Consider the following 112,044-nt stretch of genomic DNA (forward strand, 5'->3'; position numbering starts at 1 on the left):
ACTCAACAACTGAGATGGATGTGGGAAGTTTGAACCGGAAACCCATCAGTTACAGGAACCACAGTGGCTACAACCAGTATAGCTGTAGTACCACCATCTACTGGGTTCAAGGATCAGGCACAACATACACTACAGGAAAACTCAAAACTTTTAATGTTAAATGAAATGTTACACGTTTATTTCTTTCTAAAATACATATAAACATAAAAATAGTTTCAACATTAAAATACAGTAATCTAAATGCTGCAGCAGAACAGATTAAAAAATTACAGCTAAAACAAGAGAAAAAAGCAAAATATTAAAAATAATTACATGTACTTTGTGCAATCAATGCATGAAAATTAGTTTGCGGTGAATTTTGCATTTCTTTAAAGTACAAATGATTTTTTTTATTTGAATAGATTTTAATTAGGTAGAGTAAAACTGGTTAACATAATTTGAAAGAAATGAAATCAGATTCAATCTCATTTTACATTAAACACAAAATTAACACAAATACTGTTTTGTAGAATTTTTTTTAAAACACTCAACCATTATATACATTCTATTGTTGATTTAAAAAACTACAAAAATAAACCCCACTCACTCTCTATGGTACAGAATAATACAAATCAATCCCTCAAGTCCAATCATGTGAGAATGTTCTGGAAGGGAGTCCATGTCCGGTCAAACTCTGTTAATGCATGAAATAGTCAGTGGGCCCCCAAGCCTCTTCATCTATCAGCATCAGTACTGGCACTCCTCAGGGCTGTGTGCTGAGCCCTCTGCTCTTCACGTTGTACACACACAACATACAGTTTGACATAAACAGTATGTTAATACAATAGCATACAGTTTATCATTATTGTTTTTTGATACAGAATATACCAGAAAAATAAAACATCAATGAAGGAAAATGTGTCATGGTTGAACATCTCTAAGTATCCAAATGTGAAGATCAAAATGATCACATTTAACAAATACAACACAGGACATTTATGGAACATACTTCTACAGCTTTTCAACTGTGTGACGCGTCATGTGCTGAGTTAAACACTGTTTATGACTAAAACTTTTTAAACATGTCACACATGAAAACGGCTTTTCACCAGTGTGAATCCTCATGTGCTTAGTTAAATCCTGTTTTCGAATAAAACTTTTTCAACAGTTCACACATGAAAACGGCTTTTCACCAGTGTGAATCATCATGTGCCGAGTTAAATGCTGTTTTTCACTAAAACGTTTTCCACAGTTCACACATGAAAACGGCTTTTCACCAGTGTGAATCATCATGTGCTGAGTTAAATGCGTTTTTTGACTAAAGCTTTTTCCACAGTTCACACATGAAAACGGCTTTTCACCAGTGTGAATCCTCATGTGCTGAATTAAATTTTGTTTCTGACTAAAACTTTTTCCACAATTTCCACATGAAAACGGCTTTTCACCAGTGTGAATCCTCATGTGCTGAGTTAAATCCGGTTTTCGAATAAAACTTTTTCCACAGGTCACACATGAAAACGGCTTTTCACCAGTGTGAATCATCATGTGCCGAGTTAAATGCTGTTTTTCACTAAAACGTTTTCCACAGTTCACACATGAAAACGGCTTTTCACCAGTGTGAATCATCATGTGCCGAGTTAAATGCTGTTTTTCACTAAAACGTTTTCCACAGTTCACACATGAAAACGGCTTTTCACCAGTGTGAATCATCATGTGCTGAGTTAAAGCCGGTTTATAACCAAAACTTTTTCCACAGTTCACACATGAAAACGGCTTTTCACCAGTGTGAATCCTCATGTGCCGAGTTAAATCGTGTTTTTGACTAAAACATTTTCCACAATTCACACATGAAAACGGCTTTTCACCTGTGTGAATCATCATGTGCTGAGTTAAAACATGTTTTTGAGTAAAACGTTTTCCACAGGTCACGCATGAAAACGGCTTTTCACCAGTGTGAATCCTCATGTGCCGAGTTAAATCGTGTTTTTGACTAAAACTTTTTCCACAATTCACACATGAAAACGGCTTTTCACCAGTGTGAATCATCATGTGCTGAGTTAAAACATGTTTTTGAGTAAAACATTTTCCACAGGTCACACATGTAAACTGCTTTTCACCCGTATGAGTTCTCATATGAGCATCAAAAACAGATTTGAAAGCCAAACGCTTTTCACAGATGACACTTGAGAAAGGTTTTCTTCTTTCTTGTTTTTTTTTCTCGGCTTCAGCAGCTTCCTGGAAGATGTCTTGGTTCCTGTTTGGTTCTGATTCAGTGTGGTCTGTTTGCTCATCAACAGGAACCACCATGCAGGTATCAGTCTCCTGTTTTAATTCAATCTGTTCTTCAGCCTGACTGCAGTAAACTTCTTCCTCTTCCACTTTTATCTGCTGGTGTTTTAGATCCTCCTGCTCTTCTTTTATCTGATGATTTTCAGGCTCTTCCTGTTCTTGTTTCACCTGCAGAGGTTCCAAGTCCTCCTGGTCCAGAGTGGATCTCCTCTCCAGGTAATAAATGTTACACTGCAGGCAATCTGGACAAGAAAACAGAGGAAAAAAGCAATCGTTATTTTATGGGCTCTTTGCACCTCAGCTTCCGCGTTCGGGGAAAAGCGGCTCAATCTTTTCCGATCTATTGAAAAAGGCTCTTTCCACTGGGTGTTTGCAGGGCTTGACCAAGGTAACAATTAATGATGAACATCGATCCGAAGCCCCGACAATAAGCTGGATAAAGGTTTTAACATGTTCGCCTCGTTATACACAGATACGAAGGTGAGTTTTACTTTCTTTAAACTTTGTGGCTAACATTAGCTTTAGCTTATGCTAGACATTTGTCTTGTAAAAATGTGCTATTTAAGTATCTAAACATTTTTCATCATTCATTAACGGACAATGTTTTTACCTTGTTTTCAAGTATATTACCTGCGTTTATTGTCGTTAGTGTCAGAGACCAAGTAACGGGGGATTTTACGGTTCAGGCTTTTTGCTTCTGAAGCCTGAGGAACAACAAGCCCATAGCTTAACAGTAGAGCAGCTCTGGTGTCAGAGTTCTAGTTCAGCTGACTGTTCAGGTTTAAAGTTGTTGCTTTTAGAAAAATATGGCCGTGTTCCTTAAGGTCTCTGTGTTATTTCGCTTTATTAGTTTTGCATGCTTCTTGTGAAGCAGGACTGTGTTTACAGCAGTGTGTTCAGGCGGATCAGTAGCTCGGCTGTCTGGCTCTGGTCTGCTCTCTCATTCCCATAAACTCTCTTTCAGGCTGAATACAGAAGTGATTCCATGGAAATAACACAGGAGGCTCCTTTACCTTCTTTAGGCTGAAGAAGTTGATCCGGAGTGAAGTGAAGGCTGTAAACTTTGCTGTGCGATGTTAGCTTTAACTGGTAGCGACAAATATTCACAAGCCACCGTCTTCTTAATTCAGGACAGCTTGGAAATCCATGAAAACTTAAAAGCCCATTATATTAGGAAGACAGCAATGTTCATAGTATTGTTTTATTTGCTTCTGAAATAAGACTTTGTCTTTTCTAGCTGTCATGGTAACTCAAAGCGGAAAAAAAAGAGCCGCATTTGCGCATGCGGTTGTGATGTCAGCGCAGCAGGTGCAAAGAGCCAAATGAAGTAAATGGGAGAAATCGTTCATTGTTTACGACAGAAATGAAAAAAATGAAAAAACCCACACCGAAAAATTTAAGAGCGTAGACAGAGAGACAGATCAGGCGACAAATCCAGCTGACAATTGGAGAATTCTCAAATGTACAGATATTAAATATTTTTTATTTATTATAAAATTAATAATAGTTGCCAATGTTGTTAATATTTACTAGTAAATTTTATTATTTCAAGATATTACTTAACTTGGAACTATCATTACTTTTATTTGTGTTAAAATTTGATTTTAATTCACTTTATATTTTTGGGGTTTATTTACAGAGTGTGGGGCATCACTATTCAGAGATGCAATGAGTTTATAGCAGTTGTTTCACCATGTCTGTAGTTCTGACATTCTGCCATCACTGTGGTTCTAAAGAGCAGCTCAGAGAGGCAGACAAAATTCTGTCTATTTTGAGTCTAAGCAGCAGTTATTTTGAGGTGTAGAACAATAGGTGCCTGCCATGCAATGCATAGAGATTGCATCCCTATGCATTGCTATGGGCAGGCCCCAAATAGGCAACGTGAAAACAACATGAAGCTTTACAATGAATAAACAAGTAAAAGATGTTTGTGATTCTGATACATAAATTCTGATTAATCTGGTTGTATGAAACAATGGCTGGATCCAAAAGAAACTAGAAACAAATAGAAAAGAGGGTTGTGATTGGCTTGTTACTCGCTATGTCACCAGGGACAACGATTTATTACTAAAAAATAAAAACTTTAACTGCTCAGGTTTAGGTGAGTTCTCTGTCTTACCCGCTTCATTACTCAACACATCATTAATGTAAAGTCTGATCTTTGTTATTTGCTTGTCAAACTGGAAAAAATAAACTATAAAAGCAATTTTCAAGTTTTTTGGACATTGAACTTCTTTTACCTTCGTACGAAGCATCACCTCAGTGCAGCAGTGGCTTGTTGACTGAACTTTTATAGGATGTTTGGTTTGACAAACAATCGCCACTACAATTTATTTATTACAAATTATTACATTTTACAGCTACTAACACACTATTATTGTTTCATGCTGTTTGCTTTACTAACCTTGCGATGCATTGTTCACATTTCTCCTGTTTTCAAAAGTAAGTTTGATTAGTTAAAGGAGGAAAAGCCATAAAAGGTCATTTTATTTCTACATCAATAAGCCATTTTCACAGCGTAATTGTGATTCCTGCGTTCATTTACCGGTTAACAAAACATTTATACGGGAAAAGAACATTTACTAAAATGATCCTCATACAGAAAGGTGCAGACATTTAGACCTTAACCTGCATCCAAACGCTGGTGGTTCCTACCTATTCGGTGTAAGATTATCTGGGGCCTCCGGGAGAAATCCAGCAGTCTGCGATGATCATCCATCTCTTCCTCCGACTTGACGATGATTTCTTTAAACTCTGTGAATGTTTCTTCAGCAGCAATTAACGGCTCGTTGATAAACTCGTTTAGAGAAACAGTCGAACATTCAACCAAACAGACCATGCGCCATTTTCTTTGTCTTCTTCTTCTTCATGGATTTACTGGCGGTTGGCAACAAACTTTTAGCAGCATTACCGCCACTTACTGGTATGGAGTGTGGTTCGTGATGATCTATCTATCTATCTATCTATCTATCTATCTATCTATCTATCTATCTATCTATCTATCTATCTATCTATCTATCTATCTATCTATCTATCTATCTATCTATCTATCTATCTATCTATCTATCTATCTATCTATCTATCTATCTATCTATCTATACAAAATAAATAAATAAAAAATAAACCATTCTAATATAAAATGTTCTATTGTTTCATATCTTCTACAGTAATTATATCTATTATATCTTTAGATTTTTCACTGAGTTGTCTTATCATTCTATACCAAATTTGATCTTTACCTGGTGCTGTATTTTTTGCCTTCTTAATGCATAATTCATTTCAGCTTTTGTAAACTCAACATTTAACAAATTATTTATTTCTTCAACACCCTGTAATACATCTTTATATTTAAGTTTTGTATTTTCTCTCCCTTTTCTTCCCTCTTCACTAGGATTATTTGAACTGTGAATTTTACTAAATGTTCTTGCCAATATTTCAACTTCATCTTAATCTTTTATTACATTTGTATGATCAATTTTTAATGTAACATATTCGTGTAGCGGGTGGAGATGATAAAACTGATGATGCCAGTGAAAACGTGAGGCGGTTGGGAGATTCGCTTTGTAGTTCGGGCACGAAAGCTGATGGCGGCGAGCGACGATGTGGAATCGCTTGCGGGGATAAAACCTGGGGAAACAGGTTACGGCGAAGGAACAGATTTCATGGAATGCTGGAGATTCGAGCTGCTGAGATGGAGGCTGAAACTGAACCAACTGTGAAGAAGATTCCCCCCAAAAAGCTATGCCCAACGGGCTAAATTAGAATGGTTTGAATGATTCCGCAGCTGGTGGTCCTGGTTCTGGTTGGTTGTTTGGAGCTCTGTGTGTGCGGAATGCAAGGGGGTGCATGGCGTACATTTTTGTTTTGTTTATTTTGACATTGGGTGAGTGGGTTTGAATGTCTGGGTGTTACGTGACTGTCCATGAAACCTGTTCAACTGGAACTGTCTCTGAGCCACGGAGTGACCACGGTGTGTGATGAGTTCTATATATATTGTGAGGGCTTGCAGCTCCAAGTCAGATCTCACTGCAGCTCTGTGCTATGTGTATTGTTCTCTGTCTGCAGACGAAATAAAGCTTTGCTCTTTGCCATTTGCCAGAGTCTCTGTCTGACCTGTTATCACACAGATTTTTTGTCTACATGGGTTTGAATGTCTGGGTGTACACATGAGAATGGGAACATGTGATCTTGTCTCTGTGTGCCTGGTCTGTCTGTCAGGTTTGGTCTCTGGCTCCCTCCTCTCTGTGATCACCTTTATATCAAGTTGGGTGAGAGGAGGGGGCCCCTATAAAACTTTTTTCTCACCTTTCTTTTCTCTCCTGCTTTCTTCTCCGTCTCATTACAATTTAATAAAATAAACCCAAAGCAGTTTCTAATAAAGTTTCATGTAATTATATCAGGGGGAAGCCATAATGGTCCACTTGTGCAAGTCTTTAGGGCTTAACCTTGGTACTCGACAATGCTGAGTGTCACACTGTCAGACAGGACAAGCTCAATACAAAACACAACAAAAAGACAAAATGCAAGTGTTCAGTCAATGGTAAATGTATGTATAGCGATTTATCTAGTGCAGAGGATGCCAAAGTGCTTTACATGCTGATGGTGGTAAGCTACATTGTAGCCCAGCTGCCCTAGGGCAGACTGACAGAAGCTGCTACACAATCGGCGCCATCGGACTTCTGACTAACAGCAGGCAAGGCAGGTTTGGTGCCTTGCTCAAGGACTCAACAACTGAGATGGATGTGGGAAGTTTGAACCGGAAACCATCAGTTACAGGAACCACAGTGGCTACAACCAGTATAGCTGTAGTACCACCATCTACTGGGTTCAAATATAAGGCACAACATACACTAAAGGAAAACTCAAAACTTTTAATGTTAGATAAAATGTTACATGTTTATTTCCTTCTAAAATACATATAAACATAAAAATAGTTTCAACATTAAAATACAGTAATCTGAATGCTGCAGCAGAACAGATTAAAATATTACAGCTAAAACAAGAGAAAAAAGCAAAATATTAAAAATAATTACATGTACTTTGTGCAATCAATGCAGAAAAATTAGTGTGCGGTGAATTTTGCATTTCTTTAAAGTACAAATGATTTTTTTTTATTTGAATAGATTTTAATTAGGTAGAGTAAAACTGGTTAACATAATTTGAAAGAAATGAAATCAGATTCAATCTCATTTTACATTAAACACAAAATTAACACAAATACTGTTTTGTAGATTTTTTTTAAAACACTCAACCATTATATACATTCTATTGTTGATTTAAAAAACTACAAAAATAAACCCCACTCACTCTCTATGGTACAGAATAATACAAATCAATCCCTCAAGTCCAATCATGTGAGAATGTTCTGGAAGGGAGTCAATGTCCGGTCAAACTCTGTTAATGCATGAATTAGTCAGTGGGCCCCCAAGCCTCTTCATCTATCAGCATCAGTACTGGCACTCCTCAGGGCTGTGTGCTGAGCCCTCTGCTCTTCACGTTGTACACACACAACATACAGTTTGACATTATTGTTTTTTGATACAGAATATACCAGAAAAACAAAACATCAATGAAGGAAAATGTGTCATGGTTGAACATCTCTAAGTATCCAAATGTGAAGATCAAAATGATCACATTTAACAAATACAACACAGGACATTTATGGAACATACTTCTACAGCTTTTCAACTGTGTGACGCATCATGTGCTGAGTTAAACTAAATTTTCGACTAAAAGTTTTCCCACAGGTCACACATGAAAATGGCTTTTCACCAGTGTGAATCCTCATGTGCTGAATTAAATTTTGTTTTTTACAAAAACTTTTTCCACAATTTCCACATGAAAACGGCTTTTCACCAGTGTGAATCCTCATGTGCTGAGTTAAATCCTGTTTTCGAATAAAACTTTTTCCACAGGTCACACATGAAAACGGCTTTTCACCAGTGTGAATCATCATGTGCAGAGTTAACTTCCGTTTTTCACCAAAACTTTTTCCACAGTTCACACATGAAAATGGCTTTTCACCAGTGTGAATCATCATGTGACGAGTTAATTCCTGTTTTTGACGAAAACTTTTTCCACAGGTCACGCATGAAAACGGCTTTTCACCAGTGTGAATCATCATGTGCTGAGTTAAAGCCGGTTTTTGACTAAAAGTTTTTCCACAGTTCACACATGACAACAGCTTTTCACCAGTGTGAATTCTCATGTGCTGAGTTAAAGTCGGTTTATGGCTAAAACTTTTTCCACAGGTCACGCATGAAAACGGCTTTTCACCTGTGTGAATCATTATGTGCCGAGTTAAAGTCGGTTTATGACTAAAACGTTCTCCACAGGTCACACATGAAAACGGCTTTTCACCTGTGTGAATCATCATGTGCTGAGTTAAAGCCAGTTTATATCCAAAACTTTTTCCACAGGTCACGCATGAAAACGGATTTTCACCTGTGTGAATCATCATGTGCAGAGTTAAAGCCGATTTATGCCTAAAACTTTTTCCACAGGTCACACATGAAAACGGCTTTTCACCGGTGTGAATCATCATGTGGTCAGTTAATAGCGGTTTTTGACAAAAACTTTTTCCACAGTTCACACATGAAAACGGCTTTTCACTAGTGTGAATCATCATGTGCCGAGTTAAATGCAGTTTTTGAATAAAACTTTTCCCACAGGTCACACATGAAAATGGCTTTTCACCAGTATGAATCCTCATGTGCTCAGTTAAATTGTATTTTCCACTGAAACTTTTTCCACAGGTCACGCATGAAAATGACTTTTCACCAGTGTGAATCATCATGTGCTTAGTTAAATGATGTTTTTGAAGAAAACTCTTTCCACAGGTCACACATGAAAATGGCTTTTCACCAGTGTGAATCATCATGTGCCGAGTTAAATGCAGTTTTTGAATAAAACTTTTCCCACAGGTCACACATGAAAATGGCTTTTCACCAGTATGAATCCTCATGTGCTTAGTTAAATGCAGTTTTTGAATAAAACTTTTCCCACAGGTCACACATGAAAACGGCTTTTCACCAGTATGAATCATCATGTGCTCAGTTAAACTCTGTTTTCGATTAAAACTTTTCCCACAGGTCACACATGAAAACGGCTTTTCACCAGTATGAATCATCATGTGCTCAGTTAAACTCTGTTTTCGATTAAAACTTTTCCCACAGGTCACACATGAAAACGGCTTTTCACCAGTATGAATCATCATGTGCTCAGTTAAACTCTGTTTTCGATTAAAACTTTTCCCACAGGTCACACATGTAAACTGCTTTTCACCCGTATGAGTTCTCATATGAGCATCAAAAACAGATTTGAAAGTCAAACGCTTTTCACAGATGACACTTGAGAAAGGTTTTCTTCTTTCCTGATTTTGGTCCTCAGCTTCAGCAGCTTCCTGGAAGATGTCTTGGTTCCTGTTTGGTTCTGATTCAGTGTGGTCTTTTTGCTCATCAACAGGAACCACCATGCAGGTATCAGTCTCCTGTTTTAATTCAATCTGTTCTTCACCCTGACTGCAGTAAACTTCATTCTCTTCCACTTTTATCTGCTGGTGTTTTAGATCCTCCTGCTCTTCTTTTATCTGATGATCTTCTGGCTCTTCCTGTTCTTGTTTCACCTGCAGAGGTTCCAACTCCTCCTGGTCCAGAGTGGATCTCCTCTCCTGGTAATAAATGTTACACTGCAGGCAATCTGGACAAGAAAACAGATTAAAAAAGCAATCGTTATTTTATTGAAGTAAATGGGAGAAATCGTTCATCGTTTACGACAGAAATGAAAAGAATGAAAAAACCCCCACACCGAAAATTTTAAGAGCGTAGACAGAGAGACAGATCAGGCGACAAATCCAGCTGACAATTGGAGAATTCTCAAATGAACGGATATTAAATATTTTTTATTTATTATAAAATTAATAATAGTTGCCAATGTTGTTAATATTTACTAGTAAATTTTATTACTTAAAGATATTACTTAATTTGGAACTATCATTACTTTTATTTGTATTAAAATTTGATATTAGTTCACTTGAATTTTGGGGTTTATTTACAGAGTTTATTTGTAGGTTAATAATTGTTTAGTTTTTGTTGCTTTGTGTTTGTTATTTACTTTTGTAAGTTAGACATTAAGAACTGTGGGTCCATTTTCTGTAAGTATAGGGACTGGTATAGGACCAGCATGCACTGGGTTTTGACCAGAGCAGGAGAGGAAACAATGAAAAGTAGTGATGGTAAGATGCAGCTTCATGAAGCCCTGAGGAACTCCATCCAATCATTCGACTCATGAGCCGATGCACCGCGGTGCTTCATTTGCTCTACTGTGACATCAACTGGACAATATATGTAAAATAGAAAATTCCTGAAGAAATTTAACCGGGGCCTGCCAATGTGTGTCCGTCGGTTTGGACCCAGCGTTCTGATGCTAAAAATTAGCATCAATGCTAAAGAAAGCTGCAATCATATGAGGAGAATGACCAGAATGTTTACTAACATGTACTTGCACCATTCAGTATGATAAAGTAAGTGTATCAGCTGAAATTAGCCGAAATGCTAATGTTAGCATGAATGCTGTCAGTAGCATGTGGGGCATCACTAGCATGTTGTCTGTACTTTACTTACTCCATTCGGTATACTAAACATGGCTAATAAGTAAGAAAATTAGCTAATAGCTTATTTAAGCTAAAAGACTAATGCAGCAAAGATATTAGCAAAGATAATGCAGGCTAACATTATTTCACTGCTGATGGTAGTGCACTAACCTTAGAAGAATATTAAGGCTTTTATTTTGAAATCTTCAGGAAGCTTCATATTAAATGGCCGTACTAATTCAATGTGTATTCAATGTGAATGCTGTCAGTAGCATGTGGGGCATCTCTATTCAGAGATGCAATGAGTTTATAGCAGTTGTTTCACCATGTCTGTAGTTCTGACATTCTGCCATCACTGTGGTTCTAAAGAGCAGCTCAGAGAGGCAGACAAAATTCTGTCTATTTTGAGTCTAAGCAGCAGTTATTTTGAGGTGTAGAACAATAGGTGCCTGCCATGCAATGCATAGAGATTGCATCCCTATGCATTGCTATGGGCAGGCCCCAAATAGGCAACGTGAAAACAACATGAAGCTTTACAATGAATAAACAAGTAAAAGATGTTTGTGATTCTGATACATAAATTCTGATTAATCTGGTTGTACGAAACAATGGCTGGATCCAAAAAAAACTAGAAACAAATAGAAAAGAGGGTTGTGATTGGCTTGTTACTCGCTATGTCACCAGGGACAACGATTTATTACTAAAAAATAAAAACTGTAACTGCTCAGGTTTAGGTGAGTTCTCTGTCTTACCCGCTTCATTACTCAACACATCACTAATATAAAGTTTGATCTTTGTTATTTGCTTATCAAACTGGAAAAATAAACTATAAAAGCAATTTTCAAGTTTTTTGGACATTGAACTTCTTTTACCTTCGTACGAAGCATCACCTCAGTGCAGCAGTGGCTTGTTGACTGAACTTTTATAGGATGTTTGGTTTGACAAACAATCGCCACTACAATTTATTTATTACAAATTATTACATTTTACAGCTACTAACACACTATTATTGTTTCATGCTGTTTGCTTTACTAACCTTGCGCTGCATTGTTCACATTTCTCCTGTTTTCAAAAGTAAGTTTGATTAGTTAAAGGAGGAAAAGCCATAAAAGGTCATTTTCTCTCTACATCAATAAGCCATTTTCACAGCGTAATTGTGATTCCTGCGTTCATTTACCGGTTAACAAAACATTTATACGGGAAAAGAACATTTACTAAAATGATCCTCATACAGAAAGGTGCAGACATTTAGACCTTAACCTGCATCCAAACGCTGGTGGTTCCTACCTATTCGGTGTAAGATTATCTGGGGCCTCCGGGAGAAATCCAGCAGTCTGCGATGATCATCCATCTCTTCCTCCGACTTGACGATGATTTCTTTAAACTCTGTGAATGTTTCTTCAGCAGCAGTTAACGGCTCGTTGATAAACTCGTTTAGAGAAACAGTCGAACATTCAACCAAACAGACCATGCGCCATTTTCTTTGTCTTCTTCTTCTTCTTCTTTGGGATTTTATGACTGTCGTTCATTCATGTCATTGCATTACCGCCACCTTGTGGATCTTACGATCATCACGTTCATTTAAATGTGCGGTGCTGGTGGTCGAGTGTAAATGACTTTTAACGGGTTTTTCTACTTGAATTTTCTACCGGTATTTTAATAATAGTTTGTATTTATTTATTTTTTAGCTCTCAGGATTGAAGGTGGTGCGTTTGGCCCAGATGGTGGCGCCTCCTGTTGCTGTGGCTGTCCCGTGATCAACATAAATCGATGGAGGGAAATCCAACGAGTGTTTGTGACGTCACGGTGTTTGGTGATTCTTTGCTCGGGAGCCTCCGATCCAGAACCTGTCAGCACCTACCGCCAAGCCTCGGCAACTCAGCTTAATTTTTCTAACTCCTTCTTATCTACATAGAGGTATTATTTAATTTTACTGCTTTTATTTTAATAAATTATTATAACTTTGAAACAGCGTCTATTGCAAAAACGTGCCTGTGCCCTAAATCAAATCCTGGGTGGAATCCCAGGTGGCGTTGTTGGCAACAAACTAAATAATTGTGTATTTTTACCATCGATTGCCTCACTAATATTTATTTAGCTAATGTTAGCTTATACACTCTTTCTACTGCACTAGATGGGTTAAATGCTATTACTCTCTTTAATACTGAAATTATTCAATATATGACCTTATACTTTACCTTTGCAAGCATTTCTGTGCAACATTTAAAGTTTTAAGCAGGGATGTTGGTACTGATTTTAGGTTATTCAGTTTAGCTGACAGGTTTGCACTGTTTAACTTTTTTCTGCTGCTTCTACTCATTTCATTTCAGCAAGTGTTCTGCAGTTGAACTCAAATGTTTCTACAATTTTCAGCAGTAACATTCAGCACTAACACGACATTTTCACAGGAAAGGCAAATGTTCTACTTACTTTCTAAGACACTAATAATATATCTATGTGTGGAGGTTAAATTAGTTCCAGCATTAGAAACATGGTAATCTATAATAGAAAACAGCTGCAGCAGAACAGAGACAAATATAACTAAAACAAAAGACACAACAAATTATTGAAGAAAATATTCAACCATATTTTCTACAATCAAGAAAAATTAATGCATGAAAATTAATTTATAGTGAATATTTCATTTTCTATAGAGTAAAACTTTTTAAAAAATTTCTTCATAAAGCTTTTACATAGTTAGAGTTAGACTGGTTAATATAATTTGAAACAAATAACAGCATAAGTTGCAATATCATCTTGTTTCAAAGAGAAACCTATCAAAGATTTTATTGTATATATGTTTGAGAATGCACAACCATTAATGAAAATGTTCAATTAGAGCTAATAAACAGAGGTGAATAAATTGATTATAACTTTTCTATCAATTATAAATATTATAATTGTATAACCTTGTTTAAGAACTGATTTCCTAAAATGACTTATGACAAAATAAATTGTCACATGGTGACATGACTACTTCAGTAACTAACCCGTATTTGGCTTGGACAGATCTGGCCCAGGTGAGGCATGCCTCATGTGAACCGTGCCATCACTGCCAGATCTTTCCTGAGTCTGGCTGACATCCAATTTGCCATGCCAGAGGTTTGCCAGATGTGTCAGCAGAATGCCAGATCCGGTTCAGGTCGGTCTGCTGTGTGGGAACCGGCGAAGGCTCGCTCCTCTGGTCACCGTTTGCTCGATTACCTGTCCGCCCTCCAACACCACCTCCACCAGCGATCTACACCAAACTCTGAGACTCCACACGCCACCAACAAGCAGCCTCGACTCCAGCAGCCCCCACCGCTTCTTCCTCCCTGGCAGGTTAACTGCATTTCATCAAGTAAGTAATTAAATCCTCTCCTTCAGTCTCAATTCAAGAACGCAGACTCACCATTCACCTTTCCCTCCTCCAGGATGCAGTCGATCCTATACAGTGGACTCCGGGACAAGATTCACATTTCATTCAATTCTCTGGACAAAATAAACTGTATTGAACTGATTCACCGGCTTCATGTTTGTTCTGTATGTGGGTCAAGCGGATCAATCCCCTCATGACAGAAATTATGCTTTAACCCTCAGATTTTAACAAATGTAACTTTATATCAACATTACATTTTTTATGGCTTTCTTTTTATTTGTCTAAAAGAAGAAAATCTGGATTTATACACATAATTGCTCGACTCTGGAGAACCTGGCCGTCCTGTGGGACATTGTTGCTGGTACGGGTCTAGGTTTTGGGCATCTGGGGTCTGTGGCCCTCATCTGGGGAGGGACATTAGTGACTCTGTGAATGACTTCTGGCGGCAGCATGTGGTGAGTTTGGGGTTCCTTACAGCTTGAGATGGGTTACTGGCATGGTGGCCGTATTGTTCCTGGGGTAGTCTTGGGATTCTGGGGGCGTATTTTCCCTGGATCCTGGCTGAAACCTGAGACTTGGGTTCTGATCAGTATGTAGTCTGGATTTGGGGCCGGTTCATGCACTGCATGTTTGCACTGTAAATGTTCAACATGGTTTTGGGCTCTTTATGCCACGTCTTGTCCTCAGTTGTGAGGTGGATTGCAGTGGGGTGGTGGTGGTCCTGTGTCTGGATGATCCAGCAGTCTCTGTGTGAGCCTGTCTCTGTGTGGGTCTGTCAGGGTTGGGGTCGCTGAGCTCTCATTATGTTGGACTTCACAACAACCATCGTCTTGTACCAGGTTAGGATTGGCTTTTTTATTTATCACTTGGCGGCTGGGATGTTTATGGACCTGTGAGGGGCTGCTTCCTTTTTCACAGTTGGTGCGTTGGCTTTTCTGTAGCATCCTTCCTACTGGTGGTGTAGTCGGCAAGTTGAGAGGCTTGTGTTTTTGGCTTATTTGTGTATGAAGTGGTGAAAGTGCTTGTGTTGGCTGGTGTTTGCATTTTGATTGGCCCCTTTTTTTGGGTCTGGTATCGTTTGCTGTCTGTCTGTCTTGGTGTTGGTATGGGGTGTGATTTATTGCTTTGCTAGGCTATCTATGGCCACAGCCTGGTGCTGGGCTGGGATTCAGGGCTGTGGGTGGTATTCTTGTTCTGGATATTGCGCTGAGCTGGCTGGTCGGTCCATTTCTTGGGTTGGGGTTCTATAATTTAACGCAGTGCCCTGTATGTCTGCTGGATCTTCTTCATTGGGACTAGGTGGATCCTTTGGTTGGCAGGCTGGGTTTGGGAATTGGGATGGGGTTTGGTTTGAATGATTCCTAAGCTGGTGGTCCTGGTTCTGGTTGACTGTTGGATCTCTGTGTATGAGAAATGCAAGTGGGTGTATGGCGTCCATTTTTGTTTTGTTTATTTTGACATTGTCTACATGGGTTTGAATGTCTGGGTGTACACATGAGAATGGGAACATGTGATCTTGTCTCTGTGTGCCTGGTCTGTCTGTCAGGTTTGGTCTCTGGCTCCCTCCTCTCTGTGATCACCTTTATATCAAGTTGGGTGAGAGGAGGGGGCCCCTATAAAACTTTTTTCTCACCTTTCTTTTCTCTCCCGCTTTCTTCTCCGTCTAATTACAATTTAATAAAATAAACCCAAAACAGTTTCTAATAAAGTTTCATGTAATTATATCAGGGGGAAGCCATAATGGTCCACTTGTGCAAGTCTTTAGGGCTTAACCTTGGTACTCGACAATGCTGAGTGTCACACTGTCAGACAGGACAAGTTTAATACAAAACACAACAAAAAGACAAAATGCAAGTGTTTAGTCAATGGTAAATGCATGTATAGCGATTTATCTAGTGCAGAGGATGCCAAAGTGCTTTACATGTTGATGGTGGTAAGCTACATTGTAGCCCAGCTGCCCTAGGGCAGACTGACAGAAGCTGCTACACAATGGGCGCCATCGGACTTCTGACTAACTGCAGGCAAGGCAGGTTTGGTGCCTTGCTCAAGGACTCAACAACTGAGATGGATGTGGGAAGTTTGAAGCAGCAACCCATCAGTTACAGGAACCACAGTGGCTACAACCAGTATAGCTGTAGTACCACCATCTACTGGGTTCAAGGATAAGGCACAACATACACTAAAGGAAAACTCAAAACTTTTAATGTTAAATGAAATGTTACACCTTTATTTCTTTCTAAAATACATATAAACATTAAAATAGTTTCAACATTAAAATACAGTAATCTAAATGCTGCAGCAGAACAGATTAAAATATTACAGCTAAAACAAGAGAAAAAAGCAAAATATTAAAAATAATTACATGTACTTTGTGCAATCAATGCATGAAAATTAGTTTGCGGTGAATTTTGCATTTCTTTAAAGTACAAATGATTTTTTTTTATTTGAATAGATTTTAATTAGGTAGAGTAAAACTGGTTAACATAATTTGAAAGAAATAAAATCAGATTCAATCTCATTTTACATTAAACACAAAATTAACACAAATACTGTTTTGTAGATTTTTTTTTAAAACACTCAACCATTATATACATTCTATTGTTGATTTAAAAAACTACAAAAATAAACCCCACTCACTCTCTATGGTACAGAATAATACAAATCAATCCCTCAAGTCCAATCATGTGAGAATGTTCTGGAAGGGAGTCCATGTCCGGTCAAACTCTGTTAATGCATGAAATAGTCAGTGGGCCCCCAAGCCTCTTCATCTATCAGCATCAGTACTGGCACTCCTCAGGGCTGTGTGCTGAGCCCTCTGCTCTTCACGTTGTACACACACAACATACAGTTTGACATAAACAGTAAGTTAATACAATAACATACAGTTTATCATTATTGTTTTTTGATACAGAATATACCAGAAAAATAAAATATCAATGAAGGAAAATGTGTCATGGTTGAACATCTCTAAGTATCCAAATGGGAAGATCAAAATGATCACATTTAACAAATACAACATAGGACATTTATGGAACATACTTCTACAGCTTTTCAACTGTGTGACGCGTCATGTGCTTAGTTAAATCCTGTTTTCGAATAAAACTTTTTCCACAGGTCACACATGAAAACGGCTTTTCACCTGTGTGAATCCTCATGTGCTGAATTAAATCCGGTTTTCTAATAAAAGTTTTTCCACAGGTCACACATGAAAACGGCTTTTCACCAGTGTGAATCATCATGTGCTGAGTTAAACCCGGTTTTTGACAAAAACTTTTTCCACAGTTCACACATGAAAACGGCTTTTCACCAGTGTGAATCATCATGTGCCGAGTTAAATGCTGTTTTCGACTAAAACTTTTTCCACAGTTCACACATGAAAACGGCTTTTCACCAGTGTGAATCATCATGTGCCGAGTTAAATGCTGTTTTTCACTAAAACTTTTTCCACAGTTCACACATGAAAACGGCTTTTCACCAGTGTGAATCATCATGTGCTTAGTTAAATGCGGTTTTTGACTAAAACTTTTTCCACAGGTCACACATGAAAACGGCTTTTCACCAGTGTGAATCATCATGTGCTGAGTTAAAGCCAGTTTATAACCAAAACTTTTTCCACAGTTCACACATGAAAACGGCTTTTCACCTGTATGAGTTCTCATGTGTCCAGTTAAATGCTGTTTTCGACTAAAACTTTTTCCACAGGTCACACATGAAAACGGCTTTTCACCAGTATGAATCATCATGTGCTGAGTTAAAGCCCGTTTTCGAATAAAACTTTTTAAACAGTTCACACATGAAAACGGCTTTTGACCCGTATGAGTTCTCATGTGAATATCAAAAACAGATTTGAAAGACAAACGCTTTTTACAGATGACACATGAGAAAGGTTTTCTTCTTTCCTGATTTTGGTTCTCAGCTTCAGCAGTTTCCTGGAAGATGACTTGGTTCCTGTTTGGTTCTGATTCAGTGTGGTCTACTTGCTCATCAACAGGAACCACCATGCAAGTATCAGTCTCCTGTTTTAATTCAATCTGTTCTTCACCCTGACTGCAGTAAACTTCTTTCTCTTCCACTTTTATCTGCTGGTGTTTTAGATCCTCCTGCTCTTCTTTTATCTGATGATTTTCAGGCTCTTCCTGTTCTTGTTTCACCTGCACAGGTTCCAACTCCTCCTGGTCCAGAGTGGATCTCCTCTCCTGGTTATAAAGGTTACACTGCAGGCAATCTGGAGAAGAAAACAGAGAAAGAGTAATTGGTACCTTTTCTGAAGTAAATACGAGTAATTGTTCATCGTTTAAGACAGAAATGAACAAAAAAAAAAAACACCTTGAAAACTCAAGAGCGTAGACAGAGATACAGATCAGTCGATATATCCAGCTGACATTTGGGGAAATCTCAAATTAACGGATATGAAAAAAAATATTTTATTACAAAATTAATTGTAGTAGGGATTATTGTTAATATTTACCTGCAAATTTTATTATTTCAAGATACTATTTATTTTTATTACTTTGAATTATATTGAAATTTTACTTTAGTTCACATTATATCTTTATGGTTTATTTATAAACATGAGTTTATTTGTAGGTTAATAATTGTTTAGTTTTTGTTACTTTGTTATTAACTTTTCTAAGTTAGACATTAAGAACTGTGGATCCATTTTCTGTAAGTATAGGGACTGGTATAGGACCAGCATGCACTGGGTTGGGCCTGTGGGTTTTGACCAGAGCAGGAGAGGAAACAATGAAAAGTAGTGATGGTGAGATGCAGCTTCATGAAGCCCTGAGGAACTCCATCCAATCATTCGACTCATGAGCCGATGCACCGCGGTGCTTCATTTCTTCTACTGTGACATCAACTGGACAATATATGTAAAATAGGCAACGTGAAAACAACACGAAGCTTTACAATGAATAAACAAGTTTAAAATGTTTGTGATTCTGATACATAAATTCTGATTAATCTGGTTGTATGAAACAATGGCTGGATCCAAAAGAAAACTAGAAACAAATAGAAAAGAGGGTTGTGATTGGCTTGTTACTCGCTATGTCACCAGGGACAACGATTTATTACTAAAAAATAAAAACTTTAACTGCTCAGGTTTAGGTGAGTTCTCTGTCTTACCCGCTTCATTACTCAACACATCACTAATGTAAAGTTTGATCTTTGTTATTTGCTTGTCAAACTGGAAAAAAATAAACTATAAAAGCAATTTTCAAGTTGTTTGGACATTGAACATCTTTTATTTATGTAACTGTTTGGTGTATTAGTTGAAAACGGCGTAAAAATAAAGAAACTGTAAATTCCCACTCATATTGGGCCCATGAATGCACCTTTGCCCATAGTCACTGTGACCTTTTTCCCCATAAACTATAAATAAACGCCTCATGGACCGCTCTTGCCTATTGTTACTGAAGAGATTTAAGGCGGCCATCTTGGAGCGGTCGACCGTTCCACTCAGCTTTATGTTTAACAGACTCAATGACGTATCAGCGCATTTATCAATCATAACTTGCTAAATACTAAACAGATATTCACCAATTTTTCTGTAGACCTTATTAAAAGGTTAGCAACATTTACAAGGAAATGATTTTTAAAGTATTTTTGAATGACTGATATAAGGTTGAGCATATTTAACTATTCTTAGTGGGGAAAACAGAATAGAGTCAGAATAGAATGTGTTGATATTTCTGTATTATGATTATTTTACAAAGCACACAACCAGTCATAATTTTTGAAATATGTTATTTAGTAATATCAGTACATATTTATATAAATATACAAACACAAAATAATACAATCAGAGAGAAATAAAGATGCTTTAATAATTATTAATGCTGAATAATATGCATTAAGCTACACATATTTATATGGACATGCGTATATACATAATATCTATATAGGTTTTATTCATGTTTTCCAGCTGAGGAGGAGCTTAAGAGAGATTCAGCAGCTGAGATTCATCAGTGCAGTGAATCCGTCTCTCCTTAAAGACATTCCCCACTTCTTCCTCACATGGTCTTTATGAAACCTTCAAAACAAAAACAGGAGCTATTTTACTTTAGACAGAGTGAAAGAATTTCATATAAATAAGAGTCTTTCCCACCTTGTGTGGAATAATCTAAATCAATGTTAGGGAAAGAGATCCAAAAAGTGGTGAAATCAACCTTTATTGAAGTTTAACTAATTAGAAAAAGGTTTCACAAATCCCTAACATGGTTCTGAATATTCTGCTGTTAGAGCAGAATAATGCAGCTCAGGTCTGAAGAGTCCAGGTGTTGTAGTTTTTAAACTAGAATCGAATAAGATGCGGAAGCTAGTGAAAAATTAGGTGGAATAACCCTTTAGCCATTTCCCGAATCGGAAACCAAATTCAGCTTCGTGTATATGAGCCATTTTCACAGCGTAATTCTGATGTCTGCGTTCATTTACCTGTTAAAAATCATTTATACGGGAAAAGAATATTTACTAAAATGATCCTCATACAGAAAGGTGCAGACATTTAGACCTTAACCTGCATCCAAACGCTGGTGGTTCCTACCTATTCGGTGTAAGATTATCTGGGGCCTCCGGGAGAAATCCAGCAGTCTGCGATGATCATCCATCTCTTCCTCCGACTTGACGATGATTTCTTTAAACTCTGTGAATGTTTCTTCAGCAGCAGTTAACGGCTCGTTGATAAACTCGTTTAGAGAAACAGTCGAACATTCAACCAAACAGACCATGCGCCATTTTCTTTGTCTTCTTCTTCTTCTTCTTTGGGATTTTATGACTGTCGTTCATTCATGTCATTGCATTACCGCCACCTTGTGGATCTTACGATCATCACATCTAAAGATTTCTCATACAGTGCCAGTTCTCTTTGAAAGACGTAAAATCTTTTCTTCCACTTTATCTAATTAAAACAAATACAATATTATTATTCCAGTTTTCCACAAATCCAAAGTTAATTTTGTCTTCTGATTCGTATCTCCTACATCCCGCAACATGTTTCACAGTTTCTTCACTCCACCAGATCAGAACCTTTCCTATAGTCTCCGTATATCCACAATGATCGCTGCTGCTTTGTTCGGAGTTACCGCTGGTTCCGCCCATCCTGTGGCTTATTGAGAGCCGATCAGCACCGGCTTGTTCATTTAACCTTCCTGTTATGTTCGTTTCTAGGGTACAGCAAAAATGTTCGTGGGTCAATTTGAACCGGGGAGTGTTTAATCATGCTATAGAGTCCGAAACCAAAAAAAACCCTCCAAGACATATTTATATCTGATTATTAACTCCAATACTAATCATTTCAATCAATATTTGTGCAATGGTGTTTTTTTTATTTCTCAGCAATTAAGGATCAATAACATCAACCCACTCATTTACTCATTTGGACATAAAAAATGGAATTTACATTTTTTTATGTCCACTGAAAAAAAACCTAGACACAAAAAAACTATAATTTCCTTGAAATTGATCTTTGGTGAAACATTTTATATTATACTTTTTTTTTTTAATGTGTGGTCTTTATAATTAAATTTGAGACACACATACTGTTCTTAGTCAAATTGTCCCGCTGATTAAAATCAAGAGAAATGAGTCATGCAGAGAATATTTATGTTTTCCTCCACTTCTGCTGAGTGTCACTCAGTGTGGGTGGAGTTTATCCACGTGAACAGAAAAGATTCCCATCAAAAGTTGTGTGAATGTAGTGGTTATAAAACTGTTTTAGACAACCAAAAGGGAAAACAAGATCTAGTGATCTGCGATCGATTATTTTGGTCTTTCAAGTTCAGTGCTACAGACAGATACAGTAAAAGGTAGCCTAAGTTTAATGAAGTTTAAAAACAATGTATTTGGGGCCTGCCCATAGCAATGCATAGGGATGAAATCCCTATGCATTGCATGGCAGGCACCTATTGTTCTACACCTCAAAATAACTGCCGCTTCCTACTACCGTTAATGCGGCTCGTACCGCTGCATGCCCCCTCACAATATATATATCAAAACGTGAGGCTCAATCCCGTGAGGGGAGCTATTACTTTTGTTGGCATTTCGAGTAACTGTGGCGACATAATTAACAAAAAACGAGCCAAATTTAACTCAAAACAAAAGTCTAACTGACACAAAACTGTGTCAGTTAGACTCAAAATAGACATAGAATTTAGTCTGCCTCTCTGAACTGCTCTTTAGAACTACAATGACTGAAGGTTAGAACTACAAGATGGCGGACACTGAGTGCCTACAAAAGAGGTCTGAGCTGAATGTCAGAACTACAAACATGGTGGAACTGTCAGTTACTACAGAGGAGGACTGAGCTGGCCTTTAGAACTACTTGTGTTTTGGGCTTTTTATAACTGATTTTACCCAACCATTGTTACACATGGGATTAGTGTGGCAATTTAAAATGAAGCTTACTGAAAATTTCAAAATAAAAGCCTTGAATATTTTTACATCATGTAGTTGCTCTTTTTGGCTTTATTTGACTTTTTCATCCAAAGCATTGTTACACATGATATTAGTTTAGCTCTTTGAAATGAAGCATACTGAAAATTTCAAAATAAAAGCCTTGAATATTTTTACATCAGATAATTGCTCTTTTTGGCTTTATGTGACTTTTTTATCCAAAGCACTGTTACACATGGGATTAGTGTGGCAATTTAAAATTAAGCTTAACAAAAATTTCAAAATAAAAGCCTTGACAATTTTTACATCAGATAATTGCTCTTTTGAGCATTATATAACTGATTTAACCCAGCAATTGTTACACATGGGATTAGTTTGGCACTTTGAAATGAAGCTTAACAAAAATTTCAAAATAAAAGCCTTGAGAAATCTTACATTAGGTAATTGCTCTTTTGAGCAATAAATAACTGATTTAACCCAATGACTATTAGACATGGGATTAGTTTGGACCTTTGAAATTAAGCTTAACAAAAATGTCAAAATAAAAGCCTCAACATGCCCCTGAGGTTAGTGCATCGCCACAGGCAGTGCAATAATATTATTCTGCATTATCTTTTTCTCTCAGGTCAGGGAACTGCCTTGCGCAGCAAGGCAGTTCATTAGCATTAGCAGTTTAGCTTAAATAAGCTATTAGCTATTTATTTGACTTATTAGCCATGTTTAGTCTACTGAATGGAGTAATACCATTATAGAAAACATCCCAGTGATGTCCCACATGCTACTGACAGCAATCACGCTAACATTAGCATTTTTGCTAATTTTAGCTGATACACTTACTTTATCATACTGAATGGTGCAAGTCAATGTTAGTAAACATTCTTGTCATTGTATTCATATGATTGCAGCTTTCTTTAGCATTGATGCTAATTTGTAGCATCAGAACGCTGGGTCCAAACCGACGGGCACACTTTGGCAGGCCCCGGTTAAATTTCTTCAGGAATTTTCTAGTTTTCTTTAATGTTACTTTTCCGGCTATGTTTGGTTATAATTCTTGAAAAGTTCAACCTTTTAGATTTTAAGTTATGAGGGTTTAATCATTCGGGTTTCGATTGGTTTTGTCTGATCGGATGTAGGGGAACGCGACGCTTCTGCGCCTCCATTACATCACTGGAGACGAAAGCAGTGACATCGTGTCCGTGTTTTCATTATTCCCCTACTGATAGAGTTCTTACTCATAAGGGGCGTAACATGAACACCTGCTTTCTCGCAGTTTCCTAGTGAAGTAAAGAGCAGGGACGTGCGGTGAGGTGCAATGCTGGTGAGGCGCTGACTTAATTATAATCAGATATACAAATATAGACCGCCTGCATGTTATTGTTTACATAAGGAAATTTCGCGCGTGCAGACAACACTCCATAGCCACGCTGCCGCGGTAGAATAATTCTGTTAACTCAATAAAATTTGGAAATTTAGATATTATTAATTTCGTGCTATGTTTCACAGCAAAGGAAAACCCGTTAAAGTACAACTCAAAACCACGTCTTTCTCCCTCTCTGCATTGGCCAGGCTACACACAGCAACTGACAACAACGCCCCTAAAAAAAACACTAAATATTTCCCACACAAAGAACAAAGCATTCAGTCTGTTGCAGTAGCATGGTTTTCAGCTTAATGTTTATTTTGCGGTTATTAATAAGTGATTGCTGTGATATGAGGAAAAAACTATAAATATGTCGCTGCACTTGACTTTACTGTATGGCTAGCTCGCTGTTACAGTCTCTTACTCTACAGTTGTGGAGTCACAATGTCAGGGATCATGAGCGCCCCCTGCCATGAGGCAAGAGAACTGCCTGCCTCACCTCGAATCTGTTCTCTGCCTTTCTGATCGCTCCTCAGCACACGAAACACGTTACACACACAGTTGGTGACCAAAAAAACTGTACATTATATACATAAGCTAAATTATGGAAATTCAGTTCATATATTAAATGTTTATTAACCATTTTACTGGCGACGCACAGACAGGAGGAACATGCTCTCATAAAATGGCATTTAGAGAGAGGTTGATCAATCCCAGGTGAGGCTCAGCTGCTGCTGCCTCACCAGCTTCGCTTCCGCGCATTTGAATGGGATAACGCGAAAATTCAGCAATTTTGAAGAGAAAAAATAATCAGAAATGGTTAAGCTAAATAAAAAATAAATACTTTACAGTACAAACCACAGGCTGAAAATAGCTATATGAATTATTTTGTCATATTTTTCCATTATGACAGGTGAAGCTCTGCCTCACTTGCCTCCCCTGACCGCACGTCACTGGTAAAGAGAGTAGTGATAAAGTGGGCTTGTGTGAGTGGGGGTGTCTGTGTGTGTGTGTGTGTGGGTGTGTGTGTGTGTGTGGTGAAATATGGTTCATAGCTGCAAGGAAACATATAGAATTGGACATTTTTTAAAATCTTATTTTGCACTTTAACCTGACTGCCGGGTCAAATTGACCCAAACAGTACCTATGTAAAAGTAGACGTAGGGGTTGGTACAAATGTGTAAAATGAATAAATTTTCAATTTATATGTAGAGTGCACCTATTAAGACAAATAGAAAAAGTTTCATGCAAAAAAATACTTGCAACTATTAAAAAAAAATAATTAAACTTTAAAACGGGTCAATTTGACCTGGAACTTAACAGGAGGGTTAAATGTGCGGTGCTGGTGGTCGAGTGTGAAGGACTTTTAACGGGTTTTTCTACTTGAATTTTCTACTGGTATTTTAATAATAGTTTGTATTTATTTCTTTGTTAGCTCTCAGGATTGAAGGTGGTGCGTTTGGCCCAGATGGTGGCGCCCCCTGTTGCTGTGGCTGTCCCGTGATCAACATAAATCGATGGAGGGAAATCCAACGAGTGTTTGTGACGTCACGGTGTTTGGCGATTCTTTGCTCGGTTCTTTGATTCTTTGCCAGGTGGCGTTGTTGGCAACAAACTAAATAATTGTGTATTTTTACCATCGATTGCCTCACTAATATTTATTTAGCTAATGTTAGCTTATACACTCTTTCTTCTGCACTAGATGGGTTTAATGCTATTACTCTCTTTAATACTGAAATTATTCAATATATGACCTTATATTTTATGTTTGCAAGCATTTCTATGTCATATTTAAAGTTTTAAGCAGGGTTATTGGTACTGATTTTAAATTATTCAGTTTAGCTGACAGCTTTGCACTGTTTAACTTTTTTCTGCTGCTTCTACTCATTTCATTTCAGCAAGTGTTCTGCAGTTTAACTCAAATGTTTCTACAATTTTCAGCAGTAACATTCAGCACTAACACGACATTTTCACAGGAAAGGCAAATGTTCTACTTACTTTCTAAGACACTAATAATATATCTATGTGTGGAGGTTAAATTAGTTCCAGCATTAGAAACATGGTGATCTATAATAGAAAACAGCTGCAGCAGAACAGAGAAAAATATAACTAAGACAAAAGACACAACATATTATTGAAGAAAATATTCAACCATATTTTCTACAATCAAGAAAAATTAATGCATGAAAATTAATTTATAGTGAATATTTCATTTTCTATAGAGTAAATGTTTTTTAAAAATTTCTTCATAAAGCTTTTACATAGTTAGAGTTAGACTGGTTAATATAATTTAAAACAAATAACAGCATAAGTTGCAATATCATCTTGTTTCAAAGAGAAACCTATCAAAGATTTTATTGTATATATGTTTGAGAATGCACAACCATTAATGAAAATGTTCAACTAGAGCTAATAAACAGAGGTGAATAAATTAATTATAACTTTTCTATCAATTATAAATATTATAATTTTATAACCTTGTTTAAGAACTGATTTCCTAAAATGACTTATGACAAAATAAATTGTCACATGGTGACATGACTACTTCAGTAACTAACCCGTATTTGGCTTGGACAGATCTGGCCCAGGTGAGGCATGCCTCATGTGAACCGTGCCATCACTGCCAGATCTTTCCTGAGTCTGGCTGACATCCAATTTGCCATGCCAGAGGTTTGCCAGATGTGTCAGCAGAATGCCAGATCCGGTTCAGGTCGGTCTGCTGTGTGGGAACCGGCGAAGGCTCGCTCCTCTGGTCACCGTTTGCTGGTGGTCCTGGTTCTGGTTGGTTGTTGAATCTCTATGTATGAGAAATGTAAGTGGGTGTATGGCGTCCATTTTTGTTGTTTATTTTGACATTATCTACATGGGTTTGAATGTCTGGGTGTACACATGAGAATGGGAACATGTGATCTTGTCTCTGTGTGCCTGGTCTGTCTGTCAGGTTTGGTCTCTGGCTCCCTCCTCTCTGTGATCACCTTTATATCAAGTTGGGTGAGAGGAGGGGGCCCCTATAAAACTTTTTTCTCACCTTTCTTTTCTCTCCCGCTTTCTTCTCCGTCTAATTACAATTTAATAAAATAAACCCAAAACAGTTTCTAATAAAGTTTCATGTAATTATATCAGGGGGAAGCCATAATGGTCCACTTATGCAAGTCTTTAGGGCTTAACCTTGGTACTCGACAATGCTGAGTGTCACACTGTCAGACAGGACAAGTTTAATACAAAACACAACAAAAAGACAAAATGCAAGTGTATAGTCAATGGTAAATGTATGTATAGCGATTTATCTAGTGCAGAGGATGCCAAAGTGCTTTACATGTTGATGGTGGTAAGCTACATTGTAGCCCAGCTGCCCTAGGGCAGACTGACAGAAGCTGCTACACAATGGGCGCCATCGGACTTCTGACTAACAGCAGGCAAGGCAGGTTTGGTGCCTTGCTCAAGGACTCAACAACTGAGATGGATGTGGGAAGTTTGAACCGGCAACCCATCAGTTACAGGAACCACAGTGGCTACAACCAGTTTAGCTGTAGTACCACCATCTACTGGGTTCAAGTATAAGGCACAACATACACTAAAGGAAAACTCAAAACTTTAATGTTAAATGAAATGTTACATGTTTATTTCTTTCTAAAATACATATAAACATAAAAATAGTTTCAACATTAAAATACAGTAATCTAAATGCTGCAGCAGAACAGATTAAAATATTACAGATAAAACAAGAGAAAAAAGCAAAATATTAAAAATAATTACATGTACTTTGTGCAATCAATGCATGAAAATTAGTTTGCGGTGAATTTTGCATTTCTTTAAAGTACAAATGATTTTTTTTATTTGAATAGATTTTAATTAGGTAGAGTAAAACTGGTTAACATAATTTGAAAGAAATGAAATCAGATTCAATCTCATTTTACATTAAACACAAAATTAACACAAATACTGTTTTGTAGATTTTTTTTTAAAACACTCAACCATTATATACATTCTATTGTTGATTTAAAAAACTACAAAAATAAACCCCACTCACTCTCTATGGTACAGAATAATACAATCCCTCAAATCAATCCCTCAAGTCCAATCATGTGAGAATGTTCTGGAAGGGAGTCCATGTCCGGTCAAACTCTGTTAATGCATGAAATAGTCAGTGGGCCCCCAAGCCTCTTCATCTATCAGCATCAGTACTGGCACTCCTCAGGGCTGTGTGCTGAGCCCTCTGCTCTTCACGTTGTACACACACAACATACAGTTTGACATAAACAGTATGTTAATACAACAACATACAGTTTATCATTATTGTTTTTTGATACAGAATATACCAGAAAAATAAAACATCAATGAAGGAAAATGTGTCATGGTTGAACATCTCTAAGTATCAAAATGTGAAGATCAAAATGATCACATTTAACAAATACAACATAGGACATTTATGGAACATAATTCTACAGCTTTTCAACTGTGTGACGCGTCATGTGCCGAATTAAATTTTGTTTTTGACTAAAACTTTTGAAACAGGTCCCACATGAAAACGGCTTTTCACCGGTGTGAATCCTCATGTGCTGAGTTAAATCTTGTTTTCGAATAAAACTTTTTCCACAGGTCACACATGAAAACGGCTTTTCACCTGTGTGAATATTCATGTGCTGAGTAAAATCCTGTTTTCGACTAAATCTCTTTCCACAGTTCACACACGAAAACGGCTTTTCACCAGTGTGAATCATCATGTGCTGAGTTAAAACATGTTTTTGACTAAAACTTTTTCCACAATTCACACATGAAAACGGCTTTTCACCAGTATGAATCATCATATGCTTAGTTAAATACTGTTTTTGACGAAAACATTCTCCACAATTCACACATGAAAACGGCTTTTCACCAGTATGAATCATCACATGACGAGTTAAATCATGTTTTTGAATAAAACTCTTTCCACACTTCACACATGAAAACGGCTTTTCACCCGTATGAGTTCTCATAAGAGCATCAAAAACAGATTTGAAAGCCAAACGCTTTTCACAGATGACACTTGAGAAAGGTTTTCGTCTTTCTTGATTTTGGTTCTCAGCTTCAGCAGCTTCCTGGAAGATGACTTGGTTCCTGTTTGGTTCTGATTCAGTGTGGTCTGTTTGCTCATCAACAGGAACCACCATGCAGGTATCAGTCTCCTGTTTTAATTCAATCTGTTCTTCACCCTGACTGCAGTAAACTTCTTTCTTTTCCACTTTTATCTGATGATCTTCTGGCTCTTCCTGTTCTTGTTTCACCTGCAGAGGTTCCAACTCCTCCTGGTACAGAGTGGATCTCCTCTCCTGGTTATAAACGTTACACTTCAGGGAATCTGGACAAGAAAACAGAGAAAGAGTAATTGCTACCTTTTCTGAAATAAATACGAGTAATTGTTCATCTTTCAAGACAGAAATGAATAAAAAAAAACAATTGATAATTCAAGAGCGTAGACAGAGATACAGATCAGTCGATATATCCAGCTGACATTTGGGGAATTCTCAAATTAACGGATATGAAGAAAAATATTTTATTACAAAATTAATTGTAGTAGGGATTATTGTTAATATTTACCTGCAAATTGTATTATTTCAAGATACTATTTATTTTTATCACTTTGAAATATATTGAAATTTTACTTTAGTTCACTTTATATCTTTATGGTTTATTTATAAACATGAGTTTATTTGTAGGTTTATAGCTGTTTAGTTTTTGTTCCTTTGTTATTAACTTTTCTAAGTTAGACATTAAGAACTGTGGGTCCATTTTCTGTAAGTATAGGGACTGGTATAGGACCAGCATGCACTGGGTTGGGCCTGTGGGTTTTGACCAGAGCAGGAGAGGAAACAATGAAAAGTAGTGATGGTGAGATGCAGCTTCATGAAGCCCTGAGGAACTCCATCCAATCATTCGACTCATGAGCCGATGCACCGCGGTGCTTCATTTGCTCTACTGTGACATCAACTGGACAATATATGTAAAATAGGCAACGTGAAAACAACATGAAGCTTTACAATGAATAAACAAGTTTAAAATGTTTGTGATTCTGATACATAAATTCTGATTAATCTGGTTGTATGAAACAATGGCTGGATCCAAAAGAAAACTAGAAACAAATAGAAAAGAGGGTTGTGATTGGCTTGTTACTCGCTGTGTCACCAGAGACAACGATTTATTACTAAAAAATAAAAACTGTAACTGCTCAGGTTTAGGTGAGTTCTCTGTCTTACCCGCTTCATTACTCAACACATCACTAATGAAAAGTTTGATCTTTGTTATTTGCTTGTCAAACTGGAAAAAATAAACTATAAAAGCAATTTTCAAGTTGTTTGGACATTGAACTTCTTTTATCTATGTAACTGTTTGGTGTATTAGTTGAAAACGGCGTAAAAATAAAGAAACTGTAAATTCCCACTCATATTTGGCCCATGAATGCACCTTTGCCCATAGTCATTGTGCCCCTTTTCCCCATAGACTATAAATAAACGCCTCATGGACCGCTCTTGCCTATTGTTACTGAAGAGATTTAAGGCGGCCATCTTGGAGCGGTCGACCGTTCCACTCAGCTTTATGTTTAACAGACTCAATGACGTATCAGCGCATTTATCAATCATAACTCGCTAAATACTAAACAGATATTCACCAATTTTTCTGTAAACCTTATTAAAAGGTTAGCAACATTTACAAGGAAATGATTTTTAAAGTATTTTTGAATGACTGATATAAGGTTGAGCATATTTAACTATTCTTAGTGGGGAAAACAGAATAGAGTCAGAATAGAATGTGTTGATATTTCTGTATTATGATTATTTTACAAAGCACACAACCAGTCATAATTTTTTAAATATATTATTTAGTAATATCAATACATATTTATATAAATATACAAACACAAAATAATACAATCAGAGAGAAATAAAGATGCTTAAGTAATTATTAATGCTGAATAATATGCATTAAACTACACATATTTATATGGACATGCGTATATACATAATATCTACATAGGTTTTATTCATGTTTTCCAGCCGAGGAGGAGCTTAACCCTTTGATGCACAACATGGGTCAAAAATTACCTGCATTCATTTTCCATGTTATTTCATGCTGACTGAGTTTTTCTTTGCTCTGTGTTTCGAAATCAATTCATTTTATGATTGAATATTCCAAGTATTCTTTAAATATCTTGTTTTTAATTACCACAGATCATTAATTTATTTTTTTATTTCCTACTTTATGAACAAACATAATTTTTATATTACTATACATGGGTCATCCAAGTGTGATTTAAAATTAAATGTCTTAATACTATAAAACAAAAATGTTTCAAGTAATTACTTTAGTAGTGAATGGGGCCAAACAGTTATTTATTTAATACTTGCAACACGTTTGTCATTTTATCACACATACACATAAATCCTGATAACAGATAACAGCTATTGAACTGAACATTATCTGTGGTTGAACAACTGTAAACTGGTGAAATGTGACCAAACAAAATAAAACACAACTGAACACATTAGTAGAACACAAACTGCCATCTCAATTTTTGCATGCCTCACAAATGATCACTAATTTTTTGTGCTCCTTGCACACCGGCCTAGTGCACTGGGAACACTAGCTGCTGGCTTTTCTGTCTTTCGAAACTGGGCAGATCGCGCACCTCTTCCTCTTCCTCTTCCTTTGGCCCTCCTGTCTGATGTCCTCTTGTAGCTGAGTGGTGGCTGTGTCTTTTTTTAACCCACACCTTCCCATTGCCTCAATAATATGCTTCTGGAGTTTGGGTGTGCCCTCCAGGCGCCTCTTCATATGTGGCATGACGAGCTCTTTGCCCAGCTCCTTGATAAATAGTCGTCGTGCATTACTCGCACCACCCATATAATCAGGGTATTGTGCACTGAAGTTGGTGTAGGCATTGAGTGTGGCAACATCCAGCATATTGTACCAGAGAACCATGGGTCACCTCCTTGTTCTCCGCAGACATGTGTAGTTGCTAACCATTTGATCCATTGTGTCCACTCCTCCTTTCGTTTTATTGTAGTACTGGATCACTTCTGGTTTCTTCTTCTGACTGCTGTTATCCACTGCTTTGTCATCATGCATGGTGCTCAGTAGGACAACAGCCTTTCCTTTCTTCTGCACATAGCTCACCATGGTCATGTTGCCATAGAATCCAAATTCCGAGCTATGAAGCTCCCGTGATTTGGATGGCTTCATGATAGATGGTATGTCAGGCTTGTTCTGGCGAAGAGTCCCAACGATGGTCAAGACACAAGGACAGTTCCCACCAAATGCTGTAGTAAATGCATGCAGGTCGTTTCTGACCCATGTGTGTGAACTTGATGTAGAATTACAAAAGCTGTGCTTGTTCATAACTTAAGAAAGAAAAAATAAAAATGATGATTTGTGGTAAACAAAAACAAGATATTTACTGCATATCTGGAAACGTAAATGATAAAATTAATTTATTTCAAAAGTATATCATAGAAACACTCAACCATACATGAAGTAACCTGGAAAATGAATGCGGGTCGTTTTTAACCCATTTTGTGCGTTAGAAGGGTAGTGATACAAAAAGGGTTTTTGTTCAAAAAGTAAGAAAGGAAAAAATTAATTAAGGATGTATGATGATCAAAAACAAGTTAATTGAGGAATACCTTGAATACTGAATGATGAAATTAATTTATTGCAAAGATATAGAAGATAAAAACTCAGCCGGGTCACTTTTGACCCATGTTTTGCATCAAAGGCTTAAGAGAGATTCAGCAGCTGAGATTCATCAGTGCAGTGAATCCGTCTCTCCTTAAAGACATTCCCCACTTCTTCCTCACATGGTCTTTATGAAACCTTCAAAACAAAAACAGGAGCTATTTTACTTTAGACAGAGTGAAAGAATTTCATATAAATAAGAGTCTTTGCCACCTTGTGTGGAATAATCTAAATCAATGTTAGGGAAAGAGATCCAAAAAGTGGTGAAATCAACCTTTATTGAAGTTTAACTAATTAGAAAAAGGTTTCACAAATCCCAAACAAGGTTCTGAATATTCTGCTGTTAGAGCAGAATAATCCAGTTCAGGTCTGAAGAGTCCAGGTGTTGAATTTTTAAACTAGAATCGAATAAGATGCGGAAGCTAGTGAAAAATTAGGTGGAATAACCCTTTAGCCATTTCCCGAATCGGAAACCAACTTCAGCTTCGTGTATATGAGCCATTTTCACAGCGTAATTCTGATGTCTGCGTTCATTTGCCTGTTAAAAATCATTTATACGGGAAAAGAACATTTATTAAAAGGATCCTGATAAAGAAGGTTTCAGATATTTATACTTCGACCTGCATCCAAACGCTGGTGGTTCCTACCTATTCGGTGTAAGATTATCTGGGGCCTCCGGGAGAAATCCAGCAGTCTGCGATGATCATCCATCTCTTCCTCCGACTTGACGATGATTTCTTTAAACTCTGTGAATGTTTCTTCAGCAGCAGTTAACGGCTCGTTGATAAACTCGTTTAGAGAAACAGTCGAACATTCAACCAAACAGGCCATGCGCCATTTTCTTTCGTTCCGCTTCCTCATCCTTCTTCTTCTTCTTCATGGATTTACTGGCGGTTGGCAACAAACTTTTAGCAGCATTACCGCCACTTACTGGTATGGAGTGTGGTTCGTGATGATCTATCTATCTATCTATCTATCTATCTATCTATCTATCTATCTATCTATCTATCTATCTATCTATCTATCTATCTATCTATACAAAATAAATAAATAAAAAATAAACCATTCTAATATAAAATGTTCTATTGTTTCATATCTTCTACAGTAATTATATCTATTATATCTTTAGATTTTTCACTGAGTTGTCTTATCATTCTATACCAAATTTGATCTTTACCTGGTGCTGTATTTTTTGCCTTCTTAATGCATAATTTATTTCAGCTTTTGTAAACTCAACATTTAACAAATTATTTATTTCTTCAACACCCTGTAATACATCTTTATATTTAAGTTTTGTATTTTCTCTCCCTTTTCTTCCCTCTTCACTAGGATTATTTGAACTGTGAATTTTACTAAATGTTCTTGCCAATATTTCAACTTTATCTTAATCTTTTATTACATTTGTATTATCTATTTTTAATGTAACATATTCGTGTAGCGGGTGGAGATGATAAAACTGATGATGCCAGTGAAAACGTGAGGCGGTTGGGAGATTCGCTTTGTAGTTCGGGCACGAAAGCTTATGGCGGCGAGCGGCGATGTGGAATCGCTTGCGGGGATAAAACCTGGGGAAACAGGTTACGGCGAAGGAACAGATTTCATGGAATGCTGGAGATTCGAGCTGCTGAGATGGAGGTTGAAACTGAACCAACTGTGAAGAAGATTCCCCCCAAAAAGCTATGCCCAACGGGCTAAATTAGAATGGTTTGAATGATTCCGCAGCTGGTGGTCCTGGTTCTGGTTGGTTGTTTGGAGCTCTGTGTGTGCGGAATGCAAGGGGGTGCATGGCGTCCATTTTTGTTTTGTTTACTTTCACATTGGGTGAGTGGGTTTGAATGTCTGGGTGTTACGTGACTGTGTGGTATGGTAGCTGCACAGCACTGGAGAGGAAACAACTGACACGGGTGGTGAGAACAGCACAAGGCATTGTGGGATGCCCCCTCCCAGACCTGGACTCCATTTACACAGACCGGGTCAAGAAGAGAGCTGGATCCATAGCGATGGATTCCAGCCACCCGGGCCACAGACTGTTTGTGCCGCTGCCATCAGGCAAGCGGTACAGGAATATACGGACTACAACAAATAGACTGAGAAACAGTTTCTTCCCCACAGCCGTCAGAGCCATTACTCCCTGCCGCCCCCCCCCCTCCCACACATATCATAACCTCGCAGTCACACATACATATCCCCCACACAGCCATATTGTTCTGCACTTTGCACTGTCACATTATCTGTACTTTGCCATAATTGGACCTGCTGCTACTTCTTTGGTGTGGTTGAGTGCCCTTAGTTAATTTAGTTGTATATATTGTTATTATTATAATTGTGTGTTTGCTTATTTATACTGTATATATTTGACCTTTTGCACGGGAGCTGCAATGGAAATTTCGTTGAATTCTGTTCAATGACAATAAATGCTATCTATCTATCTATCTATCTATCTATCTATCTATCTATCTATCTATCTATCTATCTATCGGACTTCTGACTAACAGCAGGCAAGGCAGGTTTGGTGCCTTGCTCAAGGACTCAACAACTGAGATGGATGTGGGAAGTTTGAACCGGAAACCCATCAGTTACAGGAACCACAGTGGCTACAACCAGTATAGCTGTAGTACCACCATCTACTGGGATCAAGGATCAGGCACAACATACACTAAAGGAAAACTCAAAACTTTTAATGTTAAATGAAATGTTACACGTTTATTTCTTTCTAAAATACATATAAACATAAAAATAGTTTCAACATTAAAATACAGTAATCTAAATGCTGCAGCAGAACAGATTAAAATATTACAGCTAAAACAAGAGAAAAAAGCAAAATATTAAAAATAATTACATGTACTTTGTGCAATCAATGCATGAAAATTAGTTTGCGGTGAATTTTGCATTTCTTTAAAGTACAAATGATTTTTTTTGTTTGAATAGATTTTAATTAGATAGAGTAAAACTGGTTAACATAATTTGAAAGAAATAAAATCAGATTCAATCTCATTTTACATTAAACACAAAATTAACACAAATACTGTTTTGTAGAATATTTTTTAAAACACTCAACCATTATATACATTCTATTGTTGATTTAAAAAACTACAAAAATAAACCACACTCACTCTCTATGGTACAGAATAATACAAATCAATCCCTCAAGTCCAATCATGTGAGAATGTTCTGGAAGGGAGTCCATGTCCGGTCAAACTCTGTTAATGCATGAAATAGTCAGTGGGCCCCCAAGCCTCTTCATCTATCAGCATCAGTACTGGCACTCCTCAGGGCTGTGTGCTGAGCCCTCTGCTCTTCACGTTGTACACACACAACATACAGTTTGACATAAACAGTAAGTTAATACAATAACATACAGTTTATCATTATTGTTTATTGATACAGAATATACCAGAAAAATAAAACATCAATGAAGGAAAATGTGTCATGGTTGAACATCTCTAAGTATCCAAATGTGAAGATCAAAATGATCACATTTAACAAATACAAAATAGGACATTTATGGAACATACTTCTACAGCTTTTCAACTGTGTGACGCATCATGTGCTTAGTTAAATTATGTTTATTACTAAAACTTTTTAAACAGGTCACACATGAAAACGGCTTTTCACCAGTGTGAATCCTCATGTGCTCAGTTAACTTCCGTTTGTCACCAAAACCTTTTCCACAGTTCACACATGAAAATGGTTTTTCACCAGAGTGAATCATCAGATGCGTAGTTAAATTCGATTTTTGAATAAAACATTTTCCACAGTTCACACATGAAAATGGTTTTTCACCAGAGTGAATCCTCATGTGCTTAGTTAAATTCGCTTTATGACTAAAACTTTTTAAACAGGTCACACATGGAAACGGCTTTACACCAGTGTGAATCCTCATGTGCTCAGTTAACTTCCGTTTGTCACCAAAACCTTTTCCACAGTTCACACATGAAAATGGTTTTTCACCAGAGTGAATCATCAGATGCGTAGTTAAATTCGATTTTTGAATAAAACATTTTCCACAGTTCACACATGAAAATGGTTTTTCACCAGAGTGAATCCTCATGTGCTTAGTTAAATTCGCTTTATGACTAAAACTTTTTAAACAGGTCACACATGGAAACGGCTTTACACCAGTGTGAATCATCATGTGCTGAGTTAAATCATGTTTTCGAATAAAACATTTCCCACAGGTCACACATGAAAACTGCTTTTCACCAGTGTGAATCATCACATGACGAGTTAAATCATGTTTTTGAAAAAAACTTTTTCCACAGGTCACACATGAAAACTGCTTTTCACCAGTGTGAATCCTCATGTGCTCAGTTAAATTATATTTTCCACTGAAACTTTTTCCACAGTTCACGCATGAAAATGACTTTTCACCAGTGTGAATCATCATGTGCCTAGTTAAATGCGGTTTTTGAAGAAAACTCTTTCCACATGTCACACATGAAAACGGCTTTTTACCTGTGTGAATCATCATGTGCTTAGTTAAATTATATTTTCCACTGAAACTTTTTCCACAGGTCACACATGAAAATGACTTTTCACCAGTGTGAATCATCATGTGCTTAGTTAAACTCTGTTTTCGAATAAAACTTTTCCCACAGGTCACACATGAAAACGGCTTTTGACCAGTATGAATCATCATGTGCTGAGTTAAACTCTGTTTTCGATTAAAACTTTCTCCACAGGTCACACATGAAAACGGCTTTTCACCAGTATGAATCATCATGTGCTGAGTTAAACTCTGTTTTCGATTAAAACTTTTCCCACAGGTCACACATGAAAACGGCTTTTCACCAGTATGAATCATCATGTGCTCAGTTAAACTCAGTTTTAGACTAAAACTTTTTCCACAGTTCACACATGAAAACGGCTTTTCACCCGTATGAGTTCTCATATGAGCATCAAAAACAGATTTGAAAGTCAAACGCTTTTTACAGATGACACATGAGAAAGGTTTTCTTCTTTCCTGATTTTGGTTCTCAGCTTCAGCAGCTTCCTGGAAGATGACTTGGTTCCTGTTTGGTTCTGATTCAGTGTGGTCTGTTTGCTCATCAACAGGAACCATCATGCAGGTATCAGTCTCCTGTTTTAATTCAATCTGTTCTTCACCCTGACTGCAGTAAACTTCTTTCTCTTCCACTTTTATCTGCTGGTGTTTTAGATCCTCCTGCTCTTCTTTTATCTGATGATCTTCTGGCTCTTCCTGTTCTTGTTTCACCTGCAGAGGTTCCAACTCCTCCTGGTCCAGAGTGGATCTCCTCTCCAGGTAATAAATGTTACACTGCAGGCAATCTGGACAAGAAAACAGATTTAAAAAGCAATCGTTATTTTATTGAAGTAAATGGGAGAAATCGTTCATCGTTTACGACAGAAATGAAAAAAATGAAAAAACCCACACCGAAAAATTTAAGAGCGTAGACAGAGAGACAGATCAGACGACAAATCCAGCTGACAATTGGAGAATTCTCAAACAAACGGATATTAAATATTTTTTATTTATTATAAAATTAATAATAGTTGCCAATGTTGTTAATATTTACAAGTAAATTTTATTATTTCAAGATATTACTTAATTTGGAACTATCATTACTTTTATTTGTATTAAAATTTGATTTTAGTTCACTTTATATTTTTGGGGTTTATTTACAGAGTTTATTTACAGGTTAATAATTGTTTAGTTTTTGTTGCTTTGTGTTTGTTATTTACTTTTGTAAGTTAGACATTAAGAACTGTGGGTCCATTTTCTGTAAGTATAGGGACTGGTATAGGACCAGCATGCACTGGGTTGGGCCTGTGGGTTTTGACCAGAGCAGGAGAGGAAACAATGAAAAGTAGTGATGGTGAGATGCAGCTTCATGAAGCCCTGAGGAACTCCATCCATCTAAAAATTAGCATCAATGCTAAAGAAAGCTGCAATCACATGAGGAGAATGACCAGAATGTTTACTAACATGTACTTGCACCATTCAGTATGATAAAGTAAGTGTATCAGCTGAAATTAGCCAAAATGCTGATGTTAGCATGAATGCTGTCAGTAGCATGTGGGGCATCACTAGCATGTTGTCTGTACTTTACTTACTCCATTCGGTATACTAAACATGGCTAATAAGTAAGAAAATTAGCTAATAGCTTATTTAAGCTAAAAGACTAATGCAGCAAAGATATTAGCAAAGATAATGCAGGCTAACATTATTTCACTGCCGATGGTAGTGCACTAACCTTAGAAGAATATTAAGGCTTTTATTTTGAAATCTTCAGTAAGCTTCATATTAAATGGCCACACTAATTCTATGTGTATTCAATGTGAATGCTGTCAGTAGCATGTGGGGCATCACTATTCAGAGATGCAATGAGTTTATAGCAGTTGTTTCACCATGTCTGTAGTTCTGACATTCTGCCATCACTGTGGTTCTAAAGAGCAGCTCAGAGAGGCAGACAAAATTCTGTCTATTTTGAGTCTAAGCAGCAGTTATTTTGAGGTGTAGAACAATAGGTGCCTGCCATGCAATGCATAGAGATTGCATCCCTATGCATTGCTATGGGCAGGCCCCAAATAGGCAACGTGAAAACAACATGAAGCTTTACAATGAATAAACAAGTTTAAAATGTTTGTGATTCTGATACATAAATTCTGATTAATCTGGTTGTATGAAACAATGGCTGGATCCAAAAGAAAACTAGAAACAAATAGAAAAGAGGGTTGTGATTGGCTTGTTACTCGCTATGTCACCAGGGACAACGATTTATTACTAAAAAATAAAAACTTTAACTGCTCAGGTTTAGGTGAGTTCTCTGTCTTACCCGCTTCATTACTCAACACACCATTAATGTAAAGTTTGATCTTTGTTATTTGCTTGTCAAACTGAAAAAATAAACTATAAAAGCAATTTTCTAGTTTTTTGGACATTGAACTTCTTTTACCTTCGTACGAAGCATCACCTCAGTGCAGCAGTGGCTTGTTGACTGAACTTTTATAGGATGTTTGGTTTGACAAACAATCGCCACTACAATTTATTTATTACAAATTATTACATTTTACAGCTACTAACACACTATTATTGTTTCATGCTGTTTGCTTTACTAACCTTGCGCTGCATTGTTCACATTTCTCCTGTTTTCAAAAGTAAGTTTGATTAGTTAAAGGAGGAAAAGCCATAAAAAGGTCATTTTATTTCTACATCAATAAGCCATTTTCACAGCGTAATTGTGATTCCTGCGTTCATTTACCGGTTAACAAAACATTTATACGGGAAAAGAACATTTACTAAAATGATCCTCATACAGAAAGGTGCAGACATTTAGACCTTAACCTGCATCCAAACGCTGGTGGTTCCTACCTATTCGGTGTAAGATTATCTGGGGCCTCCGGGAGAAATCCAGCAGTCTGCGATGATCATCCATCTCTTCCTCCGACTTGACGATGATTTCTTTAAACTCTGTGAATGTTTCTTCAGCAGCAGTTAACGGCTCGTTGATAAACTCGTTTAGAGAAACAGTCGAACATTCAACCAAACAGACCATGCGCCATTTTCTTTGTCTTCTTCTTCTTTGGGATTTTATGACTGTCGATCATTCATGTCATTGCATTACCGCCACCTTGTGGATCTTACGATCATCACATCTAAAGATTTCTCATTCAGTGCCAGTTCTCTTTGAAAAATGTAAAATCTTTTCTTCCACTTTATCTAAATAAAACAAATACAATATTAGTATTCCAGTTTTCCACAAATCCAAAGTTAATATTGTCTTCTGATTCGTATCTCCTACATCCCGCAACATGTTTCACAGTTTCTTCACTCCACCAGATCAGAACCTTTCCTATAGTTTCCGTATATCCACAATGATCGCTGCTGCTTTGTTCGGAGTTACCGCTGGTTCCGCCCATCCTGTGGCTTATTGAGAGCCGATCAGCACCGGCTTGTTCATTTAACCCTCCTGTTATGTTCGTTTCTAGGGTACAGCAAAAATGTTCGTGGGTCAATTTGAACCGGGGAGTGTTTAATAATGCTATAGTGTCAGAAACAAAAAAAATCCTCCAAAACATATTTATATCTGATTATTAACTCCAATACTAATAATTTCAATCAATATTTGTGCAATGGTGTTTTTTTTATTTCTCAAAAATTAAGGATCAATAACACCAACCCACTCATTTACTCATTTGGACATAAAAAATGGAATTTACATTTTTTTATGTCCACTGAAAAAAAACTAGACACAAAAAAACTATAATTTCCTTGAAATTGATCTTTGGTGAAACATTTTATATTACACTTTTTTTTTTAATGGGTGGTCTTTATAATTGAATTTGAGACACACATACTGTTCTTAGTCAAATTGTCCCACTGATTAAAATCAAGAGAAATGAGTCATGCAGAGAATATTTATGTTTTCCTCCACTTCTGCTGAGTGTCACTCAGTGTGGGTGGAGCTTATCCACGGGAACAGAAAAGATTCCCATCAAAAGTTGTGTGAATGTAGTGGTTATAAAACTGTTTTAGACAACCAAAAGGGAAAACAAGATCTAGTGATCTGCGATCGATTATTTTGGTCTTTCAAGTTCAGTGCTACAGACAGATACAGTAAAAGGTAGCCTAAGTTTAATGAAGTTTAAAAACAATGTATTTTTCTTTAATGTTACTTTTCCGGCTATGTTTGGTTATAATTCTTGAAAAGTTCAACCTTTTAGATTTTAAGTTATGAGGGTTTAATCATTCGGGTTTCGATTGGTTTTGTCTGATCGGATGTAGGGGAACGCGACGCTTCTGCTCCTCCATTACATCACTGGAGACGAAAGCAGTGACATCGTGTCCGTGTTTTCATTATTCCCCTACTGATAGAGTTCTTACTCATAAGGGGCGTAACATGAACACCTGCTTTCTCGCAGTTTCCTAGTGAAGTAAAGAGAGTAGTGAGAAAGTGGGCTTGTGTGAGTGGGGGTGTGCAGGTATGTGTGTGATGGGGTGTGTTTGTGTGTGTGTGTGGTGAAATATGGTTCATAGCTGCAAGGAAACATATAGAATTGGACATTTTTTAAAATCTTATTTTGCACTCTAACCTGACTGCCGGGTCAAATTGACCCGAACAGTACCTATGTAAAAGTAGACGTAGGGGTTGGTACAAATGTGTAAAATGAATAGATTTTCAATTTATATGTAGAGTGCACCTATTAAGACAAATAGAAAAAGTTTCATGCAAAAAAAATACTTGCAACTATTAAAAAAAAAAAAAATTAAACTTTAAAACTGGTCAATTTGACCTGGAACTTAACAGGAGGGTTAAATGTGCGGTGCTGGTGGTCGAGTGTGAAGGACTTTTAACGGGTTTTTCTACTTGAATTTTCTACTGGTATTTTAATAATAGTTTGTATTTATTTCTTTGTTAGCTCTCAGGATTGAAGGTGGTGCGTTTGGCCCAGATGGTGGCGCCCCCTGTTGCTGTGGCTGTCCCGTGATCAACATAAATCGATGGAGGGAAATCCAACGAGTGTTTGTGACGTCACGGTGTTTGGTGATTCTTTGCTCGGTTCTTTGATTCTTTGCCAGGTGGCGTTGTTGGCAACAAACTAAATAATTGTGTATTTTTACCATCGATTGCCTCACTAATATTTATTTAGCTAATGTTAGCTTATACACTCTTTCTTCTGCACTAGATGGGTTAAATGCTATTACTCTCTTTAATACTGAAATTATTCAATATATGACCTTATATTTTATGTTTGCAAGCATTTCTATGCAATATTTAAAGTTATAAGCAGGGTTGTTGGTACTGATTTTAAATTATTCAGTTTAGCTGACAGGTTTGCACTGTTTAACTTTTTTCTGCTGCTTCTACTCATTTCATTTCAGCAAGTGTTCTGCAGTTGAACTCAAATGTTTCTACAATTTTCAGCAGTAACATTCAGCACTAACACGACATTTTCACAGGAAAGGCAAATGTTCTACTTACTTTCTAAGACACTAATAATATATCTATGTGTGGAGGTTAAATTAGTTCCAGCATTAGAAACATGGTGATCTATAATAGAAAACAGCTGCAGCAGAACAGAGAAAAATACAACTAAGACAAAAGACACAACAAATTATTGAAGAAAATATTCAACCATATTTTCTACAATCAAGAAAAATCAATGCATGAAAACCAGGTTGTACCAGGTTAGGATTGGCTTTTTTACTTATCACTTGGCGGCGGGGATGTTTATGGACCTGTGAGGGGTTGCTTCCTTATTCACAGTTGGTGCGTTGGCTTTTCTGTAGCATCCTTCCTACTGGTGGTGTAGTCGGCAAGTTGAGAGGCTTGTGTTTTTGGCTTATTTGTGTATGAAGTGGTGAAAGTGCTTGTGTTGGCTGGTGTTTGCATTTTGATTGGCCCCTTTTTTTGGGTCTGGTATCGTTTGCTGTCTGTCTGTCTTGGTGTTGGTATGGGGTGTGATTTATTGCTTTGCTAGCCTATCTGTGGCCACAGCCTGGTGCTGGGCTGGGATTCAGGGCTGTGGGTGGTATTCTTGTTCTGGATATTGCGCTGAGCTGGCTGGTCGGTCCATTTCTTGGGTTGGGGTTCTATAATTTAACGCAGTGCCCTGTATGTCTGCTGGATCTTCTTCATTGGGACTAGGTGGATCCTTTGGTTGGCAGGCTGGGTTTGTGACTTGGGATAGGGGTTTGGTTTGAATGATTCCTAAGCTGGTGGTCCTGGTTCTGGTTGGATCTCTGTGTATGAGAAATGCAATTGGGTGTATGGCGTCCATTTTTGTTTTCTTTATTTTGACATTGTCTACATGGGTTTGAATGTCTGGGTGTACACATGAGAATGGGAACATGTGATCTTGTCTCTGTGTGCCTGGTCTGTCTGTCAGGTTTGGTCTCTGGCTCCCTCCTCTCTGTGATCACCTTTATATCAAGTTGGGTGAGAGGAGGGGGCCCCTATAAAACTTTTATCTCACCTTTCTTTTCTCTCCCGCTTTCTTCTCCGTCTCATTACAATTTAATAAAATAAACCCAAAGCAGTTTCTAATAAAGTTTCATGTAATTATATCAGGGGGAAGCCATAATGGTCCACTTATGCAAGTCTTTAGGGCTTAACCTTGGTACTCGACAATGCTGAGTGTCACACTGTCATACAGGACAAGTTTAATACAAAACACAACAAAAAGACAAAATGCAAGTGTATTTTCAATGGTAAATGTATGTATAGCGATTTATCTAGTGCAGAGGATGCCAAACTGCTTTACATGTTGATGGTGGTAAGCTACATTGTAGCCCAGCTGCCCTAGGGCAGACTGACAGAAGCTGCTACACAATGGGCGCCATCGGACTTCTGACTAACAGCAGGCAAGGCAGGTTTGGTGCCTTGCTCAAGGACTCAACAACTGAGATGGATGTGGGAAGTTTGAACCGGAAACCCATCAGTTACAGGAACCACAGTGGCTACAACCAGTTTAGCTGTAGTACCACCATCTACTGGGTTCAAGGATAAGGCACAACATACACTAAAGGAAAACTCAAAACTTTTAATGTTAAATGAAATGTTACACGTTTATTTCTTTCTAAAATACATATAAACATAAAAATAGTTTCAACATTAAAATACAGTAATCTAAATGCTGCAGCAGAACAGATTAAAATATTACAGCTAAAACAAGAGAAAAAAGCAAAATATTAAAAATAACTAGAAAATTCCTGAAGAAATTTAACCGGGGCCTGCCAAAGTGTGCCCGTCGGTTTGGACCCAGCGTTCTGATGCTAGAAATTAGCATCGATGCTAAAGAAAGCTGCAATCATATGAGGAGAATGACAAGAATGTTGACTAACATGTACTTGCACCATTCAGTATGATAAAGTAAGTGTATCAGCTAAAATTAGCAAAAATGCTAATGTTAGCATCATTGCTGTCACTAGCATGTGGGACATCACTAAGATGTTTTCTATAATGGTATTACTCCATTCAGTAGAAAAAACATGGCTAATAAGTCAAATAAATAGCTAATGGCTTATTTAAGCTAAAATGCTAATGCTAATGAACTGCCTTGCTGCGCAAGGCAGTTCCCTAACATGAGAGAAAAAGATAATGCAGAATAATATTATTGCACCGCCTGCGGCGGTGCACTAACCTCAGGGGCATGATGAGGCTTTTATTTTGAAATTTTTGTTAAGCTTAATCTCAAAGGTCCAAACTAATCCCATGTCTAATAGTCACTGGGTTAAATCAGTTATTTATTGCTCAAAAGAGCAATTACCTAATGTAAAATTTCTCAAGGCTTTTATTTTGAATTTTTTGTTAAGCTTCATTTCCAAGGTGCAAACTAATCCCATGTATAACAGTCATTGGGTTACATCAGTTATATAATGCTCAAAACACAAGTAGTTGATGTAAAAATATTAAAGGCTTTTATTTTGAAATTTTCAGTATGCTGCATTTTAAAGGGCCAAACTAAACCCATGTGTAATAGTCATTGGGTTAAATCAGTTATATAAAGCTCAAAAGAGCAATTATCTGATGTAAAAATTGTCAAGGCTTTTATTTTGAAATTTTTGTTAAGCTTCATTTCAAAGGGCCAAACTAATCCCATGTGTATCAGTGCTTTGGATAAAAAAGTCACATAAAGCCAAAAAGAGCAAATACCTGATGTAAAAATTGTCAAGGCTTTTATTTTGAAATTTTCATTAATCGAAATTTTAATTGCCACACTAAATCCATGAACATATCTTTCCCTACATGCTGTCAATAGCATGTGGGATATCATTAGAATGTTGTCTGTAATTGACTTACTCCACTCAGTATATTAAACATGGCTAATAAGTAAGAAAATAGCTAATAGCTTATTTAAGGTAAAAGGCTAATGCTAATGAACTGCCTTGCGCAGCAAGGCAGTTCCCTAACCTGAGAGAAAAATATAATGCATGCTAATATTATTGCACCGCCTATGGCGGTGCATTAACCTGACGGGGATATTGAGGCTTTTATTTTGAAAAAATACATAAGCTTCATATTAAATGATCACACTAATTAAAATGTCTAACAATGTTTGGGTTAAATCCGTTATTTACTGGCCAAAACAGCCAATAGGTCTAATGGCAGCTCAGCCCTCTGTTTTAACTGAGTATTGATTAGAACTACAGTGATGCGTATTTGTAGTCCTAACCAGCAGCCAATCCCCTCCTGTGTTCCATTGCTATGGTTATCAGTCCTCTGCTAACTGTCATGTGTGTGTGACACAGAAAGGTGGAGAAAAAATTCTATCTTTGTGAGACACCCCATTGGTTTATATGGAAAAAGCAGTCCGAACAACTCCTTGCCGTTCAGGAACCGAGAGACGTATTGGAAAACCGTTTGAAGCATATGAAAGGGCTATTTGTCGTCTCCCATAGTACCGCAATTCATATTTGTAGCTCACTCACAGTAATTGCAGTGATGAGACAAAAATGGTGCATGCAGAGCACAGAAATCTTTCAGAAATACATGGAAGTGAATCTGGGAGAGCGTCAGTTACCCTGGCGCATGATTTCGCTCTGAAGCACCTTGACAGAAAACCGTAAGCCCTAGAGAAATTTTGAAAACATTTTACCGGAGCAGGCATGCGTATCGATGTCATGACCGAGTTTGATACCAATTGGGCGATATTTGTGGGCGTGAGGGCGATTTGAAAATCATTTTGGGGTCAAAAATTCTCTTCATTTCTCACTCTAAAAAAGCGGCAGTTGGTGTCAGTTAGGCTCTGCGTTTCGGCAGTTGGAAATTTGGCTCGTTTGACACTTTTTACGTCGCCATCGTAAGTCCGATTCCTTATAAAAATAATAGCTCCCTTCTCGGCATCGAGCCACACATTTTGATACCACTTTTGTGGGGGTGCACGCAGCGGTACGAGCCGCATTAACGGTGATGGAAGAAAAACTAGAAAATTCCTGAAGAAATTTAACCGGGGCCTGCCAAAGTGTGCCCATCGGTTTGGACCCAGCGTTCTGATGCTAGAAATTAGCATCAATGGTAAAGAAAGCTGCAACGTAATCAATAGCATGTGGAGATTGACAAGAATGTTTACTAACATGGACTTGCACCATTCAGTATGATAAAGTAAGTGTATCAGCTAAAATTAACAAAAATGCTAATGTTAGCGTGATTGCTGTCAGTAGCATGTGGGACATCACTAGGATGTTTTCTATAATGGACTTACTCCATTCAGTATACTAAACATGGCTAAAAAGTAAAATAAATAGCTAATAGCTTATTAAAGCTAAAATGCTAATGCTAATGAACTGCCTTGCTGCGCAAGGCAGTTCCCTAACCTCAGAGAAAAAGATAATGCAGAATAATATTATTGCACCGCCTGCGGCGGTGCACTAACCGCAGGGGCATGTTGAGGCTTTTATTTTGAAATTTTTGTTAAGCTTAATTTCAAAGGTCCAAACTAATCCCATGTCTAATAGTCATTGGGTTAACTCAGTTATATAATGCTCAAGAGCAATTACGTAATGTAAAATTTCTCAAGGCTTTTATTTTGAAATTTTTGTTAAGCTTCATTTCAAAGTGCCAAACTAATCCCATGTGTAACAATTGCTGGGTTAAATCAGTTATATAGTGCTCAAAAGAGCAATTATCTGATGTAAAAATTGTCAAGGCTTTTATTTTGAAATTTTTGTTAAGCTTAATTTTAAATTGCCACACTAATCCCATGTGTAACAGTGCTTTGGATAAAAAAGTCACATAAAGCCAAAAAGAGCAATTATCTGATGTAAAAATATTCAAGGCTTTTATTTTGAAATTTTCAGTATGCTTCATTTCAAAGAGCTAAACTAATATCATGTGTAACAATGGTTGGGTAAAATCAGTTATACAAAGCCCAAAACACAAGTAGTTCTAAAGGCCAGCTCAGTCCTCCTCTGTAGTAACTGACAGTTCCTCCATGTTTGTAGTTCTGACATTCAGCTCAGACCTCTTTTGTAGGCACTCAGTGTCCGCCATGTTGTAGTTCTAACCTTCAGTCATTGTAGTTCTAAAGAGCAGTTCAGAGAGGCAGACTAAATTCTATGTCTATTTTGAGTCTAACTGACACTGTTTTGTGTCAGTTAGACTTTTGTTTTGAGTTAAATTTGGCTCATTTTTTGTTAATTATGTCGCCACAGTTACTCGAAATGCCAACAAAAGTAATAGCTCCCCTCACGGGATTGAGCCTCACGTTTTGATATATATATTGTGAGGGGGCATGCAGCGGTACGAGCCGCATTAACGGTAGTAGGAAGCGGCAGTTATTTTGAGGTGTAGAACAATAGGTGCCTGCCATGCAATGCATAGGGATTACATCCCTATGCATTGCTATGGGCAGGCCCCAATAAATAAAGATATAAATAAAGAGACATTCTATTGGGTGTAGAATAATAGGTGCCTGCCATGCAATGCATGGAGGCAGTACTGACTTCAGTACTGCTCTCCTTATGCATTGCTATGGGCAGGCCCCAATTACATGTACTTTGTGCAATCAATGCAGAAAAATTAGTTTGCGGTGAATTTTGCATTTCTTTAAAGTACAAATGATTTTTTTTTTTTGAATAGATTTTAATTAGGTAGAGTAAAACTGGTTAACATAATTTGAAAGAAATGAAATCAGATTCAATCTCATTTTACATTAAACACAAAATTAACACAAATACTGTTTTGTAGATTTTTTTTTAAAACACTCAACCATTATATACATTCTATTGTTGATTTAAAAAACTACAAAAATAAACCCCACTCACTCTCTATGGTACAGAATAATACAAATCAATCCCTCAAGTTCAATCATGTGAGAATGTTCTGGAAGGGAGTCCATGTCCAGTCAGACTCTGTTAATGCATGAAATAGTCAGTGGGCCCCCAAGCCTCTTCATCTATCAGCATCAGTACTGGCACTCCTCAGGGCTGTGTGCTGAGCCCTCTGCTCTTCATGTTGTACACAGACAACATACAGTTTGACATAAACAGTAAGTTAACACAATAACATACAGTTTATCATTATTGTTTTTTGATACAGAATATACCAGAAAAATAAAACATCAATGAAGGATAATGTGTCATGGTTGAACATCTCTAAGTATCCAAATGTGAAGATCAAAATGATCACATTTAACAAATACAACACAGGACATTTATGGAACATACTTCTACAGCTTTTCAACTGTGTGACGCGTCATGTGCTGAGTTAAACTATGTTTATGACTAAAACTTTTTAAACAGGTCACACATGAAAACGGCTTTTCACCAGTGTGAATCATCATGTGCTGAGTTAACTCATCATTTCGACTTAAAGTTTTCCCACAGGTCACACATGAAAATGGCTTTTCACCTGTATGAGTTCTCATGTGTCTAGTTAAATGCAGTTTTCGACTAAAACTTTTTCCACAGTTCACACATGAAAACGGCTTTTCACCAGTGTGAATCATCATGTGCTGAGTTAAAACTTGTTTTTGACTAAAACTCTTTCCACAATTCACACATGAAAACGGCTTTTCACCAGTGTGAATCATCATGTGCCGAGTTAAAACTTGTTCTTCACTAAAACTCTTTCCACAGGTCACACATGAAAACGGCTTTTCACCAGTGTGAATCCTCATGTGCCGAATTAAATGTTGTTTTCGACTAAAACTTTTTCCACAATTTCCACATGAAAACGGCTTTTCACCAGTGTGAATCCTCATGTGCAGAGTTAAAACCCGTTTTCGAATAAAACTTTTTCCACAGTTCACACATGAAAACGGCTTTTCACCTGTGTGAATCCTCATGTGCAGAGTTAAATCCCGTTTTCGAATAAAACTTCTTCCACAGGTCACACATGAAAACGGCTTTTCACCAGTGTGAATCATCATGTGCTGAGTTAAATCCTGTTTTTGACTACAACTTTTTCCACAATTCACACATGAAAACGGCTTTTCACCTGTGTGAATCATCATGTGCTGAGTTAAAACATGTTTTTGACTAAAACTCTTTCCACAGGTCACACATGAAAACGGCTTTTCACCAGTGTGAATCATCATGTGCTGAGATAAATGCGGTTTACGACGAAAACTTTTTCCACAGTTCACACATGAAAAAGACTTTTCACCAGTGTGAATCATCATATGCCGAGTTAAATCATGTTTTTGACTAAAATATTTTCCACAGTTCACACATGAAAACGGCTTTTCACCAGTGTGAATCATCATGTGCCGAGTTAAATCCTGTTTTTGACTAAAATATTTTCCACAGGTCACACATGAAAACGGCTTTTGACCCGTATGAGTTCTCATGTGAATATCAAAAACAGATTTGAAAGACAAACGCTTGTTACAGATGACACATGAGAAAGGTTTTCTTCTTTCCTGATTTTGGTTCTCAGCTTCAGCAGCTTCCTGGAAGATGACTTGGTTCCTGTTTGGTTCTGATTCAGTGTGGTCTGCTTGCTCATCAACAGGAACCACCATGCAGGTATCAGTCTCCTGTTTTAATTCAATCTGTTCTTCACCCTGACTGCAGTAAACTTCTTTCTCTTCCACTTTTATCTGCTGGTGTTTTAGATCCTCCTTCTCTTCTTTTATCTGATGATCTTCTGGCTCTTCCTGTTCTTGTTTCACCTGCACAGGTTCTAACTCCTCCTGGTCCAGAGTGGATCTCCTCTCCTGGTTATAAACGTTACACTTCAGGGAATCTGGAGAAGAAAACAGAGAAAGAGTAATTGCTACCTTTTCTGAAATAAATACGAGTAATTGTTCATCTTTCAAGACAGAAATGAATAAAAAAAAACAATTGACAATTCAAGAGCGTAGACAGAGATACAGATCAGTCGATATATCCAGCTGACATTTGGGGAATTCTCAAATTAATGGATATGAAAAAAAATATTTTATTACAAAATTAATTGTAGTAGGGATTATTGTTAATATTTACCTGCAAATTGTATTATTTCAAGATACTATTTATTTTTATTACTTTGAATTATATTGAAATTTTACTTTAGTTCACTTTATATCTTTATGGTTTATTTATAAACATGAGTTAATTTGTAGGTTAATAGCTGTTTAGTTTTTGTTCCTTTGTTATTAACTTTTCTAAGTTAGACATTAAGAACTGTGGGTCCATTTTCTGTAAGTATAGGGACTGGTATAGGACCAGCATGCACTGGGTTGGGCCTGTGGGTTTTGACCAGAGCAGGAGAGGAAACAATGAAAAGTAGTGATGGTGAGATGCAGCTTCATGAAGCCCTGAGGAACTCCATCCAATCATTCGACTCATGAGCCGATGCACCGCGGTGCTTCATTTGCTCTACTGTGACATCAACTGGACAATATATGTAAAATAGGCAACGTGAAAACAACATGAAGCTTTACAATGAATAAACAAGTTTAAAATGTTTGTGATTCTGATACATAAATTCTGATTAATCTGGTTGTATGAAACAATGACTGGATCAAAAAGAAAACTAGAAACAAATAGAAAAGAGAGTTGTGATTGGCTTGTTACTCGCTATGTCACCAGGGACAACGATTTATTATTTAAAAATAAAAACTTTAACTGCTCAGGTTTAGGTGAGTTCTCTGTCTTACCCGCTTCATTACTCGACACATCACTAATGAAAAATTTGATCTTTGTTATTTGCTTGTCAAACTGGAAAAAAATAAACTATAAAAGCAATTTTCAAGTTGTTTGGACATTGAACTTCTTTTATTTATGTAACTGTTTGGTGTATTAGTTGAAAACGGCGTAAAAATAAAGAAACTGTAAATTCCCACTCATATTGGGCCCATGAATGCACCTTTGCCCATAGTCATTGTGCCCTTTTTCCCCATAAACTATAATTAAACGCCTCATGGACCGCTCTTGCCTATTGTTACTGAAGAGATTTAAGGCGGCCATCTTGGAGCGGTCGACCGTTCCACTCAGCTTTATGTTTAACAGACTCAATGATGTATCAGCGCATCAGCGAGATCGCTTCTCGGCCTTTTGGCTCAGACAGCGGTCCCCTCCTTTGGGTGGTGATAGCGGTAGTCTTTGTGACTTGGCTGTTACCACTGATTTAGAGGTTCAGTAAATTTTGTCCCCGGTTGAGATATTGACCACTAAGTAGTGGAAAATATCTTTTACCTTTTATTTGTATTTATTGGTGTTTCTTAACTATTTATTGGTTTTAGTAAAGGTTTTAAACCTTTTACTGGTGGTGCCTCCACCATGGCGGCTAGCCATGCCGGCATGCGGAGGCACCACAGTGTTCGTTTTTTATTTAAGGAAAGAGAAGAAGAAAATAGAATAACGAGATTGGACTTTTCCAGGAAGCTAATTCAACAGGTGCTGAAGTTTCGGCCAGATGACCTGAATTGTATCCTTACCCTGCCTCTCAATAAGGGATATGATGTAAGTTTTTGCTCTGCCGCACTTCTCAAGGAGTTTTGGACACGGTTTGAAAATGCTAAGACCCAGTTTTCAGTATTTGACGTCGAGAAACTGACTGACAACTCCCTGAAAACGGTGATTGTCAGGATATTCAATGAGACTGTCAGTGCTGAAGACATCTGTATGTGGCTGGGTAGATACTGCACTGTGAGAGGCCAGGCTATGAAGGTGCGGGATGTGGACGGCATCTGGAACTGTGCTTGGCGGGTCCCCATTAAACAATGGGAAGACCCCCAAGGCTTCCAGGGCCTGAAGCATCTCCCCTCAATGATAGTCCTGGGGGAGAACAGAGGCTACATTCACTATCAAGGCCAACCCAAACTGTGCCGGAAGTGCGGCGAGCATGGTCATCTGGCCGAAACTTGTGAAAAGGTTTTCTGTGGTAAATGTCGAGAAGTGGGACACACTTTTGATGAATGTACGAACGGGCGGAAATGTAATTTGTGTGGTGGGCAGGATCATTTGTTCAGAGACTGTCCAAAGTCGTTTGCAAATAAACTGAAAAAAGGAAAAGAGACGCCAACGGAAACGGCTAATGAGCGAGTGGACGCAGCTGGGTCGGAAATTTCAAATCTCCCGCCAGGTCCTCTGATTGGAGGAGAGGAGGAGAGGGCGGGAAGCGGGGAGGGGAAGGAAGCCCCCTCCAGACCGAAACATCCAGTGAGGGCGGGGAGATGCTAACCGAAGGCGGAGCTAGCTCGGACTCTGAGGAAGAACAGACGGACAGCAGCGATGATGCCCCCCTCCCCGACGCCCAGCTGGCCAAGAGGCCGGCATCTGAGTCACCTCCCGACCTTACCCCCAAGGTAGGGAAGAGAGGAAGGCTGGAGGAACTCTTCGGTTCTTTCGGAGAGGAATCCAGAGCCTTCCTCGCTGGCTCATCCAATGAGGTCTCGTTCCTAGACTTTGCTCACCAATCAACCCCGGAGGACCCAAACAAGGTAACGGCTTTAGAAAGACGGCCGACACCGAGAGCCCGAAGGGGGAATGGAGCTCCAACCCGACCTGCACCACCATGTGGGAAGGAAGAGCTCTGTTCACAGGACAGTCTCTGAACCCGCCTTGTTTTAATGACCGCCCGTTTTTTAACATGGGTTTAAATTAGTATTATCTTGTTTTTAATCTTTCAAAATGTCGTACTTGATTTTAGCCATCATACTCATGACTCTCACCTTCTCAACCATCAATGTTAGAAGTGTGAAGTCGCAAGTTAGAGTCCAGAGTGTTTTATCCTTTTTAAGCTCCGTACAGTCAGATGTGTTTTTACTACAAGAATGTTCACTCCCGTTTTTAAAGAACTACACCCGGTGGCAGGACTTGTGGCCACGGCCGTCTATATGGAGCGGCTCCAATGAAAATAAAAATGACGGCGTGGCCATTTTAATAAACAACCCGCACATCTTGGTGAAGGGGAGCACCGTGGTGAGAGAGGGACGAGCACTTTTAGCAAATCTGACTTTTAACGGACAGGATTTTAACCTCTTAAATATTTATGGCTTTAATGACAAACACGATAGGTATGACTTTTTAGACAGAAAAAGAAACAGAAAATTAAAAAATGATAAAAAGAGATTTTAGAACCCCAGTAGCTTTTAACCTTTCTCTTGCATATGCTTTTATTCGGAAATTTTTAGAACATTTTGGACTGGAAGGAGAGGAGAACAAGATTTTAACCATCGTTTTATCATTTCTGTTGTGCAGGACCGGGAACCAGTGACTCCAGTGCGCGGCCTCCTGTATGGAGACGCCTCCACCGTTTGGCGCAACGTGAGCCGTCCCGTCCTTCCAAACAGACTCCAGGACCTGTCATGGATGGTGGCTCGTGGGATCCTGCCGGTCAGAGCCGTTATGCACTCCCGAGGCATGTCTGCAACGTCCATCTGCCCCCGACCCGGTTGTGGCGCGCCGGAGTCGGTGAGGCCCCTGCTGTGGGAGTGCAGCGCTGCTGTGGACCTGTGGGCGAAGGCCGGCTCCTTGCAATTCCCACACTTGCCAGCAAGGGAGGTCCTTCATGTACAGCTAGTGCTGTATGGGGTGAGCCAGCTGAAAATGACTAAAAAAGACTTCGCTGAGAGGTGGCTCACCCCAGCCACCATCAACGACCCCATTTGGACCTCCAGAAACTTGCTGGTGAGCAGGCGCAGGCAGATGCCCCCCGTGGCTGTGATCCGGATGGCAGCAGCAAAAAGAGGAACACCAAGGGCTGCAGGTGGCGCGCCAAGGACACAGCCACAAAGAAGAATCGCCTGCGCCTCCGTGGACGAAGGAGCCGGCGCTCCACGAACAGAGGTCCAAGCAGCGGCGGCCTGGCTCTCCGGGTGAGGCAGGAGGGAAGGAGCTTCAGGGCGGGATCCCCTCTGAGCACCAGCGCTGTTTGGAAGGACGGGGCGGCTCCGGACTTGGGAGGGAGTCACCCCGGTCCTGCTCAACTTTTAACACACAGAGATTTTGTGTTTTATACTCTTGTTCTTAGCTTCTTTTAGTTTGAACTGATGATTTTGTAAGTTTTTAAAAGTTTCTGAATAACTGCAACAATGTAATGTTTTTTAAATGTTTATAGTAACAATAAAATTTTTTCGAAAGAAAAAAAAAAAAGAGCCGATGCACCGCGGTGCTTCATTTGCTCTACTGTGACATCAACTGGACAATATATGTAAAATAGGCAACGTGAAAACAACATGAAGCTTTACAATGAATAAACAAGTTTAAAATGTTTGTGATTCTGATACATAAATTCTGATTAATCTGGTTGTATGAAACAATGGCTGGATCCAAAAGAAAACTAGAAACAAATAGAAAAGAGGGTTGTGATTGGCTTGTTACTCGCTATGTCACCAGGGACAACGATTTATTACTAAAAAATAAAAACTTTAACTGCTCAGGTTTAGGTGAGTTCTCTGTCTTACCCGCTTCATTACTCAACACATCACTAATGTAAAGTTTGATCTTTGTTATTTGCTTGTCAAACTGGAAAAAATAAACTATAAAAGCAATTTTCAAGTTTTTTGGACATTGAACTTCTTTTACCTTCGTACGAAGCATCACCTCAGTGCAGCAGTGGCTTGTTGACTGAACTTTTATAGGATGTTTGGTTTGACAAACAATCGCCACTACAATTTATTTATTACAAATTATTACATTTTACAGCTACTAACACACTATTATTGTTTCATGCTGTTTGCTTTACTAACCTTGCGCTGCATTGTTCACATTTCTCCTGTTTTCAAAAGTAAGTTTGATTAGTTAAAGGAGGAAAAGCCATAAAAGGTCATTTTATTTCTACATCAATAAGCCATTTTCACAGCGTAATTGTGATTCCTGCGTTCATTTACCGGTTAACAAAACATTTATACGGGAAAAGAACATTTACTAAAATGATCCTCATACAGAAAGGTGCAGACATTTAGACCTTAACCTGCATCCAAACGCTGGTGGTTCCTACCTATTCGGTGTAAGATTATCTGGGGCCTCCGGGAGAAATCCAGCAGTCTGCGATGATCATCCATCTCTTCCTCCGACTTGACGATGATTTCTTTAAACTCTGTGAATGTTTCTTCAGCAGCAGTTAACGGCTCGTTGATAAACTCGTTTAGAGAAACAGTCGAACATTCAACCAAACAGACCATGCGCCATTTTCTTTGTCTTCTTCTTCTTCTTCTTTGGGATTTTATGACTGTCGTTCATTCATGTCATTGCATTACCGCCACCTTGTGGATCTTACGATCATCACGTTCATTTAAATGTGCGGTGCTGGTGGTCGAGTGTAAAGGACTTTTAACGGGTTTTTCTACTTGAATTTTCTACCGGTATTTTAATAATAGTTTGTAATTATTTATTTTTTAGCTCTCAGGATTGAAGGTGGTGCGTTTGGCAAATGTTCTACTTACTTTCTAAGACACTAATAATATATCTATGTGTGGAGGTTAAATTAGTTCCAGCATTAGAAACATGGTGATCTATAATAGAAAACAGCTGCAGCAGAACAGAGAAAAATATAACTAAAACAAAAGACACAACAAATTATTGAAGAAAATATTCAACCATATTTTCTACAATCAAGAAAAATTAATGCATGAAAATCAATTTATAGTGAATATTTCATTTTCTATAGAGTAAAACTTTTTTAAAAATTTCTTCATAAAGTTTTTACATAGGTAGAGTTAGACTGGTTAATATAATTTGAAACAAATAACAGCATAAGTTGCAATATCATCTTGTTTCAAAGAGAAACCTATCAAAGATTTTATTGTATATATGTTTGAGAATGCACAACCATTAATGAAAATGTTCAATTAGAGCTAATAAACAGAGGTGAATAAATTGATTATAACTTTTCTATCAATTATAAATATTATAATTTTATAACTTTGTTTAAGAACTGATTTCCTAAAATGACTTATGACAAAATAAATTGTCACATGGTGACATGACTACTTCAGTAACTAACCCGTATTTGGCTTGGACAGATCTGGCCCAGGTGAGGCATGCCTCATGTGAACCGTGCCATCACTGCCAGATCTTTCCTGAGTCTGGCTGACATCCAATTTGCCATGCCAGAGGTTTGCCAGATGTGTCAGCAGAATGCCAGATCCGGTTCAGGTCGGTCTGCTGTGTGGGAACCGGCGAAGGCTCGCTCCTCTGGTCACCGTTTGCTCGATTACCTGTCCGCCCTCCAACACCACCTCCACCAGCGATCTACACCAAACTCTGAGACTCCACACGCCACCAACAAGCAGCCTCGACTCCAGCAGCCCCCACCGCTTCTTCCTCCCTGGCAGGTTAACTGCATTTCATCAAGTAAGTAATTAAATCCTCTCCTTCAGTCTCAATTCAAGAACGCAGACTCACCATTCACCTTTCCCTCCTCCAGGATGCAGTCGATCCTATACAGTGGACTCCGGGACAAGATTCACATTTCATTCAATTCTCTGGACAAAATAAACTGTATTGAACTGATTCACCGGCTTCATGTTTGTTCTGTATGTGGGTCAAGCGGATCAATCCCCTCATGACAGAAATTATGCTTTAACCCTGAGATTTTAACAAATGTAACTTTATATCAACATTACATTTTTTATGGCTTTCTTTTAATTTGTCTAAAAGAAGAAAATCTGGATTTATACACATAATTGCTCGACTCTGGAGAACCTGGCTGTCCTGTGGGACATTGTTGCTGGTACGGGTCTAGGTTTTGGGCATCTGGGGTCAGTGGCCCTCATCTGGGGAGGGACATTAGTGACTCTGTGAATGACTTCTGGCGGCAGCATGTGGTGAGTTTGGGGCTCCTTACAGCTTGAGATGGGTTACTGGCATGGTGGCCGTATTGTTCCTGGGGTAGTCTTGGGATTCTGGGGGCGTATTTTCCCTGGATCCTGGCTGAACCCTGAGACTTGGGTTCTGATCAGTATGTAGTCTGGATTTGGGGCCGGTTCATGCACTGCATGTTTGCACTGTAAATTTTCAACATGGTTTTGGGCTCTTTATGCCACGTCTTGTCCTCAGTTGTGAGGTGGATCGCAGTGGGGTGGTGGTGGTTCTGTGTCTGGATGATCCAGCAGTCTCTGTGTGAGCCTGTCTCTGTGTGGGTCTGTCAGGGTTGGGGTCGCTGAGCTCTCATTATGTAGGACTTCACAACAACCATCGTCTTGTACCAGGTTAGGATTGGCTTTTTTACTTATCACTTGGCGGCTGGGATGTTTATGGACCTGTGAGGGGCTGCTTCCTTTTTCACTGTTGGTGCGTTGGCTTTTCTGTAGCATCTTTCCTACTGGTGGTGTAGTCGGCAAGTTGAGAGGCTTGTGTTTTTGGCTTATTTGTGTATGAAGTGGTGAAAGTGCTTGTGTTGGCTGGTGTTTGCATTTTGATTGGCCCCTTTTTTTGGGTCTGGTATCGTTTGCTGTCTGTCTGTCTTGGTGTTGGTATGGGCTGTGATTTATTGCTTTGCTAGCCTATCTATGGCCACAGCCTGGTGCTGGGCTGGGATTCAGGGCTGTGGGTGGTATTCTTGTTCTGGATATTGCGCTGAGCTGGCTGGTCGGTCCATTTCTTGGGTTGGGGTTCTATAATTTAACGCAGTGCCCTGTATGTCTGCTGGATCTTCTTCATTGGGACTAGGTGGATCCTTTGGTGGGCAGGCTGTCTTTGTGAATTGGGATAGGGGTTTGGTTTGAATGATTCCTAAGCTGGTGGTCCTGGTTCTGGTTGGCTGTTGGATCTCTGTGTATGAGAAATGCAAGTGGGTGTATGGCGTCCATTTTTGTTTTGTTTATTTTGACATTGTCTACATGGGTTTGAATGTCTGGGTGTACACATGAGAATGGGAACATGTGATCTTGTCTCTGTGTGCCTGGTCTGTCTGTCAGGTTTGGTCTCTGGCTCCCTCCTCTCTGTGATCACCTTTATATCAAGTTGGGTGAGAGGAGGGGGCCCCTATAAAACTTTATTCTCACCTTTCTTTTCTCTCCCGCTTTCTTCTCCGTCTCATTACAATTTAATAAAATAAACCCAAAACAGTTTCTAATAAAGTTTCATGTAATTATATCAGGGGGAAGCCATAATGGTCCACTTATGCAAGTCTTTAGGGCTTAACCTTGGTACTCGACAATGCTGAGTGTCACACTGTCAGACAGGACAAGTTTAATACAAAACACAACAAAAAGACAAAATGCAAGTGTTTAGTCAATGGTAAATGTATGTATAGCGATTTATCTAGTGCAGAGGATGCCAAAGTGCTTTACATGCTGATGGTGGTAAGCTACATTGTAGCCCAGCTGCCCTAGGGCAGACTGACAGAAGCTGCTACACAATCGGCGCCATCGGACTTCTGACTAACTGCAGGCAAGGCAGGTTTGGTGCCTTGCTCAAGGACTCAACAACTGAGATGGATGTGGGAAGTTTGAACCGGCAACCCATCAGTTACAGGAACCACAGAGGCTACAACCAGTATAGCTGTAGTACCACCATCTACTGGGTTCAAGGATCAGGCACAACATACACTAAAGGAAAACTCAAAACTTTTAATGTTAAATGAAATGTTACACCTTTATTTCTTTCTAAAATACATATAAACATAAAAATAGTTTCAACATTAAAATACAGTAATCTAAATGCTGCAGCAGAACAGATTAAAATATTACAGCTAAAACAAGAGAAAAAAGCAAAATATTAAAAATAATCACATGTACTTTGTGCAATCAATGCATGAAAATTAGTTTGCGGTGAATTTTGCATTTCTTTAAAGTACAAATGATTTTTTTTTATTTGAATAGATTTTAATTAGGTAGAGTAAAACTGGTTAACATAATTTGAAAGAAATGAAATCAGATCCAATCTCATTTTACATTAAACACAAAATTAACACAAATACTGTTTTGTAGATTTTTTTTAAAACACTCAACCATTATATACATTCTATTGTTGATTTAAAAAACTACAAAAATAAACCCCACTCACTCTCTATGGTACAGAATAATACAAATCAATCCCTCAAGTCCAATCATGTGAGAATGTTCTGGAAGGGAGTCCATGTCCGGTCAAACTCTGTTAATGCATGAAATAGTCAGTGGGCCCCCAAGCCTCTTCATCTATCAGCATCAGTACTGGCACTCCTCAGGGCTGTGTGCTGAGCCCTCTGCTCTTCATGTTGTACACAGACAACATACAGTTTGACATAAACAGTAAGTTAACACAATAACATACAGTTTATCATTATTGTTTTTTGATACAGAATATACCAGAAAAATAAAATATCAATGAAGGAAAATGTGTCATGGTTGAACATCTCTAAGTATCCAAATGGGAAGATCAAAATGATCACATTTAACAAATACAACACAGGACATTTATGGAACAAACTTCTACAGCTTTTCAACTGTGTGACGCGTCATGTGCTTAGTTAAATCCTGTTTTCGAATAAAACTTTTTCCACAGGTCACACATGAAAACGGCTTTTCACCAGTGTGAATCCTCATGTGCTGAATTAAATCCGGTTTTCGAATAAAAGTTTTTCCACAGGTCACACATGAAAACGGCTTTTCACCAGTGTGAATCATCATGTGCTGAGTTAAACCCGGTTTTTGACAAAAACTTTTTCCACAGTTCACACATGAAAACGGCTTTTCACCAGTGTGAATTATCATGTGCTGAGTTAAATCCGGTTTTCGAATAAAAGTTTTTCCACAGGTCACACATGAAAACGGCTTTTCACCAGTGTGAATCATCATGTGCTGAGTTAAACCCAGTTTTTGACAAAAACTTTTTCCACAGTTCACACATGAAAACGGCTTTTCACCTGTGTGAATCATCATGTGCCGAGTTAAATGCTGTTTTCGACTAAAACTTTTTCCACAGTTCACACATGAAAACGGCTTTTCACCAGTGTGAATCATCATGTGCTGAGTTAAACCCGGTTTTTCACTAAAACTTTTTCCACAGTTCACACATGAAAACGGCTTTTCACCAGTGTGAATCATCATGTGCTTAGTTAAATGCGTTTTTTGACTAAAGCTTTTTCCACAGGTCACACATGAAAACGGCTTTTCACCAGTGTGAATCATCATGTGCTTAGTTAAATGCGGTTTTTGACTAAAACTTTTTCCACAGGTCACACATGAAAACGGCTTTTCACCAGTGTGAATCATCATGTGCTGAGTTAAAGCCAGTTTATAACCAAAACTTTTTCCACAGTTCATACATGAAAACGGCTTTTCACCTGTATGAGTTCTCATGTGTCCAGTTAAATGCTGTTTTCGACTAAAACTTTTTCCACAGGTCACACATGAAAACGGCTTTTCACCAGTATGAATCATCATGTGCTGAGTTAAAGCCCGTTTTCGAATAAAACTTTTTAAACAGGTCACACATGAAAACGGCTTTTGACCCGTATGAGTTTTCATGTGAGCATCAAAAACAGATTTGAAAGACAAACGCTTTTTACAGATGACACATGAGAAAGGTTTTCTTCTTTCCTGATTTTGGTTCTCAGCTTCAGCAGTTTCCTGGAAGATGACTTGGTTCCTGTTTGGTTCTGATTCAGTGTGGTCTGCTTGCTCATCAACAGGAACCACCATGCAGGTATCAGTCTCCTGTTTTAATTCAATCTGTTCTTCACCCTGACTGCAGTAAACTTCTTTCTCTTCCACTTTTATCTGCTGGTGTTTTAGATCCTCCTGCTCTTCTTTTATCTGATGATCTTCAGGCTCTTCCTGTTCTTGTTTCACCTGCACAGGTTCCAACTCCTCCTGGTCCAGAGTGGATCTCCTCTCCTGGTTATAAACGTTACACTGCAGGCAATCTGGAGAAGAAAACAGAGAAAGAGTAATTGGTACCTTTTCTGAAATAAATACGAGTAATTGTTCATCTTTCAAGACAGAAATGAATAAAAAAAACAATTGATAATTCAAGAGCGTAGACAGAGATACAGATCAGTCGATATATCCAGCTGACATTTGGGGAATTCTCAAATTAACGGATATGAAAAAAATATTTTATTACAAAATTAATTGTAGTAGGGATTATTGTTAATATTTACCTGCAAATTTTATTATTTCAAGATACTATTTATTTTTATTACTTTGAATTATATTGAAATTTTACTTTAGTTCACTTTATATCTTTATGGTTTATTTATAAACATGAGTTTATTTGTAGGTTAATAGCTGTTTAGTTTTTGTTCCTTTGTTATTAACTTTTCTAAGTTAGACATTAAGAACTGTGGGTCCATTTTCTGTAAGTATAGGGACTGGTATAGGACCAGCATGCACTGGGTTGGGCCTGTGGGTTTTGACCAGAGCAGGAGAGGAAACAATGAAAAGTAGTGATGGTGAGATGCAGCTACATGAAGCCCTGAGGAACTCCATCCAATCATTCGACTCATGAGCCGATGCACCGCGGTGCTTCATTTGCTCTACTGTGACATCAACTGGACAATATATGTAAAATAGGCAACGTGAAAACAACATGAAGCTTTACAATGAATAAACAATTTTAAAATGTTTGTGATTCTGATACATAAATTCTGATTAATCTGGTTGTATGAAACAATGGCTGGATCCAAAAGAAACTAGAAACAAAAAGAAAAGAGGGTTGTGATTGGCTTGTTACTCGCTATGTCACCAGGGACAACGATTTATTACTAAAAAATAAAAACTTTAACTGCTCAGGTTTAGGTGAGTTCTCTGTCTTACCCGCTTCATTACTCAACACATCACTAATGAAAAGTTTGATCTTTGTTATTTGCTTGTCAAACTGGAAAAAAATAAACTACAAAAGCAATTTTCAAGTTGTTTGGACATTGAACTTCTTTTATTTATGTAACTGTTTGGTGTATTAGTTGAAAACGGCGTAAAAATAAAGAAACTGTAAATTCCCACTCAAATGGGGCCCATGAATGCACCTTTGCCCATAGTCATTGTGCCCTTATTCCCCATAGACTATAAATAAACGCCTCATGGACCGCTCTTGCCTATTGTTACTGAAGAGATTTAAGGCGGCCATCTTGGAGCGGTCGACCGTTCCACTCAGCTTTATGTTTAACAGACTCAATGACGTATCAGCGCATTTATCAATCATAACTCGCTAAATACTAAACAGATATTCACCAATTTTTCTGTAAACCTTATTAAAAGGTTAGCAACATTTACAAGGAAATGATTTTTAAAGTATTTTTGAATGACTGATATAAGGTTGAGCATATTTAACTATTCTTAGTGGGGAAAACAGAATAGAATGTGTTGATATTTCTGTATTATGATTATTTTACAAAGCACACAACCAGTCATAATTTTTGAAATATGTTATTTAGTAATATCAGTACATATTTATATAAATATACAAACACAAAATAATACAATCAGAGAGAAATAAAGATGCTTAAATAATTATTAATGCTGAATAATATGCATTAAGCTACACATATTTATATGGACATGCGTATATACATAATATCTATATAGGTTTTATTCATGTTTTCCAGCCGAGGAGGAGCTTAAGAGAGATTCAGCAGCTGAGATTCATCAGTGCAGTGAATCCGTCTCTCCTTAAAGACATTCCCCACTTCTTCCTCACATGGTCTTTATGAAACCTTCAAAACAAAAACAGGAGCTATTTTACTTTAGACAGAGTGAAAGAATTTCATATAAATAAGAGTCTTTCCCACCTTGTGTGGAATAATCTAAATCAATGTTAGGGAAAGAGATCCAAAAAGTGGTGAAATCAACCTTTATTGAAGTTTAACTAATTAGAAAAAGGTTTCACAAATCCCTAACATGGTTCTGAATATTCTGCTGTTAGAGCAGAATAATCCAGCTCAGGTCTGAAGAGTCCAGGTGTTGTAGTTTTTAAACTAGAATCGAATAAGATGCGGAAGCTAGTGAAAAATTAGGTGGAATAACCCTTTAGCCATTTCCCGAATCGGAAACCAACTTCAGCTTCGTGTAGTTAAAGGAGGAAAAGCCATAAAAGGTCATTTTCTCTCTACATCAATAAGCCATTTTCACAGCGTAATTGTGATTCCTGCGTTCATTTACCTGTTAACAAAACATTTATACGGGAAAAGAACATTTACTAAAATGATCCTCATACAGAAAGGTGCAGACATTTAGACCTTAACCTGCATCCAAACGCTGGTGGTTCCTACCTATTCGGTGTAAGATTATCTGGGGCCTCCGGGAGAAATCCAGCAGTCTGCGATGATCATCCATCTCTTCCTCCGACTTGACGATGATTTCTTTAAACTCTGTGAATGTTTCTTCAGCAGCAGTTAACGGCTCGTTGATAAACTCGTTTAGAGAAACAGTCGAACATTCAACCAAACAGACCATGCGCCATTTTCTTTGTCTTCTTCTTCTTTGGGATTTTATGACTGTCGTTCATTCATGTCATTGCATTACCGCCACCTTGTGGATCTTACGATCATCACATCTAAAGATTTCTCATACAGTGCCAGTTCTCTTTGAAAGACGTAAAATCTTTTCTTCCACTTTATCTAAATAAAACAAATACAATATTAGTATTCCAGTTTTCCACAAATCCAAAGTTAATATTATCTTCTGATTCGTATCTCCTACATCCCGCAACATGTTTCACAGTTTCTTCACTCCACCAGATCAGAACCTTTCCTATAGTTTCCGTATATCCACAATGATCGCTGCTGCTTTGTTCGGAGTTACCGCTGGTTCCGCCCATCCTGTGGCTTATTGAGAGCCGATCAGCACCGGCTTGCTCATTTAATTGTGCGGTGCTGGTGGTCGAGTGTAAATGACTTTTAACGGTTTTATCTATTTGAATTTTCTACCGGTATTTAAATAATACTGTAGTTTCTTTCTACTGCACTAGATGGGTTAAATGCTATTACTCTCTTTAATACTGAAATTATTCAATATATGATTTTATACTTTACCTTTGTAAGCATTTCTATGCAATATTTAATTTTTTAAGCAGCGTTGTTGGTACTGATTTTAAATTATTCAGTTTAGCTGACAGATTTGCACTGTTTAACTTTTTCCTGCTGCTTCTACTCATTTCATTTCAGCAAGTGTTCTGCAGTTTAACTCAAATGTTTCTACAATTTTCAGCAGTAACATTCAGCACTAACACGACATTTTCACAGGAAAGGCAAATGTTCTACTTACTTTCTAAGACACTAATAATATATCTATGTGTGGAGGTTAAATTAGTTCCAGCATTAGAAACATGGTGATCTATAATAGAAAACAGCTGCAGCAGAACAGAGAAAAATATAACTAAGACAACAGAAACACTAAATTACTGAAGACAATAATAATCAACCATACTTTCTAAAATCAAGAACCATCAATGTATGAAAATTAATTTATAATGAATTTTAAAAGTAATTATTTTTTATTTATTCATTAAGCTATTACATAGGTGGAGTTGAACTGGTTAATATAATTTTACAAATAACAGCATCAGTTACAATGTCATTTTGTTTTAAAGAGAAACTTATCATCTTATAAGTTTTAAATCTAAGCTTAGATCACTTTTAGACCATATACAGTACAAACCAAAAGTTTGGACACACCTTTTAATTCAATGAGTTTCCTTTATTTTCATGACTATTGACATTGTAGATTCACACTGAAGACATCAAAACTATGAATAACACATGTGGAAATATGCACTAAACAAAAAAGTTTAAAACAACTGAAAATACCCCTTATATTCTAGTTTCTTCAAAGTAGCAACCTTTTGCTGTGATTACTGCTTTGCACACACTCTGCATTTTCTTGATGGGCTTCAAGAAGTAGTCGGTCGGTCCATTTCTTGGGTTGGGGTTCTTTCAGTTAACCCAGTGCCCTGTATGTCTGCTGGATCTTCTTCATTGGGACTAGGTGGATCCTTTGGTTGGCAGGCTGGCTTTGTGACTTGGGATAGGGGTTTGGTTTGAATGATTCCTAAGCTGGTGGTCCTGGTTCTGGTTGGTTGTTGGATCTCTGTGTATGAGAAATGCAAGTGGGTGTATGGCGTCCATTTTTGTTTTGTTTATTTTGACATTATATACATGGGTTTGAATGTCTGGGTGTACACATGAGAATGGGAACATGTGATCTTGTCTCTGTGTGCCTGGTCTGTCTGTCAGGTTTGGTCTCTGGCTCCCTCCTCTCTGTGATCACCTTTATATCAAGTTGGGTGAGAGGAGGGGGCCCCTATAAAACTTTTTTCTCACCTTTCTTTTCTCTCCCGCTTTCTTCTCCGTCTCATTACAATTTAATAAAATAAACCCAAAGCAGTTTCTAATAAAGTTTCATGTAAATATCAGGGGGAAGCCATAATGGTCCACTTATGCAAGTCTTTAGGGCTTAACCTTGGTACTCGGCAATGCTGAGTGTCACACTGTCAGACAGGACAAGTTTAATACAAAACACAACAAAAAGACAAAATGCAAGTGTTTAGTCAATGGTAAATGTATGTATAGCGATTTATCTAGTGCAGAGGATGCCAAAGTGCTTTACATGTTGATGGTGGTAAGCTACATTGTAGCCCAGCTGCCCTAGGGCAGACTGACAGAAGCTGCTACACAATCGGCACCATCGGACTTCTGACTAACAGCAGGTAAGGCAGGTTTGGTGCCTTGCTCAAGGACTCAACAACTGAGATGGATGTGTGTAGCGCCTTTCTCAACTGAGCAGATCTGACTGCGAGGTGTAGTGTTAACCAGTTTGTATAATCAGAAGTAGGTACGGCACGGAGTCATGAGTGGGGTGAATAATTAATACAACTGATACAAAAAAGTAAAGTTTGTTAATATTGCTATTTATTGCAGTGGCAATAATAATAATAATAATAATAATACCAAAACAACAAAACAATAAATTTCCAAAAACAGAAGGGGAAAAAAACAAACCAACAAAAACAATTATAATAATAACCAGTGATACTTCAAACGTAATAGAGTCCACAATAGATCCAAGAACAAAAAGGGAATAATTATGTTCCCTTTTCAATACTCAGAGTTTAGTTCGTTTCTGTAGGGAAAGTGTAGTTCCGTTTTCCTACCACCAGAGGGTGGGTGGGTAGCTCGCCATCTTCCGTCATCAAGTGAGTCAATGCAAGGGGAAGGGGGAAAAACCTGACCTAAAAGGCCAGATAACACACATTAAGTTCATATATAAACATTATATTTATATAAACTAAATGGAAGAGACAAGAAAACAATTAAATATGTATGTAAAGCAGTGCATAAATGTTCCAAAAGAGGGTGCTGTTGTTTTCTGTAATTGCTGGCACTACCACAATTCCGACATGTTTGTCCTGCCGGGGACACCGTAGCGCAAGGGATTTCTGCGCGCGAACTGCCGCACTCTTTACAGTGTGTTTACTGCCTGTAAGGTAAGCAGCAGCTCTGCTAGCTCGGTGTAACATATACAGTATATTAATATACCGATCCATCTCTGTTTGTTCAGTTTGCCTGTTAAGTATAAATTACATTTTGTTTTGGTGATGTTTGATTATTTTGTAAAAAGAAAAACGATTGAATGCTGACAGTGTGTTTACTGCCTGTAAGGTGAACAAAATAAACGCGCCAAAGTCTCCCCACAACGACGAGCCGCCTGTCTGATTCCTCTCCTGCACGGAACACATCCCACCCTCACACAAACACAACGCAGAGTCCATCGGGTGTCTTCCAGCAGCTGCAGGGTTAAAGAGGGAAAGCCTGGGTTACATGTACTTGCTATATTTTAACAACTTCATAGAAAAAATAAAAAAGAAAGGAGAAGATAAAAAGAAAAATTTAAATCCTTTTTTTTAAAAAAGCGCACTTCATAATTCAAGTTCAAAATTGCCTAGATAATATAATTAGCAGTCGTTACAAACAACCAATATTGAATCAAATCAATCAACTTACAAATGTGATTGATCAAAGTAGCTACAAACTAAATCATATTAGGTACCAAATTTCATCGCTGCACCAACATGGAATGCAACACCAATAAAGAAATCATGGAAAAAATAATCAAATCTAAAGTTGAAAGGTAAACCCTTAAATATTAAAGGTGTGGTCTTTAATTCGGCTGCAACAGTGTGATTCTTCATTAAGTAAGTAATTAATAAGTAGACTAAACTGATGTGGGCCACTGATTGTCGATGGATCAGAGCTAATGCTAATGCTAACTGGCGCAGCAGAGCGAAAATAACGCCCTATTATCTACTCACCGTCGAGTAACGGATTATCTGATGAGGTGGATGTAATGATAACTTGCTCAGATCAGGAAGGTTCACCAGCTGTCAATGGATCACAACCTGGCGAGTGATTCAACAGGAGGGAAATATTAGCGGCGCTATCATTGCAAATGCTATACAACGTCAAGTCAGATGGTATTTAACAACTCACCGCAATCTTCAAGTTTTAGAGATTAAATGAGTGATGAGTCGATTCAGAAACTCCAGGTTGTTTTACAAACAACCAACAGTGAGTAGCAGCAAGGTGGGGAAGAAAAAACAAAACCCGGAAGCACACATGACAATCAACTTAAAGGGAAGGTGATTGGGTCATGGCGGACACCTGGGTTACATGTGGGAAGTTTGAACCAGCAACCCATCAGTTACAGGAACCACAGTGGCTACAACCAGTATAGCCGTAGTACCACCATCTACTGGGTTCAAGGATCAGGCACAACATACACTAAAGGAAAACTCAAAACTTTTAATGTTAAATGAAATGTTGCACGTTTATTTCTTTCTAAAATACATATAAACATAAAAATAGTTTCAACAGTAAAATACAGTAATCTAAATGCTGCAGCAGAACAGATTAAAATATTACAGCTAAAACAAGAGAAAAAAGCAAAATATTAAAAATAATTACATGTACTTTGTGCAATCAATGCATGAAAATTAGTTTGCGGTGAATTTTGCATTTCTTTAAAGTACAAATGATTTTTTTTGTTTGAATAGATTTTAATTAGGTAGAGTAAAACTGGTTAACATAATTTGAAAGAAATGAAATCAGATTCAATCTCATTTTACATTAAACACAAAATTAACACAAATACTGTTTTGTAGATTTTTTTTAAAACACTCAACCATTATATACATTCTATTGTTGATTTAAAAAACTACAAAAATAAACCCCACTCACTCTCTATGGTACAGAATAATACAAATCAATCCCTCAAGTCCAATCATGTGGGAATGTTCTGGAAGGGAGTCCATGTCCGGTCAAATTCTGTTAATGCATGAAATAGTCAGTGGGCCCCTGTAATGAAGAGATCTTCATTACTGGGACTATTTTACTGAAATCACTGTATTGCATTTTTAAAGTATTTTTGCACTTTATTAACAAGCACTTTATTTAGCACTGCACTTTAAGCATAGATTTGCACATCAGTAACAATTTGCACACAAGAAGTTTTTAATTGTATTTATTGAGTATTTTTAGACATTAGCATGTAGCCTTTTGTTCTGGGCTCTGCACAGCTGCTCCTCATTGACGAGTGAGGTGGTTGCCTGTGGAGGGAGGATAATTGTTACTCAGAGCAATGAGCTACTGGTGGGTAAAACTGAGCAAATGTGTTGTGCATAATCTGTTGGGTGTGGAGTGCTAATGTAGAGTGACTCACCTGTCTTTTCTGTGTCCTCTCCGGGTGTTTGGACAAATACTGCCCCGGGGGTCCAGACACCATATATAGTCCCCGGGAGAGGCCATTGAAAAGTGTGGGGGGGGGAATTGTTTATGGGTTTTGTGGTGTTTCATTTGGTGTAATGATAAAACATAAAATATTTATAAAAAGTAAATAGAAATGTTTATATTTAGTAAAAGGTATTTTAATTAAATAAGTGGATATTGATGAATTGAGATTCCCCTGTGAATTAAAGGTGGTTTGATCCGTCACAGCTGGGACTATTTAAGACTGCAGTTTTCACCTGTGAAGTGTTGGTTGATGTTGTGTAGTGATGGTGAGATGAAGCCTCATGAGGCATTGAACCACTTGAGCCAACTGGTTCGAGAAAGGGTTCATTTCTTGAGGCTTCATGTGCACACGAAACCACCTACTGGCCAGGTGTATAATCACAGCCAGCTGTATCTTAACACGTGTGATGCATTGAGTTTTTGTCTATTATGGCTCTTGGGAATGACTTCACAAAAGGTGTAGGACGAAATCATTTGTCTACATAAATTATGTATACACATGTGTGTATAATAAAATATTGTTTGAATGTATCCTCTGTGTGTAATTATTCCCAAAATAGTAGTGTCATGTGATATGGCATGTTGTGTAATAATGTTTTTCTGTGACTCTAGAAAAATGGCATGGGCTTAATCAGGCAGAGGACAGTGAAAGTGCTTGTGGAACTAGGGAGGGGGTAGTGAATAGGCTAATGCTTGTGTAACTTGGATGATTTCATGCATTTTTATTAAGAAACAACAATTTCTCCACAGTTTTTGGTTTCAAACGAGTTCTCTTTTTTGACACTACATGGATGAGGTGTTATTATTGTACCCCAACTCCTTGGAGCACAATAAACACCTCACCTTTACAGAAAATAAGAAACAGTGAAAAATACAGTTCCTCATAAGCAAACATAATGCATCTGCAAATGTTCAGTTCACCTTACCTTGTTAGGGCTTATCAAATCAAAATGTTCCCACATAGGGGAAATCCTCCTCTTTCTCGCCGGCTCCATCCTACTCCTATCCTGTCCTCGCGCTCCTAAATCTCCTATCTATCTATCTCTCTCCTAAACTCTCCAAACACCAAACTAACTGTCTCAAACTAAATAACCACTATCCAAACTCTGCTATCCAAACTATCAAAACTCTATCCACTCTCTCAACTGACCGCAACTCGCCTACAACAACCCACATTTTGAATGGAGCCTGTGGGGTTTCTAAAGCTGTCAAACCCCGCGCCAACATCTGAGCCACTTCCCGAAGCAGTCACGTGGTACAGCCAGGCAGCGAGGCTTCGGACGTCATCGTTTTCGGCTCCTCCCCTAAATGAAGCAAGCTTCGATACGCGCTTTACGGAAACGCCCCCTCCATTACTCGACACACGCCTCGAAGCCTCGGCACATCACGTAACATCACTAATGTTGTGTGAAGAATAAAACCACTGCTGTTTTCCACCTGACTCTGCCTCAACGCTTCATCGTCACTGTAAAATCCTACCGCGAACGGCTACCTTGTTACAGCCCCCAAGCCTCTTCATCTATCAGCATCAGTACTGGCACTCCTCAGGGCTGTGTGCTGAGCCCTCTGCTCTTCACGTTGTACACACACAACATACAGTTTCACATAAACAGTATTTTAATACAGTAACATACAGTTTATCATTATTGTTTTTTGATACAGAATAAACCAGAAAAATAAAACATCAATGAAGGAAAATGTGTCATGGTTGAACATCTCTAAGTATCCAAATGTGAAGATCAAAATGATCACATTTAACAAATACAACATAGGACATTTATGGAACATAATTCTACAGCTTTTCAACTGTGTGACGCGTCATGTGCTGAATTAAACACTGTTTATGACTAAAACTTTTGAAACAGGTCACACATGAAAACGGCTTTTCACCAGTGTGAATCCTCATGTGACGAGTTAAATCATGTTTTCGAAAAAAACTTTTCCCACAGTTCACACATGTAAACTGCTTTTCACCTGTGTGAATCCTCATGTGCTGAATTAAATTTTGTTTATGACAAAATCTTTTTCCACAATTTCCACATGAAAACGGCTTTTCACCAGTGTGAATCATCATGTGACGAGTTAATTCCTGTTTTTGACGAAAACTCTTTCCACAGGTCACACATGAAAACGGCTTTTTACCTGTGTGAATCCTCATGTGCTCAGTTAAATTATATTTTCCACTGAAACTTTTTCCACAGTTCACGCATGAAAATGACTTTTCACCAGTATGAATCATCATGTGCTTAGTGAAATGTGGTTTTTGAAGAAAACTCTTTTCACAGGTCACACATGAAAATGGCTTTTCACCAGTGTGAATCATCATGTGCCGAGTTAAACTCTGTTTTCGATTAAAACTTTTCCCACAGGTCACACATGAAAACGGCTTTTCACCAGTATGAATCATCATGTGCTCAGTTAAACTCTGTTTTCGATTAAAACTTTTCCCACAGTTCACACATGAAAACGGCTTTTCACCAGTATGAATCATCATGTGCTCAGTTAAACTCTGTTTTCGATTAAAACATTTCCCACAGTTCACACATGAAAACGGCTTTTCACCCGTATGAGTTCTCATATGAGCATCAAAAACAGATTTGAAAGTCAAACGCATTTTACAGATGACACATGAGAAAGGTTTTCTTCTTTCCTGATTTTGGTTCTCAGCTTCAGCAGCTTCCTGGAAGATGACTTGGTTCCTGTTTGGTTCTGATTCATTGTGGTCTGTTTGCTCATCAACAGGAACCACCATGCAGGTATCAGTCTCCTGTTTGAATTCAATCTGTTCTTCAGCCTGACTGCAATAAACTTCTTTCTCTTCCACTTTTATCTGCTGGTGTTTTAGATCCTCCTGCTCTTCTTTTATCTGATGATCTTCAGGCTCTTCCTGTTCTTGTTTCACCTGCAGAGGTTCTAACTCCTCCTGGTCCAGAGTGGATCTCCTCTCCAGGTAATAAATGTTACACTGCAGGCAATCTGGACAAGAAAACAGAGGAAACAAACAATCGTTATTTTATTGAAGTAAATGGGAGAAATCGTTCATCGTTTACGACAGAAATGAAAAAAATGAAAAAACCCACACCGAAAAATTTAAGAGGGTAGACAGAGAGACAGATCAGGCGACAAATCCAGCTGACAATTGGAGAATTCTCAAATGAACGGATATTAAATATTTATTATTTATTATAAAATTAATAATAGTTGCCAATGTTGTTAATATTTACTAGTAAATTTTATTATTTAAAGATATTACTTATTTTGGAACTATCATTACTTTTATTTGTATTAAAATTTGATTTTAGTTCACTTTATATTTTTGGGGTTTATTTACAGAGTTTATTTACAGGTTAATAATTGTTTAGTTTTTGTTGCTTTGTGTTTGTTATTTACTTTTCTAAGTTAGACATTAAGAACTGTGGGTCCATTTTCTGTAAGTATAGGGACTGGTATAGGACCAGCATGCACTGGGTTGGGCCTGTGGGTTTTGACCAGAGCAGGAGAGGAAACAATGAAAAGTAGTGATGGTGAGATGCAGCTTCATGAAGCCCTGAGGAACTCCATCCAATCATTCGACTCATGAGCCGATGCACCGCGGTGCTTCATTTGCTCTACTGCGACATCAACTGGACAATATATGTAAAATAGGCAACGTGAAAACAACATGAAGCTTTACAATGAATAAACAAGTAAAAGATGTTTGTGATTCTGATACATAAATTCTGATTAATCTGGTTGTATGAAACAATGGCTGGATCCAAAAGAAAACTAGAAACAAATAGAAAAGAGGGTTGTGATTGGCTTGTTACTCGCTATGTCACCAGGGACAACGATTTATTACTAAAAAATAAAAACTTTAACTGCTCAGGTTTAGGTGAGTTCTCTGTCTTACCCGCTTCATTACTCAACACATCACTAATGTAAAGTTTGATCTTTGTTATTTGCTTGTCAAACTGAAAAAACAAACTATAAAAGCAATTTTCAAGTTTTTTGGACATTGAACTTCTTTTACCTTCGTACGAAGCATCACCTCAGTGCAGCAGTGGCTTGTTGACTGAACTTTTATAGGATGTTTGGTTTGACAAACAATCGCCACTACAATTTATTTATTACAAATTATTACATTTTACAGCTACTAACACACTATTATTGTTTCATGCTGTTTGCTTTACTAACCTTGCGCTGCATTGTTCACATTTCTCCTGTTTTCAAAAGTAAGTTTGATTAGTTAAAGGAGGAAAAGCCATAAAAAGGTAATTTTATTTCTACATCAATAAGCCATTTTCACAGCGTAATTGTGATTCCTGCGTTCATTTACCGGTTAACAAAACATTTATACGGGAAAAGAACATTTACTAAAATGATCCTCATACAGAAAGGTGCAGACATTTAGACCTTAACCTGCATCCAAACGCTGCTGGTTCCTACCTATTCGGTGTAAGATTATCTGGGGCCTCCGGGAGAAATCCAGCAGTCTGCGATGATCATCCATCTCTTCCTCCGACTTGACGATGATTTCTTTAAACTCTGTGAATGTTTCTTCAGCAGCAGTTAACGGCTCGTTGATAAACTCGTTTAGAGAAACAGTCGAACATTCAACCAAACAGACCATTTTCTTTGTCTTCTTCTTCTTCTTTGGGATTTTATGACTGTCGTTCATTCATGTCATTGCATTACCGCCACCTTGTGGATCTTACGATCATCACATCTAAAGATTTCTCATACTGTGCCAGTTCTCTTTGAAAGACGTAAAATCTTTTCTTCCACTTTATCTAAATAAAACAAATACAATATCAGTATTCCAGTTTTCCACAAATCCAAAGTTAATATTGTCTTCTGATTCGTATCTCCTACATCCCGCAACATGTTTCACAGTTTCTTCACTCCACCAGATCAGAACCTTTCCTATAGTTTCCGTATATCCACAATGATCGCTGCTGCTTTGTTCGGAGTTACCGCTGGTTCCGCCCTTCTTGTGGCTTATTGAGAGCCGATCAGCACCGGCTTGTTCATTTAACCCTCCTGTTATGTTCGTTTCTAGGGTACAGCAAAAATGTTCGTGGGTCAATTTAAACCGGGCAGTGTTTAATCATGCTATAGTGTCAGAAACCCAAAAAAATCCTCCAAAACATATTTATATCTGATTATTAACTCCAATACTAATAATTTCAATCAATATTTGTGCAATGGTGTTTTTTTATTTCTCAGCAATTAAGGATCAATAACACCAACCCACTCATTTACTCATTTGGACATAAAAAATGGAATTTACATTTTTTTTATGTCCACTAAAAAAACCTAGACACAAAAAAACTATAATTTCCTTGAAATTGATCTTTGGTGAAACATTTTATATTACACTTTTTTTTTAATGGGTGGTCTTTATAATTGAATTTGAGACACACATACTGTTCTTAGTCAAATTGTCCCGCTGATTAAAATCAAGAGAAATGAGTCATGCAGAGAATATTTATGTTTTCCTCCACTTCTGCTGAGTGTCACTCAGTGTGGGTGGAGTTTATCCACGGGAACAGAAAAGATTCCCATCAAAAGTTGTGTGAATGTAGTGGTTATAAAACTGTTTTAGACAACCAAAAGGGAAAACAAGATCTAGTGATCTGCGATCGATTATTTTGGTCTTTCAAGTTCAGTGCTACAGACAGATACAGTAAAAGGTAGCCTAAGTTTAATGAAGTTTAAAAACAATGTATTTTTCTTTAATGTTACTTTTCCGGCTATGTTTGGTTATAATTCTTGAAAAGTTCAACCTTTTAGATTTTAAGTTATGAGGGTTTAATCATTCGGGTTTCGATTGGTTTTGTCTGATCGGATGTAGGGGACCGCAACGCTTCTGCTCCTCCATTACGTCACTGGAGACGAAAGCAGTGACATCGTGTCCGTGTTTTCATTATTCCCCTACTGATAGAGTTCTTACTCATAAGGGGCGTAACATGAACACCTGCTTTCTCGCAGTTTCCTAGTGAAGTAAAGAGAGTAGTGAGAAAGTGGGCTTGTGTGAGTGGGGGTGTGCAGGTATGTGTGTGTGTGTGTGTGTGTGTGTGTGTGTGTGTGTGTGTGTGTGTGTGTGGTGAAATATGGTTCATAGCTGCAAGGAAACATATAGAATTGGACATTTTTTAAAATCGTATTTTGCACTTTAACCTGACTGCCGGGTCAAATTGACCTGAACAGTACCTATGTAAAAGTAGACATAGGGGTTGGTACAAATGTGTAAAATGAATAGATTTTCAATTTATATGTAGAGTGCACCTATTAAGACAAATAGAAAAAGTTTCATGCAAAAAAAATACTTGCAACTATTAAAAAAAATAATTAAACTTTAAAACGGGTCAATTTGACCTGGAACTTAACAGGAGGGTTAAATGTGCGGTGCTGGTGGTCGAGTGTGAAGGACTTTTAACGGGTTTTTCTACTTGAATTTTCTACTGGTATTTTAATAATAGTTTGTATGTATTTCTTTGTTAGCTCTCAGGATTGAAGGTGGTGCGTTTGGCCCAGATGGTGGCGCCCCCTGTTGCTGTGGCTGTCCCGTGATCAACATAAATCGATGGAGGGAAATCCAACGAGTGTTTGTGACGTCACGGTGTTTGGTGATTCTTTGCTCGGTTCTTTGATTCTTTGCCAGGTGGCGTTGTTGGCAACAAACTAAATAATTGTGTATTTTTACCATCGATTGCCTCACTAATATTTATTTAGCTAATGTTAGCTTATACACTCTTTCTTCTGCACTAGATGGGTTAAATGCTATTACTCTCTTTAATACTGAAATTATTCAATATATGACCTTATACTTTACCTTTGCAAGCATTTCTATGAAATATTTAAAGTTTTAAGCAGGGATGTTGGTACTGATTTTAAATTATTCAGTTTAGCTGACAGGTTTGCACTGTTTAACTTTTTCCTGCTGCTTCTACTCATTTCATTTCAGCAAGTGTTCTGCAGTTGAACTCAAATGTTTCTACAATTTTCAGCATTAACATTCAGCACTAACACGACATTTTCATAGGAAAGGCAAATGTTCTACTTACTTTCTAAGACACTAATAATATATCTATGTGTGGAGGTTAAATTAGTTCCAGCATTAGAAACATGGTGATCTATAATAGAAAACAGCTGCAGCAGAACAGAGAAAAATACAACTAAGGCAAAAGACACAACAAGTTATTGAAGAAAATATTCAACCATATTTTCTACAATCAAGAAAAATCAATGCATGAAAACCAGGTTGTACCAGGTTAGGATTGGCTTTTTTACTTATCACTTGGCGGCGGGGATGTTTATGGACCTGTGAGGGGCTGCTTCCTTTTTCACGGTTGGTGCGTTGGCTTTTCTGTAGCATCCTTCCTACTGGTGGTGTAGTCGGCAAGTTGAGAGGCTTGTGTCTTTGGCTTATTTGTGTATGAAGTGGTGAAAGTGCTTGTGTTGGCTGGTGTTTGCATTTTGATTGGCCCCTTTTTTTGGGTCTGGTATCGTTTGCTGTCTGTCTGTCTGTCTTGGTGTTGGTATGGGCTGTGATTTATTGCTTTGCCAGCCTATTTGTGGCCACAGCCTGGTGCTGGGCTGGGATTCAGGGCTGTGGGTGGTATTCTTGTTCTGGATATTGCGCTGAGCTGGCTGGTCGGTCCATTTCTTGGGTTGGGGTTCTTTCAGTCAACCCGGTGCGCTGTATGTCTGCTGGATCTTCTTCATTGGGACTAGGTGAATCCTTTGGTTGGCAGGCTGGCTTTGTGACTTGGGATAGGGGTTTGGTTTGAATGATTCCTAAGCTGGTGGTCCTGGTTCTGGTTGGATCTCTGTGTATGAGAAATGCAACTGGGTGTATGGCGTCCATTTTTGTTTTGTTTATTTTGACATTATGTACATGGGTTTGAATGTCTGGGTGTACACATGAGAATGGGAACATGTGATCTTGTCTCTGTGTGCCTGGTCTGTCTGTCAGGTTTGGTCTCTGGCTCCCTCCTCTCTGTGATCACCTTTTTATCAAGTTGGGTGAGAGGAGGGGGCCCCTATAAAACTTTTTTCTCACCTTTCTTTTCTCTCCCGATTTCTTCTCCGTCTCATTAGAATTTAATAAAATAAACCCAAAGCAGTTTCTAATAAAGTTTCATGTAATTATATCAGGGGGAAGCCATAATGGTCCACTTATGCAAGTCTTTAGGGCTTAACCTTGGTACTCGACAATGCTGAGTGTCACACTGTCAGACAGGACAAGTTTAATACAAAACACAACAAAAAGACAAAATGCAAGTGTTTAGTCAATGGTAAATGTATGTATAGCGATTTATCTAGTGCAGAGGATGCCAAAGTGCTTTACATGTTGATGGTGGTAAGCTACATTGTAGCCCAGCTGCCCTAGGGCAGACTGACAGAAGCTGCTACACAATCGGCACCATCGGACTTCTGACTAACAGCAGGTAAGGCAGGTTTGGTGCCTTGCTCAAGGACTCAACAACTGAGATGGATGTGTGTAGCGCCTTTCTCAATTGAGCAGATCTGACTGCGAGGTGTAGTGTTAACCAGTTTGTATAATCAGAAGTAGGTACGGCACGGAGTCATGAGTGGGGTGAATAATTAATACAACTGATACAAAAAAGTAAAGTTTCTAATTATTATTATTGATGGCAGTGGCAATAATAATAATAATAATAATAATAATAATAATAATACCAAAACAACAAAACAATAAATTTCCAAAAACAGAAGGGGAAAAAAACAAACCAACAAAAACAATTATAATAATAATCAGTGATACTTCAAACGTAATAGAGTCCACAATAGATCCAAGAACAAAAAGGGAATAATTATGTTCCCTTTTCAATACTCAGAGTTTAGTTCGTTTCTGTAGGGAAAGTGTAGTTCCGTTTTCCTACCACCAGAGGGTGGGTGGGTAGCTCGCCATCTTCCGTCATCAAGTGAGTCAATGCAAGGGGGAAAAACCTGACCTAAAAGGCCAGATAACACACATTAAGTTCATATATAAACATTATATTTATATAAACTAAATGGAAGAGACAAGAAAACAATCAAATATGTACTTGCTATATTTTAACAACTTCATAGAAAAAATAAAAAAGAAAGGAGAAGATAAAAAGAAAAATTTAGATCTTTTTTTTTTTTTTTAAAAGCGCACTTCATAATTCAAGTTCAAAATTGCCTAGATAATATAATTAGCAGTCGTTACAAACAACCAATACTGAATCAAATCAATCAACTTACAAATGTGATTGATCAAAGTAGCTACAAACTAAATCATATTAGGTACCAAATTTCATCGCTGCACCAACATGGAATGCAACACCAATAAAGAAATCATGGAAAAAATAATCAAATCTAAAGTTGAAAGGTAAACCCTTAAATATTAAAGGTGTGGCCTTTAATTCGGCTGCAACAGTGTGATTCTTCATTAAGTAAGTAATTAATAAGTAGACTAAACTGATGTGGGCCACTGATTGTCGATGGATCAGAGCTAATGCTAATGCTAACTGGCGCAGCAGAGCGAAAATAACGCCCTATTATCTACTCACCGTCGAGTAACGGATTATCTGATGAGGTGGATGCAATGATAACTTGCTCAGATCAGGAAGGTTCACCAGCTGTCAATGGATCACAACCTGGCGAGTGATTCAACAGGAGGGAAATATTAGCGGCGCTATCATTGCAAATGCTATACAACGTCAAGTCAGATGGTATTTAACAACTCACCGCAATCTTCAAGTTTTAGAGATTAAATGAGTGATGAGTCGATTCAGAAACTCCAGGTTGTTTTACAAACAACCAACAGTGAGTAGCAGCAAGGTGGGGAAGAAAAAACAAAACCCGGAAGCACACATGACAATCAACTTAAAGGGAAGGTGATTGGGTCATGGCGGACACCTGGGTTACATGTGGGAAGTTTGAACCAGCAACCCATCAGATACAGGAACCACAGTGGCTACAACCAGTATAGCCGTAGTACCACCATCTACTGGGTTCAAGGATCAGGCACAACATACACTAAAGGAAAACTCAAAACTTTTAATGTTAAATGAAATGTTACACGTTTATTTCTTTCTAAAATACATATAAACATAAAAAGAGTTTCAACATTAAAATACAGTAATCTAAATGCTGCAGCAGAACAGATTAAAATATTACAGCTAAAACAAGAGAAAGCAAAATATTGCAAAAGCAAAATATAAAAAGCAAAATATTAAAAATAATTACATGTACTTTGTGCAATCAATGCATGAAAATTAGTTTGCGGTGAATTTGGCATTTTTTTAAAGTACAAATGATTTTTTTTTATTTGAATAGATTTTAATTAGGTAGAGTAAAACTGGTTAACATAATTTGAAAGAAATGAAATCAGATTCAATCTCATTTTACATTAAACACAAAATTAACACAAATACTGTTTTGTAGATTTTTTTTTAAAACACTCAACCATTATATACATTCTATTGTTGATTTAAAAAACTACAAAAATAAACCCCACTCACTCTCTATGGTACAGAATAATACAAATCAATCCCTCAAGTCCAATCATGTGAGAATGTTCTGGAAGGGAGTCCATGTCCGGTCAAACTCTGTTAATGCATGAAATAGTCAGTGGCCCCCCAAGCCTCTTCATCTATCAGCATCAGTACTGGCACTCCTCAGGGCTGTGTGCTGAGCCCTCTGCTCTTCACGTTGTACACACACAACATACAGTTTGACATAAACAGTATGTTAATATACTAACATACAGTTTATCATTATTGTTTATTGATACAGAATATACCAGAAAAATAAAACACCAATGAAGGAAAATGTGTCATGGTTGAACATCTCTAAGTATCCAAATGTGAAGATCAAAATGATCACATTTAACAAATACAACATAGGACATTTATGGAACATACTTCTACAGCTTTTCAACTGTGTGACGCATCATGTGCCGAATTAAACACTGTTTATGACTAAAACTTTTGAAACAGGTCACACATGAAAATGGCTTTTCAGTGTGAATCCTCATGTGCCGAATTAAATGGTTTTTTTGACAAAAACGTTTTCCACAATTTCCACATGAAAACGGCTTTTCACCAGTGTGAATCATCATGTGCTCAGTTAAATCCTGTTTTCGAATAAAACTTTTTCCACAGGTCACACATGAAAACGGCTTTTCACCATTGTGAATCCTCATGTGCTTAGTTAAATTTGCTTTATGACTAAAACTTTTTAAACAGTTCACACATGAAAACGGCTTTTCACCAGTGTGAATCATCATGTGCTGAGTTAAATCATGTTTTCGAATAAAACTTTTCCCACAGGTCACACATGAAAACTGCTTTTCACCAGTGTGAATCCTCAAATGCTGAGTCAAATTATATTTTCCACTGAAACTTTTTCCACAGTTCACGCATGAAAATGACTTTTCACCAGTGTGAATCATCATGTGCCTAGTTAAATGCGGTTCTTGAAGAAAACTCTTTCCACAGGTCACGCATGAAAACGGCTTTTCACCAGTGTGAATCATCATGTGCCTAGTTAAATGCGGTTCTTGAAGAAAACTTTTTCCACAGGTCACACATGAAAACGGCTTTTTACCTGTGTGAATCATCATGTGCTTAGTTAAATTATATTTTCCACTGAAACTTTTTCCACAGGTCACACATGAAAATGACTTGTCACCAGTGTGAATCATCATGTGCTGAGTTAAACTCTGTTTTCGAATAAAACTTTTCCCACAGGTCACACATGAAAATGGCTTTTCACCAGTATGAATCATCATGTGCTGAGTTAAATTATATTTTCCACTGAAACTTTTTCCACAGGTCACACATGAAAATGACTTGTCACCAGTCTGAATCATCATGTGCTGAGTTAAACTGCGTTTTCGATTAAAACTGTTCCCACAGTTCACACATGAAAACGGCTTTTCACCAGTATGAATCATCATGTGCTCAGTTAAACTCTGTTTTAGACTAAAACTTTTTCCACAGTTCACACATGAAAACGGCTTTTCACCCGTATGAGTTCTCATATGAGCATCAAAAACAGATTTGAAAGTCAAACGCTTTTTACAGATGACACATGAGAAAGGTTTTCTTCTTTCCTGATTTTGGTTCTCAGCTTCAGCAGCTTCCTGGAAGATGACTTGGTTCCTGGTTGGTTCTGATTCAGTGTGGTGTGTTTGCTCATCAACAGGAACCACCATGCAGGTATCAGTCTCCTGTTTTAATTCAATCTGTTCTTCACCCTGACTGCAGTAAACTTCTTTCTCTTCCACTTTTATCTGCTGGTGTTTTAGATCCTCCTGCTCTTCTTTTATCTGATGATCTTCAGGCTCTTCCTGTTCTTGTTTCACCTGCAGAGGTTCTAACTCCTCCTGGTCCAGAGTGGATCTCCTCTCCTGGTAATAAATGTTACACTGCAGGCAATCTGGACAAGAAAACAGATTTAAAAAGCAATCGTTATTTTATTGAAGTAAATGGGAGAAATCGTTTATTGTTTACGACAGAAATGAAAAAAATGAAAAAACCCACACCGAAAAATTTAAGAGCGTAGACAGAGAGACAGATCAGGCGACAAATCCAGCTGACAATTGGAGAATTCTCAAACAAACGGATATTAAATATTTTTTATTTATTATAAAATTAATAATAGTTGCCAATGTTGTTAATATTTACAAGTAAATTTTATTATTTCAAGATATTACTTCATTTGGAACTATCATTACTTTTATTTGTATTAAAATTTGACTTTAGTTCACTTTATATTTTTGGGGTTTATTTACAGAGTTTATTTACAGGTTAATAATTGTTTAGTTTTTGTTGCTTTGTGTTTGTTATTTACTTTTGTAAGTTAGACATTAAGAACTGTGGGTCCATTTTCTGTAAGTATAGGGACTGGTATAGGACCAGCATGCACTGGGTTGGGCCTGTGGGTTTTGACCAGAGCAGGAGAGGAAACAATGAAAAGTAGTGATGGTGAGATGAAGCTTCATGAAGCCCTGAGGAACTCCATCCAATCATTCGACTCATGAGCCGATGCACCGCGGTGCTTCATTTGTTCTACTGTGACATCAACTGGACAATATATGTAAAATAGGAAACGTGAAAACAACACGAAGCTTTACAATGAATAAACAAGTTTAAAATGTTTGTGATTCTGATACATAAATTCTGATTAATCTGGTTGTATGAAACAATGGCTGGATCCAAAAGAAAACTAGAAACAAATAGAAAAGAGGGTTGTGATTGGCTTGTTACTCGCTATGTCACCAGGGACAACGATTTATTACTAAAAAATAAAAACTTTAACTGCTCAGGTTTAGGTGAGTTCTCTGTCTTACCCGCTTCATTACTCAACACATCACTAATGTAAAGTTTGATCTTTGTTATTTGCTTGTCAAACTGGAAAAAATAAACTATAAAAGCAATTTTCAAGTTTTTTGGACATTGAACTTATTTTACCTTCGTACGAAGCATCACCTCAGTGCAGCAGTGGCTTGTTGACTGAACTTTTATAGGATGTTTGGTTTGACAAACAATCGCCACTACAATTTATTTATTACAAATTATTACATTTTACAGCTACTAACACACTATTATTGTTTCATGCTGTTTGCTTTACGAACCTTGCGCTGCATTGTTCACATTTCTCCTGTTTTCAAAAGTAAGTTTGATTAGTTAAAGGAGGAAAAGCCATAAAAAGGTCATTTTATTTCTACATCAATAAGCCATTTTCACAGCGTAATTGTGATTCCTGCGTTCATTTACCGGTTAACAAAACATTTATACGGGAAAAGAACATTTACTAAAATGATCCTCATACAGAAAGGTGCAGACATTTAGACCTTAACCTGCATCCAAACGCTGCTGGTTCCTACCTATTCGGTGTAAGATTATCTGGGGCCTCCGGGAGAAATCCAGCAGTCTGCGATGATCATCCATCTCTTCCTCCGACTTGACGATGATTTCTTTAAACTCTGTGAATGTTTCTTCAGCAGCAGTTAACGGCTCGTTGATAAACTCGTTTAGAGAAACAGTCGAACATTCAACAAAACAGACCATGCGCCATTTTCTTTGTCTTCTTCTTCTTTTTTTGTTTTTATGGCGGTTGGCAAACAACTTTTAGGTGCATTACCGCCACCTTCTAGGCTGGAGTATGGATCAGATGTAAAGTCACTATAATCTTCCCATAATACCTGTTCTCCTTAGAAAATTAAAAATACTATTAAAAACTACGTCCCCCGATGATCTTTGAAGCAAACTCCTAATATCTAATTTATTTTTATTCCTATTTAAATTTCTAATTAATTCCTCCCTTTCTCGAACATACTTACTACATTCTAAAAAACAATGTTGTATTGTTTCTAATTTCCCACAATAACTACAGAAACCTGTATCATGTTTATTTATTATTTTAAGAGTACTGTTTAAACCTGTATGTCCAAACCTTAATCTAGATAAAATATCTTCTTCTTTTTTATTCCTGCTACATTTCCTATATTCTCCAACTTTTCTTTGGATGCTATAATAAAATCTGGCATTGCTTCCTTTATCCCACTGTTCCTGCCATTTATCCTTAATATACATTTTACTAATATTTTTAACCTCATTTTTACTCATTTTAATATTTAAATCAACAATACACTTTTTTGCTGCATTCTTAGCAAAATTATCTGCCAGCTCATTCCCTATTACTCCAATGTGAGCAGGAACCCAAACTAATTTGACCAGAGATCCATAACTTTTAATCCTAAACATTAACTGATTAATATCAACTATAATATCTTGCCTTGATTCTGAATTTTGTTCTACAATACTTACTAATGCACTACTTGAATCTGAACAGATTACAACCGCTCTCTCTCTTGTTTCCTCAACCCATTCTAGAGCCATTAAAATAGCCATTAGTTCACCTGTGTATACTGTCAATTTGTCTGTTATTCTTTTATTTCTCATAATATCTAAGTCCGGAATTATAAAAGCTATTCCTATATTATTATTTGACATTTTAGAGGCATCTGTATATATTTGTATATATTCCGCATATTCATTTCCAATATAATTTTCCACCTCTTTCTTTTCTAATTGTTTTCCTTTTTCCAGTAAACTTAAATCAACTTCCGCTATCTCAATTATCCATGGTGGGATAACAGGAAGAACAATCACAGGACTAATTAAACTATGATTTATTCCTATATCTCTTATTTCATTTTTTATAAACCATCCAAAACTATTTATTTGCTTTTTTTCTTTTTCTTGACAAGATTGTAACATAATATATGGAGGATAACTTTCTTTATGTCCTTTAATATTTGCCCAGTAAGTTATTGCTAATTGTTTCCTTCTGAGCTCCAACGGCATCTCACCCATCTCAACTTGTAGAGCTGAAATTGGGGTACTTTTCATCGCTCCACAACAAAGTCTTAATGCTTGATATTGTATTCTATCTATGGTTTTTAGTAAACTATTTGAAGCTGAATTATATAAAATACATCCATAATCAAAAACTGACCTGATTAGACCAATGTAAATTGTTTTTAAAGCTTTCCTATCAGCTCCCCATTCTTTTCCTCTTAAACACCTCATTATATTTAAGATTTTTTTTACTTTTTCCAACTATTTTATTAACATGAGTCTTCCATGTAAGTTTTTTATCAAACCAGAATCCTAAATATTTTATTTGATCAATCCTTTCAATAACATTCTCATATAATTTCAGACTTGTAATAATATTTAACTTTCTATTTGTAAAAACAACAACTTTAGATTTAGATATTGAGATTCTAAATCCCCATTCTAAAGCCCAAGCTTCTACACTATGTAATGCCTCTTGTAGTTTCCTATTTACAAATTCAATATTTCTTCCCCTCTTCCAGATAAGGCCATCATCTGCAAATAATGAAACACCAAAAGATTTATCTATATTATTAAAAATATCATTAATCATTATAATAAATAACATAGGACTTATTATACTACCTTGGGGAGTGCCATTTTCGATTTGATGCCTTGAACTTAAAACGCCACCTACCTTTACTTTTATATTTCTTTCCGTTAAAAATTTTTTAATCCATCTATATATTCTGCCCCTTATCCCCATTTGTTTTATTTTAATTAACAATCCTTCTTTCCATAACATATCATAAGCTTTTTCTATATCTAAAAAAATTGCTATTAGACTCTCCTTATTAATCTGAGCCCGTCTAATTTCATACTCCAGACATAATGCAGAATCTATTGTACTTCTACCTTTTCTAAAACCAAATTGATAAGATTTAATCTTTTCTTTCAACTCTAAATAATAAATTAATCTATTATTTACCATTTTCTCCATAATCTTACCAATACGTGATGTTAAAGCTATTGGCCTGTAACTCTCAGCTGAGTAAGGATCTTTTTTGTCTTCTTCTTCTTCTTCTTTGGGATTTTATGACTGTCGTTCATTCATGTCATTGCATTACCGCCACCTTGTGGATCTTACGATCATCACATCTAAAGATTTCTCATTCAGTGCCAGTTCTCTTTGAAAGACGTAAAATCTTTTCTTCCACTTTATCTAAATAAAACAAATACAATATTAGTATTCCAGTTTTCCACAAATCCAAAGTTAATATTGTCTTCTGATTCGTATCTCCTACATCCCGCAACATGTTTCACAGTTTCTTCACTCCACCAGATCAGAACCTTTCCTATAGTTTCCGTATATCCACAATGATCGCTGCTGCTTTGTTCGGAGTTACCGCTGGTTCCGCCCATCCTGTGGCTTATTGAGAGCCGATCAGCACTGGCTTGTTCATTTAATTGTGCGGTGCTGGTGGTCGAGTGTAAAAGACTTTTAACGGTTTTATCTATTTGAATTTTCTACCGGTATTTTAATAATACTGTAGTTTCTTTCTACTGCACTAGATGGGTTAAATGCTATTACTCTCTTTAATACTGAAATTATTCAATATATGACCTTAAATTTTACCTTTGCAAGCATTACTATGTCATATTCAAAGTTTTAAGGAGGGATGTTGGATGTAATTTTAAGTTATTCAGTTTAGCTGACAGATTTGCACTGTTTAACTTTTTCCTGCTGCTTCTACTCATTTCATTTCAGCAAGTGTTCTGCAGTTGAACTCAAATGTTTCTACAATTTTCAGCAGTAACATTCAGCACTAACACGACATTTTCACAGGAAAGGCAAATGTTCTACTTATTTTCTAAGACACTAATAATATATCTATGTGTGGAGGTTAAATTAGTTCCAGCATTAGAAACATGTGTAACCGGGTTCTGCTTCACTCCACTGTACCAGGCCGGCCCCAGTAACCCCTCGACTCTGCGTTGTGTAGATTTTTAATGAAGACGAGAAGTTTCTGGTTTATCAAGTTTATTTCCTGAATGGGAACATATGGGGAGTTCAGATCAGTGCAACGGCTCCGCTTCATTCAGCACACTACAACAGAGCGTTAAGTTAGCCTTTAGCTTAGCACATGAAGTGTTAATTTTAACTAAACTAAAAGTACAAAAATTGGTGCTAGGCACACATCTAGTAATTAATAAATTTCACACTATTTGTCCAAGTTAATAAAAATTATGTTGCTAACACGTTTCTACTGTGTGCTGAAAAACGCAACTCACCTCTCGTGCAGCTTTCACAGACTGGCACTGAGTGCAGGAGCCAGCAACATTTAACCAGCCACACAGAGAGGGGGGCGCTATTTCCCCATTGCACTGATCCATACAAAGCAAGTGGGATTCTACAACTTAAACCTAAACCTACACATGGTAATCTATAATAGAAAACAGCTGCAGCAGAACAGAGAAAAATATAACTAAGACAAAAGACACAACAAATTATTGAAGAAAATATTCAACCATATTTTCTACAATCAAGAAAAATCAATGCATGAAAACCAGGTTGTACCAGGTTAGGATTGGCTTTTTTACTTATCACTTGGCGGCGGGGATGTTTATGGACCTGTGAGGGGCTGCTTCCTTATTCACAGTTGGTGCGTTGGCTTTTCTGTAGCATCCTTCCTACTGGTGGTGTAGTCGGCAAGTTGAGAGGCTTGTGTTTTTGGCTTATTTGTGTATGAAGTGGTGAAAGTGCTTGTGTTGGCTGGTGTTTGCATTTTGATTGGCCCCTTTTTTTGGGTCTGGTATCGTTTGCTGTCTGTCTGTCTGTCTTGGTGTTGGTATGGGCTGTGATTTATTGCTTTGCTAGCCTATCAGTGGCCACAGCCTGGTGCTGGGCTGGGATTCAGGGCTGTGGGTGGTTTCTTGTTCTGGATATTGCGCTGAGCTGGCTGGTCGGTCCATTTCTTGGGTTGGGGTTCTTTCAGTCAACCCGGTGCGCTGTATGTCTGCTGGATCTTCTTCATTGGGACTAGGTGAATCCTTTGGTTGGCAGGCTGGCTTTGTGACATGGGATAGGGGTTTGGTTTGAATGATTCCTAAGCTGGTGGTCCTGGTTCTGGTTGGCTGTTGGATCTGTGTGTATGAGAAATGCAAGTGGGTGTATGGCGTCCATTTTTGTTTTGTTTATTTTGACATTGTCTACATGGGTTTGAATGTCTGGGTGTACACATGAGAATGGGAACATGTGATCTTGTCTCTGTGTGCCTGGTCTGTCTGTCAGGTTTGGTCTCTGGCTCCCTCCTCTCTGTGATCACCTTTATATCAAGTTGGGTGAGAGGAGGGGGCCCCTATAAAACTTTTTTCTCACCTTTCTTTTCTCTCCAGCTTTCTTCTCCGTCTCATTACAATTTAATAAAATAAACCCAAAGCAGTTTTTAATAAAGTTTCATGTAATTATATCAGGGGGAAGCCATAATGGTCCACTTATGCAAGTCTTTAGGGCTTAACCTTGGTACTCGACAATGCTGAGTGTCACACTGTCAGACAGGACAAGTTTAATACAAAACACAACAAAAAGACAAAATGCAAGTGTTTAGTCAATGGTAAATGTATGTATAGCGATTTATCTAGTGCAGAGGATGCCAAAGTGCTTTACATGTTGATGGTGGTAAGCTACATTGTAGCCCAGCTGCCCTAGGGCAGACTGACAGAAGCTGCTACACAATCGGCACCATCGGACTTCTGACTAACAGCAGGTAAGGCAGGTTTGGTGCCTTGCTCAAGGACTCAACAACTGAGATGGATGTGGGAAGTTTGAACCAGAAACCCATCAGTTACAGGAACCACAGTGGCTACAACCAGTATAGCTGTAGTACCACCATCTACTGGGATCAAATATAAGGCATAAAATGCACTGCAGGAAAACTCAAAACTTTTAATGTTAAATGAAATGTTACACGTTTATTTCCTTCTAAAATACATATAAACATAAAAATAGTTTCAACATTAAAATACAGTAATCTAAATGCTGCAGTAGAAAAAAGTAAAATATTGAAAAATGACTTCATCGTTCAGCATCAGTACTGGCACTCCTCAGGGCTGTGTGCTGAGCCCTCTGCTCTTCATGTTGTATACACACAACATACAGTTTCACATAAACAGGATGTTAATACAATAACATACAGTCTAACATTATTGTTTTGTGATACAGAATATGCAAAAAAACAAACATCTCTAAAGGAAATTGTGTCATGGTTGCACATCTACAAGTATCCAAAAGTGAAGATCCAAATTATCACACTTAAATAAAACAATTTTGAGCTTTATAGACATGAAACCCCTCCAGTCTTTCATTCAAGATCTTAACCAGAACAATTCCATAGTGAACCTCAACATTGGACATGTATGAGAAATACTTCTACGGCTTTTCAACTGTGTGACGCCTCAAGTGTTGATATAAACTGAATTTGCGACTAAATCTTTTCTCACAGGTCACACATGAAAACGCCTTTTCCACTGTGTGAATCCTCATATGCTGAGTTAAAGCTGGTTTTTGACAAAACCTTTTCCACAGTTCACACATGAAAACGGCTTTTCACCAGTGTGAATTCTCATGTGCTGAGTTAAATGCCGTTTATGCCTAAAACTTTTTCCACAGTTCACACATGAAAACGGCTTTTCACCAGTGTGAATCCTCATGTGCTCAGTTAAAGCCGGTTTATGAATAAAACTGTTTCCACAGGTCACACATGAAAACGGCTTTTCACCTGTGTGAATCATCATGTGCTCAGTTAAAGTAAATTTTCGACTAAAACTTTTCCCACAGGTAACACATGAAAATGGCCTTTCACTGGTGTGAATCATCATGTGCTGAGTTAAATACTGTTTATGACTAAACGTTTTCCCACAGGTCACGCATGAAAACGGCTTTTCACCAGTGTGAATCATCATGTGCTGAATTAAATCGTGTTTTTGAGTAAAACTTTCTCCACAGGTCACGCATGAAAACGGCTTTTCACCAGTGTGAATCATCATGTGCCGAGTTAAATTAGATTTTTGACGAAAACTTTTTCCACAGTTCACACATGAAAACGGCTTTTCACCCGTATGAGTTCTCATGTGAGCATCAAAAACAGATTTTGAAGTCAAACGCTTTTTACAGATGACACATGAGAAAGGTTTTCTTCTTTCCTGATTTTGGTTCTCAGCTTCAGCAGCTTCCTGGAAGATGACTTGGTTCCTGTTTGGTTCTGATTCAGTGTGGTCTGTTTGCTCATCAATAGGAACCATCATGCAGGTATCAGTCTCCTGTTTTAATTCAATCTGTTTTTCACCCTGACTGCAATAAACTTCTTTCTCTTCCACTTTTATCTGCTGGTGTTTTAGATCCTCCTGCTCTTCTTTTATCTGATGATCTTCTGGCTCTTGCTGTTCTTGTTTCACCTGCAGAGGTTCCAACTCCTCCTGGTCCAGAGTGAATCTCCTATCCTGGTAATACATGTTACACTGCAGGCAATCTGGACAAGAAAACAGATTTAAAAAGCAATCGTTATTTTATTGAAGTAAATGGGAGAAATCGTTCAATGTTTACGACAGAAATGAAAAAAATGAAAAAACCCACACCGAAAAATTTAAGAGCGTAGACAGAGAGACAGATCAGGCAACAAATCCAGCTGACAATTGGAGAATTCTCAAATGAACAGATATTAAATATGTTTTATTTATTATAAAATTAATAATAGTTGCCAATGTTGTTAATATTTACAAGTAAATTTTATTATTTAAAGATATTACTTCATTTGGAACTATCATTACTTTTATTTGTATTAAAATTTGATTTTAGTTCACTTCATATTTTTGGGGTTTATTTACAGAGTTTATTTGTAGGTTAATAATTGTTTAGTTTTTGTTGCTTTGTGTTTGTTGTTTACTTTTGTAAGTTAGACATTAAGAACTGTGGGTCCATTTTCTGTAAGCATAGGGACTGGTATAGGACCAACATGCACTGGGTTGGGCCTGTGGGTTTTGACCCGAGCAGGAGAGGAAACAATGAAAAGTAGTGATGGTGAGATGCAGCTACATGAAGCCCTGAGGAACTCCATCCAATCATTCGACTCATGAGCCGATGCACCGCGGTGCTTCATTTGCTCTACTGTGACATCAACTGGACAATATATGTAAAATAGAAAATTCCTGAAGAAATTTAACCAGGGCCTGCCAAAGTGTGCCAGTCGGTTTGGACCCAGCGTTCTGATGCTAAAAATTAGCATCAATGCTAAAGAAAGCTGCAATAATATGAGGAGAATGACCAGAATGTTTACTAACATGTACTTGCACCATTCAGTATGATAAAGTAAGTGTATCAGCTAAAATTAGCCAAAATGCTAATGTTAGCATGAATGCTGTCAGTAGCATGTGGGACATCACTGGGATGTTGTCTGTACTTTACTTACTCCATTCGGTATACTAAACATGGCTAATAAGTAAGAAAATTAGCTAATAGCTTATTTAAGCTAAAAGACTAATGCAGCAAAGATATTAGCAAAGATAATGCAGGCTAACATTATTTCACTGCCGATGGTAGTGCCCACATGCTGTCAGTAGCATGTGGGGCATCACTGTTCAGAGATGCAATGAGTTTATAGCAGTTGTTTCACCATGTCTGTAGTTCTGACATTCTGCCATCACTGTGGTTCTAAAGAGCAGCTCAGAGAGGCAGACAAAATTCTGTCTATTTTGAGTCTAAGCAGCAGTTATTTTGAGGTGTAGAACAATAGGTGCCTGCCATGCAATGCATAGAGATTGCATCCCTATGCATTGCTATGGGCAGGCCCCAAATAGGCAACGTGAAAACAACATGAAGCTTTACAATGAATAAACAAGTTTAAAATGTTTGTGATTCTGATACATAAATTCTGATTAATCTGGTTGTATGAAACAATGGCTGGATCCAAAAGAAAACTAGAAACAAAAAGAAAAGAGGGTTGTGATTGGCTTGTTACTCGCTATGTCACCAGGGACAACGATTTATTACTAAAAAATAAAAACTTTAACTGCTCAGGTTTAGGTGAGTTCTCTGTCTTACCCGCTTCATTACTCAACACATCACTAATGTAAAGTTTGATCTTTGTTATTTGCTTGTCAAACTGAAAAAATAAACTATAAAAGCAATTTTCAAGTTTTTTGGACATTGAACTTCTTTTACCTTCGTACGAAGCATCACCTCAGTGCAGCAGTGGCTTGTTGACTGAACTTTTATAGGATGTTTGGTTTGACAAACAATCGCCACTACAATTTATTTATTACAAATTATTACATTTTACAGCTACTAACACACTATTATTGTTTCATGCTGTTTGCTTTACTAACCTTGCGCTGCATTGTTCACATTTCTCCTGTTTTCAAAAGTAAGTTTGATTAGTTAAAGGAGGAAAAGCCATAAAAGGTCATTTTATTTCTACATCAATAAGCCATTTTCACAGCGTAATTGTGATTCCTGCGTTCATTTACCGGTTAACAAAACATTTATACGGGAAAAGAACATTTACTAAAATGATCCTCATACAGAAAGGTGCAGACATTTAGACCTTAACCTGCATCCAAACGCTGGTGGTTCCTACCTATTCGGTGTAAGATTATCTGGGGCCTCCGGGAGAAATCCAGCAGTCTGCGATGATCATCCATCTCTTCCTCCGACTTGACGATGATTTCTTTAAACTCTGTGAATGTTTCTTCAGCAGCAGTTAACGGCTCGTTGATAAACTCGTTTAGAGAAACAGTCGAACATTCAACCAAACAGACCATGCGCCATTTTCTTTGTCTTCTTCTTCTTCTTCTTTGGGATTTTATGACTGTCGTTCATTCATGTCATTGCATTACCGCCACCTTGTGGATCTTACGATCATCACATCTAAAGATTTCTCATACAGTGCCAGTTCTCTTTGAAAGACGTAAAATCTTTTCTTCCACTTTATCTAAATAAAACAAATACAATATTAGTATTCCAGTTTTCCACAAATTCAAAGTTAATATTGTCTTCTGATTCGTATCTCCTACATCCCGCAACATGTTTCACAGTTTCTTCACTCCACCAGATCAGAACCTTTCCTATAGTTTCCGTATATCCACAATGATCGCTGCTGCTTTGTTCGGAGTTACCGCTGGTTCCGCCCATCCTGTGGCTTATTGAGAGCCGATCAGCACCGGCTTGTTCATTTAATTGTGCGGTGCTGGTGGTCGAGTGTAAAAGACTTTTAACGGTTTTATCTATTTGAATTTTCTACCGGTATTTAAATAATACTGTAGTTTCTTTCTACTGCACTAGATGGGTTAAATGCTATTACTCTCTTTAATACTGAAATTATTCAATATATGACCTTATATTTTACCTTTGCAAGCATTACTATGTCATATTTAAAGTTTTAAGGAGGGATGTTGGATGTAATTTTAAGTAATTCAGTTTGGCTGACAGGTTTGCACTGTTTAACTTTTTCCTGCTGCTTCTACTCATTTCATTTCAGCAAGTGTTCTGCAGTTGAACTCAAATGTTTCTACAATTTTCAGCAGTAACATTCAGCGCTAACACGACATTTTCACAGGAAAGGCAAATGTTCTACTTACTTTCTAAGACACTAATAATATATCTATGTGTGGAGGTTAAATTAGTTCCAGCATTAGAAACATGGTGATCTATAATAGAAAACAGCTGCAGCAGAACAGAGAAGAATATAACTAAAACAAAAGACACAACAAATTATTGAAGAAAATATTCAACCATATTTTCTACAATCAAGAAAAATTAATGCATGAAAATCAATTTAAAGTGAATATTTCATTTTCTATAGAGTAAAACTTTTTTTTAAATTTCTTCATAAAGCTTTTACATAGGTAGAGTTAGACTGGTTAATATAATTTGAAACAAATAACAGCATAAGTTGCAATATCATCTTGTTTCAAAGAGAAACCTATCAAAGATTTTATTGTATATATGTTTGAGAATGCACAACCATTAATGAAAATGTTCAATTAGAGCTAATAAACAGAGGTTGATTATAACTTTTCTATCAATTATAAATATTATAATTTTATAACTTTGTTTAAGAACTGATTTCCTAAAATGACTTATGACAAAATAAATTGTCACATGGTGACCTGACTACCTCAGTAACTATCCCGTATTTGGCTTGGACAGATCTGGCCCAGGTGAGGCATGCCTCATGTGAACCGTGCCATCACTGCCAGATCTTTCCTGAGTCTGGCTGTTAAGTTGGCCCTTAGCGGGAGGCTGAAATAGGAGTCTGGAGGCAGGGGTAGTGCAACCAACCAGGTGTTTTAATCTCCAACATTTAACAAAGATGACATTCCTGCTTACATGGTCATGAGGTGTCGCAGCACCCGCACCTATTACGCCTATCATGTGGCCAACATGCAGGCTTTGTAATCCTGGGCGGCACCAATTAACACACTTCCCAAAAGACAGGGTAGAACAAACCACATATACACCAAACAACTTAACAAAACAACCAATCTTCAACACATAAATAACAAACATTCTTCATGGTTACATACTCATTTGCTATCTAAAACTACCCTCATATAAATATTAATTTATTCATCACTTCTAAAATGCCGCCGGCTTTGTTCCCCCTCTTCCATCTGCACTTGGTCTCTTCCAGAATCTTTATCAGGTGTTCAGGGCCCCGGGGACTCTTTTCGCCTGAACACCCTATAGAGGAACAGACAGAGGTAAGCCATAATCTACAAACATTTGTAATACATTTCATAATTACCATACCTATTTCATTTATATTATTCCCCCCCCCCAGGACACCCTCAATACCCACTGAGATGCCCTGTATAAAACACCCAATAAAATACTTCAATCTATTTGTACCCGTCTCATTATCATTTACACATATTTAAGGTGTTATCCTGACCAGTAATGAAGACCTTCATTACATTTCCTCCCCCCTCTCCATAAGCTCACAGTACCTTAACTTTCAGGAATCCTGGATAAACAGTCAGCTGCAGTGTTGGTTTTTCCAGCCTTATAACATACAGTGAAGTTATATGGTTGCAGAGCAAGGTACCCTCCAGCAATCCGTGCATTTGTATCTTTCATCCGATGCAACCACTGGAGGGCCCGGTGATCTGTTTCCAGAAAGAAATGCCGTCCCAGCAGGTAGTATCTCAAGGATTCGATGGCCCACTTCATTGCTAGACATTCCTTCTCCACCGTCGAATATCTGGTTTCTCTGTCCAGAAGCTTGCGGCTCAGAAACACCACCGGCTTCATCTCTCCATCCACTTCCTGCAACAAAACTGCCCCAAGACCCACTCCTGAAGCATCTGTCTGCAGTGTAAAAGACTTTTCAAAATCAGGAGTATGCAAAACAGAGTCTGTACAGATTGCATTTTTAAGATCTTCAAAAGCTTTGCTGCATTCCTCAGTCCATTGAATCTTATTTGGGGACTTACTCTTTGTCAAGTTATTTAACACAACTGAACATTCAGCAAACTGAGGAATAAACTTCCTGTACCACCCGACCAAACCCAAGAAGCTCCTCACTTTCTTCTTTGTTGTAGGTACAGGGAAAGTACGAATCGCATCCACTTTCCCCACCTGTGGCCTAATCTTGCCAAAACCAATGATGTAGCCTAAATAGGCCACCTCTCTCTGGGCAATGGCACATTTCTGAGGGTTGATGGTCAGTCCAGCTGCTCTGATGCATCCTAACACTCGTTGTAAATGTAACATGTGGTCCTTCCATGTGTGGCTGAACACCACCACATCGTCCAAGTAAGCTGCTGAAAAGTCTGATACATCCCTCAAAACATGGTCCATAAGTCTTTGAAAAGTGACAGGCGCTCCCTGAAGACCAAATGGCATCACTTTAAAATGATACATACCAAATGGTGTCCTGAATGCAGTCAGCTTGCGGGCCTCCGATGCCAGTGCCACCTGCCAATATCCTTTACTTAAGTCCAGTGTAGTAATGTATCGCGCTCCTCCAACTCTTTCCAACAGGTCATCTATTCTGGGCATAGGATATGGATCAAACTGAGACAGAGAATTCAGGTAACGAAAGTCAATACAAAATCTCAGTGAACCGTCTTTTTTGGGTACAAGAACCACTGGGCTGCACCATTCACTGGTTGATATTTCAATGATGCCAAGTTCCAACATAAAATTGATCTCTTTCTCCAACTCTGGCACCAACCGCTCTGGAATCCTATAGCTCTTTCGTCGAGCTGGAGAATCCTTCTTGAGACAGACATTATGTTGTACCAGGTCTGTAAAACCCGGAACCTCTGAAAAGAGTTCAGGATCCAGCAGAGCTGTAACCTCCTCCTGTTGGGCTGCTAGCAAATGAGACAGATCAATCACACAGAGCTGTGTTTCGGTGGAGGGCAAAAACTTCTCCTTCACCTCCTCATCTTGAACATCACAAATCAAAAACTGCTGCCCTGATCTCCGACGCACCTGAAATTCTTTCAGTAAGTTCACATGAAATGTCTGATGTTTTTTCACTCTGTCAGGCATAAACAGTTCATATGTGACCTTACCCACTTGTCGCGTCACTTCATATGGGCCATGCCATTTGGTAAGCAGCTTGTTATCTGAGGTTGGTAGCAGCAACAGGACCTGCTGTCCTGGTTTCAGGACCCTCTCCTTGGATTTCTGGTCATACCATTTTTTCTGGTTCTGTTGTGCTGTCTGCATGCTCTCCTGTGCCAGAGCTGTCATTTCCTCCAACCTCTGTCGCATCTTGACCACATATGCCACGATGTTCTCCTCCGCTGATTCGGGACGTTCCCAGTAGTCCTTCAGGAGGTCCAATGGTCCTCTCACTTGGCGTCCATAGAGCAGTTCAAACAGTGAAAATCCAGTCGAAGCCTGTGGGATCTCTCTGTAGGCAAACAGCAAATAGGGCAACCACTGGTCCAAATCTGCTCCTGTAGTAGAAACAAACTTGCGCAGCATGTTCTTTAAAGTCTGGTTGTATCTCTCAACAAGCCCGTCCGTTTGAGGATGATAGGGGGTGGTCTTAATTCCCTTCACGCCTAGCAACTTGTAGACTTGTTGTAACAGCTTAGACATAAAGTTTGTGCCACAGTCTGTCAAAACCTCTTTCGGTATCCCTACTCTGGAGAACAATTGTATCAGGCAGTTGGCAACGTTTCTGGCTTTCACACACCTCAGGGGAAAAACTTCAGGATAGCGAGTTGCATAATCGCATATAACCAGGATGTACTTGTTACCCGCTGAACTTCTCTCTAAGGGACCGACTACATCCATGCCTATCCTCTGAAAAGGAGTACCAATAATTGGTAGGGGCTGAAGATGGGCCTGAGAAATCTTCTTCCCTGAAGTAAGTTGACATGTTACACAGGACTTACAGAAGTGTGATATTTGATATACATTCCTGGCCACACAAATCTTCTGGCAATTCTACACAGTGTTTTCTGGAATCCCATATGTCCCGCCCATGGAACTGTGTGTCCCAGATCCATTACTCTCTCTGAATTGTTGTGGTAATGCTAGGGACTCTACTTCCCCCTTACACTGGTACAAAATTCCCCCTTTTATTACATATGTAGCATCCTCCAGAAAGCCTGCAGAGCCCTGTGCTTTTCCTTCCACCTGTGTGACCTTCTCAAACCAACCTTTTAAAGTTGGATCCTGCCGCTGAAGCTCACCCACACTAACTGGAAGATCAACATCTAATAGGTGAAATGGTGTAACAATGTTATCTGTTTGTTTGACAGAACCTCTAATTTTTTCCCTCCTTCTTGCAGCCCTGGTTTTATAAGGTTTAACTGGTCCCATTTCCCACATTTCTTCAAAAAATGGTAACTCTCTCAAAGTGTTCTGAGCACTCTGAGCCCTTGTGGTGACCATATTGTGCCCTGTTGGCGTCCTTTTACTCGGGTACTCTATGGTTTGCTTTAAAAGAGTCCCAGTGACGTCCTGTGGGGGAAAGTTTTCTGGTTGTGTGGGTACTAGTTTGGGAGGATGTAGTTCTGCCTGCTGAATGAGATCTGCAATAATGGGGACATCATTACCCAGAATAACCGCATACGGCAGCGTTGCTGCAAGAGCTACTGACATAAAAAATGTGTGCCCTCCCACAGTCAAATAAATGTCAGCTAATGGATATTCATGTTTATCCCCATGTATGCAGCTTATGTGACATTTATCCCCAGTCCACCTTTCTCTAGGTATTAAAGAAGACAAAACCACAGTCTGAAACCCCCCTGTATCCAGCAAAGCTGTTTCCCTCTGACCATTAATGAGAACAGGTGCAGTACAAGCAGCATTATGAAGAACAGATTTTGTAGGTCTAGGAACTGTGCAAAACAGAGATGGCTTCGATTGATTCGTAAGGGGACAGAAATACTGAGTATGGCCCAGTCCATTACATAAGTAGCATCTTATGTCTCGCTTGGCAGAACGAAAAGGGGCATTCTTAACAGAATCAGGTTTATATTTATTCGAAACAAAGTGCCTACCACTAGAAATGTCTCTACTCTCCGACTGATCACCACCCCATTCATCCCCAACGGACTTACTTTCATGGGCAAAGTTCGAGTCTCGGCCGAAGGTGCTACGTTTTGTCCCTCGTCTAGCCGCCGTGAAGACCTCCGCCAATTGTGCCGCTTTCTCTGCTGTCTTTGGGTCATGCTCCCGAAGCCACACCTCCAGTTCCGGGTTCACCATCCTCAGGAATTGTTCCAGGATCATTGTCTCAGAAATTTCTTTCACCGTTGCTTTGTCTGGTTTAACCCATTTAAAAAACATTTCTTTAAGGCGCACATATAGTTCTTGTGGAGTCTCACCAGAGAGAATGTTCAAAGACCGGAAATGTCGACGATAGGTTTCCGCTGTAATCTCATACTTCTGCAATATGGCCGCCTTGACATTATCATAGTCTTCTGAATCAGCAAAATCCATCAAGACATAAGCACTTCGTGCCTTACCAGTCAATAGGGGAATTAGCCGAATCGCCCATTCCTCTCTCGGCCATCGGCAGACTTGAGCCATTCGTTCAAAAGTAGTCAAGAAATGTTCGATGTCATCATCCGGTAGAAGAGGATGCAGCTTAGGTTCTCTGTGAATGCCGAAATCCCTCTCCGGCCCGACACGCCAAGAATGTTGACTTGTTCCGTCTCCTAGATCGTCCATCTCATCCTGAGGCTGCAGTGATCCAGGCTGTAGCCGGTCCCCTTCAGCGTCCTGCCTCAGGTCATTCACCTGCTGCTGAATTTGGTGAAACTGGTGCTGCATAGACTTCCATCTGTGCTCTTGACAGGAAGCTTCTTTTGCCAGCTGTTGGTCCCTCACTGATTGAGACTGAACGAGTGCTTTCACCATATCTGCCAGCTCTTCAATCTTCTCAGGGTTACTGGGTGCCACGCCCACCTGATCAGCAGATGCCGTCGCTCCCTCATCAGGCTCCAGCTGTTGGTCTTGTTTCCTCTTTTCCCTGTCTCTTGTCATCCTCAACTCCACCTTGTGACTCCGGCCCAAAACTTCTGACACCACTTGTTAAGATGGCCCTTAGCGGGAGGCTGAAATAGGAGTCTGGAGGCAGGGGTAGTGCAACCAACCAGGTGTTTTAATCTCCAACATTTAACAAAGATGACATTCCTGCTTACATGGTCATGAGGTGTCGCAGCACCCGCACCTATTACTCCTATCATGTGGCCGACATGCAGGCTTTGTAATCCTGGGCGGCACCAATTAACACACTTCCCAAAAGACAGGGTAGAACAAACCACATATACACCAAACAACTTAACAAAACAACCAATCTTCAACACATAAATAACAAACATTCTTCATGGTTACATACTCATTTGCTATCTAAAACTACCCTCATATAAATATTAATTTATTCATCACTTCTAAAATGCCTCAGGCTTTGTTCCCCCTCTTCCATCTGCACTTGGTCTCTTCCAGAATCTTTATCAGGTGTTCAGGGCCCCGGGGACTCTTTTCGCCTGAACACCCTACAGAGGAACAGACAGAGGTAAGCCATAATCTACAAACATTTGTAATACATTTCATAATTACCATACGTACTTCATTTATATTATTCCCCCCCCAGGACACCCTCAATACCCACTGAGATGCCCTGTATAAAACACCCAATAAAATACTTCAATCTATTTGTACCTGTCTCATTATCATTTACACATATTTAAGGTGTTATCCTGACCAGTAATGAAGACCTTCATTACACTGGCTGACATCCAATTTGCCATGCCAGAGGTTTGCCAGATGTGTCAGCAGAATGCCAGATCCGGTTCAGGTCGGTCTGCTGTGTGGGAACCGGCGAAGGCTCGCTCCTCTGGTCACCGTTTGCTCGATTACCTGTCCGCCCTCCAACACCACCTCCACCAGCGATCTACACCAAACTCTGAGACTCCACACGCCACCAACAAGCAGCCTCGACTCCAGCAGCCCCCACCGCTTCTTCCTCCCTGGCAGCTTAACTGCATTTCATCAAGTAAGTAATTAAATCCTCTCCTTCAGTCTCAATTCAAGAACGCAGACTCACCATTCACCTTTCCCTCCTCCAGGATGCAGTCGATCCTATACAGTGGACTCCGGGACAAGATTCACATTTCATTCAATTCTCTGGACAAAATAAACTGTATTGAACTGATTCACCGGCTTCATGTTTGTTCTGTATGTGGGTCAAGCGGATCAATCCCCTCATGACAGAAATTATGCTTTAACCCTCAGATTTTAACAAATGTAACTTTATATCAACATTACATTTTTTATGGCTTTCTTTTAATTTGTCTAAAAGAAGAAAATCTGGATTTATACACATAATTGCTCGACTATGGAGAACCTGGCTGTCCTGTGGGACATTGTTGCTGGTACGGGTCTAGGTTTTGGGCATCTGGGGTCTGTGGCCCTCATCTGCGGAGGGACATTAGTGACTCTGTGAATGACTTCTGGCGGCAGCATGTGGTGAGTTTGGGGCTCCTTACAGCTTGAGATGGGTTACTGGCATGGTGGCCGTATTGTTCCTGGGGTAGTCTTGGGATTCTGGGGGCGTATTTTCCCTGGATCCTGGCTGAACCCTGAGACTTGGGTTCTGCTTAGTATGTAGTCTGGATTTGGGGCCGGTTCATGCACTGCATGTTTGCACTGTGAATTTTCAACATGGTTTTGGGCTCTTTATGCCACGTCTTGTCCTCAGTTGTGAGGTGGATCGCAGTGGGGTGGTGGTGGTCCTGTGTCTGGATGATCCAGCAGTCTCTGTGTGAGCCTGTCTCTGTGTGGGTCTGTCAGGGTTGGGGTCGCTGAGCTCTCATTATGTTGGACTTCACAACAACCATCGTCTTGTACCAGGTTAGGATTGGCTTTTTTACTTATCACTTGGCGGCTGGGATGTTTATGGACCTGTGAGGGGCTGCTTCCTTTTTCACGGTTGGTGCGTTGGCTTTTCTGTAGCATCCTTCCTACTGGTGGTGTAGTCGGCAAGTTGAGAGGCTTGTGTTTTTGGCTTATTTGTGTATGAAGTGGTGAAAGTGCTTGTGTTGGCTGGTGTTTGCATTTTGATTGGCCCCTTTTTTTGGGTCTGGTATCGTTTGCTGTCTGTCTGTCTTGGTGTTGGTATGGGGTGTGATTTATTGCTTTGCTAGGCTATCTGTGGCCACAGCCTGGTGCTGGGTTGGGATTCAGGGCTGTGGGTGGTATTCTTGTTCTGGATATTGCGGTGAGCTGGCTGGTCGGTCCATTTCTTGGGTTGGGGTTCTATAAGTAAACGCAGTGCCCTGTATGTCTGCTGGATCTTCTTCATTGGGACTAGGTGAATCCTTTGGTTGGCAGGCTGGGTTTGTGACTTGGGATAGGGGTTTGGTTTGAATGATTCCTAAGCTGGTGGTCCTGGTTCTGGTTGGATCTCTGTGTATGAGAAATGCAAGTGGGTGTATGGCGTCCATTTTTGTTTTGTTTATTTTGACATTGTCTACATGGGTTTGAATGTCTGGGTGTACACATGAGAATGGGAACATGTGATCTTGTCTCTGTGTGCCTGGTCTGTCTGTCAGGTTTGGTCTCTGGCTCCCTCCTCTCTGTGATCACCTTTATATCAAGTTGGGTGAGAGGAGGGGGCCCCTATAAAACTTTTTTCTCACCTTTCTTTTCCGTCTCATTACAATTTAATAAAATAAACCCAAAGCAGTTTCTAATAAATTTTCATGTAATTATATCAGGTGGAAGCCATAATGGTCCACTTGTGCAAGTCTTTAGGGCTTAACCTTGGTACTCAACAATGCTGAGTGTCACACTGTCAGACAGGACAAGTTTAATACAAAACACAACAAAAAGACAAAATGCAAGTGTATAGTCAATGGTAAATGTATGTATAGCGATTTATCTAGTGCAGAGGATGCCAAAGTGCTTTACATGTTGATGGTGGTAAGCTACATTGTAGCCCAGCTGCCCTAGGGCAGACTGACAGAAGCTGCTACACAATGGGCGCCATCGGACTTCTGACTAACAGCAGGCAAGGCAGGTTTGGTGCCTTGCTCAAGGACTCAACAACTGAGATGGATGTGGGAAGTTTGAACCGGCAACCCATCAGTTACAGGAACCACAGTGGCTACAACCAGTATAGCTGTAGTACCACCATCTACTGGGTTCAAGTATGAGGCACAACATACACTAAAGAAAAACTCAAAACTTTAATGTTAAATGAAATGTTACACGTTTATTTCTTTCTAAAATACATATAAACATAAAAATAGTTTCAACATTAAAATACAGTAATCTGAATGCTGCAGCAGAACAGATTAAAATATTACAGCTAAAACAAGAGAAAAAAGCAAAATATTAAAAATAATTACATGTACTTTGTGCAATCAATGCATGAAAATTAGTTTGCGGTGAATTTTGCATTTCTTTAAAGTACAAATGATTTTTTTTTTATTTCAATAGATTTTAATTAGGTAGAGTAAAACTGGTTAACATAATTTGAAAGAAATGAAATCAGATTCAATCTCATTTTACATTAAACACAAAATTAACACAAATACTGTTTTGTAGATTTTTTTTAAAAATACTCAACCATTATATACAATCTATTGTTGATTTAAAAAACTACAAAAATAAACCCCACTCACTCTCTATTGTACAGAATAATACAAATCAATCCCTCAAGTCCAATCATGTGAGAATGTTCTGGAAGGGAGTCCATGTCCGGTCAAACTCTGTTAATGCATGAAATAGTCAGTGGGCCCCCAAGCCTCTTCATCTATCAGCATCAGTACTGGCACTCCTCAGGGCTGTGTGCTGAGCCCTCTGCTCTTCACGTTGTACACACACAACATACAGTTTGACATAAACAGTAAGTTAATACAACAACATACAGTTTATCATTATTGTTTTTTGATGCAGAATATACCAGAAAAATAAAACATCAATGAAGGAAAATGTGTCATGGTTGAACATCTCTAAGTATCCAAATGTGAAGATCAAAATGATCACATTTAACAAATACAACATAGGACATTTATGGAACATACTTCTACAGCTTTTCAACTGTGTGACGTGTCATGTGCCGAGTTAAACTATTTTTATGACTAAAACGTTTTAAACAGGTCACGCAAGAAAACGGCTTTTCACCAGTGTGAATCATCATGTGCTGAGTAAAATCCTGTTTTCGACTACATCTCTGTCCACAGGTCACACATGAAAACGGCTTTTCACCAGTGTGAATCCTCATGTGCCGAATTAAATTTTGTTTTTGACAAAAACTTTTTCCACAATTTCCACATGAAAACGGCTTTTCACCAGTGTGAATCATCGTGTGCTGAGTTAAATCCTGTTTTCGAATAAAACTTTTTCCACAGGTCACACATGAAAACGGCTTTTCACCAGTATGAATCATCATGTGCCGAGTTAAAGCCAGTTTATAACCAAAACTTTTTCCACAGTTCACACATGAAAACAGCTTTTCACCAGTGTGAATCATCATGTGCTGAGTTAAACCCGGTTTTTGACGAAAGCTTTTTCCACAATTCACACATGAAAACGGCTTTTCACCAGTATGAATCATCATGTGCCGAGTTAAAGCCAGTTTATAACCAAAACTTTTTCCACAGTTCACACATGAAAACAGCTTTTCACCAGTGTGAATCATCATGTGCTGAGTTAAACCCGGTTTTTGACGAAAGCTTTTTCCACAGTTCACACATGAAAACGGCTTTTCACCTGTGTGAATCATCATGTGCTGAGTTAAAGCCTGTTTTTGACAAAAACATTTTCCACAATTCACACATGAAAACGGCTTTTCACCTGTGTGAATCATCATGTGCTGAGTTAAAGCCTGTTTTTGACTAAAACTTTTTCCACAGTTAACACATGAAAACGGCTTTTCACCAGTGTGAATCATCATATGCTTAGTTAAATCATGTTTTCGAATAAAACTTTTTCCACAGGTCACACATGAAAACAGCATTTCACCAGTGTGAATCATCATGTGCTGAGTAAAATCCTGTTTTCGACTAAATCTCTGTCCACAGGTCACACATGAAAACGGCTTTTCACCTGTGTGAATCATCATGTGCTGAATTAAATGTTGTTTTTGACAAAAACTTTTTCCACAATTTCCACATGAAAATGGCTTTTCACCAGTGTGAATTCTCATGTGCTGAGTTAAATCCTGTTTTCGAATAAAACTTTTTCCACAGGTCACACATGAAAACGGCTTTTCACCAGTGTGAATCATCATGTGCTGAGTTAAAGCCAGTTTATAACCAAAACTTTTTCCACAGGTCACACATGAAAACAGCTTTTCACCAGTGTGAATCCTCATGTGCCGAGTTAAACCCGGTTTTTGACAAAAGCTTTTTCCACAGTTAACACATGAAAACGGCTTTTCACCAGTGTGAATCATCATGTGCTTAGTTAAATGCTGTTTGTGACTAAAACATTTACCACAATTCACACATGTAAACGGCTTTTCACCCGTATGAGTTCTCATGTGAGCATCAAAAACAGATTTTGAAGTCAAACGCTTTTTACAGATGACACATGAGAAAGGTTTTCTTCTTTCCCGATTTTGGTTCTCAGCTTCAGCAGCTTCCTGGAAGATGTCTTGGTTCCTGTTTGGTTCTGATTCAGTGTGGTCTGTTTGCTCATCAACAGGAACCACCATGCAGGTATCAGTCTCCTGTTTTAATTCAATCTGTTCTTCACCCCGACTGCAGTAAACTTCTTTCTCTTCCACTTTTATCTGCTGGTGTTTTAGATCCTCCTGCTCTTCTTTTATCTGATGATCTTCTGGCTCTTCCTGTCCTTGTTTCACCTGCAGAGGTTCCAACTCCTCCTGGTCCAGAGTGGATCTCCTCTCCTGGTTATAAACGTTACACTTCAGGAAATCTGGAGAAGAAAACAGAGAAAGAGTAATTGCTACCTTTTCTGAAATAAATACGAGTAATTGTTCATCTTTCAAGACAGAAATGAATAAAAAAAAACAATTGATAATTCAAGAGCGTAGACAGAGATACAGATCAGTCGATATATCCAGCTGACATTTGGGGAATTCTCAAATTAACGGATATGAAAAAAAATATTTTATTACAAAATTAATTGTAGTAGGGATTATTGTTAATATTTACCTGCAAATTGTATTATTTCAAGATACTATTTAGTTTTATTACTTTAAATTATATTGAAATTTTACTTTAGTTCACTTTATATCTTTATGGTTTATTTATAAACATGAGTTTATTTGTAGGTTAATAGCTGTTTAGTTTTTGTTACTTTATTATTAACATTTATAAGTTAGACATTAAGAACTGTGGGTCCATTTTCTGTAAGTATAGGGACTGGTATAGGACCAGCATGCACTGGGTTGGGCCTGTGGGTTTTGACCAGAGCAGGAGAGGAAACAATGAAAAGTAGTGATGGTGAGATGCAGCTTCATGAAGCCCTGAGGAACTCCATCCAATCATTCGACTCATGAGCTGATGCACCGCGGTGCTTCATTTGCTCTACTGTGACATCAACTGGACATCCATCCATCCATCCATCCATCCATCCATCCATCTTCTTCCGCTTATCCGAGGTCGGGTCGCGGGGGTAGCAGCTTCAGAAGGGAGGCCCAGACTTCCCTCTCCCCGGCCACTTCTTCCAGCTCTTCCGGGGGAATCCCGAGGCGTTCCCAGGCCAGCCGAGAGACATAGTCTCTCCAGCGTGTCCTGGGTCTTCCCCGGGGCCTCCTCCCGGTGGGACGTGCCCAGAACACCTCACCAGGGAGGCGTCCAGGAGGCATCCTGACCAGATGCCCAAGCCACCTCAACTGGCTCCTCTCGATGTGAAGGAGCAGCGGCTCTACTCTGAGTCCCTCCCGGATGACTGAGCTTCTCACCCTATCTCTAAGGGAGAGCCCAGCCACCCTACGGAGAAAACCCATTTCGGCCGCTTGTATCCGCGATCTCGTTCTTTCGGTCATGACCCAAAGCTCATGACCATAGATGAGGGTGGGAACGTAGATCGACCGGTAAATCGAGAGCTTCGCTTTTTGGCTCAGCTCTCTCTTCACCACGACGGACCGGTACAGCGCCCGCTTGACAGCAGACGCTGCGCCAATCCGCCTGTCGATCTCCCGCTCCCTTCTTCCCCCATTCGTGAACAAGATCCCGAGATACTTAAACTCCTCCACTTGGGGCAGGACACCCCCCCTGACCCGGAGAAGGCACTCTACCCTTTTCCGGCTCAAGACCATGGCCTCGGATTTGGAGGCACTGATCCCCATCCCGGCCGCTTCACACTCGGCTGCGAACCGCTCCAGCGAGAGCTGCAGATCACGATCTGATGAAGCCAAAAGGACCACATCGTCTGCGAAAAGCAGAGATGAGATCCTAAGGCCACCAAATCGGATCCCCTCAACACCTTGGCTGCGCCTAGAAATTCTGTCCATGAAAGTGATGAACAGAATCGGTGACAAAGGGCAGCCCTGGCGGAGTCCAACTCTCACCGGAAACGAGCCCGACTTACTGCCGGCAATGCGGACCAGACTCTGACACCGGTCATACAGGGACCTGACAGCCCGTATCAAAGGGCCCGGTACCCCATACTCCCGGAGAACCCCCCACAGGGCTCCCCGAGGGACACGGTCGAACGCCTTCTCCAAGTCCACAAAACACATGTAGACTGGTTGGGCGAACTCCCATGCACCCTCCAGGACCCCGCCGAGGGTGTAGAGCTGGTCCAGTGTTCCACGACCAGGACGAAAACCACACTGCTCTTCCTGAATCCGAGGTTCGACTATCCGACGGACCCTCCTCTCCAGGACCCCTGAATAGACCTTGCCAGGGAGGCTTAAGAGTGTGACCCCTCTATAATTGGAGCACACCCTCCGGTCCCCCTTTATGAACAGGGGGACCACCACCCCAGTCTGCCAATCCAGGGGAACTACCCCCGATGTCCATGCGACATTGCAGAGTCGCGTCAACCAACACAACCCTACAACATCCAGAGCCTTAAGGAACTCCGGGCGGATCTCATCCACCCCCGGGGCCTTGCCATCGAGGAGCTTTTTAACCACCTCGGCGACCTCGCCCCCAGAGATTGGAGAGCCCAACCCAGAGTCCCCAGGCTCCGCTTCCTCAGTGGAAGGCATGTTGGTGGGATTGAGGAGGTCTTCGAAGTACTCTGCCCACCGACCCACAACGTCCCGAGTAGAGGTCAGCAGCACACCATCCCCACTATAAACAGTGTTGGTGCTGCACCGCTTCCACCCCCGAGACGCCGGATGGTGGACCAGAATCGCCTCGAAGCCGTGCGGAAGTCTTTCTCCATGGCCTCTCCAAACTCCTCCCACGCCCGAGTTTTTGCCTCAGCAACCGCCCGAGCCGCATGCCGCTTCGCCCGCCGGTACCCATCAGCTGCTTCCGGAGTCCCACAGGCCAAAAAGGCCCGATAGGACTCCTTCTTCAGCCTGACGGCATCCCTCACCGAAGGTGTCCACCAACGGGTTCGAGGGTTGCCGCCGCGACAGGCACCGACAACCTTGCGGCCACAGCTCCGATCGGCCGCCTCGACAATGGAGGCACGGAACACGGTCCACTCAGACTCCATGTCCCCCACCTCCCCCGGGACGTGTTCGAAGTTTTGCCGGAGATGGGAGTTAAAGCTCCGTCTCACAGGGGATTCCGCCAGACGTTCCCAGCAGACCCTCACAACACGTTTGGGCCTGCCAGGTCTGACCGGCTTTCGCCCCCACCACCGGAGCCAACTCACCACCAGGTAGTGGTCAGTGGACAGCTCTGCACCTCTCTTCACCCGAGTGTCCAAGACATACGGCCGCAGATCCGATGAAACGATGACAAAGTCGATCATCGAACTGCGGCCTAGGGTGTCCTGGTGCCAAGTGCACATATGGACACCCTTATGCTTGAACATGGTGTTCGTTATGGACAATCCATGGCGAGCACAGAAGTCCAGCAACAGAACACCGCTCGAGTTCGGGTCGGGCGGGCCGTTCCTCCCAACCACGCCCCTCCAGGTCTCACTGTCGTTGCCCACGTGAGCGTTGAAGTCCCCCAGCAGAACAAGGGAGTCCCCAGGAGGAGCACTCTCCAGTACCCCCTCTAAGGACTCCAAAAAGGGTGGGTAATCTGAACTGTCGTTCGGCCCGTAAGCACAAACGACAGTCAGAACCCGTCCCCCCACCCGTAGGCGGAGGAATGCTACCCTCTCGTTCACCGGGGTAAACCCCAACGTACAGGCGCCGAGATGGGGAGCAACAAGTATGCCCACTCCTGCCCGAATGTCTCTCTCCCTGGGCAACTCCAGAGTGGAAGTATGTCCAGCCCCTCTGAAGGAGACTGGTGCCAGAGCCAGAGCCATGCGTCGAGGTGAGACCGACTATTTCTAGCCGGAACCTCTCGACCTCACGCACTAGCTCCGGCTCCTTCCCCACCAGAGAGGTGACATTCCACGTCCCAAGAGCCAGTTTCTGCAACCGAGGATCGGACCGCCAGGGTCCCCTCCCTTGGCCGCCACCCATCACACAGTGCACCCGACCCCTTTGGCCCCTCCCACGGGTGGTGGGCCCATGGGAGGGGGGGCCCATGTTTCCTCTTCGGGCTGAGCCTGGCCGGGCTCCATGGGTAAAAGCCCGGCCACCAGACGCTCGCCATCGTGCACCCCCTCCAGGCCTGGCTCCAGAGTGGGGCCCCGGTGACCCGCGTCCGGGCGAGGGAACACCAAGTCCAATGTTTTTACTCATCATTGGGGTCTTCGGGCTGCACTTTGTCTGGTCCCTCACCTAGGACCTGTCTGCCTTGGGTGACCCTACCAGGGGCATGAAGCCCCAGACAGCATAGCTCCTAGGATCATTGGGGTAGGACACTTGGACCTCCAGAAACTTGCTGGTGAGCAGGCGCAGGCAGATGCCCCCCGTGGCTATGATCCGGATGGCAGCAGAAAAGAGGAACACCAAGGGCTGCAGGTGGTGCGCCAAGGACACAGCCACCAAGAAGAATCGCCTGCGCCTCCGTGGACGAAGGAGCCGGTGCTCCACGAGTAGAGGTCCAAGCAGCGGCGGCCTGGCTCTCCGGTTGAGGCAGGAGGGAAGGAGCTTCAGGGCAGGTTTCCCCTCTGAGCACCAGCGCTGTTTGGAAGGTCGAGACGGCTCCGGACTTTGGAAGGAGTCACCCCGGTCCTGCTCAACTTTTAACACAGAGATTTTATGTTTTATAATTCTTGTTCTTAGCTTCTTTTAGCCTAAATTGATGAATTTGTAAGTTTTTAGAAATTTCTGAATAATTGCAACAATGTAATGTTTTTAAATGTTTACAGTAACAATAAAATTTTTCGAAAGAAAAAAAGAAAAAAAAAATCAGCGCATTTATCAATCATAACTCGCTAAATACTAAACAGATATTCACCAATTTTTCTGTAAACCTTATTAAAAGGTTAGCAACATTTACAAGGAAATTATTTTTAAATGCATTAAACTACACATATTTATATGGACGTGCGTATATACATAATATCTATATAGGTTTTATTCATGTTTTCCAGCCGAGGAGGAGCTTAAGAGAGATTCAGCAGCTGAGATTCATCAGTGCAGTGAATCCGTCTCTCCTTAAAGACATTCCCCACTTCTTCCTCACATGGTCTTTATGAAACCTTCAAAACAAAAACAGGAGCTATTTTACTTTAGACAGAGTGAAAGAATTTCATATAAATAAGAGTCTTTGCCACCTTGTGTGGAATAATCTAAATCAATGTTAGGGAAAGAGATCCAAAAAGTGGTGAAATCAACCTTTATTGAAGTTTAACTAATTAGAAAAAGGTTTCACAAATCCCTAACATGGTTCTGAATATTCTGCTGTTAGAGCAGAATAATCCAGCTCAGGTCTGAAGAGTCCAGGTGTTGTAGTTTTTAAACTAGAATCGAATAAGATGCGGAAGCTAGTGAAAAATTAGGTGGAATAACCCTTTAGCCATTTCCCGAATCGGAAACCAAATTCAGCTTCGTGTATATGAGCCATTTTCACAGCGTAATTGTGATTCCTGCGTTCATTTACCGGTTAACAAAACATTTATACGGGAAAAGAACATTTACTAAAATGATCCTCATACAGAAAGGTGCAGACATTTAGACCTTAACCTGCATCCAAACGCTGCTGGTTCCTACCTATTCGGTGTAAGATTATCTGGGGCCTCCGGGAGAAATCCAGCAGTCTGCGATGATCATCCATCTCTTCCTCCGACTTGACGATGATTTCTTTAAACTCTGTGAATGTTTCTTCAGCAGCAGTTAACGGCTCGTTGATAAACTCGTTTAGAGAAACAGTCGAACATTCAACCAAACAGACCATGCGCCATTTTCTTTGTCTTCTTCTTCTTCTTCTTCTTCTTCTTCTTCTTCTTCTTCTTCTTCTTCTTCTTCTTCTTCTTTTTGTTTTATGGCGGTTGGCAAACAACTTTCAGGTGCATTACCGCCACCTTCTGGACTGGAGTATGAACCAGATGCCGAATCCCTATAATCTCCCTATTAGACCTGTTTTCCTAAGAAACCTAAACACGGAATTAAAAACCACATCTCCAGATGATTTTTGTAGCAGATCTCTAACATTTAATTTAACTTTATTCCTATTTAACTCTTCTACTAATTCCTCTCTTTCTAGATTATATTTATTACATTCCATAAAAATATGTATAACTGTTTCCAACTTTCCACAAAAATTACATAACCCCGTACTATGTTTATTTATTATTTTCAAAGTACTATTTAGCCCTACATGTCCAAATCTTAACCTAGATATAATATCTTCCTCTTGTTTATTCCTATTTTCCTTTCTACACTCCCCCACTTTTTTTTGAATACTATAATAAAACCTTGCCTTCTTTTCACCCTCCCATTGTTCCTGCCACTTCTTCTTGTAATATATTTTACTTATACTCTTTATCTCACTTTTACTATACTTAACTTTCAATTCAATTTCACTTCTCTTACTCGCATTCTTTGCAAATGTATCTGCTAATTCATTTCCAACTATTCCGATATGAGCCGGAATCCAAATAAACTTAACAGTAGATCCATTTATTCCCATTTTATGTATTGATTTATTTATATCTATCAATATGTCTTGTCTTGCTTCCGACTCTTGTTCCATAATACTTTTTAATGCACTACTCGAATCAGAACAAATTAACACTTTCTTTTCACTTAATTCTTCACTCCATTTTAACGCCATTGAAATAGCCAGTAACTCTCCTGTATATACATTCAAACTATCCGTTAATCTTTTATTTTCCATGGTGTTTAAATCTGGAATTATAAATGCTATCCCTACTCTATCATTTACCATTTTTGATGCATCTGTGTATATTTGTAAGTATTCTCCATATACCCTTCTTATGTATCTTTCCACCTCTCCTTCTACTGTCTGTCTTCCTTCTTCCAACAATGTTAAATCAACTTTCATCTCTTTTTGTATCCATGGCGGATTACATGAAAAATCTACCACCGGGCTAATTAAACATTGATTTAATCCTATTTCCTTTATTTCTTTATGTATTATCCATCCAAAACTATTTACATTTACATTCTTAACATTTTCTTGACATGGTTGTAATATATTATTTATAGGATAACTTTTTTTATGCCCTTTTACGTTTGCCCAAAACCCTACTCCTAATTGTTTCCTTCTTAACTCCAATGGCATTTCCCCCATTTCTACCTGTAGTGCTGACACTGGTGTTGTCTTCATTGCTCCACAGCAAATTCTTAACGCTTGATATTGTATTTTATCTATTTCTTTTAATAAGGTACTTGAGGCAGAATTATATACCACACATCCATAATCTATTATCGATCTAATAAGTCCAATATATAATATCTTCAAAGTTTTCCTACCTGCTCCCCATTCTTTACCTCTTAAACATCTCATGATATTTAATATTTTTTTACTTCTCTCTATTATTTTACTAATATGTATTTTCCATGTAAGCT

The 112,044-nt window shown here is 38.8% G+C and overlaps 8 protein-coding genes and 1 long non-coding RNA gene across 10 annotated transcripts; 1 reads left to right on the forward strand and 8 right to left on the reverse strand.

Moving 5' to 3' along the window:
• Window positions 1-1,140: 1,140 nt before the first annotated feature.
• On the reverse strand, window positions 1,141-2,230 carry LOC111610445 (gastrula zinc finger protein XlCGF8.2DB-like). Its single transcript, XM_023344671.1, has one exon. It carries the CDS (start codon window positions 2,110-2,112, stop codon window positions 1,141-1,143), a length of 972 nt encoding a protein of 323 aa, XP_023200439.1. The 5' UTR covers window positions 2,113-2,230.
• Window positions 2,231-7,913: 5,683 nt separating this feature from the next.
• Window positions 7,914-9,690, reverse strand: LOC111610431 (gastrula zinc finger protein XlCGF57.1-like). Its single transcript, XM_023344645.1, has one exon. It carries the CDS (start codon window positions 9,566-9,568, stop codon window positions 7,943-7,945), a length of 1,626 nt encoding a protein of 541 aa, XP_023200413.1. The 5' UTR covers window positions 9,569-9,690; the 3' UTR covers window positions 7,914-7,942.
• Window positions 9,691-17,299: 7,609 nt separating this feature from the next.
• Window positions 17,300-37,738, reverse strand: LOC111610442 (gastrula zinc finger protein XlCGF8.2DB-like; the record flags this gene model as incomplete). The annotated part of the gene is made up of 2 exons (XM_023344668.1): window positions 37,145-37,738; window positions 17,300-17,791 (listed from the first exon to the last, which is right to left on the reverse strand). Coding segments are annotated over exons 1-2 (1,086 nt in total), but the record flags the coding sequence as incomplete, so codon positions are not given.
• Window positions 37,739-48,804: 11,066 nt separating this feature from the next.
• LOC111610426 (gastrula zinc finger protein XlCGF57.1-like) lies at window positions 48,805-61,036 on the reverse strand. The gene is made up of 2 exons (XM_023344630.1): window positions 60,202-61,036; window positions 48,805-49,926 (listed from the first exon to the last, which is right to left on the reverse strand). The coding sequence occupies exons 1-2, from the start codon at window positions 60,955-60,957 to the stop codon at window positions 48,805-48,807; spliced, it is 1,878 nt and encodes a 625-aa protein (XP_023200398.1). The 5' UTR covers window positions 60,958-61,036.
• Window positions 51,341-54,605, forward strand: LOC111610449. Of its 2 annotated transcripts, none has more exons than XM_023344675.1 (2): window positions 51,341-53,004; window positions 53,765-54,605. In XM_023344675.1, exons 1-2 carry the CDS (start codon window positions 52,738-52,740, stop codon window positions 54,383-54,385), a joined length of 888 nt encoding a protein of 295 aa, XP_023200443.1. In that variant the 5' UTR covers window positions 51,341-52,737; the 3' UTR covers window positions 54,386-54,605. The 2 variants fall into 2 exon arrangements, with proteins under 2 accessions (XP_023200443.1, XP_023200444.1); XM_023344676.1 differs by having other exon boundaries at window positions 51,341-52,869.
• A 16,869-nt stretch (window positions 61,037-77,905) lies between the features above and the next one.
• On the reverse strand, window positions 77,906-79,062 carry LOC111610480. The gene is made up of 3 exons (XR_002753659.1): window positions 78,933-79,062; window positions 78,755-78,841; window positions 77,906-78,172 (listed from the first exon to the last, which is right to left on the reverse strand). It is a non-coding gene; the product is annotated as an uncharacterized LOC111610480 (long non-coding RNA).
• A 997-nt stretch (window positions 79,063-80,059) lies between these two features.
• On the reverse strand, window positions 80,060-81,175 carry LOC111610443 (gastrula zinc finger protein XlCGF8.2DB-like). Its single transcript, XM_023344669.1, has one exon. The coding sequence runs from the start codon at window positions 81,145-81,147 to the stop codon at window positions 80,113-80,115; it is 1,035 nt and encodes a 344-aa protein (XP_023200437.1). The 5' UTR covers window positions 81,148-81,175; the 3' UTR covers window positions 80,060-80,112.
• Window positions 81,176-88,654: 7,479 nt separating this feature from the next.
• LOC111610473 (gastrula zinc finger protein XlCGF8.2DB-like) lies at window positions 88,655-89,650 on the reverse strand (the record flags this gene model as incomplete). Its single annotated transcript, XM_023344703.1, has 1 exon — window positions 88,655-89,650. A coding segment is annotated over one exon (564 nt), but the record flags the coding sequence as incomplete, so codon positions are not given.
• Window positions 89,651-103,269: 13,619 nt separating this feature from the next.
• On the reverse strand, window positions 103,270-104,571 carry LOC111610458 (gastrula zinc finger protein XlCGF57.1-like; the record flags this gene model as incomplete). The annotated part of the gene is made up of 1 exon (XM_023344686.1): window positions 103,270-104,571. A coding segment is annotated over one exon (1,302 nt), but the record flags the coding sequence as incomplete, so codon positions are not given.
• Window positions 104,572-112,044: the final 7,473 nt, after the last annotated feature.

The sequence above is a fragment of the Xiphophorus maculatus genome, chromosome 13 (assembly GCF_002775205.1).
Source record: "Xiphophorus maculatus strain JP 163 A chromosome 13, X_maculatus-5.0-male, whole genome shotgun sequence".
NCBI lineage: Eukaryota > Metazoa > Chordata > Actinopteri > Cyprinodontiformes > Poeciliidae > Xiphophorus > Xiphophorus maculatus.

Excerpts from the sequence above, each read along its gene's own strand:
- LOC111610443 (XM_023344669.1), bottom strand. The coding sequence starts at position 81,147 with ATGATGATTCATACTGGTGAAAAGCCGTTTTCATGTGTGAACTGTGGG.
- LOC111610426 (XM_023344630.1), bottom strand. The coding sequence starts at position 60,957 with ATGAAAACTCATACGGGTCAAAAGCCGTTTTCATGTGTGACCTGTTTA. Across the intron at positions 49,927-60,201 it reads AACCGGATTTAACTCAGCAC|ATGAGAACTCATACGGGTCA; the intron begins ATGATAATTCAC and ends TTTGATATTCAC.
- LOC111610445 (XM_023344671.1), bottom strand. The coding sequence starts at position 2,112 with ATGAGAACTCATACGGGTGAAAAGCAGTTTACATGTGTGACCTGTGGA.
- LOC111610449 (XM_023344675.1), top strand. The coding sequence starts at position 52,738 with ATGCTAACCGAAGGCGGAGCTAGCTCGGACTCTGAGGAAGAACAGACG. Across the intron at positions 53,005-53,764 it reads CCCCGGAGGACCCAAACAAG|GACCGGGAACCAGTGACTCC; the intron begins GTAACGGCTTTA and ends TCTGTTGTGCAG.
- LOC111610431 (XM_023344645.1), bottom strand. The coding sequence starts at position 9,568 with ATGAGAACTCATACGGGTGAAAAGCAGTTTACATGTGTGACCTGTGGG.